A 126,212-nucleotide genomic window follows, 5' to 3' on the forward strand; every position below is an offset into this window, starting at 1 on the left:
AATTGTAATTATAAAACAAATGTGACAAAGTTATTTTTGTATTTCAACTTCATGTACCACGGAGAATGGAGCGTACATTTTATTCATTCGCCCATTAATTAATTCGTTCATTCACGTCGTATGGGCCAACTTTGGACCACGTCATTTCAACTAGCTACTTCTTGCTTTGATGTCTGCCCAGTACTCCCGCCTGAGTTCTCGGTGTCGTTCTTTCCTCTCCTGTGTGTCCATACCTTTCCTGTTTTTAATTTTGGCTTGTGTTGAAAAACCTGGAACGCTCGAAGTTTCTTCTTAAATGGGACACGCTCCCGGATGTCAATATGTGTTATTCCCATTTCTTCAAGGTCTCTGTCCACCTCAGTGAACCAAGCCCCTTTGGTTTTCTTCTGCTGAAAGAAGGTAATGATGCGGTTAGTCAGGCTTGTTTCGTGCATTCGTATCACATGCTCATAAAAGGTAATTCTTCTTTTCCGGATGGTATCGGTAATCTTCTCTACGTGGGTGTATAGTTCGTCGTTATGCCGTCTTCTGTACTCCCTCGTCTTTGAGGCGACCTAAGATCTTCCTCAAAGTCTTTCTTTCTTTGGCTTCCAGTTTCTCGATCAGGCCTTTCCTGTTCATTGCAAGACATTCTGAAACGTATAAGACATCTGGATGGATGACACTGGAGTAATGCCTCAGCTTAGCTTTGAAAGATATGGACCTTTTGCTGTAGATGCCCTTGGTTAAATGGTATGCCATTTCCATTTTGTTCATGCGTTTGTTCTCTGACAAGTTTGGTGTTATCAGTTCTCCCAGATACTTGAACTTATCTACTCGTACACCTTTGTCTTGTCCTACCACGAGCTCTCTGGATGCTAGCTTGATATTACAGTACTTATAAATTTTGTTTTCTCACAAGAGATCTGTAGGCCTGGCTTCTCTGCTTGTGTTGTAAGCTGAAAAACCTGTTCCATGGCCGTGTTTAAGGAATCGGAAAAATTGCAAGATCATCTGCAAAGACCAGGCAATCAACATAAATATTTTGGCTTTTGCACCCTAGCCTGACTCCGATTTGAACTTGATTATTCAGTTCTTTGCACCACTCCTGGATGACCTTTTCGAGGACACAGTTATTATTATTGCTCTGGGGTATTCTGTGGAACGCAGAAGTGAAAGAAGGTGCTGCCTGGAATGGGTGTATCTACGATAGTCAAAGATTAATTTAAAACTCTAAAAGAAAGGTTATATTTCTTTTCAGATCTTAAATTTCAACAAAACTCTTCACTTGGTGAAAGAACAAGATTTCAGGTACAGAGCGATTGTGGTACAAACTCGACAAACAGGAAAACCAAGAATAGGTAAGTTACAATATGGAGCTTCAAGCTCATAATTTATAAAGGTCCTCACGTCACAAATGTTGCGTTTAGTTAGGTAGACAAGGAGATAAATCTCCCCAAAACACAATTTACAAGAGCACTTTGATCCAACGGTTACAAGTTACAGCTTTCCACAGGCACCACTCAACATTACACAAGTATTTATTATATTACCATAAAAAGAGCTTAAATGATCTACAAATTCTAACAAGGAGACTGCGCTCCCAAATTCTTACGGCCTACTCAAGCCAACTTTTCACTTTTACCTTTGCACAATTTCTGGCCTCTCTAGGCACAAACCTACATTTGACACAACTGTACTAGTTGTATTTAAGAACCAATACAGGGGCATCGAGTACCCATACTACCGGGCCTTTGTGAAAAAGAACAGGTTAAATTACTGGCCCAAACTCAAAAACGTATGGAGGCGTACACTTGCACTCCTTGAAAACCAAGATTAAAACCCTACTTGGGCTTGCGGCCCGATGATGCAGAGGCTAATCCCAAACTACTGAGGTGACTAGATGGACAAGTTAATTTGCAATTTACAAATGAAAAACAGTTTCAAAATCGTAGTCACCTCAAGATTAATTCGAGAATTCGAGAGGGTAACGCACTCTCTATCCCCGGTTTTCAGTTAAGTACCTTTGACTAACTTGAACTATTACATGAGCAGAAAGAAAGATTTACATTTTAGAAAATTCACAGTTGCATTACGAAAGATAGGGAACCTTCCCCTCGGGTTGGCTTGCGGAGACAGAAATATGGTGGCCATCACCTGGGCTGATGTTCTACCTGCTGAAGAATGAGGACCCCCGCCTCCTCTCTTAACACACACACTCAGTAATACGACGATCAATAAGACAAGTTCACTCGAAAAAGCGACAGCTTTTATACCCGAGAAGAAGGTTCGAGAAGGCACTGGACTAAATCCGGACACACCCTCTCATTTTATTGGACAGTCAAAAAGTTACAAGAAGCCTATGATTGGCTGAAAATTAAATACACAAAAATTATGATTGGCCAGACTCCCAAGCTGGAGGGATGAGTAAGAAGTGTTGCAAACCTTGAAGTATCAAAAATAAGGAAAGTTAATTCAGTTCAGAAAACCTATGAACACAAAATTTCGTTAAATTTCTAGTTATTCCACTTTGCATCAGAGTGCATGACATCAGTTCTTAAATGGAGACACCTATGGAGAAAAGTCCACACTTCTTGAAATAGTTGTTGTAAACTGTGATACACAAACAACAACAAAAAAAAAAGACATCCAGTCAGTTTAGGAACACCCCAACCCTGTGCTTTTAAATGAAGCGCCTTCAAGAACGCTATCTAACATACCAAACTTGAAACATCTAGTACAAGAAGTTGGGACGTTGATCAAAAGATGTCACTACTAAAGGGATAGAGTAATGTGTTATCTTCTCAGGGGCGTATATAAGGGGGGGGGGGGCAGGGGGCCTGGGCCCCCCCCCGAAAAAATGTATAAGCCTTGATGAACCGGACCAAAATGATGGGAATTTTCGATTGTTGTTGAGATTCCGAGCCAACAGTTAGCAGTTTATGTGCCATACCTAGACGATTTTTGTAACTCACTAAAAGAATGCTTTGAATCTCACAAGGAAATAGTTGCATCCTTACAAAACATCCTTCCACAATTGTGTATCGTAACAGATTTCGGTTCATTGGAGGCTGCTTTTAGTTTCTACGAAGGAAATCTGTCACATAAAGAGATTGTGCAAAGTGAGTTTATGTGGTGGAAAGAAAAGTGGAGTCAGGAAAATCCTTCAAATCTTCCCAAAATGGCTGTAAGTTCTCTAGAAAAATGTGACAGGACTTTCTTCCCCAACATTTATACCCTTCTCAAATTACTCCCCGTTCTTCCTGTTTCTATTGCAACCGCAGAAAGAACTTTCTCTAGCCTAAGGAGACTGAAGACTTACTTAAGGAACAGCACATCTGAAAGTAGGCTTAACGGGCTTGCTTTACTCTCTATCCACAGAGACATTATAGTTAGTGATGAAGAAGTTCTTGATAAGTTTGCAAGTGTACCAAGAAACCTGGACTTCGTTTTGTAACCATTAGTGTACTGTATGTATGTATGTATGTATGTATGTATGTATGTATGTATGTATGTATGTATGTATGTATGTATGTATGTATGTATGTATGTATGTATGTATGTATGTATGTATGTATGTATGTATGTATCAGCCCAAATCAATGTTTCCGTTTTCCTTTCTAAAGTGTTTGAAATCAGGACCTCTTAAAATTACTTAATCTAACCTTACATCAATCTTGGCCCCCCCCCGAAAATATATTCTATATTCGCCACTGTATCTTCTGACCAGGTTTTGTTGGTGGTCGTGCTTGGATTGTCGACTATTATGTGAAATTAGATCTGTCTAAAACAATGTAATCTGTGATGCCTATTTCCTGAAAATCTTTTCGAACTTCGAGGAGCCAGTTGTTTTTTACTTTCATTGATAGGACAAAGTTCAGAAACTTTTTCGTCAATCTCTGATTACTCATTCTGAGAATGTGTCTGTAAAATTCCAAACGTCTTTTCCTAAATGTGTCTGAGATTTTTTCTGAGTGTTGGTACTGGTCATGAGATTTCCTTATCATCCAGATTCCCTCTATACAGACTGGTCCAAAATTTTCCTTAAGATTTTTCGTTCTTGCTTTACTACATCTTTAATCAATGATCTGCCCCCTAATGATCAGTGCTTCAGATGCATGATTACAGGATTGATTACAGTATTGTAATGCCTTAATTTTGAATTTCGGAATATGAATTGTTTTATTATATCTGTTCCACGTTAGTCTGTATGCTCTTTGTAGTTCAAAGAGCCTTTCTTTGTTTACTTCACGGTTCACTCCTGAAGGTTAGATGACTTCTACCAGGTATTTGAATTTAGACACTTGGGATATTCTGCCATTTTGAGCTTTCATTGGTTGTCCATGTAGGTACGGAAGGGATCCTTCCATGCAGTGAGTTTTCTGGTATGAGATTGCTATTCTTCTTCTTCTTCTTCTTCTTCTTCTAAGCAAATGTACCCGTGCTTCTCTACGGTATTCTGTATTGTATACGAATATCGAAGTAAATACTGCACATGCAGTAAATAAGATTGTTTTAAAATAGGATGTCTCTTAGCGTCATCCGAGAAACAGCATGGAGAGGTCCCCATACGTTGTTTCCAATGTAAAGTGCTTGTTACGGATTTGTGATGACAACGGCAGGCTCACTTGCCTACTGCCATTCACAAACGAGTTGGCAAGTTTACATTATAATTGCATTGTCTACTGCGCGGTCACAATCGATTTGGGGAGTTTCCGTTACAATGGCATCCCCCCTTTCCTACTTCCAGACATATTACAAATTGAGGAGTTTTTATTATAATGGTAGGAAACTTCCCTACAACCAGTCAAAATTGAGTTGTGCAGTTATCATTATAATGACAGGCGCCTTTTCCACCTGCCAGCCAGCTTACTGCCAGTCACACCAAGTTGGTGAGTATCCATCAAAATAGCAGGCCAGTATGCCTAATGCCAGTCACATTTTAGATGGGTACATCTGTTCATAACTGCGGGAACGCTTGCCTACAACCAAACGCAATCGGGTAAGGGGAGTTTTGAACAAAACTGCACGCTCCCTTGCCTTCTGCAAGTCAAATCGAGAAGTGAATTATTCACTACAATGGTAGGCCTGCCTTATTAATGCCAGTTACACAGGAATTGGAGAACGACCCCATTCCTACTGCCAGTCAAAGTCGGTGTGGGGAGTACTGATTACAATAGCAGACACGCCCTTTCTCCATCGCTACAAAATCGATATCGGTGAATATATATAGTTCGACATACGGAAGTATGTGCTTGTTTACAATATTGCAGACCTTCATTTACAGATTAATTGCTGCTAAACGGTACATCATATCGAGAAAGAATTGTACTATAAGAAACCGGATTTAGCGGACAAAATTGCTGGTCTTATGATATCTCATCTATTCATGGGTCAGATTGAGTTAGGAACGTGGAATAGGGTAAAATTTATGTAAGATTATCTCACATTGCATTGCTATTCGGATAATTAAGTGACAGCTACATACATAGCATTTGGCTCACATATGGCAGCTGGGTGGACCAATTTTCGTGTAGTGTTTGATGATTCTATCTTTCCTATAAGTGATGGAAGGTATGAATTATGTATGTGAAAAGTCCAAATTTACTTAACATCGAGAAATAGAGAAAAATCAAACGTAAAAGGAATAGAAATACGACAAAAAGTCGTAAGACCAAGGTTGTAGATCACTCCAAATTGAACGGGGTTTGTGCCATCCGTTATGTGATAATACTTCCCGAAGGTCTGCACCATCATTAAAATTGCCTCCATATTTCGATATTCTTCGGGATAAAAAGGGAAAAATTTAAAGATCTTGGAAGTTTTCCTTCCGTTACAGGCTAAAACGTATATTTTTGCCAAATTTCAATATCCTTCTTCGATTGGCAGATTATGTCGCAATCTGGGTTTTCGGTGAGGAGTGTAAAAATTAGGACTTTCAAGAAACTAAACCAAAAACATGCAGATGGTCATTATTACCCCTTAAACGTGTAGCTGTACGAAAATTTCGCCAAAATAGTCAATGTACAGGCACACAATCGTTACGATTTACATACATAGATAAGGAACCTGCTCCACGTACAACACCTTTCGGGCTATATCCGTTGGACTTAACCTGAAAAACGGACCGTTTATGATATCTCCCTTATTAATCCTCCTGTCGAATAAATGCACATGAAAAAAAGTTTTAGAAATGGATTTCCATCAAGTTTGGTCGATTTCCAGTTAGGTTGGTCTTGTACTGTATATACTGTGTAAGAGTAAAATCACCATTTCGGTTCCCTATAAACCGCCAGTCCATTCCGGGAACATGAAATGTTATTGACGAATAACACCTACCGTTGGACAGGTGGATGTTAATGTAAAGTTTGACTCAAATATCATCAATAGTTTTCAAGTTGTAAGAAATACGCTTTACACGCACCCGCTCTTGAGTTAAGTCCTGCGGGACTTGTACCGGAAAACGGTCCGTTAATGATATCTCCCTTATTAATCCTCGCATTGAAATGATGCACATGAGGAAAAAGGCTTAGAAATTAATTTCCATTAAGGCAGGTAAATTTACATTAAGTTTGGTTGTGTATATTTTGTGGGAATGCAAAATCACGGTTTCGGTTTCGTATAATCCCCCAGTCAATTCAGGGATTTAGAAACAATATTTGCCCTAAAACCTACCAAAGGACAGGTGGATTCTAAATATCAAGTTTGGTGGAAATATATCCAGTAGTTTCCAAGTTATAGACAAACAGACAAACAAACAAACAGACAGACACCAAAACTGAATATATGCAGATGGTCATTATTACACCTGAAAAGGATAATTGTACGGAAATTTCGCCAAAATTGTCAATGTACAGACACACTCTAGAAGTGCAGACCTTTATTTCGATAGTTACTGCTTTGAAACTGTACGACGTTTCTACAAACGGACTTCACCATCAGACGCCCCTTTCAGTGCTCTACATGGTTGGTCCTATGACATCTTCTCGTATTTCCTATATTTATGGGTTAGATTGAGTTAGAGTCATTGAATGGGGTGAAATTTTGTACAGTTTTCACATACTACTTTATATTTTTGATACTCATGTGACAGCTAGAATCATAAAATTTGGCTATAACATGGCCAATGGTCATGTCAATGTGCGTGCCGAATGTCATGATTCTACCTTTCCTATAAGCGTGCCAAATGATAACATATACGTGTAAAAGTACAAAATCAACTTGAAGTCGAGAAATACAGCTGCATTTAACGTATTAGGGATAGAAATACGACGAAAAGTCATAGGACAAAAGTTGTAGATCTCTCCAAAATGAAACGCCATTTGCTTTCTGACTTGCGATACGACTTACTGATTAGCCACCAATTACCCCGAAACGAAGGTCTGCACCGTCGTTAAAATTGCATCCATATTTCTGAATTTTCCTGGGCCAAAAGTTATACATTTGCATAGCTTAGAATATTTCCTCAAAGAAAAGAGTGTCCAGCATTCGGGATTAGCACTCGCATACATACGTGGTAATTAAGGAAGAAAATAATACAGTTTAGTAAGTTGAAATTAATAGAAAATGGATTATAACTGAGGACATCTGGATGACGACAAATATGTAAATACCAAGTGAATGTATTGGAAAATGAAATGCTCCTCAATAAATTATGAAGGTGTGAGTTATGGATATAAGAAAGCGGTAATCGGGGAGAAATTTAGGCGCAGGGATTCTTAGGTAATCAGATAAGAAGATGAATATTTGTGTTATTACTTAAGCTATTCGAGGACGGTTATAACCTCCAATGATATTCCGCCAATATCCCGCAAAATGGCTGATTGACGCCTCTCTTGCCTTCTACCCAAGGAACAACAACGAATTTAAACGAATGATGAGGAAAATGCAATACGTCACTTCCCTGCTGGCAAGCAGTCAGAGACGTTGCCATGGTAACCCATATATTCGTTGTCGGTCTGTCGGTCACTCATTGCAGAGCATGGTATCGGCAGAAAATAGTAAATTTCTCCGTCATTTGAATAGTAAGGTAAATTATGAACATAACGGACGTTGTTTATAATGAAGAGACCTTTCATATACGGTCCACAGAGTTTACAGAAAATCAATAGTATAAGAGAAAATGGAGGAAAACCGTTGTAGTTTTCCTATAAAATCCCCGTCTTTTCAAAGATTTTAAAATGATATGCATATCGAAACCTTCCCCGGGATGAATATACTGTAAATATGAAGTTTGGTTGAGATCTATCCAGCCGTTTCGACGTGATGGTGGAACAGACAAACAGACAAACAAACAAACAGACACGAAAAGTAAAAACCACCGATTCGGTCTTGAGTTGACCTAAAAGGATAACTATTTGAAAATTTGGCAAAACAAAAGGAATTACAGACAGCGGACCCCCTACAACTTTATTTATAAGATAATATTTACAATTTTCTTAACGTCGCACCGACACAAATAGCTCTTATGGAGATGAACGATGGGATAGGAAAGGCCGAGGAGTGGGAAGGAAGTGGCCGTGGCCATAATTAAGATACAGTCCCAGTATTCGCCTGGTGTGAAAATGGGAAACCACGGAAAACCATCTTCAGGGTTGCCGATAGTGGGGTTAGAACCCACTATCTCTAGGATGCCAGCTCACAGCTGTGCGCTCCCAACCGCACGGCCAACTCACTCGGTATTATTATTATTATTATTATGATTATTATTATTGTTATTATTCTTCTTCTTTCGAATGGGCCACCAGAGGACCACGTGCCAATTTCAATTCCTTCTTCTTTGTTCTTTCCTTTTCTTCCAATACGCTTTCATCTGTTCACTATGTTTCTTCTTTCCGTCTTCAGACCACTTTGAACCAGTCTTTTTTACTTTCCTACCTTAGAATCCTTCTATTTTCAATACTTTTTCCCGAAAGCCTTCTCTATTATTTATTTCTTCTGTTGTTATATTGTTTTTTTATAAATCCTTTCTTACTTCATTGACCCAGCTTGTCGTTGATTTCTTAGCCCACAAATATCTGAAAATCTTACTGGTCAATCTACTATCTTGCATTCGATATAAATGTCCAAAAAACATAAGTCTCCTTTTCCTCATTACATCTGATATATTTTCTAATTTTTTTATATATTTCAACATTACTTCGTAATTTCCAACCTTCTGCTGTGTTTTGTGGGCCTAATATTTTCCTCATGATTCGCCTTTCTAGTATTTCTAGTTTATCTAAATGATAGTTTAATGCCAGATATTCGCTTGCATATAGGCATTCTGGCTTCACTAATGTTATTATTATTATTATTATTATTATTATTATTATTATTATTATTATTATTATTATTATTATTATTATTATTATTAGGGCCACTAAGGATCGCGAGATATCAACTGTCTGTCTTCTTGCGGGTCCACCAGGTTTTCATCCTTTCGGGGTGTGCTTTCCTCCATGCATCAGAATGAACATAAAGGAAATAATAATAATAATAATAATAATAATAATAATAATAATAATAATAATAATAATAATAATAATAATAATAATAATAATAATAATAATAATAATAATAATAATACTATAAATATATGATGAACCATACTGTATTATGTGATAGGGTTCCCCCTACATCTTGGGGCCGGGCTAACTGAAGGTATACGGCCGAAGAGATAGTAACAGCGTTGAATTATCTGGATATGGCAACTGAATGGCTGCTACTACAACTATGTGAGTGTAGACTTCATACTCCAACAAATGACACTCCACCTCATTTCCATTGGGAGGACAGAGGATTTTTAATTTATACTTACCGCAGCATTAGACTGGACAGGAACTGGCGGTGATAAGATGCTCCTGTCTTGATCATCATTTTCAGTTATAATTTGGTATTGGTTTTATGGAAACAGATAGGTTTTACGGTGACGATGGGATAGGACAGGTCTAGGATTGGGAAGGAAGCGACCGTGGTCTTAAGTAAGGTATATACCCAGGATCTGATTGTGTGAAAATGGGAAACCACGGAAAGCCAAATTCAGGGCTGCTTATAGTGGGGTTCTAACCCACCACCTCTCGAATTAAGCGAACAGCTACTTGACTTTAACTACGTAGCCAAGTCACTCGCTTTTTCTGTTCTCTAAAGGACCAACTCTTTCACTATCCTCCATCTGTATTAGGATATGAAGGTGTGTTCAGAGCGCATCACTGGCGACATAGTGGGGAGTACGCGAGAAGTAAGAAATGATCTGCAGAGTAATAAAGGGCACATACACTGAACATGCGTAATGAACGTAAGAAAGTGTTTATTTTTATTGAATAAATCAACTTTCATATTCCTATCACAAATTTTGAAATGGTTATTCTAAAACAAGACTACTTTTTAGAATAGTTCCCTGTATACAATTACATACTCATAGCATGTATTCAATGAAATCAACATCCTCACTAAGAATGTACAGAACTTACCTCCGGAAAGGTGCATATTTCCTCGTGTAGTTAACCAATCTGGACCCGGCGTTCATTATATAGTTCATACCGGGCGAGTTGAAAGTGAGGTTAGGGGCGCGCGGCTGTGAGCTTGGATCCGGGAGATAGTGGATTCGATTCCCAGTGTCGGCAGTCCTGAAGATAGCATTAAGTGTTTTTCCATCTTCACACCAGGCAAATGCTGGGGTTGTACCTTAATCAACGCCACGGCCGCTTCCTTCCAACTCCTAGGTTCTTCCTATTCCTTCGTCGCCATAAGACCTATCTGCTTCGGTGCGACGTAACGCCACTAGCAAAAAATTAATTATATAGTACATAGCATTTCCTAGTTCTCTAATACGTTTGTTATAACTTGCCTGTATGTATTCGTGAAAGTTCTCTCCACGTCTGCTTCCTGTAAACTGAAATCTCTAACAGAACTTAGTGAAAGTAGAAGGAAACAGCTCAAAGTCCCATATAAAACAGTCCAAAACTTGTTATTGGAGTAAATATGTTATACAACAGATATTTATCTTGGATATCATGTGGTACAACATACAGTAACAAAGGCAACACAAGTTTTAAATAGGCGATGACACTGTTCATTAGCAGACAAGCCTAAAAGGTAGAAAATAAAAAGCGTCAAAAGGTCAATTTCTGTTAAATTAATTTTCTGGTTCCGAAAAAATAAAAAATAAAAAATAAAAGGGTTAAGTTAGTAACGCTAATATACTTTATAACACACCTAAATTTTCACACTCTAACAAGAATTTCTTCATAAATCTTTCGTAGACTCCACTTGCCATGACATTCTCCATAGACTTTGAGAAAGAATCGCTTGGATTCATCATATCATTCAAATCAATTATTCCTTCGGATTGATCAATCATTATTAAAGGAAGCGTCGAAGTCAAAGCAACGAAACCAAAAAGTGTGTGTTCGTTAAAATCTTTCTTGAGTTTCTCCAAGGTTATTTTATGGGCAGAGCAGTTTAACATATCCAGAGTGTCTGAAAGGGTAGAGTGGTACACTTTAATCAAGCCATCTATACTAGTATGATGTACTTCTTCGTTTGGACAAGCCCGTAGGAAATATTGAAGGTCAACTGTTGGGGAGGAATAGAAACATGTTTGAAAGTCCACTAACCTAATGTCTGTCACACAAGTGTCAGAATATCTGAACATCATGTTGCTACTCCAACAGTCTCCATGAATTAGTGTGTTCAATTCACCATCCTTAGCTCTCACTGTATCCATTATGCGATCATAAATATTCTTACGAATATTTTTTATTTTCTCAGCGTATTTTTCATAGCCAGGCCACTTCAACACAGTATTCTCCAAGGATTTGAGAGGACTCTCGTAAAATGGAGTCAGGTCTTCCCGAAGTTCCTCAGTATAAAGAGAGTATTGGTGATTCTGTAGAATACTGGGATTTGCCTCCAAAAGAGCCAGGGAAGATGCGTGGAATCGAGCAAGTGTTCTGAGAGCAAGCGTGCAATGTGTTAGGTCCATGCCTTTCCGCCTGTCAACTAGAGTAAACCCTGAATGACGTAAGTCCTCTAATACCAAAAAATGAACAGGGTCCTCGCCAAAATACAAACACTTTGCAGAGAACGGTTGATATTCACCCGGTTTAACTTCTTCTAGAAGTTTGTACATAGATGGTAGAATTTCCACTAACATTCTTCTTTCGATTTCGAATACATTTGATTTCTTCATTAATTCCTCACTTTTCCGTCCCAAAGGCTGACACTTAACAATCACGCGCCGTTCCTGCGAGTCTTGCAGTTTAGCTACAACCCGGTACATATCACTTGTGTAGCCATCTCCTACAGCATTGGCCATGGTGATGTCGCAGGACAGTACGGTAATGGTGGGGTCTCCATCTCCTTCCCGTAGAGCCGTCTGGATGAGGTTCTTGTCTAACCAAGATGGTGGCAATGGTCTCTGATCCTCGGTCATTCTGGAGTTTAGGATACTATCTGAAATGATTAGACATCAAACTGTAGCAGAATACAAGAAATCAAGTTTGTAGTTGACAAAGTAAGAGTAAAGGTCACGTAAATTTGGTGATGATTATTTGAGAAGAAAGAAAGAAAGAAAGAAAGAAAGAAAGAAAGAAAGAAAGAAAGAAAGAAAGAAAGAAAGATTTTTGGGTACGATATATTGACAAGTAAATCATATTACTGGTTAGAGAGGTCCAAGATAAATCTTTTGAATGTTTTTTTGATTTATCTTCAGAAAATTTCTTTTTTCCAGGGCATGTTACTGGTGAAAACATGTTCAGAATCACTCAGAAGAGGAACTCCGTGGAGGGAATACACATTTGAAAATAACTTCATTGCATGTGCACGTCTACAACCTTGGTACTTACTAATTAGACGTTCAAAAGAGTATGCAGTGACCTGTTTCGAAACGTAAACAGGAAGAACAGAAATCGGTATCACAAGAATGTTTTCATTATCACGTATTATTGGTTCACAAAGAAGTTTTTGTTATCACGTACAACTTCATGAGTGTTTTAACAGTCAAGGAGTCCTCTTAAATTTTGGATATGTATGTACACTCTCTAGTTTTCGCTTACTAAGGACTAATTTATTGCACACCTGTCGTGTTATTTCGTTGCAAACCTCCGATGCCTTTGAAAAGTTCCTTGGTTGGTGAGCAGCATCGCGGTATTCAATTGAATTCCAGAGAATTTCAGTAAGATTTGAATACGGGACCATACCTGTCCATTCTAATACAGTGATGCCATTGTCCTTTAACATTTCTTTGTTGGGTCCAATTTATGACAGGGTGCATTGTCCTGATGGCATACAAATTATCCATCTGAAATTTTTGGGCACATGGACATTTATTGCATTGTCTCAATGTATTCTTTCGAACCAATGGCTTCTTTAATAAATCTTAGCATTTCTGTGCCGTTAGTAGACACACATTCTCAGCCCTTAATAGAGTTTCTGCCTCTTTGGACAGCGCGTACAAGTGCAAGACAACTGGGAAGCAATTTTTTCAGTCGATGTTCTTCGAATTTCTGTACCTCGAGAAATGTACAACTCAAACCTCTTTGTACAGCACATTTAATCAACACTCTATAAACAAAATTGTTTTGCTGCGGACAAAATTAAAGTTTTTCCTGTGAATTCGCTTAAAACTGGTTTCCTCACTGGCGCGTAAGTATACAGTCTACTGTCCTTTAATCTGTGAGAAATGGTAACTGTTGACACATTTTTCTGCGTATTGTCTTCATATTCTCTCCTAACGACAGAAAATGAAGCCTTGTGCTTCGTTTTAGACAATTCAGTCTGTCTTCAAGGTACTGTGTAGATGTTCCCCAGGCACAGTCACTGCTTTGTTTGCTTATAACACTTTCCATCACCTAATCTGAATTTATTAATAACTAAGGCCTGGATTTTGATGACCTAAATGTTTAAAAATGATGTATAAAATGACATAAATTTCCTGTAAAATGATCGGAAACTTTTTAAAATGTCATATAAGGGTTATAATCAGTATACTAATCGAGTTGGTATAGCCTATATTTATGTTGCTGACATAACGTTAACACACAAACAAATGCAAGTAGACTGGGTCTTACTGTACTAATATAAATTTAATTGATACTTGAACTAATTTCATACTTTGATGAAGATGTACATAAACATTGGTTAACATTTCAGCCCATTGTTTAATACTGCAAAATTCAGTTTTTATTTCAAGCATGTGTTCTCTGTTGTGTTGTCCGGTAAGTCAGGAACACCTCAAGAACAAATCAAAAAATACTTAAATTTGCGATGATATCCATTACGACACGCCTAAATGCTTCAAAATCCTCAAAAATGTTAGAAAATGACTCAAAATATATAAATTAGTCTAATAAATTCTATAAAATGACCAAATAATGACATATAATTTATAAAATGACCTAAAAATACAAAATGGAAAAAATGACAGAAAATGACCTAATGTATTAGCATTTCTATAAATCGGGAACTAGGATCAGGATCTCTCTACAAGTTAGCAGTATCTGTTGTGAACCAATCAAAAGACGGCATGTGATCAAATTCATAGCCCTGTTAAGAATTTTGGTCACACAAAGTCTTATTCAAACTCACCTCCACTGCAATTACTCTGTGGGTTTTGTTGCACTCACTCATACCTATAATTTGTCATCTTAAAAAATAAAGAGCAATTTTCCCCGTCTTTTCCTTCTTCCGTTATCACACAACTTGCTTACTGCTACATGGGATTTTCAGTTGTACCTGTCTTAAAGCGAACGTTTCTGAGTGATCTTCCTTTATCTACCACTTATTGAGGAAATAACTACCAATCTATGTAAATCCCACTACACACCCTCGTCTCTTGATGTATTCTTCTTGTGATTTATGCCATTTATGTGAAGTACGAAAGAATTTCCAAAACATAAGATCTTCTAACGTATTACTTAATACAAATATTTATTACAAATAAATAAAAAAAACTCAACGAATATGTTACAATCATTGAATTCAAAAACATATCATGGTATTGTATTGTATGTTCCTCGCATTTAATATTTGATCAGATACAATTTTAATTATTATCAAAATATAATTTACCTGCTGTGATAACCACAACAAACCTTAAGCCTGTACCTGGCAGCGTTGCCGCGGAGAATTCTGAACTCTTTCACATGTCCTGGGAGGCTGTCCACAGGGTCATTTACTACGCAACTCACGCCATAATTCAGCCAGATCAATGATAGCTAACGCTATGAGAGGACAATGTTATAATGTCTACGAAGTAGTACACGGTCTCTCCAAGGGAGGAAGTAACCGACGCACTGACATCATTGCTTTTAAGTGATCCTGTTCTGAAGGTTTTATCATTGATCTCACAATTAGATTTGGGACCAACGAAAACCATCCGAATTTATGAAGAAACGGTGGACTTCTATAAGCAAAAGTACAAGCTCTCATCCATCCCTGTAATCGGCTTGATGTTTGGTGATCGAGGAACCATAACTGAATATTTTGTCAACTTCTGCAATACGTTTGGGCTGAACAGAGATTTATTCTATAACATCGCCATTACTAATCTCAAGAAGTCCGTCATGATCTTCAAGAACCACGCTTGCGGTCCTCAGGTAAATGTTTAACGTGCCTCACTTTTTTGCCTACTCTTAACTTAATACTATCTCGTGTATCTATCTGTATTCATTGTTTTTGTTGTTGTTAAGGTACTCTTTGTCCTTGGGAAACCTGCAGCTGTTGCAGGAAAATTGGATAATAAAAATATATAAATAATATATGTTTCATAGTTCTAATAAAGAAATACAATTTACAATGGACTTATAATACTGTGCTCATTGGTTAAACAAATAAATGAAGAAAAAAACGAATATTTTATAAATATTGAATTCCAAAACAAATTCTGGTATTGTATGTCCCTTGCATTTAATATTTGATTAGACATAATTTTAATTATCATCAAAATATAATTCCTCTGCTATGGTAACCACAACAAATATTAGGCCTATATCTATAGGTTATTCTCTCGAGCGACTATATATTTACTTTAGCTTGCTCCACATTTTCTTTCATTGTCCCCAGCCTTCCATTTACACAAAGTTTCATTTACAGAGTGAAAAATTGCAATGATTGTTGGGCTTCACATTAATGGACACGAGTGACGATTATCTGTGTTTATATAGACGAGTACTCCAGACTTTATACAGAGTCGTCGCAAGCAACGTGAAACGGGTATATGACAGTGTTGGTCATACTGAAAAGTAATTTTCAAAAAAAAAAAAAAAAAGAACGTCGATATCTCGCGCCGTTGTCATTTTATCAGGTGTTGAAATTAGCCAACCAGATCGCTTCGCGGGTGACTTCAGATGGGCTTTGCGAGGCAGTATTACTAAATCTACACCTGGATTATGACCGGCTTGATAGCGCTAATAGACGAAATAAACTTCTCCAGGGGAGGAACTTGAACAGGACCTTTCTACTGAGAGGCTCGCCCATAGCAAGCACACTACAGTGGCATTGGCTGAAACCTACGGTGTGTTACTGTTTGATGCTCATTTGTCGGCATGGCTCTCAATCCCGACCAAGCCACGTGCAAATTTAGCAACACCGCCTCGTAAAGCCCATTTCAACTCGCTCGTGAAGCGATCTGATTGGCTAACTTCAACGGCGCGAGATATCGATGTAATTTTTTGAAATTATTTATCAGTATGACCAACACCCTAATGCTCATACAGTACTGTATACTCGGTACACGTTGTTTCCGACCACCCTGTACAAAGGGAAACTGGATCTATAGTTGTATTTATTTTGACTATCTAGCGAATAGCTACAAAACATAAGTATTGATAGTGAAAGCACATAATTATAAAAAAGCAAATCATATACATACTGTAGGTATCCTTGACCTTTCAACAAAGAAAGAACTTGTTTTACCTTTGAATTTAAACTCTCTGGACCTCCTTCCCCTGAATCCTTTACACTTGAGAGGGCATAGTGGCGTCACGATTGTACTGTCTTGATTTGCTCTCACCAAGTTTGGTAGTTTGACACGACAACGATAGCCTCCTAGAAGGATATCACCTCCAGGGGCTGGTCAACCTATCTGAGTGGTGTGTTCCTCGCGGTCTCTCCCTATTAGCCTTTCCCTCCACCACAAACTTCTCCAGGGTGATGTTCTTCTGGCGATGTGTCCGAAGTACCTCTGAATGACCCGCACGAGAAGCCTGGTCTGGATATCTAGTCCTTCCAGCACCGTCGTTATAGGTTCGGTGTTCAGTCCAAGAATTTTAGAAAATGCATCCGTAAACCTACATCTAGCAGCTCTCTATTTTCCTCTTATCTGCCTATTTGACTGTCAAAGTCTCAGCTGCATAAGTAATTATTATTAGTGATTTTTAAGCCCACTAGGGAGCGCTTATCACTAGTTCTTTTTGGATGTTCGCTTTCGTTCCCAATACCTCTTGGGTCCTGCTATTCATTTTCCGTTCTTTTCTGTGAAAGAGGTCTGCGAGATTTAACAACGTTTGGTAGAGGAGACCATGATTTTACGAACTTTTGGGCGGTCTCAGACATCAGTCTCAGAAATCCCAGCGGATGTGTGATAGTACATATATCACACCCCCGAATTATATGTAGAAGTTAGAGATATTATTGTCAGTATTCGATTTATTATTATTATTATTATTATTATTATTATTATTATTATTATTATTATTATTATTATTATTATTAGTATTTCATTTGTATATTTTGCCATTTATATTGATAAGCTGGAAGATATCCACATATGTAGGTATGAGTAATTTGTTTTGCACGAGTGGGAAAACAGTGCTTTAATAACTCTGGTAATTTGAATGAGTCATCTGGCTACCCCAGTGTGTGTTGTGATGTACTTGTGTCAGGAAATTCCATTAGTCATGTATATATCCCAGCCTGATGAGATGAGCTTGTTGTTGTACCAGGGAAGTTTGGTGATTCATGTAAAACTCCCGAGAGTTTGTTATTATCTTGGGAGGAAGAAGTAGTTCAGGGCTTGGTCTTGACTTGAGATCACTCATGATTGGTGGGCAAGCACCAATCCAGACGTATCATCTGAGAGGAGGGGGATGTTGATGTCTATAAAAGTTGATCATACGGCGGCAACCAGGGACATTGTAAAAAAGGACATTGTAAGGGTGATTGTAAAGGTGAAGGTAAAGGAACGAGAAGGAAGATAACTACAACTACAACTACAACTGACGCACTGTACGGGAAGGAAGTGGTGCTGATACACGGTACTGGAGTGACACGGCTGCAATGGACTGGACTTCAAACGTTCGTGGAGCGTAGTCTTGTTATGTTCGCGGGAAGTGGATGATTGTGGAGAGTGCTTGCGCATTAAGTATGGTAGCACTTGTGGCGGCCTAGGATTATATGTTGGTGAAAGCTATCTTAGACTTTCCATGATTTATGTTTAGGATCGACAGACGTGTGTATATATCTTTACAACAAGTGTTAAAATATGTGAACACAGTAGTACAAGGTACAGTATCTGTGTGATGTGATAACTGCCGATTATGAGAATCGGTAAGTCGAATTGATATAGAGACAGTGAAGGGTATTTATCTTCATACATGTACATTGTTCATCGGACCATCTACAAATGGTAGCTTAGTTCTCGCTTTCGTTTTCCCACGATTTTCATTATTGTTGTTGTTGTAAATATGGAGTCTTCCAGCAATATTTTATGTGTGTATTATATGTATAATGTTGTATGTTGATGAGGTGCTCATGCACGGAATTTGTTCAGAATATAGTTAGCTATTTTAGAATCAGTGTTATTGATAAACCTAGGTGCAGTTCCTACCTAATTAGTCGTTTTCAGGAGGTTAGGTAAGGCCTGCAGCAGATGTACCAGTACGCAGCATTATGTACACGCCCTGGGATATAAAGTCTATCATGATCTTATCTAAATTCGATGGATCCATTCTGGTGAACTCTGGCGCCCATACTACGGACATTTCGGTTAATTATGCTTATTAATTTTATGAAGTTTTTGAGTAATTTTATTTATATATTTTTATTTATGATTTTATTTATTTATTATCACAAGAAAAGTTACAAATGGCTTCCCAACGTGTGGCTGAATGATTGGTACATCTGTTAGGCTTATAAGCGTAGGTGCACTTGTCAGGTGTGGATGGAATTCTACAAACTATGTCAGTGAAGTGTTTTATATGTACGTGATATGTATGTTGGAGTATGAAGAAATGTTGTAGCGAGTCGAGTATTATAAAATTGAGAAGTAGAGAGGTTGTTAAAGTTGCTAGTACTATGAATCAGGATAAGAGAGTCAAAAGAATTCCACCACATTGAGTTTATCTAATTTAAGTAAGAGTAGCGAAATGGCTAATAGTAGTGAAGTTCAGTTGGCAACGATGGGTGAGGAACCGAGTAACCCGTCTCAAACTCAGAATGTAGGGGATCAAGAGGAGGCTTCCATTCGTAGTATGCTTCTTAGTAAGAACGAAGAGTTGAAGGGTGAATTGTACAGTAAGATGGATAGTCAGAGTAATGAATTAAATTCATTGAGTGTTGAATTAAATGCCGTTAACAGTAAAATCGATAATAATAATATTGAATTGTCCAGTAAGATTGATAGTCAGAGTAAAGAGTTGAAGAGTGAACTGAGTTTTTTAAGTAATGAAATATACAGTATTAATAGTGAATTAAATTCGGTTAGTACGGAGCTGTCCAGTAAGATTGAGAAGCAGAGTGCAGAGTTAAATTTAGCTAGTGTTGAATTGTCTAGTAAAATTGATAGTTTAAGTAGTGCTGTGAATGGTAGAATAGATGAATTGAACCAGAAGTTTGACCATCAAAGCAGGGAAATTCAGGAAATCAATAATAAGGTAGATCGCGTGCTATTTGGCAACTGAGAAAATCGAATGCCGATTTAATGTTGTTAGGAAGGAATTTGTTGAAAACAGCAAGGAATGTGATAAGAGAATAAAAATAGTGGAAGATAAAGTCGAAGAAATAGATAGAATTAAAACCAGCCAGAATGTTTTAGCGAAGCGAATAGATGAAAAGACTGAGAAATTGGAGAAAGACCTCAAGTCAGTAGAAGGAAATGCCAGAATGGTAGTTGAAGAAGGAATTAAAGCATGTCATGTGAAGTTAAGACAGGAGATCAGTCAAATCCAAGTAGGTAGCAGTATATGTAATAGGTACGTATCTTGTACGAAGGACTCTGAATTACCCAAGTTTAATGGTCGGCAGTTTAATCCGATGGAATTCTTGAAAACGGTGGAGAAACCGTTTTCTAAGAATCTTGACGATGGTTTGATTGAGTGGAGTATGGTTGATGAGATGTTGGATATTGCATTTGTTGGAGAAGCGAGATCCTGGTTTCAAGTTTATAGACAGGGTATTTCGAGTTTGGAGGAATTTAGGGAGAAATTTAATTCTAAATTTTGGAGTGATGCTATTCAGGGAAGAGAAAGAGATCGCGTGCTATTTGGCAAATATAGACCTCAGGAAGGTGTGTCTATGACGGAATATTTCTTGGCGCATGTTCTGATCAGCCAGAATATTGAAGGTCTAGCATCGGAGAGAGATACAGTCCGCCAGATGTTGAGGCATTTTCCTGAGAAGGTCGGATTAGCTGCATGTATGCAGAATATTGTTACGATTAAGGAATTAGAGCAGCTGTTAGAGAGGATTGATGCTTTGGAAGGGCAGGGGAGTACTAGGCAAAGTGAAGGTAGAAATTACGGCGATAATGGGAGACAAGGTAATCAGGTAGCGGGAGATAGGAATAATCAGAATTTCAGTCATTCTTGGCAAGGGAATCAGGGTGGTAATTCCGGAAGGGGAAACAGACAGTCTAATCAGGGAGGTAATCACCAGGAATATTTTGGCAGAAGACCTAATCAAGGGGAATCAGAAAGTAGGGGGCGTACGGATCAAAGACCTCCAGATCAAGTGCCGAGACATGATAATAGTGAACAGTCCACGTCAAGTAATTTAAACTGGAATCGGACTTCTTAGTTGGGTCAGATAGGCAGTCCGATACCGAAATTCCTATTCACGTGATGAAACAGGTAAGTTACGAGGTAGACGTGAAAGAGGAATTATTGTATGACCATGTGTTTTGTGATCAGGGAGATTTTGAGAATGGGGGGCGTGATGAAAGTAAGAAATATTTGTCGGATGTCTTACTTTGTGCTAATGGTGATGGTAATAGCGGTGTTGCGATCGATAATCTTGTGGAAGTTTCTGAAATTGAAAGTGAAGTTTTTTGTGAAGTTGATGAAGGTTGTTTAGTAAGTGAAGAGTGTTCACGGAGTATACATCATGAGGATGTTTTTGTTGATTTAAGTCTACGTGAGGAGAGTAAAGTTAGGCCCATTATGTGTGAAAATGGTGACTTTGAGATTAATGAAACTTCTGATAAGAGAGTCGAAAGTAGCAGTGTTGTTGGCATGAAAGTGGTGCAAGTAGGAGCTGATATGGAAGGTGGTGAAGATGACTTGATTGTTGAGTCATTAAGTAGTAATGACAGCAATTTCGAAGTGTATTATGGTAAGAATTTCAGTAATAGAGTGAGCGTGTGTGAGAATGGAAGTGTGCGTGAGATGAAAGAAAGTCTATCCAAACGAGTGTGTTATGTTTTATTTAAGGCTGAGAGTTGTGTGAATGATTTGAATGACGTGTTGAGTGATATCGATGTGGAATGTATGAAAAAGCATGTGATTTGTTTGCTTGCATTAACTATGAGTTTGTGGAAGAGTAAACATTGTGAGATTCCCGCGCATTTCAGAAATAGGGATTTCTTTGTTATGAATGTTCTGAATGAAAGCTTGTATGATTCTTGTGTGACCGAATGGGATGAATGTTTGTGTGTGAGATAGTGGATACTACTAGACGTAGTTAGATTTTATTACGGTACGCATTCCTCGCTTATCGATGCCAATATTAAATTTATGTATAGTTTTTTCATTTATATCAGGGTCCGTATACTGTGGACAGTAGAATAGGCAAGTGTGCTTATAGGCTCCTAACCGCTGAAAATAAGGTCCTTGGGACATTTAATATCTATAGCCTTCGCAGATATAAGAGATAGGATCTGCACCTTGGATGTATATATTATCAATTTTAATGTATGTGTACAGTAGCAAGAAGGGATTGTATTCAATGGTATATGAAACAATCGGAGTTGTGTGTATAGAGCCATATTATTATTATTATTGTTTGGACAAATTGTATTTCGTGTGTGCGAATAAAATGCAGTAGACGCAATGTATATATCATTATTACAGAAATTGTGTGTTCAGTTATGCCATTATAAGGTTACGTATGAAGTTCTGTTTTATGGTGAATCATAATATGTGATATCATCAATTCACCAAGGGGGCGTTATGTGATAGTACATATATCACACCCCCGAATTATATGTAGAAGTTAGAGATATTATTGTCAGTATTCGATTTATTATTATTATTATTATTATTATTATTATTATTATTATTATTATTATTATTATTATTATTATTATTAGTATTTCATTTGTATATTTTGCCATTTATATTGGTAAGCTGGAAGATATCCACATATGTAGGTATGAGTAATTTGTTTTGCACGAGTGGGAAAACAGTGCTTTAATAACTCTGGTAATTTGAATGAGTCATCTGGCTACCCCAGTGTGTGTTGTGATGTACTTGTGTCAGGAAATTCCATTAGTCATGTATATATCCCAGCCTGATGAGATGAGCTTGTTGTTGTACCAGGGAAGTTTGGTGATTCATGTAAAACTCCCGAGAGTTTGTTATTATCTTGGGAGGAAGAAGTAGTTCAGGGCTTGGTCTTGACTTGAGATCACTCATGATTGGTGGGCAAGCACCAATCCAGACGTATCATCTGAGAGGAGGGGGATGTTGATGTCTATAAAAGTTGATCATACGGCGGCAACCAGGGACATTGTAAAAAAGGACATTGTAAGGGTGATTGTAAAGGTGAAGGTAAAGGAACGAGAAGGAAGATAACTACAACTACAACTACAACTGACGCACTGTACGGGAAGGAAGTGGTGCTGATACACGGTACTGGAGTGACACGGCTGCAATGGACTGGACTTCAAACGTTCGTGGAGCGTAGTCTTGTTATGTTCGCGGAAAGTGGCTGATTGTGGAGAGTGCTTGCGCATTAAGTATGGTAGCACTTGTGGCGGCCTAGGATTATATGTTGGTGAAAGCTATCTTAGACTTTCCATGATTTATGTTTAGGATCGACAGACGTGTGTATATATCTTTACAACAAGTGTTAAAATATGTGAACACAGTAGTACAAGGTACAGTATCTGTGTGATGTGATAACTGCCGATTATGAGAATCGGTAAGTCGAATTGATATAGAGACAGTGAAGGGTATTTATCTTCATACATGTACATTGTTCATCGGACCATCTACAAATGGTAGCTTAGTTCTCGCTTTCGTTTTCCCACGATTTTCATTATTGTTGTTGTTGTAAATATGGAGTCTTCCAGCAATATTTTATGTGTGTATTATATGTATAATGTTGTATGTTGATGAGGTGCTCATGCACGGAATTTGTTCAGAATATAGTTAGCTATTTTAGAATCAGTGTTATTGATGAACCTAGGTGCAGTTCCTACCTAATTAGTCGTTTTCAGGAGGTTAGGTAAGGCCTGCAGCAGATGTACCAGTACGCAGCATTATGTACACGCCCTGGGATATAAAGTCTATCATGCTCTTATCTAAATTCGACGGATCCATTCTGGTGAACTCTGGCGCCCATACTACGGACATTTCGGTTAATTATGCTTATTAATTTTATGAAGTTTTTGAGTAATTTTATTTATATATTTTTATTTATGATTTTATTTATTTATTATCACAAGAAAAGTTACAGATGTTAAGTCTTTTTGTACTCCATTGGGCCACATGCTTCCAGTCTTGTAGCTCTTGACGAATGAGGTCTTCATCGTAAGCCTGCCGTTGTCCACTCTTGAAAGGTGCCCATAAAAATTCAGCCGCCTACGTCGCATGCTAGTGTTAGCCGTTTCCAACTGTTGGTGCAGTTCTGAGTTCGCTTTCAGTCATTAGGTTCCACCCGGGATCACTCTTGGCCCATGAATTTTCCGGTGGATACGTCTTTCAGTTTTTCCAGGTTGTCCATGGTGCCTTTCTTCTTCATCCCTAAGGTCTCCGCAGCAAATAAGAACTGGGGTCTGACAACAGTTTTGTAATGGCATATTTTGGCGTTCTTCGAAATGCACTTCTTGTTGTAACGATTTTGCAACAGTCAGTATGCTGGGTTGAGTATGGCACGTCTGTCTAAGATGGAGGTTCCGTCTCTACTATTGGGGTGGACCCATTCGCGAAAATACCGGAATCGATTTGATTCCTAGATTGCTCAGTGTAAATTTCCAGGTCATTATGGCTTTGTCCAGCACCTAGTTGAAGATAATAATAATAATAATAATAATAATAATAATAATAATAATAATAATAATAATAATAATAATAATAATAATAATAATCGTACGACCTCAGCTATTGTCTGCAGGCAATTCATGTTGACGCCATGTGGCAGGCTGCTCATCAATTTTGACGTTGTGTTTTACTCTGGGGCTACCCTACCAAATGGCATAGTATATCGGATTTCTCTTGGATGTGTATGACTGAGTTTACATGAATTTTGTAGGCTAACACAAAATGTGTCACCAGAGATCCTTTACGTTCCGACATCATACGACATGGAGTGTCGAATGGACATTTTCTCCGCCCTTCAAAAATCCTACTACCTCTGCCGGATATGAAACCACCATCATTGCTTCCGGAGGCCGACACTAGACACAAGTGTGATAAACAGATATAACTTGAAAACAAAATTACAAGTATCAAGCTCGAATTATTAATATTATTTTTCGATTATGATTATTATTATCACTTGTGATGTACATCCATTTAGCATTAGTATTATTATTTACGTAGTCGAATGATCGTATTGTGTGTGAGGTTATGTCATGAAACATGTGCTATAGGTACATAAACATTTATATGAGTTCAGTTAATGCAAATACCTGTAAATTAATATTATACAATTTATTTTTACCTGTATATATAATTTGTAATGTGCTACGGAATTTTGAAACACACTATAACTTCCAGAAAGGCACTAAATGATGGTAGGATATTCCGTACATTATAATCTATGTGTTAGGCACTCTAGAATTTTCGAGAAGGTAAGTTTTGTAATGTAGCTTTCTAGAAGCCTGGCCAGGCACGTATATAAGGAGATGGTCTTGATGGTAACGACGAGTTATTGTTCGGTAGAGTTATGGTGTAGCAAGAATATACTTGTGACCTCGTACAGACATGCAGTGGTTGCAGTCTCCATGTTGAAGTGATCGGCAGTTGTCTAGAATGGCGGCTTTGTTGATGTTCTCTGAGCGAAGTGTTTTGATTGTGATACTGTGATTAAGGTTATGTGTGTGTTAATTTGTAAATAGATGTGGATAAATAACTGTTCCAACTGACAGCATTTCGTGTGCGCCTTTGTGAATACGTTACACTCCACCACTGATCCACAAAGGGAGGTGGATGAATAGGGGAGAATAGGAAACATGAGGAAATGAGTAAGTTGCAGTTTTGTGTTCTTTGTAACTGTACGACTCTTCCGTATCCTATTCAGCTTTTTGGTGGCTGTTCTTCGGGCCGCAGTCTCCCAAAATTTCGGCTGTCGTCTTCATCAGAATAATACAGTTACATCCTATTCATTGTGCCCTGTGGACAAATATAAGCTATAAAGATGTCTTGGTACACTGACCTAATGAAAACAAGGGTATGCAGGGGCGATAAAATGAAAGTGATAACACTAAAACGAAAATTGTGGCGCAAGACAGAAGCTGTTGATTGATTGAAGTTCCTGATATTCATATACCGGATTGGTCATTGGAGCCATAAGATAAATAACTGCCCTCAGGCCATATGCTCTCAGTGTTCCTTCAGTATGTAGGTACAAGCGCAATTATCTGTTGCAGTTACGGACAACCACCCCTGGAGGCCTGAGTTCGATTTCCGGCACTGCCACAAAATTTGAAAATTGGTACGAGGGCTGGAACGGGGTTCACTCAGTCTCGGGAGGTTAACTGAGTAGAGGCGTAGAGGTTGATCGATTCCCATCACAGCCATCCTCAAAGTGACTTTCCGTGGTTTCCCACATCTCTTCCAGGCAAGTGCCGGGATGTTACCTGACTTAAGGCCACGGCCGCTTCCTTCCGCTTCCGTGTGTATCCCTTCCAATCTTCCCATCCCTTCATAAGGTCCACGTTCAACACAGCAGGTGAAGCCCCCCTGGGTGAGGTACTGGTCCTATGACGTGGTTGTATCCCTCCGACCCGAAATCTCACGCTCCAGGACACTGCCCTTGAGGCGGTAGAGGTCGGATCCTTCACTGAGTCCGTGGGAAAAGGCAACCCTGGAGGGTAAACAGGTTAAGAAAGAAAGAAAGAAAAAAAAAAGAAATTTACGGACAGAATGCATACGGCCACTTTCGTAAGTAATTTAATTCTGGATCCTGCATACATGGCCCTCTTTTGATACAACTAACAATTTACCAATTGTTTGGTTTTTATCGGATAAAGCAGGGCGACAAAAGGAAAGAAGCGTATCTCCTGCAAAAATGCTGGAGTTAGGAAGAAAGTACGTAAGAACACTTTTTTGTACAAACTTTAATTCTGTTACAGTATTAAGTAATTTAATAGACATATACTTACCATATATTGTAATAACAGTTGAATCATGGCTGAGAAATTATATAATGGATGCAGAAATTTTCTTACGGAACTGGAGTGTGTATCGGAGAGAGAGGTTAGGAATGGTATGAGGATGAGGGGGAGTATTCATTCTGGTGAAAGAAGAATTTGTAAGCTACAAAAAAGTTTAAGATGATCAAACATGAAATTCTAGGTTGAAGGCTCATTTCTAAAGATAATAGGCAACTTGAAGTCTTTGGAGTGTACAGACCAGGAAAGGGTAGCGATGATGCTGATTCAGAATTATTTGATAATATAAGCAGCTGTGTGGGAAACGATAAGGAAAGGAACGTGATTGTGGCGGGTGATCTAAATTTACAAAATGTCAATTGGGAATGTAATGCAAACGACAGGAAACATGACCAACAAATGGAAAATAAGTTAATATGGGAAGGGCACCTGATTCAGAAAGTGATGGAACCATCCAGAGGGAAGAATATTCTGGATGTTGTGCTGAAAAAACAGATGAGCTCTATAGAGAAACCGAAGTAATACACGCTATTAGTGATCACGAAGCTGTTTTTGTGGCAATTAAAAATAAATGTGAAAGAAAGGAATATATTAAAATTATGAATATTAGGCAGTACCATATGGCTGACAAAACAGGCATGAGGGAGATTTTAATAACTATGATCGGTGGAAAACAGACTCTGGGATGGGTTTAAAGCAATTGTTGAGGAATGTTAAAATAGGTTTGTACCTTTAAAGGTGGTAAGGAACGTTAAATACCCACTATATTATAACAGAGAAGTAAAGAGACTAAGAAGAAGGTGCAGGTTGGAAAGAAATATACTGTAGTTAGAAATGGCTGTGGAAGTACGGAGAAATTACCTTTTTTTGCTATTTGCTTTACGTCGCACCGACACAGATAGGTCTTATGGCGACGATGGGACAGGAAAGGTCTAGGAGTGGGAAGGAAGCGGCCGTGGCCTTAATTAAGATACATCCCCAGCATTTAACAGGTGTGAAAATGGGAAACCGCGTAAAACCATATTCAGTGCTGCCGACAGTGGAATTTGAACCCACTGTCTCCCGGATGCAAACTCACAGCCGCGCGCAAGGAGAAATTGAAGGGACTTACTAGGAAATTGAATCTAGCAAAGAAACCAGCTAAGGATAACATGATGGCAAGCATAATTGGCAGTCATTCAAATTTTAGTCAAAAATGGAAGGGTATGTATAGGTACCTTAAGGCAGAAACAGATTTCAAGAAGGAAATTGCTGGAATCATTAATGAAGAAGGAGAATGTGTATGTGAGGATCTTCAAAATACAGAAATATTCAGTCAGCAGTATGTAAATATTGTTGGCTAGGTGACTAATACTAAACAAGTATTAAAATGTATCTATGATAACAATGACATTTACAATAATATACAAAATTTGAAAACTAGAAAAAGCGGCTGGAATAGATAAGATTTCGGAGGATATAATAAAGACAATGGGTTGGGAAATAGTACAATATCTAAAGTACTTATTTGATTATTTTTCGCATGAAGGGGATATACCAAGTGAATGGAGAGTTGCTATAGTAGTCCCTGTGTATAAAGGAAAGGGTAATAGGCATAAAGCTGAAAATTACCGGCCAGTCAGGTTGACATGTATTGCATGTAAGCTTTGGAAAAGCATTCTTTCTGATTATATTAAACATTTTTATGAAATTAATAACTGTTTCGGTAGAAGGCAGTTTGGATTAGGAAAGGTTTTCCCACTGAGGCTCTACTTGTAGGATTCCAGCAAGATATAGCAGGTATCTTGGATTCAGGAGGTCAAATGGACTGTATCGCGATTGACCTGTCTAAGACATTTTATAGGGTGGAACATGGGAGACTACTGACAAAAATAAGTGCAATTCGACTAGACAAAAGAGTAACTGAATAGGTTGCTATATTTCTAGAAAATAGATCTCAGAGAATTAGAGTGGGCGAAGCTTTATCAGATCCTGTAATAATTAAGAGGGGAATTCCTCAAGGCAGTATTACTGGACCTTTATGTTTTCTTATATATAATTATATATAAATCATATGTGTAAAGAAGTGGAATCAGAGATAAGGCTTTCTGCGGATGATGTTATTCTGTACAAAGTAATAACTAAGTTACAAGGTTTTGAGCAACTGCAAAATGACTTCGATAATGTTGTGAGATGCACAGCAGGCAATGGTATGGTGATAAACTGTGTTACAGGTCAGGTTGCGAGTTTAAAAAAATAGGGAAAGTCCTCTCAGTTTTAATTACTGCGTTGATGGGGTGAAAGTTCCTTATAGGGATCACTGTAAGTATCTAGGTGTTAATATAAGGAAATATTTTCATTGGGGTAATGGAATAAATGAGATTGTAAATAAAGGGTACAGATCTCTGCACATGGTTATGAGGGTATTTAGGAGTTGTAGTAAGGATGTAAAGGAGAGGGCATATAAGTCTCTGGTAAGACCCCAACCAGTGTGTGGTTCCAGTGTATGGGACCATCACCAGGATTACTTGATTCAAGAACTGGAAAAAATCCAAGGAAAAGCAGCTCAATTTGTTCTGGGTGGTTTCCGACAAAAGAGTAACGTTACTATATGTTCCGTGCTGTCAGTGGAGAGATGGCGTAGAATGACATTAGTGGACGAATATGTTTGAATGGTGTCTTTAAAACTAGGAAAGATCGCAATATGAAGATAAAGCTGGTATTCAAGAGGACAAATTTGGGCAAAATATTCATTTATAGGAAGGGGAGTTACGGATTGATATAACTTACCAAGGGAGTTATTCAATAAATCTCCAATTTCTTTGATATCATTTAAGAAAATGCTGGGAAAACAAGAGATAGGGAATCTGCCACTTGGCGACTGCCCTAAATGCAGACCAGTAGTGACTGAATTGTCAACTCAGCCACTCATGTTCGGAAAGTGAGCGTCACGATACTTAGCTCCCGGGTCCATAACAATTATTATTCAACAATGAGTCGTACGTTTAATGTAGATTAAATGCACCACTTCATAGGTCGGTCCTTGGCCACATCCTTCACAGATTGATCACCTTATCGCGCTGACGTCATCAGGCTGCGGAGGGAGCTGCAACACGAACCTCTGATTTCGAACCTTTCAGCACGCTTCAAAACACTGCAACGAGCGATCGGATTTTGAATTTGTGCGTAATCAAACTGACTAACTGATAATACAACAAAGCAAAACAAATCAAAGCCACACTCTTCGGCCTATGAAGACCCTTGTAGAAGTAGAAGGTAGAGGCTTCCCCTTCCCATAACCTCGGGATGGATTGGTTAACTTTATGCCCGGCCGCCTTTACTGTCAGATATTAACCTGATACTATTGGTGCAGGCTGAGAGAATCTCAGGGCCATGTGTCTTTTAAGAAGTGGAAATCTGTTTTCTGAAAGGTTTTGACTTCCTGACCGGCTATCGAACCTAGATCTCTGCGCATGGTTATGAGGGTATTTATAGTTTGCACTAAGGATGTAAAGGAGAGGGCATGTAAGTCTCTGGTAAAACCCGAAATATAGTATGGTTCAAGTTTATGGGACCCTCATCAGGATTACTTGATTCGAGAACTGGAAAAAATCCACACACATCAAAGAAAACAGCTCGGTTTGTTCTGGGTGATTTTCGAAAAAAGTGTAGCGTTAAGAAAATATTGCAAAGTTTTGGATGAGAAGATTTGGGGGAAAGGAGACGAGTTGCTCTACTAAGTGGTATGTTCCGTGCTGTCAGTGGAGAGATGGCGTTGAATGACATTAGTCGACGAATAAGTTTGAGTGGTGTCTTTAAAAGTAGGAAAGATCACAACATGAAGATAAACTTGGAATTCAAGAGGACAAATTGTGGCAAATATTCGTTTGTAGGAAGGGGAGTTATGGATTGAAATAACTTACCAAGGTAGTTGTTCAGTACATTTCCAATTTCTTTGCAACCATTTAAGAAAAGGCTAGGAAAATAACAGATAGGGAATCTGCCACCTGGCTGACTGCCCTAAATGCAGATCAGTAGCGATTGATTGATTGATTGATTGATTGATTGATTGATTGATTGATTGATTGATTGATTGATTGATTGATTGATTGATTGATTGATTGATTGATTGATTGATTGATTGATTGATTGATTGATTGATTGATTGATTGATTGATTGGCCCGATGTCCACGTTGTCTCTGGTGAACCGAGTACACCTTTACCGCCTCGGTTAGGCAGCCCCTCGAACAATACACTCTTCTTCTTCTTTTTCTACCTCTTTCCCCACACCAGTGGGGTCGCAGGTGCTAACTGTGTCGCACATGTTGATTTGGCCCTTTGTTACGGCCGCAAGCCCTTCCTGACGCCAACCCTATATATAGGGATGTAAGCACTATTGTGAGTTTCTGTGCTGGTTTGTAGCGTAATGTGTTGTCTCAATATGAAGAGGAAAGTATTGGAACAAACACAAAAACCCAATCCCCGGGCTAGAAGAATTAATCAGGGGCGATTAAAATTCTCGACCCGCCCGGGAATCGAACCCGGGACCCTCTGAACCGAAGGCCTTGACGCTGATCATTCAGTCAATGAGTCGGACTCGACAAATACAATAACGAGAAAAAATAAATAACAATAATACTGATTTAATAAACAAAATAAAAATTTTCTGTGCAGGTTACAACCCAAATTGGCGACTCGACTACCAAAATATCAGTTCCGATACCCCATCCCCGTATGAGCTTGACATAATAAATTATACATCTGTGTACGTAACACATTTCTACTAATAAAGGGACATACGGTGTTTTCAAAATTACTAATTGATTTGTATATGAAATATTTTTCAAAATAAGTCCGCCTCTGTGGTGTAGTGGTTAGTGTGATTAGCTGCCAACCCTGGAGGCCCGGGTTCGATTCCCGGCGTTGCCACGAAGTTTGAAAAGTGGTACGAGGTTTTGAACGGGGTCTACTCAGACTCGGGAGGTCAACTGAGTAGAGGGGGTTCGATTCCCACCTCAGCTATCCTAAAACTTGTTTTCCATGATTTCCCATTTCTCCTCCATGTAAATTCTGGGAGGTACTTGAATTAAAGCCACGGCCGCTTCCTTCCCCCTTCCTTGTCTATCCCTCCAATCTTCCCATCCCTGCATAAGGCCCCTGTTCAGCATAGCAAGTGAGGCCGCCTGGGCTATGTACTGGTCATCCTTCCCAGTTGTATACCCCCGACCCAATGTCTCACGCTTCATGACACTGGCCCTGAGGTGGTAGAGGTGGGATTCCTCGCTGAATCCGAGGGAAAAACCAATTCTGGAGGGTAAATAGATTAAGAAAGTAAGAAAGAAAGTAAGAAGTTCAAAATAAATGTATTGGTAACTATCCCTGATCGTCAAATAAAATTTGAGTAACTATTATCGTATCAGTTTCAGGTCATCACCACGAGATGTATCCACCTCCGTAGCACTATTATCTGCCATCCTCGGAGGCCCGCGTTCGTTTTCCGATACTGCCAGAAATTTTAGAATAGCAGGAGGGCTGGTATGTGGTTTAAAATGGTACATGCAGCTCAACTCCATTGGAGAGTGTGACTGAAACTAGCTGCACCAGCTCGAGAGGAAGGCACGAGTTTACTCACTACGAGAGGTGGAAGTAGTATTTGTGGGCATGTAAAAAATAAGTAAGACGTGTATAATATATCATGGGCGTCGGTTGGTGAAGTGTGAGTCATTGAGTTGACGCCATTTGGATAATAAATTGTGAGTTAATTTCGATGATTGGACAGTTCGCATCATCATAGTTTACTACAGTCAGCGTAACGAAGCCAAGAACTTTACATACACGAATACGAATACCGTGATATCGGTTAGACTTCTTCGGTGCTCACTGAAATCCTTATGTATGCCAACATGAATGGCAGGGCGTCCAATGGATTTACCCACTTTCACGAATTCACCGAACTCATCCGGGATCGAGTATACAAGAAGCTATCATGCTATGTACCTTATAACAAAAAAGATTTTAAATGTTTTAGTTTTTACGTGTAACTAAGAATTTAACGGTTTTTCGAGACGCTGAGGTATCAGAATTATATCCCGCAGGAGTTCTTGAGCTCAGAAAGCCAGCACTTCTTTCGACTGAGCCACTTAACGGGGCACGCTAAGAAGAGACACTAGTGTGTATGTATGTATATACCTACAGTAGGTATGATAATATTGTTATTTTTCAACCCCGTTTATACTTTTACAGTCTTCGTAGGCGCCGAGGTGCAGAAATTTTGTCCCGCAGCAGTTCTTCTAGTGCCAGTAAATGTATGTTTCACACGATTGCTTGCAGAGAACTTTCGATAGTATCGTATTCAAATACATTAGACTTCTACAGAAACCAAAATATAGTCACTCTACTCCCTACCAGCGCCAAAATATTACAGACTGTCAAATGTTGTTCAGAACCCAAGACAAGGACGTTCCAGGATCTAAAGGAAAACAATAAAGCCACACTGTTACTCATTTCAATGGAAAAATATGTTTAGATCAACTTACTGATACTCCTTCCTTTATTCCAGACTGCCCGTGTTCTGCGATGGCCTCGTGTTGGTACAGCTGATAACGTATCTTAAGCTGTATGGTAATTGGTTATGTGGTGTGATCTCTACAATGGATTGTGTTCCACCTGTATCACATTATATACTCCAGGAGGATGACGCTGTCTTAAAGTTACATCACCTTTTCACTGCATAGACGACCAGGAGTGAGAAATTTCATCATACGTTTACGTGCATGATAAGTGAAAACGTGGGAACAATATACCTACCATTCTATTTAATCGTGGTTATTGTGTGCCTCTACTAAACATGAAGTGGTTCAACTAATTTTTCGGAAACTGTGAATAATTCATGATTCAACTACCTGTTGTACCAGTAACATTTAATCTGTGCATTCTTGTCGACCATACTGCATAGAACAATGACGTTTTGATTATCCGGTTATTAGTTTAATGTCTTAAGATTTCGTTTCTATAGCTACTGTAGGTAGGTGTGATAGAGAAGTTGTCTGAAAACCCGAAATCAAGATATGCAAACTTCTTCTTGAAGTGCCATGTCCGTAAACGGGCATAGGCAATCTTGTTGATCACTCTACTGATGTGTCTTGGTGAAATTTGCAACCTGATTTTTCATCCCATTTGCCATTGTCTACTCTTCATCTCACAACATTGTCGAGGTCTTTTTTTTTTACAGTTGCTAACAATTCTGAAACTTATTAATTACTCTAAACAGTATAACAATTAAGGTCACAGCCCTTCCTTCCTACTCCTATCCCTTTCCTATCCCATCGTCGCTATGGGATTTATCCGTGTTGGTGCGACGTAAGTCAAATTGCAAAACAGAAAACATGGCTAAATGGTTAGCCTGCTGGCCTTTGGACAGAGGGGTCCCGGGTTCGATTCCCGGTAGGGTCGGGAATTTTAACCTTAATTGGTTAATTTCGCTGGCACGGGGGCTGGGTGTATGTGTCGTCTTCATCATTTCATCCTTATCACGACGCGCAGGTCGACTACGGGTGTCAAATCGAAAGACCTGCATTCGGTGAGCCGAACTTGTCCTCGGACACTCCCGGCACTAAAAGCCATACGCCATTTCATTTCACAGAAAAACAAAGAATACAGTATAACAGAGCCTGTGATTCCAGTTCCTTAAACGTATTATTTATATATATAAGAAAACACACAAAGCTTCAATAATATTGCTTTGTGGAACCCCCCTCTTAATCATTGCAGGATCAGATAATGTTTTCCCTTCTCGAATTCTAATTCTCTCAGTTCATTTTTCTAGAAATTTAACAACGTATTCAATCACTCTTTTTTCTTAGTCCAATAGCCCTCATCTTTGTCAGTAGCCTCCCATGATCTACCCTGGATAGGTCATTAGCCATACAGTCCATTTGACATCCTGAATTTAGAATATGTGCTGTAAATCATGCTGGAATCCTGCAAGCTGAGTGGCACAAACGTATTTACTGTAATCAGAAAGAATACTTTCCCGGATATTACGTGCAACACTTATCAAGCTGACTGGCCCTTAATTATCTTCTTTATGTTTATCAACCTTTCCCTTGTAACTGGGGCTACTACTATATAGCTGCTCTCCACTGACTTGGTATAGCTGCCTCATGCAGACAGTAATCAAATAAATAAATCAGTTATGGCACTATATTACCACGTTTAGTATAATACTTCAATAACTGGCGGGAAAATTCTCTTAACGCGGGGAACGGACTTTAACGAAGTACGGGATTGATAAGAGTACATCTTATCAATTAAAGATGTTTTCAAATCAATTGATAAAAGTATATCTTATCAATTCAAGATGTTTTCAAGTGTTGTATCTTTTTGAAATCCCAGTACTTCGTTAAAATCTGTTCACCGCGTTAAGAGAATCTTCCCGCCAGTTATTCAAGTATTCAAGGCTCCAAGAGGGACGAAGAGGGTGACTGATCTCTGAACGCACAACACTGATGCTAATAAGAAGGGCTCGTAAGTTGAAGATCTATAAATTGCCTAAAAGGGACATATTACAAATTATCCCAAAAAGGACCTAAAAACTGCCTTAAGGGACTAAAAATGCGATCCAAATTAATTCATAATTGTAGTTTTAAATGCATATTTAATGAAGAAATATAATGTTTAAAAAATCGAAATTCTAGTGGTGTGCAAGATACAGTACAATACATGAGTGAAATACTTCTTCTTTCAAATAGTATATATATTTAGATTGACATAATTTTTAAAAAGGAATTCCTTTTTGTTAAAAAAATAATTGCAGAATTTAGAATGAAATATTTTTTTCCGCCTAGAATGAATTCAGGGAACCCACAATGGTCATCCTGGAGAAAGATATTGAAATGAGCATAATCCGAATCAAATTTGGCTTAACCACACTAGGGTTACAGAAATTGGAATTCGGAAACTTTACTTCAGTTGGCTTTGCAGTACATCACAGTAATTTTCATGTTCTTAGGTGTAAAGGATCGTCGGTTTTGAGACAGTACGTTGGGAAACACCGAGAAACGTCTCTTCACATAATCGGATGTTAAATGTTCAATGTCTTCTCTTCAAAAACACATACATCAAAGTTTTCTCTTTTCAATATTTCTCTTATATTGCACACAATTTGATGTACCTGGGTTTTTTTAAGCATTAGTTTATTTTTAATTTTATTTTCTCTCTTTTCAGATATGGTTCATATAAGCAGTATGTATTTACTAGAAAAAAGTTTAAGAGGTGATGGTTGAACTAATGATGATTCAAATTGAGATCAACAGTAAAAATATAGACTAAAGAATGTGAAGTTGAAAAAAACGCCGCTAAGACCTAAACAAGCAGATAAAGGACTAATAAGCAAACAAAAAGGCCAAAAGGCAAAAAAGGACAAATAAAACCCACCATTTTCTGGCCAACAATGACCCAGAATGAATATGTCTTATGCTGGGCCTCGTCTTCGGACACTCGAGAAAAGAAAAAGATATTTCCTCAACTTCCAAGGTCTACGTAATAAGTATATGCACCCTGCAGACAGGAAAACTGGCCACAATTTCGTCACTCAGATGAGCGGTTTGTCTTTGTCAGGTATTGTATGTGTGCGTGAGTTGCGAGTGCAATCTCTGTGTCAGTACTGTTGTTCAAAGTACTCTTATACATCGGAGTACACAGCAGAAGTCGTAAAATCAAACGTACAACCTAGCGCAGAGCACACTTTTCGTTTTTAAATCTAAATCTACTAAGGACTATCACGAAGAAATGGACAGCGATAGGTTCACTGTGTGGTTTAAGGAACAATTGTAGTCGAACATCCCTGAAAATACCGTTATTTTCATGTATAACGCTACTTATCACTCCCGTGGACTGCGAAAAACGCCGGAGTCTAGTAGGCGTAAGTCTGAAGGCTTAGTTGCGGGAGAATAATGTATAGTTTAATGAGCGCATGGTAAAACCAACCTTGTACGAAATAATACAACATCATAATCCTCAGTTTAAAACACATTGCCGAATAAAATCACACTATTATCCGTTTACCTCCGAATCTTTGTGAATTCAACCCTATAGAACTTATTTGGGCCCCGGTTCAAGATTATGTGAGGATAAGGAACACGAAGTGAACAATGGGGCATGTGATGAAAGTATTTCACGAAACAGTGAAGGATCTCACAACAGCAAACTGGCAGGAAGCGTATCAACATGCGAGGGGAAAAGAGGATTTACTGGGAGCGTGACCAACTACTGGACCATATCAGTAACAGATTTGTCATTAATAACGGTTCTGATATCTCGGGAGAAGAAGACCAAGAGGAGGACAAGGAGGAGGAGGAGGAGGATGAAGAATAAGAAGAAGAATTCACCACCAGTGTCATTAGAGAGGTAAGAAGTGCCGTTTTCCATTCTCCTTCTTCTTCTTCTTATTCTTCTTCTTCTCATTATTATTATTATTATTATTATTATTATTATTATTATTATTATTATTATTATTATTATTATTATTATTGTAAGTGCACGCAGGGATGAACGTGAAATGGCATGTAGTGATGTACCATTAAATTCTGTTTATTCAAAGTAATAGGCCTATCACCACTTCTGTTCTCCCTATACATGAATGACCTATCAGAACAACTGACGAAGTGTAAATATCACTTATACGCTGACGACATCCAATTGTATATTCGTACCAAGCCGAATGACATACAAGAAGCAACCATGCAATTAAACGAAGACTTATGTAACATTAACGAATGGACTAAAAGCCACTGCCTGAAGGTAAACCCATTAAGATCGCAAGCCATCATAATAGGATCTAAAAAAGCGCATGCCAAGTTAGAAAGCATCAACATACCGGTTGTAAAGATCAATGAAACACCCATAGCGCTGAAAGACTCCATTAAGAACCTTGGAATAATTTTTAATAAGTATTTAATTTGGTCAGAGCACGTAACAAAACTTTGTCAACGTGTATTCGTTTCATTACACTCACTATACAAACTGAGGGATTTTCTACCTGTCAAAACCAGGAAACTGCTCGTTCAAGGACTAATACTACCAATATTTGATTATGGTGATGTAGTGTATAATAACATAAGTTGTTCACTTGGTTCTAAACTTCAACGGGCACATAATGCCTGCATTCGATTCATTATAAATGTTCCGCTCCATTCCCACATCAGCCCATTCCTCCATCAGCTGTCCTGGTTAAGATTATGTGATAGACGCAAGTACCATGCTCTTTCTCTTCTTCACAAAATACTGCGAACAGGTATACCACATTATCTGACAATAGATTTCAACTACCTCTCTCCTTCAGGTAGAACACCCTCAAGGACATCAGTACGATCCCTGTTGTCCATCCCCTACACATCACAGTAGTACGTATAACAAGTCATTTGTACCGGGGACCATACGTTCCTGGAATTCTCTCCCGGGTGAAATTAGAGATATAAGCAACCTAAAGCTATTCAGAAGAATGTGCTGACAATTTTACCTACACTCAGATTAATTTACTCTTAGAAGCACCCTTAATTTCAGATTATTATGTTAAATGAAAAGATGTCAATGTAAGGTTAGAAACATTATAGTTTATATTTTTCGAGATATAGTTTTAATAATAGTAAATATTATAAATTAATTTTAAAATGTTAAAATGATTTTTATGATGCTTTACATTTCATTCAAATTACATTTCACATTAACTTTAAATTATAATAAACTTATTTTTAATTTTAAGTAGTTATAATGTTCAGTATATTATGTTATGCAGGTGCATAATTATATGGTTTGGCATAATAGCAGGCTTCATAGACTGAGCCCCGCCATATACAGAAAGACATAAATAAATAAATAAATAAATAAATAAATAAATAAATAAATAAATAAATAAATAAATAAATAAATAAATAAATAAATAAATAAATAAATAAATAAATAAATAAATAAATAAATACTATATCCCTCTAAAGCCGATACGGCATCCACGGAAAGTTGGAACGCGTATATTTCTCTCATATTTCACTACTTCAAATTTTACTGCGAATGATTGTACTATTCGTTTATGATAAAGAGATTTAATGCTTAAAGGTATTTTCTTAATTCGCATATCTAAACATAACCAACATAGCGTCGAAAGAGCCTGTGTGGGGTAACTGGTGGGGTAACTGCCTTTGCTAAGCAAGGTGCATGAATTATAAAACGCCGGGTTGTCGTTGCCCCACCCCCTCCCCCTACAGGCAGAGAGCACGTGTCTGCCATTCAAATAACTGGCGGGAAAGTTTTCTTCACTCACCTAATACTCATCTCCTCAGCCTCGACATTATTCTTATGTATAACAATCTTCACTTACCGCTAACTATAATTCTGTCTTTTTTAATTCACTTATACACTCTCCTTGTTCATTATTGATTTCTAGAATGTCCTTGCTGGAACGTACTCTGCCATTTTCACTAAACCTTATATAACTGCCAAAAGTTCCTTCAAAATTTCCATACTTCCACAACCATTCCTTACTATATTTCTTTCTAATCTGCACCTCCCTAATATCTATTTTTGTGTTATGTTATAGTGGATATTTACCATACCTTACTACGTTTAAAGGTACATATATACCTGTTTTCACACATCTCAACAAATACCAACCCATCTCATAGACGTTATCAATAATGTGTTAGTCAGAAACTCGGAACTGTTAACTTTAGATGCTCTGTCCTCGGGGTACCGCGTTGAATTCCTGGTCGGATCTAGGGAATTTAATCATAAACGATTATTTCCCTCTGCTCTGGGACTGGATATTTGTGCTGTCTTCAACATTCTTACAATTCATACAGCAAATATAATGTTATCCTCCACCACAATAACACGCAGTTTCCCCCGCAGGGCAGTCGCCGCTCACCTCGTAGGAGGGTCTGCATTGAAAGGCCTGCACCAGGTTAGCAATAACCATACGAAATGAGTACTAATTACTGCAATTATACAAAAACCAGACAATTTTTTAAAAAAAAGTCAATCCTCCCAAAGACACAAGACTCTTATCCAAATTTTACATAGTGTTTACTGTCATTTCTGCTCGACAGTCTGATCCACACACATAGTAAACTAGTGGACCCGTGCGCCGCTCCACAGCATTCCTTATAAATAGATCAGATAACTCATCTTGATATGCCTGTTGTAGTCATATTGTTTTTCCTGCCCATTTCAATAATTTTGTGAACGTTTAATACCGATAATATAGTTTATGGATTTTCCAAAAATAAACAAATGTGTTTATTTTTAAAGAAATACCAATTTTAACGTCTGTAACATCTTCAGTTGTACGATCCCACCCGTATGTGTGGCATACCCTACAGTTTTCTTTCCCAAACAGTAAGTCATAATATGTTTACCATACCGATTGGAAACGAACTTTGACTTAAACGGCATTCAGAGTGTCACAGTTCATCTCAGCTACCCCAAAGACTATGAATTCGTCACTAATATCGTCATTTTCGGATTTTTAATTTTCATCCCCTTCCATTAGGGGTGCTAGGGGTTTCTTGCCCCTACGGTAATTTTTCCAGATAAAAGCAGAAATAAGTTTTAAGAAACACATCATAATCTTCACATAGTGTTGGGTACGCAACCCGCTAATCGGACTTGTCTTGCGGTTTGCTTACCTTCCCCATCGCCCATAACAACAGCAAATCGCTTCGATGTCTTTGGGAATCCAAAAGACATTACAGCTGATTACGCGGGAGTGAGTCCTAATAAACAGAGTAAATCGAAGGAGGTCAAGCTTAAATTTCGTCTTGTTATCCTTTGAGATTCTTTAGTCAAGAATATGTAGAATTCAATTGTGTATCTTATCCAAGGGTCCAGGTTTGTCAAAGAACACGGAAAGTGTACACATACTGGAGAGAAACCGTTCCACTGTGTCGAATGCAATAAAGCGTTTACAACTAGGGGTAATCTCCGCCAACGTGCATACTGCGTATGGCGGTTTACAAAAACGAGTATTCTACAAAGACGCGCAATTCTTCATACGAGATTAAGGCAATTCCAGTGAAGGGAATGCAATAAAACGTTTACCGAAGGATTTCAGCCCCTAACCCTCCCGCCTGTCCATAATGGCGATAGGTCCTCCCAGTGCCAGGAGTGTAACATTATTTGAAAGACTGAAATATCTAGCCTCCGGAAACCCATGACGCTTCATACTAAAGACAGTCCAATCCCCTGTAAAGAATGCAACAAGGCGTTTATAACTAACAGTAAACTCCGAGCACATGCAGTTATATATACTGGATCAAGGCCATTCCAGTGCCGGGAGTGCAATAAAACGTCAACACAGCGAGGTAATCTACAAAAACACCTGTTTGTTCACAATAGAGGGACATCATTTCAGTGTCAAAAATGCAATTAAATGTTTGGTCAAAGCTCGTCTCCTAAGCAACACACCATGATACATACGGGAGCAAGGCCATCCGCATGTAAAAAATGCAATAAGGCGTTTGAAGTTAGGGGTAGCCTCCTACAACAAGCAGCTGTGCATACTGGAGAAAAGACAAACCCTTGCATGGAATGCAAGAAGACGTTTTGTCTAATTAGTAATCTTTGCACCCACATGTTTCTTCATAACGGGGAAAGGCTCCTTCAATGTCAGGGTTTCAACAAATTATTCAGTAGGAGAAGTGACTTCCGGCTACACATAATGACATACACTGGAGAGAAGCTATTCTACTCTAAAGAATGCAATGAAGTGTTTTAGAAATAAACAAAGCCTTCGAAGACAACCCGTTGTTCATACCGAATGAATGGTATCCCTCTGAACCCACCTAGCTTCTCATACCGGTGAAAAAGGCCATTGCAGTATGAGGATTGCAGCCAAGTATTTAAACAGGCCTATTTAATATCCTCAGTCACACCATCAAGACAACGCTGAATGAAAGTCTGACCAATCAAGTGTCCATTCCCTTTAACCAAATCCAGCGAGGTCCCATGTCCATATTACCTATCATGTAGTCAATGCTTTAATACTGTCGTACGACTGTTAGATTTCATGTTCTACGATGATATGTGCAAGTTACCCAGCTGGTAATTAGTGATCATAACAGCATAGGTTAATACACTATATATACGGCTACAGTAAATGCCGTACCATTATTAATTCCGTTCTTGCGAACAAGGTTGCTATACAATCCAGAAATGGAACCCTTGGACGAATCTCCTAACACGACGACTCAGATTGTCACCGATGAAGTCGTCAACACCACAGCCTGTCCACATTGTGGTAAACACTATAAAGGGAAGCTAGGAGTGAGCATCCACATAAGCCGATCTCATCCACAAGAACATAGAACTGCACTGTTAGCTAAGCAGCCCGAATGGAAATCAGCAAGAAGTGGTCGTGCACCCCTTTCAAATGATAGTGATATCCTGTTTCCAGGCAGTATCAACGAAACCACGCCAGACATAACGTTGAAAATAGTAATATTAATAGTAATAGTTTACACAAAATCAAAACACACAGACATACAACGAAACGATGGAAAAATTCAAGTTGGAATTCCAGAATATCAGTAATGACGATGACTTTTGTAATAATGTCAATGAATTCATGGAATTCTTACCCAAAGCCGTGCATCAGCTTCCCGGTCCAAAACACCCGGCAGTTAAATTTTATGAGATACGTCGGAGAAAAAAGTTACTTCATAATCAACGAAAATTTTCGCAATTAAGCAATCCGGAAAGGGCGACCAAGAGAGATAGAGTAAAACGCCGCGAGAAGTATGAATTCCAAAAAACTCAATTCCTATCCTACTAGCAGAGACGAAAAGCAGTACAGTACGTGCGGCAAACAGTGACACCAAAGAGGTCTGTAAGGTAGATATAAATAAAATACACAACTACTTTTCCTCTCGTGTTTCAATCCCTAATGATTTGGAAAGACCAACATACACTTCACACACATCTGAAGCAGAATATGTAGAATTAGATGATACAATGAATACGATCATTTCTAAACAAGAAGTAGAGTTTGCAATCAACAAAATAGCCGTCAACACATCCCCTGGCCCAGACCATATATTGATGAGGGCACTTAAACGTGACACGTGCTATGAAATTATAGCATTGATTGCAACAACCATGTTAAAAAGAACACTGGTGCCCGCGATTCTTAAGAGAGCTAGAACCGTGCTTATCCATAAGGGAGGAGACCCCATGGATCTAGATAACTGGAGGTCTGTTCACTAGTGAGGAGAGTAATAGAGCGCATATTAGATTCACGATTACGTAGCTATGTGAGCTTTAATGAAAATCAACGTGGTTTCACAAACTCTGCCGGCACTCGTATCAATACTTCCATCCGGGAATCTATTCTGACATCACCAAACACCAAAAGGTCGACTGTAACCTGGTTTTCCTGGATATCACTAAGGCCTTTGACAACGTAGGGCATAAACACTTGAAGAATGCCCTCTCCTCCCTCGCCCTACCATCAACATTATCTGATCTAATAATGGCACTCCAAACTAATAGTACTACTCAAATTGAATCCCATCACAAGAAGACCAAACCAATTGTTCTCAATAAAGGTATAATGCAGGGTTCTCCCTTATCGCCGGCGGTTTACAACATGGCAACTGACCACATCTTAGAAGAACTTTCTTCAACAGAGTTCCAGGAAGAACATGGATCTTGTATAATGCCGGGCCTTCCTAACGTAACCATTCTAGGCATTGCTGATGATACGTTGATTGTAGCAAAAAACGAGACTTCAGCTAGAAAGATAACCGAAATGGCTATCAAGAGATTCAAAGAAATTGGCCTAGCGATCAATGTCAACATATCTAAATCCATTTCCATAGTTCAAGGAAGTCTTACCTATAAACCTCTAACATTGGATGGTTGCAATGAAATTGCATCTATAACTCCTGCGGAGACAATCCGTTACCTTGGAGTAAACTATCACAGTGCTACCATATTTGATGCTAAATTAACGATGGAAAAACTTAAGAGTAAACTAGACGCATTAGCATCAACTCCACTATTGCAACCACACCAGAAATCTAATGTGCTATCAATCTACATATGCCCATATTTGATCTACAAATTCCACACTACATCTTTACATAGTATACCAGCGAGTTGCCTAATTGATACTGACAAACTTATCAAAGCACTTTGAAAGAAGTTCTTCAACTTCCAATAGATACACCAGACAGCATGTTATACTCCGACAAAAAGTATAAAGGACTCGGTCTTTTCAAGTGTGGTTGGGAGGCTTATCTACAGCACATAAATGCATGCCAAGTTCTCCATCGATCCAACAATATGCACATCAGTCATATCAGAGACCTTCATACAGAAACAAAGAAGTGCTCCGAAAAACTTGGCCTACTCCTGAATACTGAACGCGAATCAGTCAAAGTCTCGCTCCTACGACAACAACAACTCCGTGAGAATGAATTCGATGCCTGGTGTGCCTTACCACAAAAAGGTAAGGGTGTTATACTCTATAAGGAGTACACACCAGCCAATCAGTGGGTAAGAAAGCCCGAAGGTTTAACCAGCAGCGACTGGAGAAATGCCATAAAACTGACAGCAAATGTAGTTCCAGTTCGTGCATTATCTGGCAGGTCCCAAGACAATAACCACTGTCAGCGTTGCCACAGTGAGATTGAAATACTTTGTCACGTCTTGGGTTCCTGTCCATTTAGTGACGCCCTGCGGAATTCACGACATCATCGAATAAGGTCTATGATTGCCGAAGCCCTGAGAGAAAAGCACTATACAGTCCACGAGGAGGTACATGGATTGTCTCGGACAGGGTCAAACCGGCGGATTAACACGATTGCTATACCACCGGGCTCAATTAAGGGTTCATAATAGACGCCAGAATTAGAACCGAAGCATCATCCACTCAACCACATGATGTACACAAGGAGAAATATATATGAACCCACAATTCCATACTATGCCGAGAAATATCATCTGGACTCCATAGATGTGTTGGGATTGATGATAGGAGCAAGAGGCATCATTACTCACACATTCCACAACTTTTGTAAGAAATTTAATTTGCATAACCAATTCATTAAGGACATTGGGTTAGCAGCCTTGAAAGGATCGTTAGCAGTAGTAAAAAAAATCATTTTTACTCCTAGTTATATCTTTGTCCTATGAGGAATTTCTCATGGATTTCGTAACTATTGACTGATACAATTTTTTTATTATTTAGGCTTTACGGTAGTATACCTATTTATAGACACATTTTAAACGGTCCTTGTAATTACTATTCAAAATTTTTATGTAAGCTTTGTCTTTTTGGCAGCCTCCAAGTGGGGGAAGCAGAATTAAATCCATTTCTAAATAAAATGAGTCTATTAGCTTCAAACATACCAGCATCCAATTTTATATATATAGACAAGTGGATTTAAACAGGGACAGTGAGTGCCCATTCTAAATGGCCTAAATGTACAAAAGAAAAGGTTTAAGAGAATCGGCCATGTACACAATGCTAGGAGGCGAAACACTTGCACTTGCCCGAAGTTACAGAGGCTGATTAGATGGCGAAATATTAAGTTCCAAAATGGAGTTAAAAATTTAGAGCTTTAGAAAATCATATTCACCCCCATACCAAGTTAAATGGGATGATTTACTATTCCCTAAGTTACATATTTCCCAATAGGGATTTGAATAGAGTCCTTAGACTTGCCTGAAAATTTACATTTAAAATGTGATATTTAAACTTCCGAAATTTACATTAAAAAAGAAGTTTGAAACCTTCCCCTCAAGTTAACTGTCTGGAACTATCACATATTTTAAAAGATGTCTGCCATTAACTTGAGCTGACCCGCCTCCACATACACCGTGTGCACTCTAAATCCGGAGCGACGAAGATGGCAAAATGGCCCAAAAGCGCCCAACGTATATCACAACTCAGGGGGAAGGTTCCCGAACTCTCTTGATCTAAGCTGAATGCCTGTACACATCCCCAATTTTAATTGGCTAGAAAAATATATATCAAACATTTCTGATTGGTCCATAACATAAGGAAGCCTTAGTAGTGCTGACACCCTCAGCACATTCAAATAAAACAATCTGCAAACGCTTCAATTGTACAAATCTTGAAAATAGAAATTTCCCTTGAAATATTAATAGTCCTTCCTCCCACCAGAGGGGGCATGTAAGTCGATAGTAGAGGCATCTTACGATTAAAGGTACACACTTCTTTTGATACACAGTTCAGGGTTTACATCACAGGTGTCGCGCAATTCAACTGAACGGAAAACGTGTACCTCCGCTACAATTATTATTATTATTATTATTATTATTATTATTATTATTATTATTATTATTATTATTATTATTATTATTATTATTATTATTTAAACAGAACCTCCATGGCTCAGGTGGCAGCGCACCGGCCTCTTACCGCTGGGTTCAGTGGTTCAAATCCCGGTCACTCCATGGGAGATGTGCTGGAAAAAAGCGCAGGCGGGACAGGTTTTCATCCGGGTGCTGCGGTTTTTCCTGTCATCTTCCATTCCAGCAGCAGTCTTAAATATCGTTTCATTCCATCTGTCAGTCATTAATCATTGCCCCAGAGGAGTGCGACAGGCTTCAGCAGCTCGCACAATTCCTATCCTAACCACTAGATGAGATTTTCCTTCATTCCACTCTTAAACTGGTCGAATGACTGGAAACAGACTGTGGATTTTCATTATTTAAATACTGCATGTTCTTAAATATATCAAATACGAACTTGTGTTGCTTGTGAAGTTATCCTGTATTTACACATATTAGATGAAAACATTTGGAAGACACTAAAGTTCTATAATCGGACATAGCCATGTACTGTAGTCGCCAACATAAACCGTTCCTGCTACACTGACCTCTCCTCGCTGAACCTGCTACGTCGGTGGATGCAGAGTGGGTCTCAGCCCACAAGTGGCCACGGCTGGTCCGTGGTCCAACAGCTCTGCACTCAAACAGGCCAACCGAACAGAGGAGGGGTGGCCACGGCTGTACCGTGATTCTACGCCTCTGCATTCGGGAGACGGGACAGGGATGGACCTCACGGCTGCCCCAACCATCATTTGTCCTGAGATCGGTTTTCCATTCTCCTGTACTAATGTGAATGCCGGGACAGTTCCTAGTATAGACCACGGCCACCAACGCCCTCACCTTCTCCATGCATCTCCTTCACCGTAACAAATCTCCCGGCCTGAGAGTCGGTGTCACCGTCTAAGAGGCCCGCCTTCCCCTTCAGGGGAGGAATGAAAACATTTTAGTAGTAGTAGTAGTAGTAGTAGTAGTAGTAGTAGTAGTAGTAGTAAACCTACTAGACATACATCCAAAGGTTTTCTACACGTATATTCTGAAGAATATCAACAAATCAAGTCATCATTTTCTTTTCTTTGCAAGTTGCTTTACGTCGCACCGACACAGATAGGTCTTATAGCGACGATGGGATAGGAAAGGCCTAGGAGTGGGAAGGAAGCGGCCGTGGCCTTAATTAAGGTACAGCCCCAGCATTTGCCTGGTGTGAAAATGGGAAACCACGGAAAACCATTTTCAGGGCTGCCGATAGTGGGATTCGAACCTACTATCTCCCGGATGCAAGCACACAGCCGCGCGCCTCTACGCGCACGGCCAAAATCAATTCATAAAAGATATTTCCGTATTTGGCATTTCTCCACGTAAGCTTCGCCCCAAGTCAAACATGATAAAGCAAGGAGTGTCCTTCAATAATTTTATGGAATGTCTTGAATACCGGTCCATCAATAAGGAAAATCTACAATTTTGCAACATCATAGGAATGCAACGGGACAACCTCAAATTCATTCAAGCAATAAACTAGTGAATATTAAAAACATTAAACTTGAAAACTGAGGACAACATGGTTGACGCTTCACAATTCACCATAAATTATAACGTAAAAATTTATTTGGTATTAACACGTATCACGGATGCTTTTTTATATTGTTAGCACCACATTAATGTATATTTTGTCACAACACATCATCTACTTTGGGTAGTATGTTTTCAATAATTTTATGGAATGTATCCATAATTTTAAATCCTTTCTACTGATGTTGTATGTGGAGCAAATAAATTCTTATTTTAAAAGCGTACGATTTATAAGTCAATACGCAAACATCATGAGATTTATTATGTGTAACACTGGCCTGTGTTTAAGCGCCGAAGCTTCATATGAATGTAAAGAAAAAAGTGGACGGTGTAGAATTATTCGAACTATCAATATTACGTGCCGTTAATGGGTAGGCTAGCTTTTGACCACTTGCGCTACGCTAGGGCCCTGTGCATCATTCGTCTTAACAATGCCGTAGAGTACGTTACTTCTCCATGTTACTGTATCGTACTGTAGTTTTAATTTCGCGTTTTTCTATAGCCGGTCACTTGGCACACCATTACAGAGTAACATGGTAGACTGACGTACGGTACATGATTGTAATTGTGACATTTTTCGAACGGTCTGTAGTAGTCACATGGCGGGAACGATAACAGTGTTCATAATCGTTTGCAGGATGTGCTTGCTGTGCATTAGTACCGTACCGGATTCTGGCAGAGAAATGTCGACTTCACAACTATCTCACACGTACGTTGGGCTGCAGTACTATAACTTGCTAGGGGCAATTGATTCACCTGGTATACGAATGATATGAGGTAAGGTAAGGTTTATTCTGCCCGAAGGCAGGTCCGAACCTCCGCAGAGGTGCTCCTGAGCCGGAGTTTACGTGCGGTAGGGTGTCCAGTTCCTTTCCGCTCCTCCATTCCCTTACCCCCCACCAACAGCGCGTGGCAACCCATCCAACTCCTGACCACGCCCAATGTTGCTTAACTTCGGAGATCTCAGGGGATCCGGTGTTTCAACACGGCTACGGCCGTTGGCTATAATTCATAGGTAAGCCTTTTATCGTATAATGTTATGCTGTATAAAGTAATAAATGAGTTACATGATTGTGAGCGACTGGGAAGAAGTCCTCAGTTTTAATTACTGTGTTAATAGAAAAGAAGTACCTCATGGCCATACTGCAAGTACCGATGAGAGGTAATGATATTAGCGAGGTTGTAAATGAAGGTTAACAGTTCTCTTTGTATGATTATGAGTGTATTTAGGGGTCGTATTAAAAGTGTAAAAGAGAGGGCTTATAAGTCACTGGTAGAATCCCAGTTAGAGTATGGTTCCAATGTATGGGATAGTAACCAGGATTACTTGATTCGAGAAATGGAAAAGATCCTAAGGAAAGAAGTATGGTCTGTTCCGCGTGATTTCGGACGAAAGAGTAATGTGATGAAAATGTTACAAACTTTGGTGTGCGAAGACTTGGGAATACTTACGATTGAAGAGGGGAGGATGTGGCTTCCGAAAATAAATATATCGTAACAAATATTTTTACTTTCTTGAACGTGGACCTCCGAGCTAACAGGATCGCGCCATGTCAAGTACACTACGGTGACACCGCGTGAAACCCATCGTGTGTTTGTGCATTATGTTGATAACTCGGCATTGCTCTCGTCAAGGCGGTCATAAGCCACGTGCAAATTTAGCAACATTACCTCGCAAAGCCCGTTTCAATTCTCTCCTGAAGCGCTCTGATTGGCTAAATTCAGTAGATGACAACATGACAACGGCGCGAGATATAGAATTCCTTTTTGCAAATTATTTGTCAGTATGACCAACTCACTAACACTCATACATCTGATTCACATTGTTTCTGACCACCCTGCATAAGTACAACCATTTACACCTAGGATACAAATATGTGCACTAGGAGTAGATCAGTGTTGTTGTTATCAATGATGGGATTTAAATTTCTTGTATCTTTCCTAGTGCTACTGTGGAGTCTCAGCTAATACACTACATTGGTGCTACTAGTCGTGGTGTTTTTTTTGCTAGTTGCTTAACGTCGCACCGACACAGATAGGTCTTATGGCGACGATGGAACAGGGAAGGGCTAGGGGTGGGAAGGAAGCGGCCGCGGCCTTAATTAAGGTACAGCCCCAGCATTTGCCTGGTGTGAAAATGGGAAAACACGGAAAACCATTTTCAGGGCTGCCGACAGTGGGGTTCGAACCTACTACCTCCCGAATACTGGATACTGGCCGCACTTGAGCGACTGCAGCTATCGAGCTCGGTAGTCGTGGTTATTAAGGGAAACTCCAGCAAGATAACTAAACCCTCTTACCTCTCATTATAGTATGACGAGAAATGAGCGACCAGTTGAAGAATGAAAGTATTGATAAAAGAAAGGAATATGCAAGGCGTGAAAATGAAAGACTCGCAAGGCTTCAAAAATTTACAGCTGAGAGAGAAAAAGAGATCCCGAGAAGCCATTGGATCGGAAATGCAAAATTTAAGAGCTTGGCATGGTTAGACTCAGTTACTAACGATAAGAGGTATGGAACTAAATGAGGCCACAGCACTAGTTGCAAATAGAGGGTTGTGGCGACCTTGAGTACATTCACAGAGGCTTGCAGACTGAACGCTGAAAGGCATAAGAGTCTATAATGATAATGTATTGTACCCTTGAAAATTGGTTATTGGTCTGTATGGAAAGAATATTTTATTACTGGGGTGGAACAATGCATAAAATTATCATTTAGGAAGGAGAGTTCAACTCTGCACTGTCTCTGCTAGCCAGTAGCAGAACAGGATTTCCCCCGCCGTGCAAGCGAGTCTGGGTTCTTTTGTGCCTTGTTGGGGACCTCAGCTGAGTAGCACGTGGACACGAATTTTACCAGACCAAAAGCGATCAATACTTTGAGATTTTGACGTCATGATATTTAACCAATTGGATCGCAAGGTTAGCCCGATCGCTAAATCTCAGCCAATAAAATTCAACTGACAAACACACCTACGTCTTGAAGAAATAAATACCCATGTATCTGGGGAAATTTGCGCTCTTTTGTCTTCGGCTTTCTACGTGAATAATTGCTTTGTACAAGTACTCGTCGTCGTGTTATAAGAGCACATGTATAATTGGAGACGGCATATACGATATTAAAAATTATAAGCATTCATTTGATGAAGGATGATATTATTTCTGCTTCTGGGGAAATTTTGAGATACGGAAAATATTGGGAACGCCGCAGTTCAGATTTCTTTAATGTTACAAATCTGAGGAACTTTTAAAGTACGTAAAAACTGTGCCAACTTGGAGAATCAAGTGTGTGTTGGGAACTATTACTAAAACAAACTTTTTAGTTTCAGCTTTCACCAGAAGACGGAAGATCACTAGCAGTCCTGAATTATTTCGGAAGAATGGAACTTCAACATTACGACGGAGTTTGTAACTGTCCTAAGTCTTCGCCTGCTGCAGCCATGTGTAATTAAAATGTGAGGCATAATTCAGCCCAGGGGAGAATAATATCCGAGATGAAGTCCGGTTAAATATTCACTGATCATCAACCGAGTCTAGAAGCCAAGTCTACTACAGCTAAGATTTTAAATTATATTTTTCTCTATTTTCTGTTGTAATAATTATGTAGACGTAGTCCTTGCTTGAATATTTGAGATCATTTCTAATAGTCTTTGTAGTTAGAAATTTCACTCTTCTTTCTATGGTGTTGGTAGATTTGATGTGTGTGAGAGTGTATTTGGGACCTGTATTTCATTCTATTTGAGTGAGTGCTTCGTGACATGTTCTCACTGTCCCATAATAAGTCGAGGAAAGTGTTAAAAGTATTTGACCCACGCGATAACATTTATTAATTTATTAAATAAATTTGGAATAATTTTTTTTGAATTATTTGGGACAGAATATCGACGTGTTCTGTGGATTTAGGATGTTTCTTTGATGTTTTTGTGGTTCATCATAGATTCGAGATAGGATAGAGTCATCTATGATTTCATTAAACCATAGCCTACGATGACGCGACCGCGCGCGTATAATAATAATAATAATAATAATAATAATAATAATAATAATAATAATAATAATAATAATAATAATAAACATTATTACGGTCTAATAGAATGTTTAAAGGTCATGAGTGTAATTATTACTGTGCTTATAAGTGATTAATGTGTGCTATATTGAAGTAGATGTAGGCCTGGAATATTGGTCGTGACTTGAATGTTCACAAATTTTGCATTTACTGTTGTGTGGTATTTTTGAGACTTGTAAATGGATCTTGAGATAGGATTTTATTTTTGTGTGTCCATTACATGAGTCATTTAAAGAAGAGAGTATGTCTTTGAACATAACTTCTTCTTATGCAGCACATATTGATCGATAATTTGAGAAAATAGGAGATTAAAAATAACGAAGGCATGACTCATAGACCGTATGCGCGAATGCTTATTTATCTATGACGGTAGGCAATTCTATGGAATTTTAAATGATGATTTCTACCGAAAAATTATTCTGGAACATCGTTGTGGAATCTATTTCGTTGAAAAAGTGATAATCCTGTTACAATCACACGCCAGACGATCGCAATGGTAGCTCTTATCTGATATCGTCATCGGGAAAACTCTCATATTTCAAATAATTTTAAAAAATAAAAATCAAGAGATAGGTTTTGATAAATCTATTTGATAATACTACCGGGAACCTAAGCTTGAATGTGAGATGGATGAATGATTGATATTTTGTGAATGTGATTTTTCATGGTGATATTTCGTCATGATATGTGTACGCAGTGCGCGTAATGTTTTTCGATTTCTTGTTGTTTTGTGGCGAGCATATTTGGCTCAATTATAAATCTTTAAGCGATTTTATGATAAAATGAGACAGATTAGGATCTTTGCTTCGAGAAAAAAATACTTAAGCAAGGATCACGTCAATGAACTAAGCTCACGAAATGTAAAACGTTTAACCTTACACAGTGAGAATTTTAAGTCTTTATTGTGAGTTGTGCACAACACTAGGTCAAATAACTCGAGATTGAAAATATAAGGAGTTGGATATAGGACTTCAAAGTAATTTAATGAAATAATTTGAAGCATAAATAATTCATCAGAATAATATTTAATTAATAGAAATGATTATTTGATTTTTCATGCGAGGTGAAAGTTTGATTCATTTAAGAGTAAATAGCAGAATATTGTTAATTTAAATCATGATACGAAAAATCAGATTTTTGATATTTTGAGATAGGATTTTCTCAGATAATAAGTTAATTAATTTTCTAATATGATTTAATAAAACTCAGTTTCGTATCTTTGCAGAATGCAATTTCATGAAGAATTGTGGGTGAATTCCAACAGGGAAGAATTAAATATTTTTATTCAAGATTTTGGAAATATTAATTGAATTTTGGAAAATGCTAATTAATTTTAATAAATGTTAAAACCCATTTTTAGTGTTTTCATTTGTCGTCAGTCCTTAGGTTGTCCCTGTCCTCAATAATTTTGCGTTGCCTGTAAGTGAACGTTCCGCCTCTGGGACTCTTGCTTACTGGCTGAGCTGCCCGGTAAAACGGGGGGCAGTATATATGTATGGCACAAATACTGTATGTGGAAGCAACATCCGACTCAGTTAGGGACACAGTGATCACCACACACACTACGAAGTTGAGTACCCCCATGAAAAATATAGTCAATTGAAAATTAATTACACATTCATATTAGAAATAAGTAACTAGAAGTTTGCCTTCTTTATCGTTGTAAAAAGGAAAAAGCCCGGCCACTTTTGCCTCCAGGAAATAACTTAGAGCGAGCGAGTTGGCCGCGCGGTTAAGAGTTTGCAGCTGTACGCTTGAATTCGAGAGATAGTGGGTTCTAACCCCACTGGTGGTAGCTCTGTGGTTTCCCATTTCCACACCAGGCAAATGCTTGGGCTGTACCTTAATTAAGGCCACGGCTACTTCCTTTCCACTCCTAGCCCTTTCCTGTCCCATCGTCGCCATAAGACCTATCCGTGTCGGTGCGTCGTAAAGCCAATGTAAATAAAGAAAAAGAAAGTAGTAACTTGATATTCATATTTTATAGAGGTTGAGGGTTACGCGCTTCTTCAGAAATAGAAATCCTGTTTCTAAATTTTTGACTTTCTGTCGGGGCATCTAACCCCGGTTCTTCCCGGTAAAACAAGCACGCCTTTACCGTCTTCCCCGTTATAGCTGCGTCGAATTTCAAGCAAAACATTAAAGCATGTAATGACTGCTCGAGATGTATATCAATTAAGATAACTGCCTAATAATATCTTACAGAACATACGCAACTCTTCGACGTAATTAGTAATTCCAAGGTTGTATCCAAAAGATAACGTTAACTATACCAAAAGGCAAAGATTTTAATTCATGTTTGTTATCTTTTCTCATTTTTGCTTGTAAAGAATAGTATCAAGTTCTGCAATCACGATGAGATAGCGTTGAAGATGTTCTTTGTTCTTTATATAATGTCAATGCTGTTAATATCCATACAGCCCCCAGTCATCAAGTGCTCACACAGTGGAAGGTCAGTGAGCGTCAGTTAGCTTGGCAGTGACGGACAGCAGCAGACAAGCACATCTTCAGAATACTGATCTAGTTCGTTCACGAGGTAAGTTCTCGTTAGGGTACTTCGTTCTGGTGCCATTGCATGAGTAATTACAGTGTGCATGAAACAGGTATAATTAAGTTTCTTGCGTTGAAAGACAGAAACATGATAGGCCTACGGTATGTTTAACCTGGTAAATAAATTGTCAATTGCCCCGTTTATTATCATCAGCCGTAGGGTTGATTGTACCCTTAGAAAACGCCACCGAATGTAATAATAATTATAATAACACTGGCTTTACGTCTCTGGGTCACCGATGCGCACATCTTAACAACTTGAAATGATCAACCCGTTACATGTTTGTATTTCCAGCATCTAGTTAGGTTTCTTTCTAACTGACAATAATATAAACTCAGAAATACTGAGTTTCATACCATGTCACTGTCTTTGTTGTAATTTCCAAGATACTAGATTCAAAGTTTTCAGCACAGTCTGCCATTAAGACCAGATCATCAGTATGGGCAAAACTGATTTTTCCCGATTGAATCCCACCCCGCCCTCTTATATATTTAAGAAAGACATCCATATAAACGAAGGACGAGAGAGGTGAGAGATGTCAACCTTGTCTTAAACCTGTATCTACTCTGAACCAAGAACTCATTCTGTCATTTAATTGTCAATATAAATACTTTTGATTGTTTTCACTACCTATCCTTAATCCCGTAACGGGAAATATGTTGGCTACAGTATCAAAAGTTTTCTTTAGTAGCGTATTCGTTTATTTATATTACTTGGTGCATAATGAAAAATATGGTCCAATAACCACACTTTCCTTTCCTAAATGTCTGCAACCACTTTGCTTGGTATACTTTTCTAAGTAATACCACGATAGTCATAGTAAACTTTCCTATTACTTTGTTTATATATTGCTCCATTTATTCATCCAGTCAGAGCACGTCTTCCTCAAAGCTGAAGCAAATCCTATTATTAACGGATGATTTTTTTCATGCCTTCCGAGTATATTTCACCTTTTCTGGCTGAATTTCGTTCAGTTCCGCTGTTAAGTGAAAATGCAGTTCATTGAACATTCTATTATTTCCTGAGAATACATTTTAATACCGTCACTGTTCCCTTCTGAAAGAGTTTTGTGCTGCTGTGGTGAATCTGATTTTCGAAATATTCTTTCTATCTAAGGGTTTTCTGTAATATATATCTAATGACGAACTCTTTGCATAAATAAACTTGGAATACCTTTACTTACATTTACCATATCTTTTCAACTTACTTGCATTGTGTGAAATAGAGTTTACATGACCGTTTCTGCTCCATCTCCACCGTGCTGGAGCAAGCAGCCTGTATCCTCAATATCGTTAGCTGAGAACAATAGTGACGTAAGTCAAAATTAGCAGTTCTGAGAAAATAGCATTCGAAGTTTTTTGCGCAAATTCGATCTTTCATTCCGCCGTCAACGTTCAACATTTTTCAGAATTTATTTTTTATTTACGGACAGTACTCTTCAAGTTAACATAATATGAACGATTTTTTTCATTTTATTTTTTTCTTTCTGACTTACGTCGCTAATGAGTTAGTAAGTATCACATACCAAGAAAATATGGATGTAATAATGACATAATGAATATTATTTAATGTTTACTCTCCAAAAAGACCACAAATATTAAAAGGATTATACAACCAATGAAAAACAGATATTTGTTAAAGCAGAAAAAAGACATCATTATTCATTATACTTTAGGTTTCTCACTGAGTAAAAGAAAATATACCATACAGGAAGTAAAATAAATACAGGGAGTCATATCAAACCAAACGAAAAAACTGAATTAAAATTATAATGGTAATGCAAGTACTGTCTGTCAGTCCACATTGATGAATCACATTTTTGTATCCTACTCGCATTCTAATCTTGCAAATAAAGAAGCATGGAGATACGGTATGGTTCTGTTGCGATTAAGGCTCTAAGTCTTCAAAGTTATTATCTTGGATTTGCAATTTTCTTCTTTTTCTACCGATTTTTCCCACACCTGCGGGGTAGCAATGTGGATTTGGCCCTGTTTTACGGTCGGATGCCCTTCCTGACGCCAACCCTATATGAAGGAAGGTAATCACTATTGCGTGTTTCCTTGGTGGTTGGTAGTGTAGTGTGTTGTGTTGTGTGAATATGAAGGGGAAAGTTTTGGGACAAACAAAAACGCCAGAAGAATTAATCAGGGGCGATTGAAATTCCCCGCCCGGCCGGGAATCGAACCCGGGACCCTCCCAACCGAAGGTCAGTACGCTGACCATTCAGCCAACGAGTCGGACTTGCAAAGTTCCGTATATGCTGGGGTTAATCCATAACTTTCAGTATGATTTGCATCTTTCCTTTTCTTTCAGCGGATTATTACCGACTTAAATTCATCTTCAGTGTAAGAGCCTTTGTGGAAGTAGCGGTCCAGATGGTCCTTGGTGAATTTCACCATTACGATGCTACTGAATTGAAATTTCCCTCCGTTTTCATTGAAGTGACAGTTTGTCAAACCAGATGCAATTTTCTTCACATCGATGGAATCAGTGCGAGTCACTATGTTTACTCTAAACGCACTTCCACCTTTCTCTTTACTACCAATTATAGCTGAATAGTGACCTGGAACGTAGATGGGTCCAGATGTCAAGGCTCTTTTATCGTTTATTTCCGTGTCCAACTTCAAAGAACTTCACAGCAATGCTTTTGATTTTATAAACTTATTCTTCCCCTATCCCCCACAGTTGTCTGAATAGAGAACTACAGTACAATCTTGATAATACGACATATATGGAACCGGACCCCCGCCGGATTTTCGACAAATTCCGGATTATCGGGAGTAAAAGAAACAATTTTACAGATAAGTACAGTACATTTCTATTTCTGGAAAAAATAATACGCAGGTTTTGGCTATGAAGAATAATCATTGATTGTTTTTTATTTCTTTGATTTATACATTTTATCAAAAACGCACTCTTGTAACCGTTTAAGCACCAGGACATCATCACTTGCGATGCCATTTTCTTCTGCCCTTTGAGTGCAGACATAGAGTGCATTTAATGGGTCGCTGTTGGTCACAGTTCGCCGAGTCGAAACCTCCAAGTCATCATTAGATTCGTCATCCGGAGATCGATTTTGGCTGAGGATTTCTTCGTCAGACTGAAGATTTTCCTCGCTTGTCCCTTGAAGCCAATCGGTTATATCCTCGTTTGTCAGAGTAACATCCACTTCACATTTGTTAGAAAACTGGGAAGTCAATTGTAAAGAAGAGTTTTCATCTTCAGAATGGTCAACCACGTTTTCAGAATTGAAAGCAGGGTGCGTTGGCCAAATCTTTTTCCACGAACTTTTTTCCCGAGAATGCCGGATTACGAAACGTGCCGGACTATAACCAACCGCCGGTTTATCGAGATTGTATTGTATTTTTAAATCCAGAGTGTTAACTCAGCTGGTGCGTTACTGGCTTATGTGCACATCCGTTGCTAGTGAAGCGAACTCGCATCTCTTCACACGGCAACAGATTGCCACACACTAACATGCGTCTCTAATGCACAAGAAGGAGGATGAATGTCCTCGCTGCATTGCTGACGTTGAATGCTCCGCAGAGGCGCAAGGCCACGTGAAATTTCCACCGCTTATCAATCATAGAGAGGACTGTGTTGTATGTTTATCGACGTAACATCACTGTTGTTCTCAGCCAGCGATAAGTTCAGTTGGTATTCCTAGCCAAAGTGGTAAAGGATTGCCTTTTGTAAAATAACACCTCAGCACTTGAATTACAACAAAAGTTCATGTTGATCAGGCAGCTCATACTCTAGCCATGTTTTTAAAATGTCACATATATTTTTATCGTCCACTTAATAATTCATAATATCGACATGAAACTTAAAATGCAAGTGCAATACTTAATGAATCAGAGTTCTGCTTAGTTTAGTGCACTTTTTATTTTGCTATGTATATATACGTACATTTTACATTACGAAAGGTAAATACAAAGAAAACCAACATGTATTCAGCTATGTAAAAGCAATAGAAACGCAACAAAAGCACGCATTTGGTAATATTGGATGTTGAACACTAAATTATCGTTCAATGTGTGGCAGGTCAGTACTGTGTATAACCATCTTGGACCCTCAGGCATGCTTGAATACGTCGAGGAATACCTAGTACCAAAGAATCCGACTTGTTGAGGGGCAGATTATCCCACTCTTGGATAGTAATTCCATTCACTTGCTGAATGTTAACAGGAAGATTAAGGCGGTAAGCAATTGCTGTTTTCAATTCACACCATGGATGTTCAACACAGTTCATGACTGCGGAATATGCCTGTCATATATTCTATGAATGCCATGTGTCTCAAGGAACTGACTGACCTCTCTGGCTTCGATGGGCACGAGCATTATCATCCACTAATGTAAATCCCTCACTCACAATGGCAGCAAATCCTATTGTCCTTGTATATTAGACCAGTCATGTTAGAGGCGCGCGTCGACCGAATGTGATCCCACCCCAAAACATGACAGAGCTCCCTAGCAAATTATTGGGGCTCCAGGATAAAGAGCTCGTGCCACTTCCCACTGAATCATCTCCAGACTCTAATGCTTCTGATGTATGGATGACAGCTTCTGGTGACCTCATTAGAAAATAGCGTACGCTTCCACTGCTCCCGATGCCATTGCTATGTGTTGTTACCCATCTCACACGAACTGTCCTATGGTGCGGTTTAAAAGGAGCTTGTGCCACAGGCCTCCACCCCTGTAAAGCAGTCGGTTTAGCACTGCCTGATGGGACATATTCATTCCGGTGGCCCTCCGAAGATACTGACTAGCTGTGGTCCTACGACGTGCTGAAAACAACAAATATCGGACCTTTCCTTTATTGTGGGCGTCCCGTCCGTTGTCGATCAGTAACCGTTTGTGACTCCCGGACTCTGGAGAAATCACTCTGACTCACTCCAACACGAATGATGACCTTCCACTTGTCGCTATCCTTTTTGATGCAATGTCAAAATTCAAGTGCTGCCAGTACAAGGAAGGGATATTCTTCCCGTGTTTACGGCAGTGATACACGTGCTGTCTATACACCACCGACCTTACAATTGATGTTAAATTGGCCAACACGATAAATACCTCCTATCAGACAAATGTTCAATCAGATCTGGATTTAGCGTCTGTATGCATCGCAGACATTAGCCTAGCAGTGTATTGCACCCTTTATGTACTCAGTAGATGGGTGCAGTATACTATGAAAATGTTTCAAGTACCGTGACATGTACCGTGTGAAATCTTAAAGTACAAATAATAATAATAATAATAATAATAATAATAATAATAATAATAATAATAATAATAATAATAATAATAATAATAATAATAATAATAATAATAATAATAATAATAATAATAGGCTATTTATTTAATCGTATGGTGATTATAACTACAAATTTATAAGTCCAGGTCCAATGAAATGAAATGTCGTATGGCTTTTAGTGCGGGGATATCCCAGAACGGGTTCGGCTCGCCAGGTGCAGGTCTTTCTATTTGACTCCCGTAGGCGACCTGCGCGTCATGATGAGGATGAAATGATGATGAAGACAACACGTACACCCAGCCCCCGTGCCATTGGAATTAACCACTTAAGGTTAAAATCCCCGACCCGACCGGGAATCGAACCCGGGACCGTCTGCACCGAAGGCCAGTACGCTGAACGTTCAGCCAAGGAGTCGGTCTCCAGGTCCAAGTGTTTCAGCCACTTTACAGCACTTTGTGAAAGATGAAACAGGTCGCTGGGGCTTCCGGAGTAGGCATGAAGAGGGCAGCGCAGAATGACACTGTAATAATAGGCTAATAATAATAATAATAATAATAATAATAATAATAATAATAATAATAATAATATTCATCTTAGAATGTTAAAACGAAACATCGCAGCCATTTAACCAATGAAAGAAGACATCAGGAATATATTAACTAATGATATACTAGTGTAAAATATTTCCAAAGTAATAATTACTATAAGCTTACATTTCACAAGTACTCCTCGCATGGAAGTAATTCTTATTCAACAAAACTTTATTTGTGGAATTCCTTACATTTGCATTATATACAATTGACTGGAACTGGTAATAGTGAGTAAACTTTGATGAATATGTTCCACTTTTTAACAAGGGTGCTGTGGTTTAAAGCACGAGATTTTAAAGTAATCTTTTTTCTGAAAAACGGAAAATTCAGCTTACAATTTAAAGGGCGCGATGTGTGCGGATCAAAATGAGAAAAAATAAACGTATTATTCCTGGTAAAACTATACATCTGGCAACTTTATTTTGGAAACCGAAAGATTGATTCTTGTCCACAAAAAAGGTTTATATTTTTCTGATAGAATGTTGGATAATTTGTTGGTAAACTCGTTCCAGGAACAAGTTTTAGGTGTTTTCTAAGCAAATGTCCGTCTCCTTGACTGAATGGTCAGAGTACTGGTCATTGGTTTGGTGGGCCCTGGGCTCGATTTCCGGCCAAACCAAGGATTTTAACTGCGTATGGTTAACTCCTACCGTTAACAGCTTTGTGTTTGTGTCCGTCTGAATACGCTTCTTTTTGTAAACACACACCATTCCACAGTATCAACCATCACAGAAATACATAATAGTGAATATGTCCCTCCACATAGGGAGTTGGGAGACCAGAACTCACGGAGCGGAAACATGACCTGTCTCTAGAAGCTACTGCTAAAGATACATGTTGCAGAGATGAAGATGCCGACATATTCTCTGTCGCTCGCTCGTTCTCTTCCCTCTCCCACTATTTGCGTCACTCTTTATCCCTTCACTCCCAGATCCATCCTACCTGTCAACTGTGTTCTTACACGTATTTTCTTCTTTATATTTTGAGACAAGCTTCTCTATTTATCTTTACCTTATCCCTATCAACCATCATCTAACTGTTGTAAGCCATTGAGTGTCCATAATTACATAGCTCAGCCATCTGTTGGTAATATCCCTAAGTATGATAAAGCTTTATTGTGTGAATGAGAGTGAGGCACTGTGAACGAAGTCGCTGCTGAATGACAAAGTGGGAAATTTTATTCAGGAATGAACTGCTTCGATCTATCGCTACTCTAGTGCGGTCCCGTTTGATACCACAAATTGACGGCTTCGAAATCGCTCGTCTGCAGGACCTGCGCAAACACTACTACAGTATTAAGTGCGTTGCGTAGTTCCACCTCCCCTCTACAAGTGCTGCCAACTGTATCACACCCAATTGTTCCTTCGTAAAGTGACGACAGTGATGTCACTACTTCCTTTCAACACTCGTAAACGACACAGGAATATTTGCATTATCCCGGATTCTCCCGAAATCGGTAAGCACACGAATTAACTAGAGGGCAGTTAGTATAGGTTCATGGCCACTCTCAAAATGTATGTAAATTTTGAGTTACAGTGTATGAAATGATTTGCTACGTCTAGTTACGCTAAGAATATTAGATTCAGCAATGGTAACTTTGTATAGCACTTGTAGATATGTTCGGTATTTATGAGAACTGCTGTGGAATCACAAAAGTCATTGGATGGCACTGATTATGATGTTAATAACGAGTTGCCCCTCTGCGAGCCCTCAAAACAGCAGCAATGCGACAAGGCATCGACTCTACAAGGTGCTATGCGCAATTGCTCTTGTGTAGTTGGTGCGGGGTTCATGGGGCATAAACCAGCATCGATAGCATCCCAGAAATGCTCAATTGGATTCAGATAGGGGGATCTGGAAGGACAATCCATGGTCGTAAATTCACTGGAGTACTCCTCCAACCACCTGCGTGCCAACACAGAGCAGTGACATGGTGCATTGTCCCGTTGAAACATGGCATCTCCATCAGGGTATTCTAGGGCCAGAAAGGGATGCAGATGGTCTGAAAGATTGTCCACATAACGTGGCTCTGTCAGCGCTCTTTGTAGCCGGACAATGGGGCCGAATTTCGACCATGAGTACGCCGCTCAGACCAGAACTGTGCCACCTCCCTCCTGGACACAACCTTGTTGACACGCAGGATCCATAGCTTCATGAGGCATATGCCACACTCTCACGCGCCCATCAGCTCGATGCAATGTCCAGGTCCATGGCTAAATGGTTAGCATGCTGGCCTTAGGGTTCGGTTCCAGGCAGGGTCGGGAATTTTAACCATCATTGGTTAATTTCTCTGGCACGGGGGCTGGGTGTATGTGTTGTTTTCATCAACATTTCATCATCATCATCATCATCACGACGCGCAGGTCGCCTACGGGAGTCAAATCAAAAGACCTGCACCTGGCGAGCCGAACCCGTCCTGGGATATCCCGGTAGTAAAAGCCATACGCCATTTCATTAGCTCGATACAAGTAGAACCGGGATTCATCGGACCACACCACACCCCGCCACTGTTCCGTGGTCCGTTGCCGATGTTCGCGGGTCGTTGCGATCTGTGTTGAGGTGTCGGGAAAGGGACACGAGTTGGTCGTCGGCTGCTGATGCCTATGTGGTGCAGTTGGCTCCTTACAGTCCTGGTAGAAATGGGTTGCTGACTCCCAACATTTAACTGGGCAGTGATCTCACTCACAGTAGGCCGTCGAGTACCCAGTATGGTTCTGCGAAGTCCACGTGATGTCCGTTCGTTAAAGACCTGTGGTCTTACCGTGCGGCAGTTTACTCCAGTGGTAAAATTCTCTTTGCGATATTGAAGATACACCCTCGACAATGTTGACCTCGGAAACCCGAATTCGCGTGTAATCTCCGCAATACTATGATCCGAGCGCCGATGATCATCCCACGTTCAAAGTCGGTTAACTCGCGACGTGTTCCCATCTTCACGGCACTGTGCCTGTGACAGACTGATTAGCTACGCCGCAGGTGGCCTCAACGCTCAAGGGTCATACACGGCACATTATCTAAAGGGACACTGCTTCCTGTGACTTTTGGCCATTCAGTGCATATACCAAGGCTTAGTTAGGGAAACATGAAGGAAATGGAAATTCAGGTACTACTGTATATGAATAAGAGTCAGGACAGGAACCGAAAGTAAAAACTCTTTATTTATTGTAATCATTTCAGTTAATTCAAACAAACACCAATGACCTACCTCTTCGGCCCCTTTAAACAACAAACTTAATCATCAACAATACTAAACAAACTGTTCCTTTTTTTTTTTTTTTTTGCTATTTTGTTTTACGTCGCACCGACACAGATATGTCTTATGGCGACGATGGGAGAGGAAAGGCCTAGAAAGTGGAAGGAAGCGGCCGTGGCCTTAATTAAGGTACAGCTCCGGCATTTGCCTGGTGTGAAAATGGGAAACCACGGAAAACCATCTTCAGGGCTGGATACTGGCTGCATTTAAGCGACTGCAGCTATGGAGCTCGGTAAACTGTTCCTTTTAATTATTACAAGTAATATGGAAGATAAATTATATCAGTTGTGCCAACCTTCAGTAACGAGTATTTTAACCCGTTACAGGTACAGTATGTAATATTTTCGGTAAGATGTTATAATTTGGTATCAAATTTGAGGTTTGAGTTTTCCTACAAGTATCAGCACTGCCTCTTTTAATAATAAAGTAATTCGCGACTGATACGACATTCACATCAATAACGACCTTAAAGCTAAGATCTAATAATGAATCTAGTCATTTGAAGCCCTAGTTACAAAATTGAGCAATAGAACTTATTGCTTGATTCACTACATTCTACATCTACTTTCAGAATTGCACGAATTGAGCTTTTTGACCTAATCTTCTAACTTGTGCTGAATACTTAAGTGTTGCAAGGAAACTTGTCATCAGACTTAACCAATGTACGACGGTAGTTCAATAAATAAGATTTATTTTTGTTAGTTGCTTTACGTCGCACCGACACAGATAGGTCTTATGGCGACGATGGGATAGCAAAGGTCTAGGAGTTGGAAGGAAGCGGCCGTGGCCTTAATTAAGGTACAGCTTCAGCATTTGCCTGGTGTGGAAATGGGAAACCACGGAAAACCATCTTCAGAACTGCCGACAGTGGGGCTCGAACCCACGATCTCCCGGATGCAAGCTCACAGCCGCGCGCCTCTACGCGCACAGCCAACTCGCCCGGTAATAAATAAGATAACAGACCTTTTAATGAATAAGTACATACAATTCATGCACACGTATATAACATAGTATGGACAGGTACATATCCTTCGTCCTGTAAGTACTTGTTTTTAAGGTATAATGAGATACTGTATTGTCTCCCTTTTCCGGAGTCGCTCAGCCGACTGCACGAGAGCCCACGGGTAGAACGCAGAGCCGAAGTCGCTATATCGGAACATTATATTTTAATAATTTATATTCGCAGGGCACTTGTAACAGGATAGGTGACAGCTGGCACAATAAAATACACCAACAAAACAACAATGAACATTTATTAATAACATAGAAAATTCTGGACATCATTTTTTAAACAAAACCTTTGAGTTCTATTCTCTGAATGTAAAGAAAAAATAATATTATTTTCAAGTTGATGCTTCTTGAACTTTCCACGGATTTTACATTTAAAATCAAAATTTTATTTATTATTATCAGTTACTCCACTTCAGGTATCGATGGTGAATCAAAATAACTGTAAAAATAAAAATGTCAGCATTAGTGGAAGTTCTTGATACTCAATTAACAATCTTGCATTCAAATTAAATCCATTTGTTTCCAATGACACATTACTCCTGAGAAATTGAGCACTGTACCTTCAGAGTAGATCATTTAGCCATGTAAAGTTCCATCTCAATCTTCTTATTATTATTCTTTTATTTATATCCTTTAGAAATTAGAATATTATTTAATTCATGTCCTAAATAATGGCTATACTATTTACAATTACACAAAGTCTTGATTTAAAATCTGCAATGAAATGAGATGGAGGAGGACTTCGGCTCGCCAGGTGCAGGTCTTTTGATTTGACACCCATAGGCGGCCTGCGCGTTGTGATGAGGATGAAATGATGATGAAAACGACACATACACCCAGTCCCCGTGCCACGGGAATTAACCATTTCTGGTCCCGACCCTGCCAGGAATCGAACCCGGGACCCCTGTGACCAAAGGCCAACCCGCTAACCATTTAGCAATGGAGACGGACAAATCTGCAATAATTTAAGTGCTTTAGGCTTTATATGTCTCTTAATTATGTTTCTTTTAAGTCATAAGTTATCATCTCTAGTTCATAACTAATTATGGGCAACGTTTACTCCTATTCTCGATTTATGTCACAATTTAACCCTACTCTTATTGTATTATTCAATTTTAATTTCGAGACTTATCCTACTCACATTAATAACTTAACTGGGATTGTGATTCTTGTATCCCTATAGCTCAATTCCTTTACAACACTTTATACTTGAATCATTTATCAATTATTTATCCGATTTCTTAACAGATCTTCTCAGATTCTTACAATTCTCGGATTCTTTATTTTCAGATTCTTTGGTTTATTTCCTCTTTCCTGAGATCTCGCTCGATTGTATCCAATTAGTTAATCATCAATAAGTTTTACATTTACAATATTAAAACCTTAATTGGAAATATAGAGCATAACTATCACAAACAAAGGTCCTGAGTTCGACAATGATCAGAATCCCTCGCTACGTGAATACGCACAGAGATCTGAAAATCCACATGAGTAAATACATGATTAAAGCACACAGATTCATAAATATGTCACAACCACACAATCACCTCAAAATTACGAAATTAATTTATTACCATATTGCCGTGAATAATTCTCCTTCCAATTTCACGTCTACAGAATCTTCTCCTCTTTCTGTTTCTCTTTTTTCATCTTCCACGACAACGGCCATTAAAATAAGTCTCCTCTTCAATCCATCTTTAAACGCCTGCCTGCCATAATTTAGCTTAGCTTGTTATTTGTAACATGGCACAACATAGCTTGGCATTGCTTAGCACAACGTACCTTAGCGTAGCTTATCTCACCTGTCTGTGTGTGGTGGCCTCAAGTGCTTTCGCATGATATCTGCGCGAGGTCCAGACATCAATCGTCTTTTAACATTTCCTTAAAGCTATGAGAAGAGTTGCCAAGAAATAACCTTCAGTAACACCTCACCAACACTAAATGTGATACAGTGATGTTATTGTTAAATAAACCTACCGATACACTGAAAATTGGTAAATAAATACCATTCCAATTTCAATTATGCCATTAGATATCACATGCTATTCTGCGTTTACTATGAGTATAAAAAAATTTACTGTATTTAAACGAATTTGTATTATCGTTGGGTTGAGTAGCTCAGTCAATAGAGCGCTGACGTACTGAGCTCATGTTGATGGCTTCGATCCCAGCTCACTCTGGTGATATTTGAAGGTGCTCAAATACGCCAGACTCGTGTCGGTAGATTTACCAGCACCAAAAAAAGAATAGTTCCTGCAGGACACAATTCCGGCAACTCAGCTTCTTCGAAAACAGTGCCTGAAGACGTGTCCCTTTCAAGCCTCTACCTGATTTTTTGAATACTATTTTATAGATCAACTCAATTTGCAGCTCGCTATGACTCAATACGCACCGCAAGTAGTGCTTATAAGGAGGAATTGAGTCTAGAACAGGGCCTCTAAAACGCCCAAAATCTTACGCGTGCAAATCGAGGCGCAAGAGCTCCGTGCACTGTGCATCGGTTCCACTCGGCACGGCTCGGACCAACGCTTCGTCTCTGGGCTACTCGACTAAGCTCGGCTCAACTCGGCTCGGATTTGGAGCGCTACGGAGCAAGTGAGAAAAAGGGAGACAGGGGGAGCGAGCGAGACAGGCGTGGGGAAAGACAGAGCGCTATTGCTCCAAATCGAGGAGTGGGTGTCTGCACTCTGGGCAACCAAGCGAAGTCGTCTTTTGCACCGTGCACAGTGCATGCACCAGGCGCATGCTCCCTGAGAGGCCCTGGTCTAGAAGAACACGGAAGAGGATGAAGTCAAGCCGCACTTAGTACGGATATTTAAACTACGCATACAACATACAGTAATGTCGTTCTTGTTGTTGTTGTTGTTGGTATAATATTGTTGAGTCACAAGCCCGAAGGCTGGTTCCATCCCAAAAGCTGTGTCGTAGACAGTCTAGAGATCACTAGGGATGTCGTTTTCTATTGTGTTCGACAATGGGAAACAATATGCTACTAGGGTACATATCAGCCTGCCAAACTTACTGAAATGTGTACACGAAGCGACTTACAAGACATACTTACATCGAGCGAATAGATGCGCGGCTTAGGTCACGTAAAGGACAGCTTGCATTCAGAAGATAGTACCTTCAAACACCACTGTCGCCAGCACTGAAGATAGTTTTCCGTGGTTTCCCATTTTCACACAGGCAGTGGTGCGGCTGTGCCTTAATTAAGGTTACGGCCGCTTCCTTCCCACTCCTAACCCTTTCCTATTCCATCGTCGCCTAAGACCTATCTGTATGGGTGCGACGTAAAACAAATTGTAGAAGAAAGACATACTTCCACACTATTTATGACAGGTCTTGGTTGCGGAATGAATGACTACCAACACTCATACATCAGCCACTTTAGTGTCGCCAAAGCCAAAGAGCAGAATGACCGGGCGAGTTGGCCGTGCGGTTAGGAGCGCGCAGCTGTGAGCTCGCATCCGGGAGATAGTGGGTTCGAACCCCACTGTCGGCAGCCCTGAAGATAGTTTTCCATAGTTCCCCATTTTCACACCAGGTAAATGCTGGGATTGTACCTTAATTATGGCCACGGCTGCTTCCTTCCAATTCCTAGGCCTTTCCTGTCCCATCGTCGCCATAAGGCCTATCTGTGTCGGTGTGACGTTAAGTAAATAGCAAAAAAAAAAAAAAAAGAGATCAGAATGAGATAGGCCGATGAAAGTAACGAACATTACAGGCGGTAAACTGTAAATTTACTTAGGAGAATATAAGAGTGCGTTGTACACACTGTATTTCATAGGAGGTGCCATTTTAAAATTATACTTTTTGCTATTCTTTTACGTCGCACTGACATAGAAACGTCTTATGATGACAATAAAATACATGTTATGGATACAAATAAAAAATATCGACCATAAGGAAATCTTCAAGCGGCACTGAAGATGGAATCGGGTAAAGGGTAGTGGATATCGAAAACTCTATGTGAAAGGTGGTTTGATTATTCAAGTTCAAATCCGATACACATTTTACTGTCTCCTCTTTGAGATCTATCGTTATTGCGACGAGCAAGTTACCGGCTCTGAGGAGAATACTGCAGCAGTTTATATGCTAGAGAGGGTATTCTCTTCTTACTCGAAACAGACCAAGTCCTTTAAAGGCTTTAACAGAGCATACTATTGCATCTAGTGTATCCACTTTTAATCATTTTACATAAATCGTCAAGGAATCTCTGCGGAATTTTTACGAAAGAAATGGGTAGAAATTGGTAGATTAATGTAGGCCATACAGAAAAATGGACAATGCTAAATTTTTGACTGTGGATGAAGCCATAGACAAGAATCCAATACATGTATATTATTACGGCCTTGGCTTATTAACTTTGAAGGGTCGACTACAGTAGTGTCAGCAAAATTTACGCCGAGGTATTTGATACCCCCAGTTGTGAAATTACATCTAACAGTTTCCCCTTTTGGCCTGCGCAGATGTTAGTCATTTAGTTCTCCATTTCTGATAATAATGGCGACATTTTAAGTAGTATTTATCTCAAGTCCAGTTTCTTGAAAACTGTCAATTGCTTTTCTCGAGAGTTCGATGGTTGATTTCGTGGCTCATTTGTACCAATTATTATTGCATCGTCGGAAGAACCAAAATTTGTTCTGTTATAATTGTGAGCTTCAGAAATTCCTATTTCACAGAGTTCCCTAAATATGTGGTGGGAGACAAAGGCGATCTTTGCATTAATCCTCAGCACAGCTGAATTTGCGTAGCCTTTCTGATTAATCTAAATCGGAGATGAGTTGTTTCCTAAATAATTTTGAAAAATATTTCTAACCAACCAGCATTCTGGAGCAGATGTATTGATGACGTATTATGATTATAAGTTAATGACGTCACACACAACAGCTATTAAACACACTGAATTCTTTACACAAGTCAATAAAATTTACAATGGAACCAGAAACTAACAAGAAAATCAATCTTTTAGACATCAAAATCAGTAGAAATAATGACAACCTGCTATACAAAATATACCTACTTAAACTTCACACACAACAGACAACGAATCCAACCACCTATCCATACACACACAAATTAGTAGGACTGAGCACATCAAATTTTAATTTTGAAATACAAATAATATAACAAATCGCGAAAGAGTAGTTAAATGACTGAATAAACAAAGGAAACACACCAGAAAAACCACACACGAAAGAGAAAAATAAATTATCAACTACTTAAACTTGAACGCATACAATAGAGTAATATTTTCGAAAAACAAGGTCTAAAAATAGCCTCTAGAACGAACAAAACACTACAAAGACACATCAGAAAATGCAACCTAAACATAAGAGATTATTTCTCCAAATCAGGAGTTTATGAACGCAAATGTCAAGAATCAAACTGCAACGCCACACATATAGGCCAAACAAAACGTAATTTCCACACTAGATACAAGGAACACAAAAATGCGATTAGACACAATCGGCATTCAGCCTTCGGAGAGCATATATACGACAACTCACTCCATTTCATAGACATCACAGATCTAAACATTTTACACGTCGAAAATAAAAGAAATTCTTTGAACATTAAAGAAGCTGCCGGTATAGAAATTTACACCGCAAGAAAGGCTTAACCAAACCAACCTCAAGGTTCGCATACATTTTAAAAATTTGCCCATCCGGGCTGAGCAGCTCAGACGTTTGATGGTGGTGGTGGTGGTGGTGATTATTGTTTTAAGAGGAAGTACAACTAGGCAACCATCCTCTATATAACACTAATCAGGCGGAAAAATGGAAGGGATCCGACACTTCGAAAAATGAAGATATCGGCCAAAGGAAGACAAGGGCCACGAAGGGCATGAAAATGAAAAACTCCCTAGCCCTCGCAAACCTAATAGCGTCGGGGTCGGAAAATAACAAGAGTTGACCAAGGGAGGTCGGATAGGATAGATGAAAGTGAGGAGCCTGGCACAAGTAAGTGGAAGCATTGCTAGGACTCAGCTATGGGCCCCGTGGTCGCCAACCCACGCTCCAAAGTTCAGAGCCCCTGGGGCCCCGTTTAGTCGCCTCTTACGACAGGTAGGGGATACTGTGGGTGTTATTCTACCGCCCCCACCCACAGGGGGTCAGACGTTTGAGGCACTGGCCTTCTGACTCCAATTTGGCAGGTTCGATCCTGGCTCAGTCCGGTGGTGTTTGAAGGTGCTCAAATACGTCAGCCTCGTGTAGGTAGATTTACTGGCACGTAAAAGAACTCCTGAGGAACTAAATTCCGGCATCTCGACGTCCCCGAAAACCGTAAAAGTAGTTAGTGGGACGTAAAGCAAATAACATTATTATTATTATTATTATTATTATTATTATTATTATTATTATTATTATTATTATTATTATTATTATTATTATTATTATTATTATAATAAAAATTTGCACCTCTTCGCATTACTATAATTTTCTGAATAACATTTTACACTTTTCGCATTAGTACTTAATAATCCCACAGTTCACTCTGACGCTAAATGTATGGAAAGTGGGTTAGGATATTCTTATGTGTACTAAATTTTCTGAATTTACTGAGCGTTTTCGCCACTCGAATGTTTTCAGTAGGTTATTGTCTATCACTAAAGATTATGTCTTACAAGATAGGCCTACTCTTTAATTCAAATACATGCTTACATAATTACATTTCCTTAAAATCATTAGCTTAGATTTACGACCTAATACACAAAAATGCATTGTAAGATAACGAAGCAGCAATTCTATTTTCCTCTCTAGTAAACAGAATTCTCTCTCTCACACTCTCTACTTCCCCAACCCTCACCACTCAACGGACTTACTGCCAAGAGAATTCCCCTCACGCCACTAAATAGCAACTTAGACCGGAGCAAAGGAGTTAGCTTCAGTCCAAACGCAGTCACTGGAGGTAACGGACGACGAGTAATAGCTTAGATAAGTACAGAAATCTTTCTCAACGTCACTAAAGTGACAGTAGAAGACTACCACAATTTCTCTCACTTGTGTACAACATTACAAATTCACAATCATTGACTACGTGAACAACATTGTACACATATACGAATGATTTAAAGTGATATGAAAAGTATAAGGTCGTTCTTGTTTAATAGTGTACGTTTCTTTCACGGGTATGTTGTTTTATATGTGTTATAAGTAGTGTTTTCGACAGACTGAAACGCTTTAAAGTCACACTGAAAGGCATGGCTTTCTTCGTAACAAATCCAGAGACAAGATTACCAAACTAACGATGTTACGTTTCCTGAATGATTTTTTTTCCGCAGGGTTCATGTTAGGGGTTACCGTGATGGCCTCCTTGCGGACCCAGTCCCATCTTGTCTTGTTTTCCACTCTCCTCAGCTAGCTCATTTATGACGCTGGTATTCTACTTCTTTGACGGGTAGTAAAGAATGTATGTGGGAAGGTACATCGAGCGACAGACTGTCATGCCATTTCGGTCTCCTTGCTAATTTCACTTTTCTCAGCAATGCTCCTGTTGATGGTATGGAAAAACCACTCTGTTGCTCCAACTCTGTGGTTGCTTTCGTTGTCGATCTTCCCGTAAACTGTAAGGGAAAATAAATAAATAAATAAATAAATAAATAAATAAATAAATAAATAAATAAATAAATAAATAAATATTTTTCTGCATGTTTTTAGATCATTAATTGTAAAGGAAAGTACACAATGTTATGTACAACACAAATAGGAAACTTTCATGCTTAAAAGCCTCATGGCTAAGTATTATGGTAAAATTCGTGAAGGTGTCGTAACGGGCAAGCACGTTAATACTTCTTCTTTTTTTTTCGCTATTTGCTTTACATCGCACCGATACAGATATGTCTTATGGCGACGATGGAATAGGAAATGCCTAGGAAGTGGAAGGAAGCGGCCGTGGCCTTAATTAAGGTACAGTCCCAGCATTTGCCTGGTGTGAAAATGGGAAACCACGGAAAACCATCTTCAGGGCTGCCGACAGTGGGGCTCGAACCCACTATCTCCCGATTACTGGATACTGGCCGCACTTAAGAGACTGCAGCTATCGAGCTCGGTGTTAATACTTCTAGGCTGATCCCGTAAATAAGAAATGTACCAGGTGTATGCATACATCTTTTCCGGTTTCACTAAGAGATGGCGCCAGCGAACAGTACGCAACGCATGAATTTGACACATATGTCAGTCTGTTCGTCTGAAATTATAACCTACAAACACACACAAGTTGAGTCCACCAAACACTAGCATCTGTGTTGTATCGTTCAGTGATCATGTCGACGTTTGTGCCTGAAAAAGAACCTTTGCGGCACGCATTGCTTTTTTTTATTTAATCGAAAGATAAAAGCTGTGGAAAGTCATCGTTTGCTGGTAGAAACATATGATGAACACGCTCCGTCGATTAGAGCATGTGAGACATGGTTCCGACTATTTAAACATGGTGATTTTAATGTGAAAGACAGTGCGCTCTGGAGACCACAAAAGCGCGAAGAGTCTATGAACTCTTGAAGCCCGGCAAAAACGTTAATGCACAACGCTATCGTCAACAAATAATTAATTTAAATCACGCATTGATGGAAAGACGACCGGAATGGGCCAGAAGACATGGCAAAGTGACTTTGTTACACGACAATGCGCCGTCTCACACAGCAAAACCAGTGAAAGACACCTTGAAATCGCTTGGATGGGACATCCTTCCGCAGCCGCCTTACTGCCCCGACCTGGCTCCATCTGACTATCACCTCTTCACATCAATGGAGGACGCCCTCGCAGAGCAACACTTCAGCAATTACTAGGAAGTTGGAAAATGGCTCAACGAATAGTTTGCAGCAAAAGACAAGCAGTTTTTCCGGCATGGTATTCATAACTTACCTGAAAAACGGGCGAAGTGTGTAGAAGCCGATGGCCAATATTTTGAACAAACAAAAAATGAATTTCCCTTAAAAATTACGTGTTTTCCTTACCACAAAAACCGACAAAAACTTATGCATACACCTGGTACTTATATAGAGAGGGTTATGTTCAGCAATATTTACGATTCAAAATATCATAAAATCAATAACTTTTTTCTAAATTTTGCAACCTGTTTTAACTCAGTCCAAAACCTCAGTAAGTTCTGCAGTAAACGCTAGTAACACATCTAGCCTCTTAATCTTATTAGTGCAACTCTTAAGCTCTGTAATGTGCTGTAGACGAAAGGTTATAAAATTGAAAACTACTATTTAACTTAATCAAGGCTTTCATTCTTGTCATTGATGATTAACATAGATATATTTAAAGAAGAATATATATGATTATTTAATACATGAATGAGTGACCAAACCGGTATAAGAATAACAGGAATCCAACCCATCAACAGTTGTGTTGCAACTACATGCCAATTTCTTCGGAGCAGCGCATTTTAATAATAATAATAATAATAATAATAATAATGGCGTATGGCCTCCGGAGAGGCCTGGAGCAGATCTTTTTGCAGTACGCGGCCTATAGGTGTGTCTGTGCCTATGTCTGTGAGAATAGCGCGCAACCTAAGATGATTTCTAAATGTTGAAGACGTCACAAACCCTCAGTCCCCTAACAAGACGAATTAACCAATTAAGGTTAAAATCCCCAATCTGGTCGGGAATCAAAATCCGGCCTCCTTGTGCCAAAGGCCAGCACGTTAACCATTTAGCCATGCAACCGGACAACAGCGCATTGAAACATATTTATAGCTTCTTGTTTGACCCGAAGATCAATTATACACTTGATCACATAACGCACAATCAACAGGCGTAACTCTGTTATTCTGAGGACATATTGGCAGGCTCTGGTCGAAAGAGTATGGAAAAATAAAGCATTATATACTGGCCAAAGAGTTAAGCATATTGCAAGATTTTGTATTTCTGAACATATTCGCTAAATTACGATGCATATCTTTGTTTTGCATGATCTTTGAAACGCGTTACATTTGTTTTCCTGACAATGTGCTCATACATTCGCTACTTGGTACAGATAATGATCAATTGAGACGTTGAGCTTATGGAGTGCAGTTGAAAAGGAAATGATAAATACTGATTTACTATGTAATTTACTGCCCCACAGTAACAGCAATACCACGGTACACGATTTTAGCATGCAGATATAGTTCGAATAGTGACTTTAAGACAATTTTGTCCAATGACACAAGCCGAAGAAGATCAAGTGGGAGATGCAAGCTAAGTGATGTTTCCAGACTGTGGCAGAAATTCCAACAGACACAATCCATAGCTGATAGATAAGCCTAGGACAAGTCGACCACGCAAATCAACCGCTGTTCAATACCGATACATCCGTATTTCCGCTGGGAGGCAACCTAGGAGCACAGCAACTACCTTACTAACGGAGCTCCGAGCGGCTACGAGAGTCAATGTGTCTACACAAACTGTTCTAAATCGACTCCACTATGTAGGACTACAATCTCGAATGCCATTCAGAGCACCACGCCTCGAATATCGCCACAGTCGTCAGCATGTAGAATGGGTAAGGTATATGAAAATTGGACCAGGGAACAATAGGCCCAAACCTTATTTACAGATGAGGTACGCATTTTTTTGCATCCAGATGACAAAAGTATTAATGTCTGGAGGGCAAATGGTCACCGTATGAATGAAGCTTTCATTGTTGAAAGGTACCAGCAAGGTGGTGGCTCAGCACTCTTCTGGGGAGGAATAATGATGGAACCCCGCACACCACTAGTCCACATCCAGGGCTATATGACGTCAAAAAATACGAGGACAACGTCCTTGAAACCATTGATTATGGATTTAGAGCTTACATTGGAGCATATTTCACTTCAATGGACGACAATGCTCGTGGCCACCGTGCACAGTCTGTGAATAGGTTCTTGGCAAGACATGGTATTCAAAGGGTGGTCGGGCCTCCATCGTCTCCTGATTTGAATTGCGTGGAGCATTATGGAGATTACTGTAAACAGCAATTTTCAACCGTCCCGAACCACCACGAGTCCTACAAGATCTTATCCCTGCTTCTATAGGGGAATGGAACAATCTTCCGCAAGATGTACTGGATACCCTGGTACTGAGCATGCCACACCGCCTCCAAGAATGCAGCGGGGCTCATGGAGCCCACACACATTACTGATTACACAGGAAATTGACTTTAACTGTGGTTTAAGGATTACGTGATTTTTTTGTTTACATTGCTCTATGACAAAATATTCTTTTCTGCACAGTGGTTCATGTGTTATATCTAAGATAAAGTGGTTTTTTGTTTGTTTGTACTGTAGTCATAGTATAAACGAAGTTGTATTATATTAGGTACAGAAATACAGAATCTTGAAATATGCAAAACTATATTTGACCAGTACATTTTCGTGCTGAAAGCTTTGTTCCTTGAATAGGTTACAGCTAGGCCATGACGTAACGAAATCAAATACCTATGCGTGTAATAAATACTTCAGCAGAACCCATTAATGTTGTCAAGAATAGTATACGACAGTACATAATATTTGTCACTGCAGAAATTTTTCAAGTGAAAGCAAGTTTCCTATTTTACGGATACTTAGGGTTATGAATCTTAGTTCAGCAGTCTAATTGTATCACCAAACATTTTCAGCGGGTTAACGTAGGACACTTTTCTGGAAAACAGCATAAATGTTCTCTAAATCAGTGAATATGCTACATGTGATACTTTTCACTTAGTCCGCAATCAACCGTTCAATGTTTGGAGTAGGCCTATATTCGATGTAATCTAGGTCTCAGAACATGTTTTAAGATACTTTAAACATAACTTTAAATATACACTCATGTTCATAAAAACAGAACGCTTTGAAATACTAGAGATCGGAAATCCATATTCACGGGACATGTGCACTAGCATGTTCTGAAGAAATGATTACGGTAGCATTTAAAACATGTCGGGTTCAAGGTCTTCATCGATATCTCGGCGCAACACCACCGACTGGTAAAATGTGCCTGCGTCACTCGTTGTCACTATTAACCGAAGGTAATGGATCAGTGTGACTTGAGCAGACGTACAGGATGCCTCGCAGACGTATGCAGAACCGAACCGTCAAATGCGTGAGTTTGAAGGAGGGCACATTATTGGCATGAGAGAATGTGATGCATCCATCGAGGAAATTGCTGCTCGTGTGGGACGATGTGTGTCAGCAGTGCAACAGGTGTGTACAGAATGGTTCACAGAAGGCCTCAGAACACGACGAGATAGGTCTGGTCACACTACGCAGACCACCCCCCGAGAAGATCGGCACATCATCCGAATGGCATTGCAGGACGGATATGCGTGTTCCTCGGCTCTGGCGCAACAGTGAAGCAGTGTAACACATCGTACACTATCAGGAGCGACAGTCCGTCACCGTTTATTACGGTCTGAGTTACCGGCACGTCGTCCAATTCTCCGCCTACCTTTGGCTAATGTGCATATACATGCTAGACTGCAATGGTGTATGGAACGACGTCACTGGGGACAGGAATGGCAGTAGATAGTGATTTTGGACGAATCCAGGTTCTGTTTGTTTGAAAATGATGGCCGCATTTTGGTTCGCCGCAGACAGGGGCAGAAGCATCGCATTGATTGCATTCGCACAAGACATACAGCGCCATCTCAAGGCCTTATGGTGTGGGGTCCTATTGGGTACAAGCACAAATCACAGATGAAGCGTGTCCAGGGCACTGTGACCAGTTTGACCTACGTGAATGACATCCTGCGACCCGCAGCCATACTCTTTCTGCACGACACCCCAGACGCCATATTTCAGCAGGACAATGCGCGACCACATGTTGCTGCACGAACACGTGCTTCTTGCTGTCACAGGATGTCGGACTGTTGCCCTGGCCCGCCTGACCACCGGACATATCGCCAATCGAAAATGTATGGGATATGGTGAAACGACGGGTGCGGCGCTGTGACCCAAAGCCAACCACCAAAGATGAAATGTGTAATCAGGTGAATGCAGCATGGATTGCTATACCACAGGACGCCATTCGCGCCTCATACACGTCGATGCCATCAAGCATGAGACAAGTTATCAATGCCCATGGAGGACCCAGTGCCTACTAGGCAACAGGACACATACTGAACTCAGATGACTGAAATGCTAATCGTTTCTGCAGAACATACTTTTTTCTTGCTAGTGGCTTTACGTCGCACCGACACAGACAGGTCTTATGGCGACGATGGGACGGGAAAGGGCTAGGAGTGGGAAGGAAGCAGCCGTGGCCTTAATTAAGGTACAGTCCCAGCATTTGCCTGGTGTGGAAATGAAAACCCACGGAAAAATATCTTCAGGGCTGCCGACAGTGGTGTTCGAACCCACTATCTCCCGAATACTGGATACTGGCCGCACTTAAGCGACTGCAGCTCTCGAGCTCGGTACAGATAGTTTTTATGGCGACGATGGGAAAAGAAACCCCTAGGAATTGGAAGGAAGCGGCCGTAGCCCTAATTAAGGTACAGCCCCAGCATTTGCCTGCTGTGAAAATGAGAAACCACGGAAAACCATCTTCAGGGCTGCCGACAGTGGGATTCGAACCCACTATCTCCCGGATGCAAGCTTACAGCCGCGCGCTCCTAACCGCACGGCCAACTCGCCCGGTTCAGAACATGCTAATGAACATGTCCTGTGAATATGAATTTCCTATCTCTAGCCTTTCGAGGAGTTCTATCTTTATGATCATCCGTGTATTTATGCTCTTCTCTGGTCGAACTGCGTGTCGACTGCTGTAGCAGGCAATTACGTACGTCATCAGTGTCAACACACGGTTTTACAAGCTTTCCCTGACCCACTTTTGGCACGCCTGATGACCACTGTCAAAAATACATCTCTAATGTAGTGATCCGGTTTTATTACTGTACAATACAATAATTCCGTGCGGCTCTAGATAGCCTGGTGCAGCCCTTGTAAGGGAGACTCTCCCACGAGGTTGGGCAGCATGTTAATGTGTTGGAGGATAGTGTTGTGTAAGTTGCAAGAATTCGAGGGGCAGCACAAATACCCAGTCCTCGTACCGATTAAAATCGTCGACCCGACCGGGAAACGAACCCGGTTCTTCTGAACCAAAGGCCACTACGCTGACCACACAGCCAGCGGACAATACACCATATAAAACATACTATGGTTCCGTTATATTGTGTAACATGCGAATGTGATGTTAACGTTCTATCTTTTTCTCCGCAGGTCGAGAAATGGCAGACGAAGGGCGGAAGATCCCCTCTTGGATAGATAAGGACTTCGTTCAGAGAGCTCTGAGAGAGGGGGAGAGGGATAGTAGCCTCACCGTGACGTCGTTTGTGATAAAACCAGGCAACGCAGCAGGGGATGGCTACTCCAGTGATATGTTCCGTCTCACAGCTAAGCTGTCAGACACTCAAGAACGTCAAATGATCATAAAATGTCATCCACAAGGAGGTTTACGTGAGGTATTGATGAAAAATATGAATACTTTCAATAAAGAATCACGGATGTTCACCGAGACTCTTGCGATGATGAACAGACTTCTTCAACGAGCTCTTCCAGGAAAATATCAACCACTGACAGCCAAGTTATTGTATCATGGTAACAATCCTCTCACATTCTTGGTGTTAGAGGACTTGAGGCCCTCGGGATTCGTCATGGCTAATAGACAGCAGGGGCTGGACTTAGCCCACTGCTCCTTGATTATGAAAAAGCTCGCACATTTCCACGCAGCCTCTGTTGCTCTTCATGAACAGAACCCATCGACACTTGAATATTACAGCGAGAACGGTTTCCACGAACAGAGTAAGGCACAATTAGATGCTTTCGTGGTAAATACTCTAACACTGCTAGCCAATGAGGTGTCCACATGGAAAGGATACGAAAAGTATGTTTCTAAGTTAGAAAACATGAAAAACAATTTTACTGATCGCTTAATACAGACCTGCAAACGGAAGGAGGACGAATTCAACGTCCTGATTCATGGAGACTTCTGGACCAACAATATGCTGTTTAGATATTCTGGGAATACTGTTAAAGACATAAGGTTCGTGGACCTACAGATGGTGCACTATACCTCGTTCGCATTGGACCTCCATTACTTCTTTTACAGTAGCCCCAGCGACGAAGTGCGTGTTAGCCATATGGATCGTCTAATCGAGGAGTATCACACAACACTGACGGACACTTTAAGGATTCTGGGATGTTCTAGAAAAATATCACTCTCACAGCTTCAAAAAACCTTTAAGGAATATGCGATCTACGGTTTATATGTTGCCATTTGTGTCATGCCGATTGTGCTATCAGATCCAGAGCATGGCTTCGATATTGAAAAATCCTTGACTGTAAGTGACAGTGCCCAAGCAAATAGAGGTTTATTTTCAAATGAGAGATACGTTAAGGTCATAAAACGACTGCTGCCTATATTTGAGGAGAATGGTGTACTCTAATGTGACGCATAAGATTGTTATCACTTTTGTACTTCCATGTCTAAAATTGTCCCTTTTAACGATTATAATATAAGATCATATACTGACAAATAATAATTTGGAGTAGAGCTTATCAATGAGCTGATGTTGACATATACTGAGAAGTTTGAGTGTTAGTAAATTAACTATGGCAGAATAAAAGCTTCACCTGAAAATTAATTCAGTTTTCGGATTGTAAACCTTAAAATTATATCATAATGTATAAGATGAATAGAAATGTAATTAGTAACTGTAATAATTTGTACAATAAACGTATACAACTCTCAGAATGTTCTTCTTATGGCATACCATATCCTCGTGTACCATCCCTTATAAAACACGAAACTCCGCTACAGAGCTTATTATTCCAAAGCCAACGACTGATTGGAACCGATCATTGTGATGTAATGCTCACAGGGAATAAGTGTTGCATTACAAATTGATGTCAGCGTGGGGAATAGTCTCTCTCTGAATCCTCAGTTCTGAAGTGCTCTACATGCAACTCCCTTTGAGATGTCGGACATGTACTGTAAGTAGCGAGTGTTGCTTTCATTCTTATGAGATGGTGCAGAATACCAAGTGTGTATTTCGAGTCATTGCTCGATGATTCACAGAATTTGTTAATTCCTATAATATTCTATTAGTAAAAGTGTATTCTCTTGGTTCAACTTCATCGTTGAATTCACGTATCGAACTTGTCACGTTACGACTTCTCTTCCGAATGCTGGGAAGACGAGTAACTGACCTTTGTAAGCTGGACTCGTAGCTGATGGTGAGTTGCACCGATGGTTGGAAGAAAGATCCGTCATCAGTGGACCTCAAGATTGAATTGCACCAATGATCATTTTGTGTTAATAATACAGTAATGTAAAAACTAAGATACCTGGAAAACACCTTTTATTCGAAATATATATTTACAGTAATTACATACACTCATACCATAAGTTAAGGGACCTTCAAGATTCACGGTAAAAATGCAACACAGTGATAATGTGCGTACTAAAAGGTGCCTTGGCAACAATTTGACTCGTGACAGAGTTAAGCCCTATTGATACCAGGTATACAGGAAAACCAGACATGGACAGTGGGTGGAACTGACCGTGTGTCCTTCCACCAGTGGCATACAGAACATCAATATGGTTTGTGATGACAACGCATGGCAATGCAGGATGAAACAGGCCCACCCACATGGCTTGCGTTAACAAATCCCATTGCTGGACAAGCGCTCTTTGGAGTTCCGTGGTGGTGATGTTAGAGCATCAATCCCTCGGCCTGAACCGTCCCATGCATGTTCAATAGGATTCAGATCCGGGGAGCGTGCTGGCCACTCCAGGCGTGTGATATTGTCGCGTTGCAGGTACTCGTCCACCAGGCCAGCCATGTGTTGCAGGGTGTTAATATCCATCATATGGAACCCAACCTCATATGCACCGCGAAAAAGCCGCGCATACTGTTGCATTTTAGAATCTTGCAACTAAGAGATCTAATCAGAGTAGACTGGACTTCTCCTTCTCTATCTGTAAAATATGTACGGAAGCACCGAATCTCCTCACAAGCAACCCGATGAGCAAGCAAACACCACATACTGGTAGGGTAAATTAAACGAAGCTGGCACAGAATCTAATTGGCTAGATTGCCGCTATACATTGGCCTTATGGGCCTAACTCTGGGGGAGTGCGCTAGGGCTTTTGAGGCAAGAGGGCTGCTACACATTGGTTTTATAGGCCTAACGGTGGCAGTTCGGCTGTTAGATCTTCCTAACTGGCTGCCCTACCCTACACAAGACTATTTCCATCAACGCTCCCTATTTCGTAAACGGTGCGTCCTAAAGCAAAGCGGACAATTTTATGCCCCTACAAATACTGTATATGAGACCCTGCCAGCTACTTCTTATCTGGTGACTATGGCAAAATAAAAATGTCAAAAGTCGGAAAATCAAAAACTGAAAAGGCATGAGCTACAAGATTATAACTTTTGCCAACAGATTCAAGTGGTAACTTTCCGGTCAAATTTATTCACTTTCATTTTATACGATAATTTGTTTCGTTGTTAGGGGCGTAAATGTAGCCTATGTATTCAACAACATAACTATTCAAAATTATATGTAAAATAACCTTGAACGTTAAAAAAGTTTTGGGGTATACTTCAAATGACGTTTAGAGTAAAAGAGGGTTGGGGTGAAAACAGCCCTTAACTTAAAAGTTCAATATATCTTCAACCTTTACTTGTAGAAAACTGATTTTAGCTTAAAACTTATCAAAACGTATCCTGTGACAGGACATAAATCAACCCTGGCTGTTTGTTTTCAATGTTCTGGGGTCAAATTATACAGTAAACAGTTTCGGATGATACTTTAAATTACGTTGATGGTAAAAGAAATAGGTTGTGGGTGAAAACAAACCTTAAATTAAAGAACATTCTTGAAGTGGTGGCCCTAGAAAATGGATTTTCAGCTTTAAATTTATCAAAAAATATCCTCTGACCGGTGATATATAACAACTTACACCTGACTGCTTCTTTTAAAAATCTGGGGTAGAAATGACTTTCAAAGTTACAGTACAATGTTTCGTATGATTTAGAGTAAAATACAGGTTGGGTCGAAAACAACCCTTAATTTTAAAATCCAATATCTCCTAAACCAGTACCCATAGATAAACTAATTTTTAGCTTAAAATGTATAAAAAATCATCTTCTAACAGATGATATATAACATCTCACCCCTAACTGTTTCGTTTCAAAGTTTCGGAGAAGAATTACTTCTAACGGTAAAAACCTTTATGATGATACTTTAAATGACTTTTAGAGTAAAAAATAGGAGGGGGTGATAACATCCCTTAATTAAAACATTTATTCTCTCTTCAACCGAACGGAAAACTCATTTGTAGCGTAAAATTTATCAATAATTATCCTCTAACTGGCGATATATAAACACTCGCTCCTAACTTCTTTCCCAAGTTTCGGTTTAAATTATCATCGAACATTACGAAATTATTCAATGATACTTTAAATTACTTTTAGGGTATAAAGAGACAAAGGGCTCTAAATGCTAAAAGGCATTAAAGGGCACTAACGGTCTAACGGGTGCTGAAAGGCTAATGGGAAAAATGGGAAAAGGACTAAAGGGTACTAAAGGGCAGAAGGGGCACTAAAGGTCTAAAAAGCTAAAAAGTATAAAGGCGAAAGGACTAAAGGGCACCAAAGGGAAAAATGGCTAAAGAGCACTAAAGGTCACTACAGGCCCAAAGGGCACAGAGGAGGAGGACGAGGTGGTGGAGGAGGAGGCGGCGTAGGAGGAAGAAGCGGAGAAGGGGCACTAAAGGGATAAAGAGGTAATGAGCAGGGGCTAAAGGGCTAATGAGCACTAAAGACTTAAGTGTTAAAATGCTAAAGTCAGGAGCATTCAATTCTTCAGTTTCACTTTGGGGCTCATAGATTTGAACTCCAGAGATTTTATGTTAGCCGACAGTTTTTTACATTACTCAGAGATTAAGACTTTGTGTTCAAAGAAGAAAACAGTTCGCACTACTTGCATAATAAAAAGGGATATACCGACAACATTCCCGAGACATGTAACTGAAAAATTATCTTTAAAAAATAATACCTGTTGCACGATGAAAAAAAAGGATTATATTTGGAGAGCCTTAACATTGCTCTTATAGGAGTAGGGAGGTGATCTGAAGACTAATGCGAATATATAACTATCTAAGGGCTCACAATTTGTAACTTAGGACTTATTTGTCTTATCGGACTAAAGCTGGGGGGGGGGGGGAGTTGAGACCCTTGTGCTGCTCATTCGAGTTGTCGCCCATGAGGAATCTTCACATCTGTGAAAGTGGGGTTTTGCCTAGGATGAAATCTAATGTTGGAGATGGTACAAAACCCAGTCCAAGAGTCTGAGGAAGAAAGTAATGAAGGTTAAAATCTTTGATCCGGAATCCCGCATACAAACAACTATGTACCGATGCAGTATCAGGCTTAAGACGTTGACTCCAATTAAAGATCCCTGTCTTATCCTCCCATCTCCTTCTCCACTCCTACCTACCTCTACCCCCTAAACATCAACCTCAACTTCCGCCTCCGCCTCCACCACCACCTCCATCTCCGTCTCCACCTGAAATTATTACTGATCTGCAGTAATAACATAGCCTGCAGCTTAAGATTGAGTGTGGTGCGCAATATCTGGTTTCCGCATCGTAACAGTCTTCTTTCGCCAAACTGTTAATGCTAATCAGTACGTCCAGACACTGTTTAATACATATGTGGATCAACGCACATAAGATGAACGACTGTATGGATATTTACAGCAAGACGGAGTAACAACACATACGGTCTTGATAACCTTGTCATGATTACATGAGGTGTTCGGTGGGGAGGGAACAATCAGCAGAGGTAGTGCAATCAATTTGCCACCTCGATCGCCTGATCTCTCTCCCTGTGACTTTTATCTGTGGGGAAAATTGAAGGGTCAGGTGTACTCCAACAATCCTCACACACTGGAAGGGCTGCAGCAGAACAATGAAAAAGCTATTATTGCTATCCCTCAGGCAGAGCTGCTACGCGTGTCTCACAGTTTGATAAATCGAGCATAGCGCTTCATCGACGTCAAGGGTAGCCATCTCCAGCATCTTCTGTGAGGTTCATTAACAAGGATCAATCCCGCATCAGACGTACTGTAATATTGTAAATATTGCCCGGGCCGGTTTTATTTTTCCCACCCGATATTTTGATTATGCCTTTAACTGGATTATTTTAAATTAAAATGCAGTAGATTATATAATCTCAAGCAATAGCGATGACCCCGGGGAGAGCCTCAGCTACCGGGCGGGTCGCAGATGGCGGATAGCGAACGCCCTCGAATGTGGGGGTTAGCTGCAAATAAGGGGAAACCCGAATAAGCAGTCCCGGACTGAGACAAAACTGCTGCCTTGCAGAGAGGGAGGTACATAGAAGGCTAAGGGAAGAAACCCTGACAGAAAATCTAGCAGGCCGAGGACTATGAGGGAGGCAGCCCCTCCCACAAGGCTTTGGAACTAGGGCTGATAACCTAAGCATGCGAGAAACAATTATTAAAAGGAATTAAAGAGGGGAAACCGGACTGATTAAACTGTTGACGACCAAGCGAGGAAAAAGGACTGAGTTCGAACTGTTGTCGGAAATGCTAAGAGCAAGGCTGAACATACTGGCAGTAACAGAGACCAAGAAGAAAGGCAGTGGGTGTGAACAGTTAATGGAACCAAGCATGGTGAAAGGTTTTTAATGTTTCATTCAGGCGTGGACATGGAACAGAGAGCAAAGGGAGGAGTCGCCATAGTTATCCCCGAAGGCTACAGACATTAAGTCAAGTGCTGGAAATTCATCAATGAAAGAATGATCTCGGCGACTTTAACTCTCAACAGCAGCACCAATGAAGACACTACTTTCATTGCCGTATATGCACCAAATGAAGACGACATCTCAGAAGAGAAAGACAGGTTTTACGATGAATTGCAAAGAACAGTAGACGACACCATGGGAACCATTCTCGTCCTTGGTGACTTCAATACCAGGGTTGGAAACAACACAGAGGGAATGGAGGGCCTGCTTGGGAAATACGGAGAGGTTCACCAGAATGACAGTGGGAGAAGACTCCTGGACATGTGTGCAGGCAATGACTTTGTAATAGCAAATACTATGTCACACAAAGAAGCACACCACTACACAAGAGAAGTCGCCAGCCGCAATGAGAAATCATTATTGACTACATCCTAGCGCCACGTAGCCACTGGAGGTATATCTTGGATGCCAGAGTATACAGAGGTTATGAGATTGGAAGCGATCACTATTTGGTAGTTATGCGGCTACACATTAACATCAAGACCAAAAACCAGTTAACAGGAGGAAACCTAAATAAAGAATAAAAGTGCATAAATTGAGAGAAGAGGCCAGCCAGCAAGCCTACCAAGATGCCGTGAAACAGCGGATTGATCTACTGGAATTGCCACCTGCGGGAGAAGACTAACTAGAAGAGACATGGTGCCTGTTCAAGGAGGTAATCCTCGAAGCTGCATCCGAGGCCTGTGTAAAGTCTAGGGGAGGACAACACCAGAAGAGGACACCATGGTGGACAGAAGAGGTGAAGGAACTAGTCAGGGAGAAGAAGGAATTGTGGAAGAAATACTTACTCACTAAACACCCAAGTAATTATGAGGCCTAAAAAAACAAAGGATTGCAGCGAAGAACGCAGTGAAAGATTCGAAACAACAGTCGTGGGAAAAGTTCGGAGAAACAATGGAAGGGAACCTACAAAATAACCAAAAGTTGTTTTACAGGGTGCTGAAACTTTGCGAACAGTGATGCAGTGTCCTCTCAAGTTCATAAAGGACAAAAGCGGAAACCTCCTCTGAAGTGAAAATGACATCATGGAACGGTGGAAAGAACACTTTCAAGAACTGCTTGGAGGAAATATGGAAATTGAGAACAACGATCAAGCTGGAGAAAAACAGCAGCGCCAAGAAGAAGATGGGACCTGTGAGGAATTACGTATTGAGGAACTAAAGCGTGCACTGATGAAAATGAAACTAGGCAAAGCTGCAGGCCACGACCAGATAGCATCTGAGATGCTCAAGTTTATGGGCAAAAGTGGTGAAGATTTGTTCTACCGTATTATCAACCTGGCCTGGAAAACAAAGAAGGTACCAACTGACTGGGAGTACAGTGTCATTGTCCCAATATTCAAGAAAGGGGACAACAGAGATTGCACAAACCATCGCGGCATATCGCTCCTGAGCGTGCCGGGAAAAATATATGCAAGGATCCTGGAAGATAGATTAAGGCAAGTTGTAGAACCACAGCTGCGTGACGCTAATCGCACGGCCACTTGTTCAGTACGTTTGGAAATTCTGACGTTCTTAAACGGGGGTAATTTCCTGTAACTTCAGCCTTTTCTGTTTCAATCAGCAAGCCACAGGATAAACTTTACATACAGTTGAGATAAATCTCTCCATTTCGGTGCTTAGACATAAACAACAATATGCAGCTTTCTGAGGAATTCGCAGATAAATAGACGTCGACTATGACATCAGAGAAAAATTGGTTGCCCGGAAATACGACGGTGTTCCAGTGATGGCTGGTGAACTAAATGGACTACAAAGCAAAGTTCAACCAACGTACCCTAGAGCTCTCCTTGTTCACTGTTTCATTCAGGCTCTAAGTCTATTCTTATCTAAGTCAGCTATGAGTATTAACCCTGGAGTGATCGCAAGGGTTTCGTCAATATTAATGGTCGCACCGGGTCTCTCAGACCCATTTATTCTCAGTGTTTTACTATTAGATTTTTATACTTTATTTCCAATTATAGTATTATAGGACATTATTTAGTTTATTTTAATGCAGTCTACATGACTAAAATATTTAACTATCCCGTTTCTTAACCAAAAAATGTATTTTAATAATTACACTGAAAAACTGATAGTTTTCTGTTAACATGTGAAAGGTAAAACATGGTAACAACAAAATGTATTTCACATTTTTTTTTTACTTTTTCCTGCATCTACATGCACAAAGCAACACTCTGATCTATTTTCTACACAGCGTTAAAAAAACATTTTTTTGAGAATTTCACACTTGAACTATTGGTACAAAAATATGGAATTTTTTAGGTATGTGTAAAATATGTATCATAGTTCATAAAATAAAAATCAAATTGGTTTTAGAAACACATCCAAGTACAGGGAAACATCACTTTAATCAATTTATATGCACATTCTGCAGACAAGTTGTCCATGTTCTCCGCAAATGAAATTTTGGCCCTTGGGGCAGATGAAGGATGTCTTCCTCTTTGTTTGTCGGGCAGAAATGGCCAAGAGCTTCTTCATCTTCAGATTCCTCCAATATGGAACGTATACAGGCAGAGTTAGTTTCATCCATTGTTACACAGAAGGAAAAGTGTACTAAACTAACAATGCGAAGTTTGACCAACGTTAGCAGTCGCACCGGGTCTGCGAGACCCTGAACAGCCTGTACGCGCAAAGTTTCCAAGGCAACTGAGAGCGGGCTACTGTGTTCGGTTGAAGGTCGGGAGCCAAGAAGCTACCAGGGATGGGGAAGCGCTCGGTGCATTCCAACAACAGGAACACACCAATAAGTATGTCCGCCCGGGTCTCGTAGACCCATCGCGACCACTCCAGGGTTAAGGAGTGCCGTATCTTTTTTCAAACTCTTCATGGACTAAGTAGTTTCTTCTCTAAGTCTACAAAACGTACTCATGCTCTTACTGAATATTCCAACAAGAAAAGTCCACTAAATGCACCAACAAGATGGGATTTCTCTTCCAGAGTTGTAAATGTTGTTAAATAGAACCATGAATTGCTGGTGGACTTCTTTCAGAGTGTACTAGACAACTCACCAGACTGGGAAAATGAAACTGTAGCCCTTGCACGTCTTTCCTTTCAGAATTTCAGATCAAATTCCTTCTTCATGTTTTATCAAACATCTGTTCATTTACTGACATACTATATAACATCCTTCAGACAGAGCATTTGGATATACTGTATTGAGCAGAAAAGGTGAACGAAACAAAGTGTATTATTCAGAATGAAAGAGAGAGATTTGAAGCAGTGTGGAATGGTGTTTGTAATGGCGTCGAATACGAAGAAGTGCTACGAAAGAGAAAATGCCTGTACAGTGATATCGTAAAGTATAGAAGAATATATTTTGAAATAATAGACATGTGACAAGTCACATTCTTTCTTTCATTACTTGATACAACCGAATTTGAAGTGTACAAATTAAATTTTCCGAATACCGCTATAGATGCACTGAAAATGAAACACAATTCAATGATACTGTTAGATTCAAAAATGAATTGACAATCTTATATTCCATGGGGGAGTTTTATGGCAAATACCCTCATGAACTGGCAACACATTTGAAATCGAAACAACTCCACACGGTATTTACAGTAAGATACAAAAGTTGAAAACTAGAAAAACGGCTGGAATTGATAAGGTTTCTGGGGATATACTAAAGACAATGGGTTGGGATATAGTACCATATCTGAAGTACTTATTTGATTATTGTTTGCATGAAGGAGCTATACCAAATGAATGGAGAGTTGCTATAGTAGCCCCTGTGTATAAAGGAAAGGGTGATAGACATAAAGCTGAAAATTACAGGCCAGTCGGTTTGACATGCATTGCACGTAAGATTTGGGAGGACATTCTTTCATATTAGACATGTTTGCGAAATTAATAACTGGTTTGACAGAAGGCAGTTTGAGTTTAGGAAAGGTTATTCCACTGAAGCTCAACTTGTAGGATTCCAGCAAGACATAGCAGATATCCTGCATTCAGGAGGACAAATGGACAGTATTGTGATTTACCTATTTAAGACATTTGATAGGGTAGGTCATGGAAGACTACTGGCAAAAATGAATGCTATTGGACTAGAAAAAAAGAGTGACTGAATGGGTTGCTATATTTCTAGAAAATAGAACTCAGAGAACTAGAGTAGGCGAAGCTTTATCTGACCCTATAATAATTAAGAGGGGAATTCCTCAAGGTAGCATTATTGGACCTTTATGTTTTCTTATATATATCAATGATATGTGTAAAGAAGTGGAATCAGAGATAAGGCTGTTTGCAGAGTAATAAATAAGTTACAAGATTGTGAGCAACTGAAAAATGACCTCGGTAATGTTGCTCTCCTTTTGGAATGTAATATTTTTCTCCATCTAGTCACCCTCTGTAGTATATAGACTTAGCAAGTGTTTGCCTCCTAGCATTTTGTTTATGGCCGACTAGCTGGAAGTTGTCATTTTAATTATTGTGTGATAAGACCCTGGTCATCCTCCCCAGTTGTATCCCCCGACCCAGAGTCTGAAGTTCCAGGACACTGACCTCGGGGCGGTAGAGGTGGAATCGCTCGCTGAGTCCGAGGAAAAAACCGACCCTGGAGGGTAAACCGATAAAGAAGAAGTGTAATAAGACTATTATTGTGTAATAAACAAGCTGTTTGGAACAAGGAGAGTTATGGCACTCGTAATTTAAATAATCTCAGTAATTCCATTGTCAAACACGAACGATTGCAAAGTAATTTACGTTCGTTTGTTCAGCTTACGTGCTTCGGAAGTTTTCGTATTGATACCCAACTGGATCAACAATTGAAAGCTAATGCGGTGCGTCACAATGAAATGGTCAAGAAGAACAGAGAAATATTAAACCGCCTAATCGATGCAACATGCTTCTTATCCATGCAAGAATTGCCGTTCAGAGGGCGCGACGAAAGTGAAGGTTCATTCAACAAAGGTGATTATGTAGAACTTTTACATTTGTTGAGCAGCTATGATACTACTTAGAGAACACCTAGAGTCGTCTTCAACTTTCAAGGACACATCAAATTGTTAGTGTTGAACTGTAGAAGTATTGTAAAGAAAGGAATAGAATTAAGTAATTTAATAGATATATATTTACCAGATATTGTAATAGGAGTTGAATCATGGCTGAGAAATGATATAATGGATGCAGAAATTTTCTCTCGGCACTGGAGTGTGTATCGTAGAGACAGGATAGGAATGGTGGGAAGGGGAGTGTTCATTCTGGTGAAAGAAGAATTTGTAAGCTACGAAAAAGTTAAAGATGAGACACATGAAATTCTAGGTGTAAGGCTCATTTCTAAAGATAATAGGCAGCTTGATATATTTGGAGTGTACAGATCGGGAAAGGGTAGCACTGACGCGGATTCGGAATTATTTGATAGGATACTCAGCTATGTGGGAAACGACATGGAAAGAAATGTGATTGTAGCGGGAGATCTGAATTTGCCAGATGTCAATTGGAAGGAAATGCGAACGACAGGAAGCATGACCAACAAATGGCAAATAAGTTAATATGGGAAGGACAGCTGATCCAGAAAGTGATGGAACCAACCAGAAGGAAAAATATCCTGGATGTGGTGCTGATAAAACTAGATGAGCTCTATAGGGAAACTGAAGTAATAGATGGTATTAGTGATCATGAAGTTGTTTTTGTGGTAGTTAAAAGTAAATGCGATAGAAAGGAAGGTCTTAAAAGTAGGACTGTTAGGCAGTACCATATGGCTGATAGAGCATGCATGAGGCAGTTTCTAAAACGTAACTATGATCGGTGGAAAACGGTAAATAAAAATGTAAACAGACTCTGGGATGGGTTTAAAGAAATTGTTGAGGAATGCGAAAACAGGTTTGTACCTTTAAGGGTGGTAAGGAATGGTAAAGACCCACCTTATTATAATAGAGAAATAAAGAGACTAAGCAGGAGGTGCAGACTGGAAAGAAATAGAGTTAGAAATGGCTGTGGAAGTAAGGAGAAATTGAAGGAACTTACTAGAAAATTGAATCTAGCAAAGAAGGCAGCTAAGGATAACATGATGGCAAGCATAATTCGCAGTCATACAAATTTTAGTGAAAAATGAAAGGGTATGTATAGGTATTTTAAGGCAGAAACAGGTTCCAAGAAGGACATTCCAGGAATAATTAATGAACAAGCGGAGTGTGTATGTGAAGATCTTCAAAAGGCAGAAGTATTCAGTCAGCAGTATGTAAAGATTGTTGGTTTCAAGGATAATGTCGAGATAGAGGAGGAGACTAAGGCCAAAGAAGTAATAAAATTTACATATGATAACAATGACATTTACAATAAGATACAAAAGTTGAAAACTAGAAAAGCGGCTGGAATTGATCAGATTTCTGGGGATATACTAAAGACAATGGGTCGGGATATAGTACCATATCTGAAGTACTTATTTGATTATTGTTTGGTCGGAGGAGCTATACCAGATGAATGGAGAGTTGCTATATTAGCCCCTATGTATAAAGGAAAGGGTGATAGACATAAAGCTGAAAATTACAGGCCAGTAAGTTTGACATGCATTGTATGTAAGCTTTGGGAAGGCATTCTTTCTGATTATATTAGACATGTTTGTGAAATTAATAACTGGTTCGATAGAAGGCAATTCGGTTTTAGGAAAGATTATTCCACTGAAGCTCAACTTGTAGGATTCCAGCAAGATATAGCAGATATCTTCGATTCTGGAGGTGAAATGGACTGTATCGCGATTGACCTGTCTAAAGCATTTGATAGGGTGGATCATGGGAGACTACTGGCAAAAATGAGTGCAATTCGACTAGACAAAAGAGTGACTGAATGGGTTGCTATATTTCTAGAAAATAGATCTCAGAGAGTTAGAGTAGGTGAAGTTTTGTCTGACCCTGTAATAGTTGAGAGGGGAGTTCCTCAGGGCAGTGCTATCGGACCTTTATGTTTTCTTATATATATAAATGATATGAGTAAAGGAGTGGAATCGGAGGTAAGGCTTTTTGCGGATGATGTTATTCTCTATAGAGTGATAAATAAGTTACAAGATTGTGAGCAACTGCAACGTGACCTCGAAAATGTTGTGAGATGGACAGCAGGCAATGGTATGTTGATAAACGGGGCTAAAAGTCAGGTTGTGAGTTTCACAAATAGGAAAAGTCCTCTCAGTTTTAATTACTGCGTTGATGGGGTGAAAGTTCCTTTTGGGGATCATTGTAAGTATCTAGGTGTTAACATAAGGAAAGATCTTCATTGGGGTAATCACATAAATGGGATTGTAAATAAAGGGTACCGATCTCTGCACATGGTTATGAGGGTGTTTAGGGGTTGTAGTAAGGATGTAAAGGAGAGGGCATATAAGTATCTGGTAAGACCCCAACTAGAGTATGGTTCCAGTGTATGGGACCCTCACCAGGATTACCTGATTCAAGAACTGGAAAAAATCCAAAGAAAAGCAGCTCGATTTGTTCTGAGTGATTTCCGACAAAAGAGTAGCGTTACAAAAATGTTGCAATGTTTGGGTTGGGAAGAATTGAGAGAAAGAAGAAGAGCTGCTCGACTAAGTGGTATGTTCCGAGCTGTCAGCGGAGAGATGGCGTGGAATGACATCAGTAGACGAATACGTTTGAAAGGCGTTTATAAAAGTAGGAAAGATCACAATATGAAGATAAAGTTGGAATTCAGGAGGACAAACTGGGGCAAATATTCATTTATAGGAAGGGGAGTTAGGGATTGGAATAACTTACCAAGGGAGATGTTCAATAAATTTCCAATTTCTTTGAAATCATTTCGGAAAAGGCTAGGAAAGCAACAGATAGGGAATCTGCCACCTGGGCGACTGCCCTAAATGCAGATCAGTATTGATTGATTGATTGATTGATTGATTGATTGATTGATTGATTGATCGAACAGGACTCAAAGCGACTTGATTGCTGCTATCAGTAGCATGTTAATGGAAACCATAATGAATGAGATTTCCATGGCCCAGCATGTAGCAATTATTTTAGATGAAATTTCCGATATTAGCAACAAATCACAACTGTCCACCACATTCAGATGTGTTCATCACCAGACAGCACAGGTTCAAGAAACATTTATTTCCTTCGTTGACGTGAGTGCAGATAGATCCGTTAATGGCTTCTACATGGCCTCTACATCATCCATCTCTTGACATTTACTGGTCTTCCACCTCTTTTCTACCAGTGCAACATTACGATCCGAAGCAGAAAGGCTCTGTCCAACTTAAAGAAATGTATTTTCAGTCTGTTCATACAAGATTAACTGTTCGCTCTTCTAAGCTTCACACTTGAGGAGACGGAAGTTAATAGCTGAGGACACATGGATATAAATATAAACTATATGTGGCTTGCCCGCAAATTGCCACTCAAATAGAATCAATTATCACTTCATGGTTTCCCATTTCTCTATGTATTGTTTGGGCGCCAGTGTTACAGTTTTAAACAAAACTGTACAGCAAAATTTATATTTAATAGCATAGAGACTTACACTGAAATCACAGGGGTAGGATTTTAAATCATTAACCATTAAGTATCGCTTTGAGAAAGAAAATTAACGCAATATCTGGCCAAATGAATTTATTAAACAAAAATATGAGATGAGTCGGAAAAATACCTTTTAGCTTGGAGGGAATTAAGAATTTAACGTTATTGTAATTTACTGTTGCTTGCATTGTCTAATTGTGGCTCACCAATTGTAGCTTCCGTTGAGGTCTTCTGTATTCCGTGGTTACTCGTTCCCCTTTTCTCGTTGCAGACTGACTCCATGGACATCCTTCCTTCCTTCTGCGATATGGTTTGGGCTATCTGGACTAGCGCTCCCTAATTACCTAGTCTTTAAATTAGACATTGTCCCTATGCTTGTGAAAATTGATCACCGTTGATCGTACGAGGAGAAAATTCAGTGTTGTGAATTTTTCCATGTTATCAGAAATCTTAATCCAACTTAGCTATTCTTCTGATATAACACAGTCTTGTACCAAGTACCGTGAACTTGAACTAATGTAGTTTTTCGTCCAGGATAATTATAGAATGTATCACAAGCCGTATGCTTGTTTCCTCTCACCCTGATCCGACAACATCACAGCAGCTACGTACTGTATCTCGAAGCAACAACTCACTGTCTCAAAAATAAATTGTAGTTGTGTCTTGAGGATTGCTCCCCGCAAGATAATATATCCGAGCTCTCCCCACTCGTGGTAACTGCTCCATACCAAATATCTTTACAACGAAACATCTGATTCGTAGATCTCATATCATATCTTCCCTCTCTTCATTCTTCTCTCGTAGCCAGTAGGCGTGTCGATGATGTAGTCACGTAGCTTGGGCTAGCCTCGCGCGCGGGTTGCTGTATAATACATTGCTCATGAGTTAAAACCCGTGAGTCATTCCAACTTCCCAGGCGTCAAGAATAACTTTTCCGTGTACGCAATATGAGATGAAATGACACAAACTCAGACTCAACATATTGACCATATTTATAGTATATAATGAATTCCTTTCTTATAATTTAAATAATAAATGATGTTCTGATGTTTCAACATGGTTCCAAAAAGCCTTATTTACAATTGAAGTTAAATTAATATGTATTTATGAATAATTGCCACCGGGTGAGTTGGCCGTGCGCGTAGAGGCGCGCGGCTGTGAGCTTGCATCCGGGAGATAGTAGGTTCGAATCCCACTATCGGCAGCCCTGAAAATGGTTTTCCGTGGCTTCCCATTTTCACACCAGGCAAATGCTGGGGCTGTACCTTAATTAAGGCCACGGCCGCTTCCTTCCAACTCCTAAGCCTTTCCTCTCCCATCGTCGCCATAAGACCTATCTGTGTCGGTGCGAAGTAAAGCCCCTAGCAACAAAAAAAAAGAATAATTGCCGATGGCGGATAATCTTGATATCGAGTGATATCACGTAATAGGACTGTACAATAAATTAGTATGGCTGGAGAAGCCTGGACGGTTACACAAGTCGACTTCAACAAGGAATATATAGGAACACTGGCATGCGGTTTTCTATTTGGCCTGCTAAGTTATCACCTCATATAGTCAAGTTCGCTTTGTTTACCACGTTCACCAGTATATTATTGAGGGGAAGAAGAATAGCACATATCATTTCATTGTCATATCTAGATGCTTCACCCTCGTGCCATAAACACATGACTGCATCAGATGTGTCACGGACATGAATCCCAAAGTTATAACAACCCAACTGTCTTGAATAATACTTTGTTGAATAGGTTATGAAAGGAAGATGGAACACTTCTAAATTGATCAGTTGAACAATACACGAGATATGAGTGCACGTGACACATACGTGACTTAGAACTTCCATATGTACATAACATCCATGCAGCGCAATATCTGGACAAGGATATGAACTACTTGTTGGAGGCCTGGTGCTCAGCCGGTATTGGGATGTATCGGCCTTGGTACATAGTTAGTTTTGATATACAAAACCAAAAGTTCATGAAAATGGCACTTAACTGGTTTAGAACTTCCATGCTACAATTTTTGTCAAATGTTTGTAGTGATCTTCCATACCCATCGCGTGGAACGCAAGGCCAATTACTAAAGAAAAGGCAACATGTCGGTCTGCTTGTTATAAATCCACGTATTTGACCGGAAATAAAGCATGAAATGCTGCGTAAAACACCCTATTACATCTTACAACCTTGCAGTCAGTATCGTGTGCCTTGCACGAGATTAGGTGGGCCAGCATCCAGCGGAGTGGGGACGGCCAGGAATGAACTTGAGATACTGTTTAAGGAGTGTCCCGAGAAGCTGTAAAATTGAAGACAGCACCAAAAACATATAGATTTAGACTGGGAATGAGCAGCAGAATTCTGAAGCCGGAAGCATGTGACCGCCACCATCTATCGTCACAACATTATCCCGATGCATTAATGTAAAATAGTAGCCGAAACCGGAATATTGGACAGGAGATAATTAAAATAATTAAAAGCACATAGAAATAATAACAATAATACTTATTAATTGGACCTATTAGGTCCTTTATTTTAGTGTAACAAAAAGGAAACATTGATGTATCAATTTACATACATACATACATACATACATACATACATTATCATTATAGACTTTTATGCCTTTCAGCAATCAGTCTGCAAGCCTCTGTGAATTTACTAAACGTCGCCACAAACCTCGATTTGCAACTAGTGTTGTGGCCTCATTTAGTTCTGTACCTCTTATCATTAAATCGTTAGAAACGGAGTCAAACCATCGTCGTCTTGGTCTACCTCTACTTCTCTTACCCTCCATAACAGAGTCCATTATTCTCCTAGGTAACCTATCCTCCTCCATTCGCCTCACATGACCCCACCACCGAAGCCGGTTTATGCGTACAGCTTCATCCATCGAGTTCACTCCTAAATTATCCTTTATCTCCTCATTCCGAGTACCCTCCTGCCATTGTTCCCACCTGTTTGTACCCGCAATCACTCTTGCTACTTTCATGTCTGTTACATCTAACTTATGAATAAGATATCCTGAGTCCACCCAGCTTTCGCTCCCTTAAAGCAAAGTTGGTCTAAAAACAGACCGATGTAAAGATAGTTTCGTCTGGGAGCTGACTTCGTTCTTACAGAATACTGCTGATCGCAACTGCGACCTCACTGCATTAGCTTTACGACACCTTGATTCAATCTCACTTACTATATTACCACCCTGAGAGAACACACAACCTAAATACTTGAAATTATCGACCTGTTCTAGCTTTGTATCACCAATCTGGCATTCAGTTCTGTTGAATTTCTTACCTACTGACATCAATTTAGTCTTCGATAGGCTAATTTTCATACCATACTCATTGCGCCTATTTTCAAGTTCCACGATATTAGAATGTAGGCTTTCGGCACAATCTGCCATTAAGACCAAGTCATCAGCATAGGCCAGACTGCTTACTACATTTCCACCTAACTGAATCCCTCCTGCCATTTTATACCTTTCAGCAGATGATCCATGTAAACTATAAACAGCAAAGGTGAAAGACTACAGCCTTGTCTAACCTCTGTAAGTACCCCGAACCAAGAACACATTCTACCATCAATTCTCACTGAAGCCCAATTCTCAACATAAATGCCTTTGATTGCTTTTAATAATCTGCCTTTAATTCCATACTCTCCCAGTATGGCGAACATCTTTTCCCTCGGTACCCTGTCATATGCTTTCTCTAGATCTACGAAACATAAACACAACTGCCTATTCCTCTCGTAGCATTTTTCAATTACCTGGCTCATACTGAAAATCTGATCCTGACAGCCTCTCTGTGGTCTGAAACCACACTGGTTTTCATCCAGCTTCCTCTCAACGACTGATCGCACCCTCCCTTTCAAGATTCCAGTGAATACTTTGCCTGGTATACTAATCATTGACCGAGCTCGATAGCTGCAGTCGCTTAAGTGCGGCCAGTATCCAGTATTCGGGAGATAGTAGGTTCGAACCCCACTGTCGGCAGCCCTGAAAATGGTTTTCCGTGGTTTCCCATTTTCACACCAGGCAAATGCTGGGGCTGTACCTTAATTAAGGCCACGGCTGTTTCCTTCCCACTCCTAGCCCTTTCCTGTCCCATCGTCGCCATAAGACCTATCTGTGTCGGTGCGACGTAAAGCAACTAGCAAAAAAAAAAAAAAAAAAAATTAATCAGTGAGATACCTCGATAGTTGTTGCAATCCTTCCTGTTCCCTCGCTTATAGATAGGTGCAATTACTGGTTTTGCCCAATCTGAAGGTACCTTCCCAACACTCCATGCTAGTTTTACTACTCTATGAAGCCATTTCATCCCTGCCTTCCCACTATACTTCACCATTTCAGGTCTAATTTCATCTATTCCTGCTGCATTATGAAAATGGAGTTTATTTACCATCCTTTCCACTTCCTCAAGCATAATTTCACCAACATCATTTTCCTCCTCCCCATAAACTTGGCTGTTCACAACACCACCAGGATGATTTCCTTTTACATTGAGAAGATATTCAAAATATTCCCTCCACCTCTCCAGTGATTCCCTGGGATCTATTATGAGTTCACCTGAATTACTCAAAACACTGTTCATTTTCTTTTTCCCTCCCTTCCTAAGATTCTTTATTACTGTCCAGAAAGGTTTCCCTGCTGCTTGACCTAGCCTTTCCAGGTTGTTACCAAAATCTTCCCATGACTTCTTTTTGGATTCAACTACTATTTGTTTCGCTCTGTTTCTTTCATCTACGTCTGCCTCGGCCCTTGTTTGGAGCCATTTCTGATGAACCTTCTTTTTACGTTTACAAGCTGCTCTCACTTCATCATTCCACCAAGATGTTCGCCTTTTCCCATCTTTACACACAGTTGTTTCTAGGCATTTCTTTGTTGTTTCTACTACAGCATCCCTGTATGCCACCCATTCACTTTCTATATCCTGAACCTGCTTACTGTCTACTGTTCGAAACTTCTAACTGATCATATCCATGTACTTCCGTCTAATTTTCTCGTCCTGGAGATTTTCTACCCTTATTCGCTTGCAGACAGATTTCACTTTCTCTACCTTAGGCCTAGAGATACTTAGTTCACTACAGATCAGATAGTGGTCTGTATCATCGAAAAATCCCCGGAAAACTCGTACATTCCTAACAGATTTCCTGAATTCGAAGTCTGTTAAGATATAGTCTATTATGGATCTGGTACCCCTAGCCTCCCATGTGTAGCGGTGAATAGCCTTATGCTTGAAGAATGTATTCGTAACAGCTAAACCCATACTAGCACAGAAGTCCAGCAAACGCTTCCCATTCCCATTAGCTTCCATATCTTCCCCACATTTACCAATCACCCTTTCGTATCCTTCAGTTCTATTCCCAACTCTCGCATTGAAATCGCCCATTAGCACTATTCTATCCTTGCTGTTGACCCTGACCACGATGTCACTCAATGATTCATAAAACTTGTCAACTTCATCCTTATCTGCACCCTCACATGGTGAATACACGGACACAATTCTTGTCCTAATTCCTTCCACTGACAAATCTACCCACATCATTCGCTCATTTACGTGCCTAACAGAAACAATGTTGGGTGCAGTGGTATTCCTGATAAAGAGCCCTACCCCAGACTCTGCCCTTCCCTTTCTAACACCCGTCAAGTACACTTTATAATCTCCTATCTCTTCCTCATTATCTTCCCTTACCCGAATATCACTTACTCCTAGCACATCCAGATGCATCCTCTTTGCTGACTCAGCCAGTTCTACCTTCTTTCTTCCATTAATATTGATAGCTCCCCATCGAATTCCATTTCGTTCGCCAAGTTGTTTCCAAGGAGTCCCTCGCCTGTCAAATGGAAGTGGGACTCCGTTACTCCCATAGGTCCGAGGCTTGCTTAAAATGTTCTGAGCTCGGTCGATTCATGAAGCAGGATGCTACCCTACTTACACATAGTCCAAGTGAGGATCTCTCCTCTAAGGGGTTATGGACCACCGGTGAATTGTATAGTCCTAGCCGCCTGAGCACAAGGAGAGCCAGGACTCAGAATATGTCCGAGATGCCCACTCCCATTCCATAGCAACTGGTATCCTGACTCAGGACCACTTACTAGGCCACTCAGCCGTTGCCCATGGTTCACGAACTAGGACGTCAATTTACAGATGCTTAAAAATAGCCAACCTCGTAAGACCGATCTATGGTCAGACATGTTTCCATTCAACTCTCTTACAGCATGATTCACACGTATTTTCAAGAACAGTGATGAAATTATGTTAATAAGGCGACAAATATGTGTGACCATTGGGTTTAGATCTAAAGCATGTGAGCTTAACCTTGAAAACAAATGTATTTCATACAACTGAGCTTTGGCTTCATTAGATATGTTCCCTTTCATGACTGAGCTTAAACCATTACATGTATTCCCCCTAAAATATATCTCAGTAAGTTTTCACACATGAACAACATCTTTCGTAGGAACATAGAGATAAACCCTATTCATCAAAGAAATGAATGGATAAGTATTTTCTTTTTGTACAGCTGCTTTCTACAAGTATCACATTGTATAGTATTGACTAACTTGTTTACCACAAATCATCAAATATATTCAATAACATTCTGTGATAACAAACCTAACACCTATCGATTTATGCAGACTCACTAATCCTTCCACTCTAATTTTAAAAGTAACTTTGACACCCTTAAAGAATAGAAAAGATCAAGACCACTATTATTTCATTACTAACACAACCAAAACAATAACTCAACCTATAACCAAGTGTTGCATTATTATTATTATTATTATTATTATTATTATTATTATTATTATTATTATACATCGGAAGGAAGTTATCTCTGTCTCCTACGTAATTAGGCATCTTTAATTGTAAATTTAATAGCATTAATAACTTTTTTACAATTAGTTTTACTTCGCACCGACACAGAGATAGGTTTTATGGCGTCGAAGGGATAGGAAAGGGCTAGGAGTGGGAAGGAAGCGGCCGTGGCCTTAATTAAGGTACAGCCCCGGCATTTGCCTGGAGTGAAAATAGGAAACCACGGAAAACCATTTTCAGGGCTGCCGACAGTGGGATTCGAATCCACTATCTCCCGTATGCAAGTTCACAGCTGCGCGACTCTAACCGCACGGCCAACTCACCCCGTGGTTATTATTTAAATGGTAACTCTAAGGAGATAACTAAACCCTTTACCTCTCATTATAATAGAAGAGGAAAGATGCGACCCGACGAAGAATGAAAGCACTGATAAAAGAAACGAAAGTCCTGAAAATGAAAGACTCCCAAGGCTTCACAAACTTACGGTTGGGAGAGAAAAAGGGACCAAGAGAAGAATTTGGGTCGGAAATGCGAAATTTAAGAGCTTGGCATAAATATGGCAGTAACACGGGACTCAGTTAAAAATTCCGTGGTCGCCACCCACACTATGAAGATGAGCACCTGTATGAAAAATATAGCCGATTGGAAATTAATTACATACTCATATTAGAAATAAGGAACTAGAAGTTTTCCTTCTTTATCGTTATAAAAAAACCCGGCCACCTTTGCCTCCAGGAAATAACTTAGCCCGAACGTGTTGCCCGCGTGGTTAAGGGTGCGCAGCTGTAAGCTTGAATTTGGGAGATAATGGATTCTAACCCCACTGTTGGCAGCTCCATGGTTTCCTATTTTCACACCAGGCAAATGCTGGGGCTGTACCTTAATTAAGGCGACGGTCACTTCCTTCCCTCTCGTAGCCCTTTCCTGCCCCATCGTCGCCATAAGACCTGTCTGTGTCCGTGTGACTTTAAGCCAATTTGAATAAAGAAAAATAAACAAGTAACTTGGTACTCATATTCGGGGTAGGTTGAGGGTCATGCGTCTATCCAGAAATAGAAATCTTGTTTGTAAAATTTTCGACTTCTTGTCGGGGCATGGAATCCACTTCATCCGGGTGAACCAAGCACGCCTTTACCGTCTTCACCGTTATAGCTGTGTCAAATTCAAATTCAAATTCCAAGCAAAACATGAAAGCATGCAGTGACTGTTCGAAATGTGCATAAATTAAAATGACTGTGTAATATTATTTTACAGTAACTACCCAACTCTTCGACGAAATTAGCAATTCCAAGGTCTCTGGAACAAGGTCGTAAACGTTATCTTTTGATAACGTTTACGATTCCAGAAGGCTTCGATTTTAATTCATGTTTGTTTCCTTCTTATTTGTGCATGTGCAAAATAGTGCAGAGTTCTGCAATCACAATGAGATAGCGTTGTAGACGTTCTTTGTTCTTTATATAATCTGAATGCTGTTAAGATCCATATAGCTCCCAGTCATCAAGTGCTCACACAGTGGAAGGTCAGAGAGCGTCGCAGTGGCGGACGGCAGAAGACAAGCACTTCTTCAGAAAACTGCTCTAGTTCGTTCACGAGGTAAGTTCTCGTTAGGGTACTTCGTTCTGGTGCCAGGGCATGAGTAATTACAGTGTGCATGAAACAGGTATAATTAAGTTTCTTACGTTGAAAGACAGAAACATGACACGCCTACAGTATACTTCATCATCATCATCATCTGTTCACCCTCCAGGTTCGGCTTTTCCCTCAGACTCAGCGAGGGATCCCACCTCTACCGCCTCAAGGGCAGTGTCCTGGAGCTTCAGACTCTTGGTCGGGGGATACAATTGGGGAGAATGACCAGTAACTCGCCCAGGCGGCCCTACCTGCTATGCTGAACAGGGGCCTTGTGGAGGGATGGGAAGATTGGAAGGGATAGACAAGGAAGAGGGAAGGAAGCGGCCGTGGCCTTAAGTTAGGTACCATCCCGGCATTCGCCTGGAGGAGAAGTGGGAAACCACGGAAAACCACTTCCAGGATGGCTGAGGTGGGAATCGAACCCACCTCTACTCAGTTGACCTCCCGAGGCTGAGTGGACCCCGTTCCAGCCCTCGTATCACTTTTAAAATTTTGTGGCAGAGCCGGGAATCGAACCCGGGCCTCCGGGGGGTGGCAGCTAATCACGCTAACCACAGAGGCGGACTACAGTATACTTAACCTGGTAAACGGATTGTTAATTGCCCCGTTTATTATCACCAGTCGTAGGTTGATTGTATCCTTAGAAAACGCCACCGAAGGTGATAATAATAATAACATTGGTTTTTACGTCCCACTAACTACTTTTAGGTTTTCGGGGACACCGATGTGCACATCCTAAGAACTTGAAATTATTAACCTGTTTCATTTTTGTATTTCCAGCATCTATGTAGGTTTCTTTCCAACTGACAATAATATATTCTGAGAAATGCTGAGTTTTATATCATACTCACTGTCTTTTTAAGCTCCAAGATGTTAGCTTCAAAATTTTCAGCACAGTCTGTCATCAAGACCAGATCATCAGCATGACTGAAACTGATTTCTCCCAATTGAATCCCACCCCACCCTCTTATATCTTTAAGAGAAACATTCATATAAACAGTGGACGACAGAGGTGAGAGATGTCAACCTTGTCTTATACCTGTAACTACTTTGAACCAGTAACTTATTCTGCCATACAATTGTCAATATAAATGCCTTCATTTCGTTCGAACCCCACTGTCGGCAGCCCTGAAAATGGTTTTCCGTGGTTTCCCATTTTCACACCAGGCAAATGCTGGGGCTGTACCTTTATTAAGGCCACGGCAGCTTCCTTCCCACTCCTAGCCCTTCCCTGTCCCATCGTCGCCATAAGACCTATCTGTGTCAGTGCGACGAAAGCAACTAGAAAAAAAAAAAGAAACTGTTCCCTTTAGACGCATATTCATGCATTTACACTATTTGGTGCATGGTCCAATGATCAGACTCTCTTTTCCTAAATTTCTTCAAACACGTTGACTGGTATACTTATCTAAGAAGTACCTCATAGTCATCGTAAACCTTTCTATTTCCTTATTTATAGATTGGTGCGTTACTGTCTTCATCCAGTCAGAACACGTCTTACTCAAAGCTCAAGCAAATCCTATTATTAACTGATGATATTTTTTTTTCTTCATGCCTTCCGATTATTTTTCACCTTTTCTGGCTGAGTTTCGTTCAGTTCTTTTGTTATACGACAATGCAGTTCATTCAACATTCTATTATTTCCTCAGGATACATTTCAATACCGTCACTGTTCCCTTCTGAAAGAGTTTTGTGTTTAGAAACTTCTGCTGTGGTGAATCTGATTTTTGAAATATTCTTTCTATCTAAGGGTTTTCTGTAATATATTATGACGAACTCCTTTCACAAATAAACTTGCCTTTACCTGCATTTACTATATCTTTTCAACTTGTTTTCATTATGTAATGTAGAGTTTATATGATCGTTCTGTTCCATCTCCACGGTGCTGGAGCAAGCAGCCTGTATCCTCAATATCGTTAGCTGAGAACAATAGTTACGTAAGTCAAAATTAGCAGTTCTGAGAAAATTGCATTCGAAGTTTTGGCGCAACTTCGATCTTTCATTCCGCCGTCACCGTTCAACATTTTTCAGAATTTATTTTCTATTTACAGATTTACAGAGAGAACTCCTCAAGTTAACATAATGTGAAAGTAATTTTGCATTTTAATATTTCTTTCTTTCTGACTTACGTCGCTAATGAATTAGAAGTATCACATTCCAAGAAAATATGGATGCAATAATGACATAATGAATGTTATTTATATTTATAGAACTGTTTACCCCCCAAAAAGAGCAGAAATAATGACAGGATTATACAATCAATGAATAAGCAAGGAATTAAAAAAATACAGGGAGTCACTTCAAACCAAACAAAAAACCTGAATTAAAATTATAATGGTAATGCGAGTACTGTCCGATGAATCACATTTTTTGTATCCTACTCGCATTCTAACCTTGCAAATAAAGAAGCATGGAGAGACGGTATGGTTCTGTTGCTATTAAGGCTCTAAGTCTTCAAAGTTCTTGTCTTGGATTTGCAATGATCCCGTATATGCTGGGGTTAATCCATAACTTCAGTATGATTTGCATGTTTCCTCTTCTTTCAGCGGATTATTACCGACTTAAATTCCTCTTCAGTGTAAGAGCCTTTGTAGAAGAAGCGGTCCAGATGGTCCTTGGTGACTTTCACCATTACGATGCTATTGAATTGATATTTCTCTCCATCAGCGTTTTCATTGAAGTGAGAGTTTGAAAAATCAGTTGTAATTTTCTTCACATCGACGAAATCAATGCGAGTCACTTTGTTTACTCTAAACGCACTTCCACCTTTCCTTGTACTACTGATTAGGCTATAGCTGGTACGTAGATGGGTCCGGATTTTAAGGCTCTTCTAACATTTCTTTATGTGTCTAACTTCAAATAACTTCAGAGTAATGCTTTTTATTTTATAATAGGCTACCGCGTACAAGAATGCAGAGACTATAAACTTATTCTTCCCCAGTCCCCCACGGTTGTCTGAATAGAGAAATATCTCTAAACACAGAGTGTTAGATTCAGCTGGTGCGTTACTGGCTTATGTGCACATACTTCACTAGTGAACCGAACTAGCATCTCTTCACACGGCACACAATGACATGCGTCTCTAATGCACGAAGAGGTCAATGAATGTCCTCGCTGCAATGCTGATGTTGAGCGCTCCATAGCGGCGCAAGAGCACGTGAAATTTCCGCTGCTTATGCATCATAGAGAGGACTGTGTTGTGAGTATTTTTATGGACTTAACTCAAAATCCGCAATTTTTGAGTTGCGTCACTATTGTTCTCAGCCAACGATAAGTTCAGTTGTTATTCGTAGCCAAAGTGGTAAAGGATTGTATTTTGCAAACCAACACCTCAGCAGTTGAGTTACAACAAAACTTTCGTGTTGATCAAGCAGCTGTCATTCTAGCCATGTTTTAAAAATATAGTCATATATATTTTTATTTGCTACTTAATAATTAGTAATTCACACAATAGCGCCATCAACTTAAAATGCAAATGCAATACTTAATTAAACAGAGTTTTTCATAATCTGGTTTAGGGTAAATACAAAGAAAACCAACATGTAGTCAGCTATGTAAAAGCAATGGAGACGCAACAAAAGCACAAAGTTGCTAGTATTGGATGTTGAACACTAAATTATCGTTCATTGTGTATCAGGTCAATACTGTGCATAACCACCTCGGGTCCTCAGGCATGCTTGAATACGACGAGAAATACGTAGCACCACCAAATTCGACTTGTTTTGGAACAGATTATCCCACTCTTGGATAGCAGCTTCAGTCAACTGCTGAATGTTAGCAGGAGCATTAGGACGACGGCATGGGCAATTGCTCTTTTTATTCTCGCCAAGCATGTTCAACGCAGTTCATGCCCGCAGAATATGCCGGTCATACATTCTCTGCATGCCATACGTCTCAAGGAATTGACTGACCACTCTGGCTTCGATATCCAGGAGCATTAGTATTCACTGATGTAAATCCCTCACCCACAATGGCAGCAAATCCTGCTGTCTTTGTATATTAGACCAGTCATGGTAGAGGCGTCCATGATCCCACCCCAAAACAAGACAGAACTCCCTTGCAATTTATGGCGTTCCAGGATGAAGTGCTCGTGCCACCTCCCACTTGATCATCTCCAGACTTCAATGCTCATGTTGTATGGTTGCCAGCTTATGGTGACCTCTTCCATTGTTGCTGATACCATGTGCTGTGAGTTGTTGTCCACCTCACACAAACTTTCCTACGGTGTGGTTTAGGAGCAGCTTGTGCCACAGGTCTCCTTGATATCGGCCCTTCGTCATGCAACCGATTTAGCACTGTCTTATCTGACATATGCACTCCGGTGGCCCTCTGGACATACCGCCTAGCAGTGGACCCACGATGTGCTGAAAACAATAAGCAAAACCTTTCCTGAGATTTATTGTGTGTATACCCCCCGTCCGTTGTGACCCCCTGATATTTTTTTCCAAACTCTGGAGACATAGCTGTGACTCACTCCTACGGGAGCGGCGACACCCACTTGCCGCTATTTTTTTTAGCAATGTCAAAATTCAAATACTGCCAGTACAATGAAGATACAATTCTTGCCATGTTTTCCCCTGTGCTGTACGTGCTGTCTATACACCACCGACTTTACAAGTGATGTTACACTAGCCGACACGACAAATGCCTTCTATCAGAGGATCAGATCTGGATTTATAATCTTTATGTATCTCAGATAATGGGCCACAGTGTATACTGTAAAAAAAATGTAGGTACCGTGACATGAACCGTGTGAAATCGTAATATGCAAAAAATATAGTAGACCTATATTTACCTTCGAACGTGAAAACGAAGCACCACAGCCACTTAGTGAATGAAATACGCCATCATGAATATATTAACTAATAATAATATACCAGAAATACTGGACAGAAACATCTACCGTCACAAGATAAGTAGTTGGGTAGTAAAGCCAGAGAATGAAGTCCCTAAAAGATCGGGGACTAAGTGGTCAGAAGAAAGAAAACAGGCCCACAGTGAAAGAATGAAAGCAATATGGTCTGTTAGAAAGGCGAATCATAAATGTAATGCGTGATCCAACAGGGTCCATACGCAAATAATAATAATTTTTAATTCTGTGTGGCTATTTATAGCCGAGTGCAGCCCTTGTAAGGCAGACCCTCCGATGAGGGTGGGCGGCATCTGCCATGTGTAGGTAACTGCGTGTTGTTGTGGTGGAGGATAGTGTTATGTGTGGCGTGTGAGTTGCAGGGATGTTGGGGACAGCACAAACACCCAGCCCCCGGGCCACTGGAATTAACCAATGAAGGTTAAAATCCCCGACCTGGCCGGGAATCGAACCCGGGACCCTCCGAACGGAAGGCCAGAACGCTGACCACTCAGCCAACGAGTCGGACAATAATAATAATAATAATAATAATAATAATAATAATAATAATAATAATAATAATAATAATAATAATAATAATAATAATAATAATAATATACCATTCTAAAATATTTGCAAACTAATATTTACTATGAGTTTACATTTAATAGTGAATATATCCCTCCACATAGATCCTTGAGTCAGGAAGGGCATCCGACCGTAAGAATTCGCCAAACTTATATCAAGTGCCGTTCCTGATATATTGGGAATAAGCCCTATTTACGATATTCCACAGGCGCATTTCTTGAACAATCTGCCACGGTACTTTCAGAAGCAAGAGACAGAAAAGGCTTTTGTTTGTACAAACAGCTTCATTATGTACATTGGTAACAGAAATATGGCTACCTAGAGTGAGGTGCTTACTTTGAAATTTAGTGTTTCATTGTAGGAGTATGACAATTTTTGGCATTTGATGTTTATATTAAAATATGAACCCATAACTCTCAAAATAAAGAACGGAGAATGTGAAAATTGTCATAACGGCTTTCAAACAACTAAAAATGAACGCTGAGCGAAAATCGTAGTAAATATTTTCGCAATGACACTTTTACGTAATATTTGTTCCTCTCAAAAATAGTTCACTATAACTATAATCAAATCAGAAAATTACTTCTTTCTGGTTCAGTGAACATACAGTATATGTAATGAACAGACCCTATTCTTCTTCTTCAGCTGTATTATTCCCACACTAAGTGCAGAAACTGGTGCGTATTAACTCCCTCCAAATTGTTCCTGCCTGCGGCCACGTTTTCTTGTAGATCTAATTCTACCTGCCATACAGTCCAACTATCATCTTTCGGTCATCCCTTTCTACTTTAACCATGCACAGCCATCTCCATTACCCTCCTTCCTACTTAATTCCCCTTTCTCTTGATATGAACGAACAACCTCAATCTTGCTTCTCCAACTTTTCCTCCACTCCTAATGTCTCTTTAATTGTCTTCGTCTCTCCTTGTAAGTTCACACGGATATTTCGGCATCTTCATCTCTGCAACATGTATATTTTGCAGTAGCCCCTAGAGATAGGTCATATTCCCACTCCATGAGTGCTGTTCTTTTCAGTCTGCCTGAAATCCCCTTATCACACAATTCGCTCGAAACCTTCCTCCAAGCAATAAACAAAATGCGGGTGGGCTGTGCCTACACGGCCGTATGTGTTCATGAGTAAGAACGTCTGTGGACAGTGAGAGAAATAAGTTGTTGGTTGTTTCTTGGTTATTCTATTACTCTGTTCACGTACAAGTTGACACCATAATTTCTCACTGAGCCCTTATTTATTTATTTATGTATTTATTTATTTATTTATTTATTTATTTATTTATTTATTTATTTATTTATTTATTTATTTATTTATTTATTTATTTATTTATTTATTTATTCTTAATCTGCTTACCCTCCAGGGTTGGTTTCCCCCTCCGACTCAGCGAGGGATCCCAACTCTACCGCCACAAGGGCAGTGTCCTGGAGCGTGAGACATTGGGTCTGGGTATACAACTGGAGAGGATGACCAGTACCCTGCCCAGGCGACCTCGCCTGCTATGTTGAACAGGGGCCTTGTGGGAGGATGGGAAGATTGGAAGGGATAGACAAGGAAGATGGAAGGAAGCGGCCGTGGCCTTAAGTTAGGTACCATCCCGGCATTTGTCTGGAGGAGAAGTGGGATACCACTTCGAGTATGGCTGAGGTGGGAGTCGAACCCACCTCTACTCAGTTAGCCTCTCTAGGCTGAGTAGACCTCGTTCCAACCCTCGTACCACTTTTCAAATTTCGTGGCAGAGCCGAGAATCGAACCCGGGCCTCCGGGGTGGCAGATAATCACGCAAACCACTACACCACAGAGGCGGCTTATTTATTTATTTATTTATTTATTTATTTATTTATTTATTTATTTATCGCGAACTCACTTAACTGACTGGTCGTCTAGAGACACGGATAGCTAATTATACAGTCCAAGTATACACTGTATATCATTCCGTAGCAGTCGGCGCGTGTGCTTATCTTCAAGCGGCACTGTATGTGGAATCGGGTAAAGTGAATAGTGTATATCCAAAACTGTATATGCTAGTTGCTTTACGTCGCACCGACACAGATACGTCTTGTGGCGACGATGGGACAGAAAAGGGCTAGGAGTGGGAAGGAAGCGGTCGTGGCCTTAATTAAGGTACAGCCCCAGCATTTGCCCGGTGTGAAAATGGGAAACCACGGAAAACCATGTTCAGGGCTGCCGACAGTGGGGTTCGAACCTACTATCTCCCGAATAATGGATACTGGCCGCACTTAAGCGACTGCAGCTATCGAGCTCGGTAAAAACTGTATATGAACGGTGGTTTGGTTATTCAAGTTCAAAGTCAATACACATTTTACTGTCTCTTCTTTGAGATCTATCGTTATTGCGACGTGCTAGTTACCGGCTCTGAGGAGAATACTGCAGCAGTTTATATGCTGGAGAGGGTATTCTCTTCTTACGCGAAACAGGCTTTAAAGGCTTTAACAGAGTATACCATTGTGTCTGGTGTATCCATTTTTAATCATTTTATCCAAAGCATCAAGGAGCCTCTGCGTAATTTTGCGAAACGAATGGCTAGAAATCGGTAGATTTAATGTAGGGCATGGAGAAAAATTAATTATGCTAAATTTTTGAACATGGATGAAGCCAATAAATATGTTATCACGGAGTTGGTTTATTAACTCCGAGGGGTCGAATACAACAGTGTCAGCAAAATTTACTGCGAGATATTTGATACTCCCGATTGCGGAAGTACATGCAACAGCTTCTCCATTTGGCATCTGCAAATTTTCATCACCGAGTTTTCCATTTCTGATAACGATGGCGACTTATTTAGCAGTATTCATCTCATGTCCAATTTCTTGAAACCTGTTTATTGCTGTTCTCGAGAGTTCGATGGCTGATTTCATGGGTTAATTTTACCAGTTATTATTGCATAATCGGAAGAACCAAGAATTGTGAATGAGGATAATCCGTCAGTTATGCTAAAATCGTGAACTTCAGAAATTTCTCTTTCATAGAGTTCCCTAAATATAGGATCAGTTACGAGATTTTAGACTGTAGGAGACAAAGATGATCTTTGTATTAATCCTCAGTGCAGGTGAACTTGCGTAGTCTTTCTGATTAACTTAAATCTGAGATGAGTTGTTTCTTAATTTTGAAAACAATTTCTAAACCAACTAGCATTCTAAATTAAATTACTCTGGGGCGGATATATGACAGACTGTCATTTTTGGTCTTCTTACTAATCTCTCTTTTCCCAGCAAAGGTCCTGTTGCTACCGGGAGAGTTGGCCGTGCGATTAGGAGCGGCTGTGAGCTTGCAACCGGGAGATAGTGGGTTCGAACCCCAGCCCTGAAAAGGGTTTTCGTTGGTTTCCCATCTTCACACCAGGCAAATGCTGGGGTTGTAACTAAATTAAGGCCACGGTCGCTTCATTCCCACTCCTGCGCCTTTCCTATCCTATAATTTTATTCTGCACGTTCTTAGCACGGTAATTGTAAGAGAAAACACAATACAAATAGGAAAATTTAATACTTAGAATCATCATAAATAGGTATTATGGTAACATTCGTTAATTTCTTGTAACGGGTGAGCACGTTAATACTTTTAGGCTGATCCCGTAAATAACAAATGTACTTATGTAGAGAGGGTTATGTTAAGCAATGTTTACGATTGATTGATTGATTGATTGATTGATTGATTGATTGATTGATTGATTGATTGATTGATTGATTGATTGATTGATTGATTGATTGATTGATTGATTGATTGATGAATCAAACACGGGACCCCTGTGAAAAAAGGCCAGCACGCCAACCATTTAACCATGGAGCCGGATCACTGTTGGAAATATCCCCCTAACTGTACAATACAACAGACAATAATGTTAATAATTCCGTGCGGCTCTAGCTAGCCTGGTGCAGCCCTCGTAAGGCAGACCCTCCGATGAGGGTGGGCTGCATCTGCCTTATGTAGTATAGGCTGCATGTGTTGTGTAAGTTGCAAGAATGTGGGGGATAGCACCAATACCCTGTGCCCGTGCCGAGGGATTAAAACGTTCAAGATTAAGATCTCCGACCCGACCGGGAATCGAACCCGGTTCTTCTGAACCAAAGGCCACTACGCTGACCACACAGCCAAAGAGCCGGACAGTACACCATATCAAATATATTATGGTTCCGTTATATTGTACAACATGCGAATGTGATGTTAATGTTCTATATTTTTCTCCGCAGGTCGAGCCATGGCAGACGAAGGGCTGAAGATCCCATCATGGATAGATAAGGACTTCGTTCAGAAAGCTCTGAGAGAGGGGGAGAGGGATAGTAGCCTCACCGTGACGTCGTTTGAGATAAAACCAGCCAACGCAGCAGGGGATGGCTACTCCAGTGATATGTTCCGGCTCACAGCTAAGCTATCAGACACTCAAGAACGTCAAATGATAATAAAATGTCATCCACAAGGAGGTTTACGTGAGGTGTTGATGAAAAATATGAATACTTTCAATAAAGAGTCAAGGATGTTTACCGAGACTCTTGCGATGATGAATAGACTTCTCCAACGAGCTCTTCCAGGAGAATATCAACCACTAACAGCCAAGTTATTGTATCATGGCAACAATCCTCTCACATTCTTGGTGTTAGAGGACTTGAGGCCCTCGGGATTCGTCATGGCTAATAGGCAGCAGGGGCTGGACTTAGCCCACTGCTCCTTGATTATGAAAAAGCTTGCTCAGTTCCACGCAGCCTCTGTTGCTCTTCATGAACAGAACCCATCAACACTTGAATATTACAGCGAGAGCGGTTTCCGCGAACAGAGTAAGGCACAATTAGAAGCTTTCTTGATAAATACTCTAACACTGCTAGCCAAGGAAGTGTCCACATGGAAAGGATACGAAAAATATGTTTCTAAGTTAGAAAACATGAAAAACAATTTTACTGATCGCTTAATACAGACCTGCAAACGAAAGGAGGACGAATTCAACGTCCTGATTCATGGAGACTTCTGGACCAACAATATGCTGTTTAGATATTCTGGGAATACTGTTAAAGACATAAGGTTTGTGGACCTACAGCTGGTGCATTATACCTCATTCGCATTGGACCTCCACTACTTCTTTTACACTAGTCCCAGCGACGAGGTGCGTGTTAGCCATATGGATCGTCTAATCGAGGAGTATCACACAAACCTGACGGACACTTTAAGGATTCTGGGATGTTCTAGAAAAATATCGCTCTCACAGCTTCAGAGAACCTTTAAGGAATATGCGATCTACGGTTTATTTGCTGCCGTTGGTGTCATGCCGATTGTGCTATCAGATCCAGAGCATGGCTTCGATATTGAAAAATCCTTGACTGTAAGTGACAGTGCCCAAGCAAATAGAGGTTTATTTTCAAATGAGAGATACGTTAGGATCATGAAACGACTGCTGCCTATATTTGAGGAGAATGATGTACTCTAATGTGACGCATAAGATCGGTGTCAGTTTTGTACTTTCGTGTCTAAAATTGCCCTTCTTATCGATTATAATATAAGATCATGTACTTACAGCTATTAATTTGGAATAGAACTAATCAATGAGCGAAGGTTGACGTTTGAGCGTTGATAATTAACTATGGCAGAATAAAAGCATCGCCTGAAAATGAATTCAGTTTTCAGATTGCAAAACTTAAAAATATTTCATAATGTATAAGATGGATAGAGGTGTAATTTGTAACTATAACAATTTGTACAATAAACGTATACAACTCTCTGAATGTTCGTCTTATGACCTACCATAGCCTCGTGTACCATACCTCAAAATATACGAAACTCCGCTACAGAGCTTGTTATACTAAAGCCGGCGACTGATTGGAACCGATCATTGTGATGTAATGCTTACAGGGAATAAGTGTTGCATTACAAATTGATGTCAGCGTGGGGAATAGTCTCTCTTAATCCTCAATTCAGAAGTGCTCTACAATGCAACGCCGTTTGAGATGTCGGACATACAAGTAGCGAGTGTTGCTTCCATTCTTATGAGATGGTGTTCTCAGAAACGGTGGTGCCAAACGCATCTGCACAGACATAGAAGAGTAAATGGTGTATGGAACTTACGTAATATTTTAAAAATCAGGAAATACACGGTTAGTACAAAAATGTCGTTAAAATACCTTCTATGTGTTTCGAGCAGTTGCACGAGGATCGCACAGAATCTGTTAATTCCTATAATATTCTATTAGTAAAAGTGTCTTCTCTTGGTTCGACTTCATCGTTGAATTCACGTATCGAACTTGTCACGTTACAACTTCTTTTCCGAATGCCGGGAAGACGTCTTACTGACCTCTGCAAGATGGACTCGCAGCTGATGGTGAGTTGCACCTGTGGTTGGAAGAAGGATCAGCCATCAGTGGACCTCAAGATTGAATTGCACCGATGATCATGTTGTGTAAATAATAATGTAATGTAAAATCAAAAATACCTGTAAAAAACCTTTTATTCAAAATATATATTTTAGAGTGGTTGCATACACTCATGTCCACAAGTTCAGGGATCTTGAAGATTCACGAGAAAACATGCATTACAGTGATAACGTGTGCATTAAAAAGTGCCCTGGCAACAATTTGACACGTGACACAGTGTTATGCCCTATTGATACCTTATATAGAGGAAAACTAGACATGGACAGTGTGTCCCTCCGCCTGTGGCACACAGAACGTTAATACGCTGTATAATGACCACGCATGGCAATGCAGGATGCAACAGGCCGCCCCACATGGCTTGCTTAACGCATTCCATTGCTGGACAAGTGATCTTTAGAGTTCAACAATAGTCCGTAGTAGTGATGTTAGAGCATCAATCCCTAGGCCTAGACCGTCCCATGCATGTTCAATTGGATTCAGGTCCGGGGAGCGTGCTGACCACTCTAGGTGTGTGATATTGTCGTGTTGCAGATACTCGTCCACCAGGCCAGCCATGTGTTGCAGGACATTTAAGTCCATAATATGGAAACCAAACTCATATGCACCGCGAAAACGCCGCACATACTGTTGCGTTTTAGAATCTTGCGACTAAGAAACCTAATCAGACTAGACTGGACTTCCCCTTCCCTACCTATAAAACCGTACGGAAGCACCGAATCTCCTCACAAGCAACCCGATGAGCAAGCAAACACCACATACTAGTAAGGTAAAATAAACGAAGCTGGCAGGGTATCTAATGGGCAAGATGGCCGCTATACATTGGCCATATGGGGCTAACTCTGCTACCTTTTTTGCTAGTGGTTTTACGTCGCACCGACACACATGGATCTTATGGCGACGATCGGAGAGGAAAGGCTAAGGAGTGGGAAGGAAGCCGCCGTGGCCTTAATTAAAGTACAGCCCCAGCATTTGCGTTATGTGAAAATGGGAAACCACGGAAAACCATCTTCAGGGCTGCCGACAGCTGGGTTCGAAGTCACTATCTCCCGGATGCAAGCTCACAGCCGCGCACTCCTAACCGCACGGCCAACTAGCCTGGTGGGCTAACTCTGAGGGAGTGCGCTACGATTCCTGAGGCAAGATGGTTGCTACACATTGGTTTTATAGACCTAACTGTGACAGTTCGGCTGCCACATCTTCCTAACCGGCTGCTCTTCCCTACACCAGACTGTTTCGATCAACGCTCCCTATTTCGTAAACGGTGCGTCCTAAAGCAAAGCGGACAATTTTTGTGCCCCTACAAGTACATGATACCTTGCCAGCTACTTCTTAGCTGGAGACTGTGGCAAAAGAAAACGTCAAAAGTCGAAAATCAAAAACTCAATAGATGAAATGAATTTTCTTTCCGGTATGAGTTACAAGATTATAACTAATGCCAACTGATTCCAGTGGTGACTTTCCAATCCAATTTATTAAATTCCATTTTATCTGATAATTTATTTCGTTGCTAGGGCTAAATGTAGCCTATGTATTTCTTATGGCAGAACTGACACTTCTTTTTTCTTTTCTGCGTGAATTACAAAGCATACAACTAATGTCAACAAATTCAAGTGGCATGTTTCCCATCCATTTTATTAACTTTCATGTTTATCTGATAATTTGTTTCGTTGCTAGGGCTAAATGTAGCCTATGTATTTCTTTATGACAGAACTATTTAACAAGATAACTATTCAAAATTATAGGTAAAATAACCTTGAACGTTAAACAAACTTTTAGAGGATACTTTCAGTGACGTTTAGAGTAGAAATGGGTTGGGGTGAAAACAACCCTTAACTTAAAAGTTCAATATCTCTTCAACCGTTAGTTGTAGCTTAAAATTTATCAAAACGTATCCTGTAACACGACATAGTTCAATATTGACTGTTTCTCTTCAAAGTTTTGGGTCATAATTACTTGCGCGTTAAAAAGTTTCGGATGATACTTTAATTGATATTTAGGGTAAAAATAGGTTGGGGTGAAAACAACCCTTAACTTTAAAATGAATATCCCTCCAAACGATGGCCCTAGATTTTCAGCTTTAAAATCAAAAATCAAAAATCGAAAAATATATAACAACTCATCCCTGCCTGCTTATTTTCAAAATTTGGGGTAAACCTGACTTTTCAGGTTTAAAAGTTTTGGATGATACTTTAAATCTTTTAAAGTAAAATATAGTTTGGGGTGAAAACAACCCTTAACTTCAAAATTCAATATCTCCTAAACCATTACCGTAGATAAACTTATATTTAGCTTAAAATGTGTTAAAAATTGTCTTCTAACAGGTGATATACAACAACTCACCCCTAACTGTTTCTTTTAAAAATTTTCGGGGGAAAATTACTTCTAACGTTAAAAACGTTTATGATGATAATTTAAATTAATTTTAGAGTTAAAATAGGATGGGATGAAAACATCCCTTAATTTAAAAATTAACTCTCTCTTCAGCCGATCGGAAAACTGATTTCTAGCTTAAAATTTATCAAAAATTATCCTCTAGCAGGTGATATATATAACAAATCACTCCTAACTTCTTTCCAAAGTTTCGGATAAAATTATCCTCGAACATTAAGAAAATCTTCGACGATACTTTAAACTACTTCTAAAGTAACAAACTAAAGAGATAAATGGCACTAAGCCCTAAAGGGCACTAAAGAGCTAAAGGGGGGTTAAAAGTCTAAAGGGCAAAACGGCCAAAGAACAAAGGGGTTAAGGGGACTAAAGGGCTAAAGGGCACAGGGGAGGAGGATAACGTGGCGGAGGAGGAGGCGGAGGAGGAGAAAGTAGCGGAGGAGGGGGCATTAAAATTCTAAAGAGCTACAAATCAGCGGCTAATGAGCAGGGTCTAAAGCGCAAAAGGGCTTATGAACAGTGGCTAATGAGCAGGGACTAAAGGGCTAATTAACACTGAAGGACACTAAAGGGTTAAAATGCTAAAGTCAGGAGCACTCAATTTTTCTTTTTAACTTTCGGGCTTATAGATTTGAACTCTACAGATTTATATTAGCCGACAGATTTTTACATTACCTGGAGATTAAAACTTTGTGTTCATAGCCGAAAACAGTTCGCACTACTTGCCTAATAAAAGAGGGATATACCGACAACATTTCCGAGACATGTAACTGTAAAATTATCTTTTAAGAAATAATACTTACCTGTTGCACGATGCAAAAATATACTTGGATAGCTGTTAAATTGCTCTTATAGGACTAGGGAGGTAGCCTAAAGACTAATGCGTATATATAACTACCTCAGGGGCTCACAAGTTGTAACTTAGGACCTATTTGTCTTATCGGACTAAAGTTGGGGGAGTTGACGCAGGGGTATTTCGTTTACGATTCTCTAGTATTTAGAGTGTCTCTCCTTCTTTATCATGGCTTAAGACCGCCTCTACAGCTAGAGGCGAAGTTGACACCCTAAGGAGGGGAGGTTGGAAAAGAACCTTAACAATATAGCTACTTGATCTACCATAAGCTACAGAAGGAGGACTTAGGTGACGGTGAACAATCTGCAGGTCTGTTAAAGTGGAGCTTTGCGTAGGATGAAATCTAATGTTGGAGATGGTACAAAAACCCAGTCCGCGAGCCTGGAGAAGAAAGTAATGAAGGTTGAATCTTTGATCCGGGCTCCCGTATGCAAACAGCTATGTACCAATGCAGTATCAGGCTTGAGACGTTGACTCCACGCTAAGATCCCTGTCTTATCCTCCCATCTCCTCCTCCACTTTTACCCTCCACTACCCCCTCCAAATCAACCTCAACTTCCGCCTCCCCATCACCTCCATCTCCGTCAAAACCTCAAATTATTACTGTCCTGAAGTAATAACAGCCTGCAGCCACATAATCTCAAGATTTGCGTGTAGTGCTCAAGTCTGGTTCCAGCATCGTAGCTGTATTCTTTCACAAACTGTTAATGCTAATCGGTACGTCCAGACACTGTTTAATCATATGTTGACCAACTCACATAAGATGATCGACTCTACGGATATGTTCAGCAAGACGGAGCAACAGCACATACGGCTTGACAACCTTGTCATGATTACATGAGGTGTTCGGTGAGGAGAGGACTATCCGCAGAGGCAGTGCAATCAATTGGCCACCTCGATCGCCTGATCTCTCTCCCTGTGACGTTTACCTGTGAGGCAAATTGAATGGTCAGGTGCACTCTAATAATCCTCACACAATGGAAGAGCTACAGCAGAGCAATTAAAACGCTATTATTACCATCCCTCAGGCAGAGCTGCTACGCGTGTCTCAGAGTTTGACAAATAGAGGGTTGTGACGACGTTAAAGTAAATTCACAAAGGCTTTCAGACTGAACGTTGAAAGGCATAACAGTCTATTATGATGTACGTATGTATTGTATGTTGAAAAGTAATGATTATAAATATAAAATGCGAGGAACGTACAATACCATGAACAACTATAAATTACAACTGATGTTGGAGAATGCGATAATGTTTATGACGTTGTTTCTTAAATATTATGCTATTAAATTTCTTAACTTTCTTTATCATTACCTCACTTCCTGAATTTCTACAAGTCCAAATCTGCTAAGAGGACTCAGTATGGGCCCGCTATTTTACACAACTATAAAACATTTCGTGTTTTAATACATAAAACAGCACACAACTCACAAACGCCTCTTTCGATAGGGACTCATTCGCTAACATGCTTACCTTACATCAAACACCAGGACGGATGTGAGGGCACCTCCCGTGTATTAAAACTGAACTCGGCAGGCGACTGGTTCTTAGTTAAAATTGTCCCACTGTATATTACTGTAATATCTTTTCTGGTATTGAAATAATTACTGTCCGCCTCTGTGGTTTAGTGGTTAGTGTGTTTATATGCCATCCCCGGACGCCCGGGTTCGATTCCCGGCTCTGCCACGAAATTTGAAAAGTGGTAAGAGGGCTTGAACGGGGTCCACTCAGCCTCAGAAGGTCAACTGATTACAGGTGGGTTCGATTCCCACCTCAGCCATCCTTGAAGTAGTTTCCCGTGGTTTCCCACTTCTCCTCCAAGCAAATGCCGGGATGGTGCCTAACTTAAGGCCACGGCCGCTTCCTTCCCTCTTCCTTGTCTATCCCTTCCAATCTTCCCATACCCCCGCAAGGCCCCTGTTCAGCATAGCAGGTGAGGCCTCCTGGGCGAGGTACTCGTCATCCTCCCCAGTTGAATCCTCCGACCCAGAGTCTAAAGTTCCAGGACACTGCCCTTGAGGTGGTAGAGGTGGGATCCCTCGCTGAGTTCGAGGGAAAAACTGACTCTGGAGGGCAAAGAGATAAAGAAGAAGAAATAATTACGTACGTAGTAAGTTGTTACAGGACATTTTAAAATACCTTTTGCTTTACGTCGCACCGACAGAGATAGGTCTTATGGCGACGATGGAATAGGAAAGAGCTAAGAATGGAGAGGAAGCGTCCGTGGCCTGAATTAAGGTACAGCCCCAGCATTTGCCTGGTGTAAAAATGGGAAACACAGAAAACCATCTTCAGAGCTGCCGACAGTGGCTTTCGAAACCACAATCGCCCGAATGCAAGCTGACAGCTACGTGATCCGAACCGCGCGGATACTTGCTCGGTTGTAATAATACTTCCTATATAGGTATTGTTGCCTAGTTTATTCTAATTTCTTGTACATACACAAACGCTTCCCTTCACGACCACCAGATATCTCTTTATAACAGTCTGTTGTAAGATGACGGGTATGGTGAAGATGTGATAAAATATAGAAGTGTGTAGTGCAGAGTGAACCAATCTGTGTCGAAATGTTACATGAGCATCTCAAAATGTCAAAGAACACGACCTGAATTGCTGTTAACAGACATCACATTGCTGCACGATAACTGCAGGTCGCAGTGAGACTGGGCCGATGACCTAGATGTTCCAGGGACGGCCGTACCATATGTGCTGAAGTGCTGCAGCACATTGCCTATTAGAAAAATAAATTACTTCAAAAATATGATCTACAAATACAGTGCATTGAAAAAGACGTCAACCAAAGAATGGGAAATTATTTCGACTCCCATCACAACCAGGTAACTAGTTGTGCGCTCCATGCCGGGTGGCTGTGCGATCACAGGTCAGCGAGAATTTCTAAACTTTTTGCCAGAAAGCAGGAACTCTGCCGTTTGCGCATGCGTGCCGAACTTTTCTGATAGGCTGTGGAAACAACAGCCAAGACCGCCAGGACATCACTTCACAGCGATTCTCCGTTCGACCACAGAGAGGCAGCACTAGTCACACTTGCATTACGACAGAAATGATGACGTGGCAGGTGGCACCCTCTTGACTCAGCGGTAGTATTTAAAAGGGGATCGCTCAAAGCGAACGAGAAAACAAAATACTGTGGAGGAAGCCTTCAGCTGTTCCCGCCAGGTCTTTTAATACCAAATATGATAGAATACTCCCAACTTGCATATTCCATGGCCACATTTGTAAATCGGTTAACTATAAAAATTGTACTTTTTATGTTGTCAAAATAAGGACATGCTAGTGTGATCATCTTTAATTTAAAATGCCTAGTTTTTAAATGCCACTATAAAAACATGATGTAATCAGAATCCTCCCCGTTGTACGTGGACATATCTTCGCAGCAGCATCTGCAGAGTTTTTTGATCGGCCGGGTGGCTTCACATCTCTAATAACAGCTGCCGCCGACTTGAATCAGCATATAGGCCGACTCCTAGTTGGAAGTTAGCCTTCCCGATACCTAAACCATTACTATCACCACCACTACCGCAACAACGACATCCGGCCTCTCCTCCTCCTCCCACCGTATGACGACTGTTACGCATTCCCATCCTACACCACTTATGTCCACGTCTCTATCCGTGCCACAAACGTTTCCTCAAATCAGTGTACCACCTCCTCGCTTTCTGCGCCGCAGTTCACCACCTGTTTCTTCGTCTGCACCGCCACCATCTACGACACCGTCAACTCTAGCCGCATCAACATTGGCCGCCCGTCAACCAGCATCACCGCCATCACCATCAGATACCAACACAGTCTTCAGTTGCGCCGTTCGCGGCGTCGACCCACTCATCTCTGTAACAGAAGTCCAACGTCAGCTACGCCTGCACGCCATACCAGTCCGGAGGGCATTTCGCATCTTCAACTCCACCGCCCCGACATACTTAATATGCCTACAGCTACCCACTGCAGCAGCCGTCGACCATCTCATCGCCATTGGTGCCCCCATCTACGGTCGTCTCCGTAACGTCGAACCCTCTCGTTCCCCTCCACAAGCTAGACATCCCCACACCACACCATGTCGCCGCATCCAGCCTGATCATCCTCCTTTTCAATCACCACACAACTTTCGTCCACCTTCTCCCCCGATTAATATCTCCGCACCGCCGCCAACACTCGAACATCTCCGACACCTCACAACTATACTGTATCACATCGATTCCACACTTCACCACCACACCCTTCCCCGCAACTTCCATTTAAGCACTCCCGTGTAAACGTCCATTTCTTCCCATCTCCATAGCCAAGAGACCCCATCACTTCTCAAGAAATATTCACATCGCTTTACCCATCCTCTTGATTCAGCCACACCGTACTGCTCTCTTCACATCTCTCGGCCCGAGAGAGAGCGTCACTCTCAAGGGGGCCCGCCCCGCCCGAACGAGTTAACGAATGAACGAACGAACGACATGTGATTTTCCATTACCACTGTGATGGTTTTGTTTCAATTATTTTGGTGATATTGGAAAGTTCTGTTTTTGCGCGCTCACACCAAGTGTTTCAGTTATGAATATTTTACCATTGCAGGTGTTGTGTGTTAAATTATATAGTTTTATGGTTTTGTATGAGGAATGTGTATATGTGTTGGGATTGTTTGCGTGTTTGTTCAGTGTAGAAAACTCAGTGGAGAGCCTCTTGAAAATCGCATACCGGTATAATTCTAAATATTTTTTTCTTTTTTTGGAGGGGGGGATGGGTTACAGCACACAACTGATTTTCTGCACCAACCGCCACTGTGTCAGGCCCCTTTAAAAAACAATCATCGTCATCGTCGCAGTCGTCGTCATCACAATGATGCAATGTACGTACAAGTGAGCTGTTTTGAGAGAATCACGGTGATTGGATTTATAATAATAGTAACAAATTACAGCGTACGTAGTGGCGATGTTCATTAACGCGTTAAGTCTGCATGGAGTGACAGCGAGTTAAGCCGGTTCGCGTCGCGTTTTTTGAAAATATTTGCCCGCCTCTGTGGTGTAGTGGTTAACGTGATTCGCTGCTATCCCCAGAGGCCCGGGTTCGATACCAGGAACTGAAATTTGAAAAGTGGTACGAGGGCTGGAACGGGGTCCACTCAGCCTCGGGAGGTCAACTGAATAGAGGGGGTTCGATTCCCTTCTCAGCCATCGGCGAAGTGGTTTTCCGGGGTTTCCCCACTTTTCCTCCAGGCAAATGCCGGGATGGTACCTAACTTAAGGCCAGGGCCGCTTCCTTCCCTCTTCCTTGTCTATCCCTTGCAATCTTTCCATCTCCCGACAAGGCTCCTATTCAGCATAGCAGGTGAGGTCGCCTGGACGAGCTACTGGTCATTCTCCCCAGTTGTATCCCCGACCCAAAGTTTCACGCTCCAGAACATTGCCATTGAGGCGGTAGAGGTGGGATCCCTCGCTGAGTCCGAGAGAAAACCAACCCGGGAGGGTAAACAGATTTAGAAAGAAAGAAAAAATACTAATATCTTATGAATAAAATTTACACTTTCCAGGTTTTATATGCATTCGAATGGAATAAAAGCAGGCATTGTAGTATTTCCTTGCAAACCATTTGAGTGCAGTTGTATTTCGACGTCCATGTATCTGCGTACTCTTCAGAAAGCTACGGTACATACAACTGTCCAAAGCGAATCACCGTCCTCAGCGTCATATGCCTTCACTCCATATGAGCAGTCCGTAGAGGTTTGGAATTTAATCCAGGCTTTTGCGACGCATTCTAGTGATTAAAAATTCTATAACACCACCTCACAAACACTGCCGGTCAACATTCCGATGGTAAAACACTTTCAACAAACGCGACGCGAACCGACTTACCTCGCTGTCACACCATGCACACTTAAAGCGTTTACGACCATCGCCACTACGTACGCTGCTCTGTGCGGTGCTTATCTATAGACAGGGTTACGTGAATGATGTTGATCCACGAAATATCACTGTAATATTTGTCACAAATGAAAGGCAATCATTGATTTACTCAAATAAAGTCCCAAATCCCAGGTTGATTAAGAAATAATACGAAATATATTATTTTAGAGAATACATACCTTAGTGCCTTACAACAACTATTTCTGCTACGTCGCAGCGCTTCCGTAAGTGTTTTGTTTGTCCAACACTGTCGTCTGTGATGTCTTTGCTCACTGAAGTTCTTTGGTGTCGTTTTATTGATTTTTCTCATTCGATGTAATTTGATGGACTGTCACTTCATGTGCATTAACTGATTCATTAAACGATTTATTGGTCCAGGGATCATGCCATTTTTCAACAAAATACCCTCACTCCCATTCGCTAGAAAGAGAACTCGTTGGTGCTAGCCCTGGACCTCAAGAAAAAAAACGACGGCGCGAGCAGCGGAATGCAAGACATATGGCCAAAGATAACAAAAATCGCAGACATAGCACTCCCATTTATCGGTGCCAGCCCTGGACCTCAAGAAAGAAACAAAAGACGGCGCAAGCAGCGGAGTGCAACACCATGGACTCGTATTTAAAGCCAGTAAATACGTATACATATTTCTTGCTAGTAACGACGGTATTTCTTAATCAACCTGGGATTTGAAACTTTATTTGAGTAAATCAATGATTACCTTTCGTTTGTGACAAATATTACAGTGATATTTCGTGGATCAACATCGTTCACGTAACCGATAGACAGAATGGAAAAAAAAAATAACTTCGTTTCACTGAAAGATAATATTTTTCACTGTACAGTTCAAGTATGATGGTCATCATTGCATTGTTCTTCTAACGCATAACTAGTAGCAGTTTAAATGTCTCAAATATATCTGTGGAAGGCAACAGAAGCCTGCATGTACGCAGTTCGACATCATGCCGTACCTACGTCATCATGGCGAATATGAAACAACGACTTCGCTGATAGAAACGTATTTTTCTTTTAAAAAGTACAAAAGTCGTGTTCTTGAGAGGTTCATTGTATTTGCTTGTAAAGAAGACATAACAATCTATAACTGGAACCAATTTCAGCTGTTGAAACCTTCCCATTCTCTCAATATCGCTGTGAAAGACAAGACAGAATTCTGCTTCTTCATAATCTGCTTACCCTCCAGGGTTAGTTTTTCCCTCGGACTCAGCGAGGGATCCCACCTCTACCGCATCAAGGGCAGTGTCCTGGAGCTTCAGGCTCTGGGTTGGGGGATACAACTAGGGAGAATGACCAGTAACTCACCAGCTATGCTGAACAGGGGCCTTGTGGTGGATGGGAAGATTGGAAGGGACAGAATGGAAGAGGGAAGGAAGCGGCCGTGGCCTTAACTTAGGTACCATCCCGGCATTTGCCTGGAGGAGAAGTGGGAAACCACAGAAAACCACATCTTTTTTTTTTTTGCTATTTGTTTTACGTCGCACCGACACAGATAGGTCTTATGGCGACGATGGGAGAGGAAAGGTCTAGGAGTAGGAAGGAAGCGGCCGTGGCCTTAATTAAGGTACAGCCCCAACATTTGCCTGGTGTGAAAATGGGAAACCACAGAAAACCATCTTCAGGGCTGCCGACAGTGGGGTTCGAACCTACTATCTCCCGAATACTGGATACTGGCCGTAATTAAGCGACTGCAGCTATCGAGCTCGGTGAAAACCACTTCGAGGATGGCTGAGGTGGGAATCTAACCCACCTCTACTCACTTGACCTACCGAGGCTTAGTGGACCCCGTACCGTACCGGGCACAGACGGAATTAAGGATTTTATATGTAGTCTATAAATTGTCCGCCCCTGTGGTGTAGTGGTTAGTGTGATTAGCTGCCACCGCCGGAGGCCCGGGTTCGATTCCCGGCTCTGGCACGAAATTTGAAAAGTGGTACGAGCGCTTCCTTGTCTATCCCTTCCAATCATCCCATCCCCCGGCAAGGCCGCTGTTCAGCATAGCAGGTGAGGCCGCCTGGGCAAGGTACTGGTCATCCTCCCCAGTTGTATCCCTCGACCCAATGTCTGAAGCTCCAGGACACTGCCCTTGAGGCGGTAGAGGTGGGATCCCTCACTGAGTCCGAGGGAAAAACCGACCCTGGAGGGTAAGCAGATTATAAAAGATATGTATAAATTCCTGTTTCATTTGTCCTTAGAATGAGTCAACAGTCTTGAGTGATACCCGTTACTGTGATGTGCAAGTCGTAGTATGGCATCAGCAGAGTATGTTTGTTCGATCGCTTGAATAGAGCAGTCTACTGTCAAAAAAATATTTGCAAACATTCTAAAGTGAATACCATGAAGTGGTTTCTTCATCATAGGGGTGAAGTCCAACTTACCAGGGCTTGATAGGAGGGAGTAAATCCATCGCCTTGGTTGAGTGGTGACGCTGTAGCCTTTGGTCGGACAGGTCTGGGTTCGATTTCCGGCCGGTCGATAGATCTTAACCGCGTTTGCACTGTTTCTAATCTTCTCGAACACACATACAACATATAACACGATCCTCCACCGCAACGATATTAGTACTTCACACAGCAGACGCCACACAGTCTTCACGGAGGGTTTGTCTGAGGAGAGTTACACCGAGGATACAATACCCACACGAAATTATTACTGGTCTTAGGTCTGACGTGGTTACCAGAGTATTCCCCAGCTACATGACTAAGCAAGTTAAATCACCTTCTGCGTCCTGCATAGTCATACAAAATGATGTCAGTTTCTACTGAAAGTGTGTCCGGTTCCTACTTTTTTATTTTAATTTTTTGTCGCCTAAAGATTGTGTTCCAAGAATATAAAATAATACTCACTCGAGCTCTTTTGCATGACAGAGCATGTTGTACAAGCTGTGGTTGAGTTCCTCGATTGCTGAGGAAGTTAGCCGTGCGGTTGGTGGCGCGCAGCTGAGTTTGAATTCGGGAGGTAGTGGGTTTGAATCCCACTTTCGGCAGCCCTGAAGATGGTTTTCCGTGGTTTCCGATTTTCACACCAGGTACCTTAATTAAGGCCACAGATGATTCCTTCCCACTCCTAAGCCTTTCCTATCTCTTAGTTGTCACAATACCTATTTGTGTCAGTGCGACGTAACATTTGCCTGGTGTGAAAGTGGAAAACTACGAAAACCATCTGCAGGACTGCGGCCGGTAGGATTCAAACCCACCATC

General features: G+C 40.2%; 2 protein-coding genes across 4 annotated transcripts; one reads left to right on the top strand and one right to left on the bottom strand.

Annotated features, from left to right (window-relative positions):
- Positions 1–10,797: 10,797 nt before the first annotated feature.
- LOC136876056 (uncharacterized) lies at positions 10,798–33,375 on the bottom strand. The gene is made up of 2 exons (XM_067149688.2): positions 33,248–33,375; positions 10,798–12,414 (listed from the first exon to the last, which is right to left on the bottom strand). The coding sequence occupies exon 2, from the start codon at positions 12,392–12,394 to the stop codon at positions 11,165–11,167; it is 1,230 nt and encodes a 409-aa protein (XP_067005789.2). The 5' UTR covers positions 12,395–12,414; positions 33,248–33,375; the 3' UTR covers positions 10,798–11,164.
- A 20,736-nt stretch (positions 33,376–54,111) lies between these two features.
- Positions 54,112–113,926, top strand: LOC136876072 (uncharacterized). 3 transcript variants are annotated; one of them, XM_067149710.2, is made up of 3 exons: positions 54,130–54,164; positions 101,933–101,993; positions 111,688–113,925. In XM_067149710.2, exon 3 carries the CDS (start codon positions 111,696–111,698, stop codon positions 112,911–112,913), a length of 1,218 nt encoding a protein of 405 aa, XP_067005811.2. In that variant the 5' UTR covers positions 54,130–54,164; positions 101,933–101,993; positions 111,688–111,695; the 3' UTR covers positions 112,914–113,925. The 3 variants fall into 3 exon arrangements, with proteins under 3 accessions (XP_067005801.2, XP_067005811.2, XP_068084448.1); XM_067149700.2 differs by lacking the exons at positions 101,933–101,993; positions 111,688–113,925 and adding an exon at positions 78,515–80,039 and having other exon boundaries at positions 54,112–54,225; XM_068228347.1 differs by lacking the exon at positions 101,933–101,993 and having other exon boundaries at positions 54,151–54,225; positions 111,688–113,926.
- The last annotated feature ends 12,286 nt before the right edge of the window (positions 113,927–126,212 follow it).

This window comes from Anabrus simplex, chromosome 1, assembly GCF_040414725.1.
Source record: "Anabrus simplex isolate iqAnaSimp1 chromosome 1, ASM4041472v1, whole genome shotgun sequence".
Classification (NCBI taxonomy): domain Eukaryota; kingdom Metazoa; phylum Arthropoda; class Insecta; order Orthoptera; family Tettigoniidae; genus Anabrus; species Anabrus simplex.

Coding starts and splice junctions, on each gene's coding strand:
- LOC136876072 (XM_067149700.2), top strand. CDS start 78,523: ATGGCAGACGAAGGGCGGAAGATCCCCTCTTGGATAGATAAGGACTTC.
- LOC136876056 (XM_067149688.2), bottom strand. CDS start 12,394: ATGACCGAGGATCAGAGACCATTGCCACCATCTTGGTTAGACAAGAAC.